We start from the raw sequence: 143,235 nt of genomic DNA on the forward strand, positions 1-143,235 counted from the left end.
CTGCTCCCCAAGCAGTGATAAGCAGAGGGGAGGGGCAGAGGGAGAGGGAGAAGCAGGCTCCCGAGGGGCTCGATCCCAGGACCCTGGGATCAGGACCCGAGCTGAGGGCGGACGCTTAACCGACAGAGCCACCAGGTGCCCACGACCAGCTCTTCTTACCGCACGCTCATACCAACCGGTTGGTGATCGGTGTGCTGACCTTACGCGGAGGTGTTTGCAGAACTCAGGACAAGGGAGGAACAGGACAAGACTGTCTTTCCGCCTCTGTCTTCCTCCCTCCTTGGGGATTTCTAGTTCCCAGGGGTGTGTGCTGCAGGCCGAGGGAAAGTGCACCCCCCAGCTGGGCCCTCCCAGGCCCCCGCCAAACACTGCTGGCTGGGCCGTGCACGTTAAGGCAGAAGTAAAAAGATGAAACTTGGAGTTCTTTGGCTCCTTTGGGTTTAAATCAAACTCTTAGTGTAATTTCAAACTACTTTTTTTTTTTTGGTGGATATATTTTATACAGAGCATGTTTCAAATCAAAGAGAGAGAACATTTCCCCCCCTTCTTCCCATGAAAGGCAGGGGGTCTAAGACATTTTAATAGCTTTCATATTCCTCGCTCCAAATATATTATTTCAGCACAATAGTTTCTTTGCGGGAGAATTGCTTAAATGATTCAAAATGGATTTAAAAATATATTTCAAGTTTTAATTTTATGCATAGAACATTAATGAGCAGAGCGCCTTCGAGACTGCCTGTCAGTTTAACAGATTCACAATATTCTCAACACAGATGTTATTCCGTCGAAATCCTTTTAGAGGGAAGAAACCAGTAATTTTTTTCTTGGGGGATGTCAGAAAATATATTATTTTTGAAATTGTATTTTGATCCCAGAATTCTGCACAAAATATCATTGTTAGGGTCTGGGTGTGTTGAGTCACTCGGACACCAAACTTTTATAAAAGTCCAGAAAAGAGAAGCAGCCAGAACCCTTTATTCATTTCATGGTCTCCGTGTTCTCTCGTGAGGACTCTGAGCTTCAGCAAGTGGAAGGGGAATAATGAAGACTTCGCCGTGCTGTGTGTCAGCAGGGCTAGGCTTAGGGGCTAGGGTCGAGGTAAGGGTTAGGGTCAGAGCTGGGGTTTAGCGTGAAGCTTAGGGTTAGGGGTTAGGGTTAGGAATTAGGTTAGGGCTAGGATTAGGGCTAGGGGTTGGAGTTACGGTTAGGGGTAGGGTTAGGGTTATTGGTTAGGGTTAAGCTTGGGCCTGTTTCACAGAATAGTGATGGGGTGAACACATTCTGGGTGTGATGGGGAAACATGTTGAAAGAATGACTGCCATTATTTTCTCTGTCTTCTTGCTGCTGGTTCCTGGCGTCGATGCAACTGTATCCATTTGCTTCTCATAGGGCTCCTCAGGTTCAGCCCGGTTGGTTTTTATAGGTGTTGGCATTGAGTGCCTTTGTTCCTAAATGTCCAAATTGTCCGTGTGCAGCCCAGGGACATTCCATGTTTTCTTCCAGGGTGGTTCCTGCTCTGGTGGCTTTGACCCTGCACAGAGGGGTGGTGGGTGTGGAGCAGCGTTGAGCTCAGTGCCCCTGAGCCTTATGGATGTGGATGAGAGGGAAGCTCTCCTGACTCTTCTCTGTGAAGTGGGGGGTTGGGGGTAGTGAGCAGCATGTGGCGTAGGACACTGTGTGGCCACCAGTGGGTGCCCCGTGTCCTCGGCCCCCTATTTTTATCTGTGTAGTGGATGTTTTCCTGGCTGTCCCTGCGGGCTGTTGGCGGGGGGCACTCCTGAGTGCTGCAGACCCTTGGAGAGAGAACACAGGCTCCATCCTGGGCTCTCTGCAGTTGGAGCCAATTCGTGTTCAGGCCAGTGCCGTGTCCACAGGCTTCTAGCAAGGGGACCCAGCTCCCAGCCAGGAAGGGGGTTGTGAAGTTCTGGGTCACAATCCTGTGCCCCACCATGTGTTAGCTTGTCTGAAGATGACTTTGCAGGAGGGGACTGGGCGCCAGATGTGGGCTCCATCCTCCAGTCCCCAGCCTCCCAACTTCCTGGAGCAGGAAGTTTCGGGAACGCTCCCGGAGGGGGATGTGGGGGAACCAGGGCCTCGGGCCAGATGTACCCGCAGCCACACTCAGTTTCAAATGCTGGTATATCTTCATTCTTGGTGTAGAAGAAAGAGACATTGCAAGACTCCTTTCCCCTTTTTAGTAACGAAAGAAATTTTATTTTGAAAAATCAGTAATGCATAAAAATATGATCTTAGAGTTCTTATGGAAGAATAAATGACCCCAAAATTTTGAGGGAAATATGAGAAATAAGGACAGTGATGGGGATTTATCCCTCCAGATATGAGTATGTGGTGCGGGCCCTTGGCGTGTTAGCGCTACGTGCCGGTGTACCTCAGGAGCTGTGTACACAGCAGGCAATGTGTAGGCTCACTTTCGAGGAGGAAGCATGGACCCATTGACAAATGTGAGAAAAATGGAACCAATCATCTTCCATATACAGAAATAAATTCTGGAAGGATTAAAGACTTACCGAGTAATAGAACAATAGTACTAGCATTGCAAGAAATTTACGATACTGAACATACAATCTAGGGGCTGAGGAGAGCTTCCTAATCAGGGTGGCAAACCCAAAATCTATAAAGAAAAGATTATTATTATTATTTTACTCTATGAAAATTAAAAAATTTTCCATGCCAAAGATATCACAAAGGCAGTACACACATGACTAAGGGGGGGGATATTTATAACTTACATGTCAGACAAAGGGTTAATTTCTAGGCAACACAAACACTCAAATAATCCAGATGGGTTAAAAGTAAAAAGTGAATGTTTCCCCCAGCCCCCAAGCCCCTTCCCTAGGGGGAATCGCTTTTAGTGGTTTGTGAATTTCCTTCCAGACGCTCTTTCTTCTTCATCACACTGCAAAAGGAATTAATTTCAGTTTTCTTTTGAGCTGCAGCAGAGGGAAAGCAGGAGAACCCCCTTGGATTTTATTCCTGTTGATCGTCCTCTTTCCCAAACCTGTCATTCACACCCTCCCCCCACCATATCTCTGCTCTTATTTACTTAATCTTTTCTTTCGCACACACTTTTAAAAGCATACATTCCTTTAAAAAGGAAACTTCAAATCCTTACCATAAATGGAAAACCAGTTGCCATTTGCCGTATAGAGAAGGCGGTCGTAAAGGTAACGGACACCAAGGTGGTGAAGGTCTAGTTCAATGTTGCAGCCGCGTGCTCTCTTTATTAAACACGGCGTTGGCAGCGTTGGGGATTGGTTAGAAGTAAGGTAGCCCCCAGTGGAGATGCTCTTCGCTGAGTCAGGGGGATTACGGGGGAATAACTTTGTCATCGTGTTTCCAGGCTTTGTGATGCCACCCGCACCTCCAGGGCCACCTCTGACCTCCCTTTTGGGACCTGTCCCCTTGCAAGAACTGCTGTTTTGATGGCACTGGATGGAAGAAGACGACAGTGCCCTCAAGGCCAGCACAGTTTGTGACCAGCTCTTCCGTCTTGGTAGAAGGAACACATTCTCCAAGGACTCCGGCAGAAGGAGACGTCCATCTCCCTAACCGGACATTTTTCAAAACTCTCAAAGCACTTTTTTTTTTTTTAATTATTACTTCCATTTGTCACTGTAGTATTTTGAGAAGCACTGGAATATTTAGAGAAATTTGGTTGTTACTAATGACAACTAAATGCCCTTTGCTTTTTCTTTCTTCTTTTTTAATAAGGAAAAAGTGATCGTTTGGTGGAGTTTTCGGAGTGCTTGCCAGTCACTGCTGGGAAAGATGTTGTTTGTTTCTCGCAACTTGGGAAAAAATGAAGGCTCTGATCTTGTGATTACTTTTTTCTTCTTTTTTCATCTCGGCACTTTTTCCCCTGACACTGAAAGGTTTGTCTTTTTGACAAGTTGGGTAGAAAACAGTACATCTGTGACCCAAGGAGAAACAGGAAAATATGTCTAAGCACAGGGAGTTCAGATACTGTAGCTTTGGTGTGAATTTTAGAAGTGATCTTGCTGAAATACTCCTCTTCTGAGTGTCCTGTGACCGGCTCAGGGCTGGACACTGGGGGACACGGGATGCAGCCTGTGAACAAAAGGAATGTTTGAGCCCTCCATTGACCGTCATGGGGAATGGATTTGATTTCAAACAGACTATTTCAAAAAGCATCACTTTTGGTTTTAAGGTGTGCTCCCATTCACCATCTTCTGAAGAACTCCGGAGACAAGGAACAATTTCAAAGTGTTATTTCTTGGTGGCATTCTGCCATCCTGTAATTATGTGTTTCTACGTGTTACTATTTGTTACTGTCAGTGTTCCCAGCTGCTCTGTAATAAACTGGCTCATCTCCTGCCCTTGGTAACTAGCTCACTGCCAGGCACACATGGCAGAGCTCAAGAAAATGGAAATGCAGGTTTATGTCCCAAGATATAAATAGATACAAGTGAGTGTGTTTCCAGTGATTAGCTCCATAATTGCAGGCAGAGAGCGTCAGACTTTCTGCCGGTCTCCTGAGGAGTGTTCAGTATCTAAAAATCTCCCAGCATTGTCAAAAGCAAATGCCCTAATTAAGTTAATTCAACTAAGGCAAAGAAGGGGGAAAAAAAAGTAAGACGTTTGCAGTTTGTGGCAAAGAACCAGGGAGGATGAAAATAAGAAAAGAATTCAGCAGAGGAACAACACTGCAACCCCGTCTGAGTGAGGCTCTCATTTTCCCACAGAAGCTGCCCCCTAAGAGGCCAAGTTCAAAGTCATCAGCAAAATGATGACTCAGCATCCGCTTGACAGACTGGTGGGGGCGGCGGGGGGGGGGGGGGGCGGGGGGGGGGAGCGGTGAGGGGAGGAGAAGGGAGGGAAGGAAACCGAGAGACAGTAGGGTCCCCTCACTCACTCACTCACTCACTCACTCTATTCAAGCCCAGAAGGGGATGGTTTCCTGGTATGAAGCCACAGAGGGAAAAAGTTTGAAGTCTTCCAAAATGTTTAGAGGCTTCTCGAAGGCTGAATTTTTTAAATTGTTTTTTATTTTCATAAAATATGGTACTTTATAGTCTCTGTGCCACGCGTTCTCCCTGCTTCCCGGCTGGCTTCCTGCAGATGCCAGCTTGAATTTGCCCTCACCTGGTACTTAGCAGTGGCTGATCCTGGCTGTGCTCTCCCGCTGTTCTGGGCCTCAGTGTGCTCAGCTGTAAAATGGGCATGACGAGAGCGCTAGCTCTGAGCCTGGGGCAGGCCGCTCCTTGGATGGGCCTGCTGCAGCCCGTAAGGTCCCTGCTGACTGATCACAAGGAAGTTCTTGAGGAGGGGGGATCCGGAGGAGACACAGACCAAAAAAAAAAAATGTGAAAATACTTGTTTTTTGTAATAGAACTAACAGGCCATATTTGGACTCTGCCTCGGATTACGAAGTTCTGGAACCCATTGTATCTTGGGCACGAGTGGTGTGTCCGTCTGTGCAGTCATTCCCGCTTTATCCACCAGGAGCTCAGAGAGGTTAAGTTACTTGCCTGGGGTCCCTCAGCTAGTGAATGAAAGCACACCCTGCCCAGCTTTCCTGCCTCTTCTTCCTGCAGACCCCAGGCCATTTGTTATGAGGGTGGTGACCCCATTTCCTGAAGATGGGAGCTCAGAGGGAGATTTTGTTTGCTTTAAAGGAAAACGAAAGGAACCTGACAGTTCCTTGGCCCCAGAGTTTGCGGCTGTAGATTTATGTTCGGTACACAAGCCTTAGGCAACTGGCTTATAGACCCAGGGAGCCATTATACACAGAGTGACAGGAGAAGGGTCTCAGTCCCTGCCCCCTGGAGCTCTGCGTGGCTGTAGGGAAGGGAAGGGTGTGGTCCGGGAGCCAGTAGTGCCACCAGCTGAGCTAATCTGAGGATCCTGCCAGGTGGTAAGTGCTCGCATAAACCTGGGGGGGCAGCCCCGCTACAGCCCCGCTACAGCCAGTAGAGAGAGTCGCAGGGCTGGGGGAGGGCGAGGGGAGGGGTGGGGGCATCTCTGCGTGGGTCGTAGTCTCTCCACTGCACTTGGTCGGCTGACGAAGTCCCATGGCAACCTTCTAAGTTTGCTACCAACCCCTGGGAGGCTGCAGAAAAGCTTAAGGAGCTCTTGGCACCATGAGATCCCTATTAACAGCTCAAAAGTCAAAACTCGAGTTCCAGAGGGGCTGTAGGGAAGAGCTGCATTTTTAAACGCATTTGTACTCACCCTGAATTTCCCTCAATGCCTGGAATGTGGAGGCACTTGGGATAATTCTGACCTGTTAGGTGGGGAAACAAGCCAGCCTGTCCATCACAGGCACCGACGACAAGGCGGTCGGAGCTCTGGAAGAGGAGCGATTTTGACAACAGCATTGATGGAGTGGAATGGTTTTTTTTTGTTGGAATCCATGACTTTTTTGTGACTGCCAATTAAATGGGAAACAAACATTTGGAGCAGGTTCCAATCTTCAGCTTAATGGAGCTGCTCCCTCATGCACAGGGCCACTCGGGGTTGGAGTCATTCTGCTGTGGCAGAGAGGCGTTTGAGGTGCCCACCTGCTTGGGGGTTCCAGTTTTTAAAAATAAGAATGGATCTCATGGCAGTTGGTCTTGCTGGCTTTTCTAGAGGTGACTTATACTTCTGGGGTGACCTGGAATTGGATCTGTTTGGGCATTGTTTTTTTTTTTTTTTTTTTTTAAAGATTTTATTTGAGAGAGAAAGCACAGTGGGGGGGGTGCAGAGGGAGAGGGAGAAGCAGGCCCCCCGCTGAGCAAGGAATCCCACACTGGGCTCGATCCTAGGACTCCAGGATCATGACCTGAGCCAAAAGCAGATGCTTCACCGACTGAGCCACCCAGGCGTCCCTGTTCGGGCATTTCTAATCACTACCGCACCTGGAGTGACATGCGCCTGCCCAGGAGGTGGGGACGTGTGGAAGGCGCGGACTCCCGGAAGGGCAGGGCACACACGAGAGAGGGGCAGGTACTGAAATGCAGGGTGCAGAGGCTGAAGGCATGTGTGCACATGTGGGTGCAGATGTGGCCATGGGGTGACTGGGATGAGATGGATCTCTGAGTCTGCCCACTTACCGGGAGTACGCTGAAGCCGGGGGACATAGCGAGGAACGCAGGTCTGGCTGCACCTTGTTAAACCAGCTAATGCCAGTTTCTACTCCAGTGGCCCCTGTGGCCCTATGGTCACCCCCCAAAAGGATGCTTCTGGATGACCATTTCTGTGGCAGGGCCTGGGCACTGTTCCTCTTACTGCCCTTGAGGTCTTTGAGAAGGCTTCTGCCAAATGCTCTGGCTGAAATACCCCAGCCAGGTGTAACCCCTCTCTCCCCCGCTCCCTCGTTTCCTACTTCCCCTCTTCCCTCCCGGCACACAAGTAACCGGGGTTTGGGCGGCAGAAGCAAAGTCTTATGAGAGAGGACTCCTTTGAGGGGGTGACTGTGTCTTATTTATCCGCCTACAACCCTCTGTGTAGGGCCTGTTCCACTTGTCTGTTCACTTACCCACCGTCCATCCGTCCATCCATCATCTGTCCATCTGTCCCTCCGTCCATCCTCCCATTCATCATCCAATGAACATGAATGGAACACCTGCCCCATGCCAAACCCTGGGCTTGGCATTGGGAGTAAAACAATAGGAATGGTTCCTGTTGGAACCCCAGTGCTTGGTATACAGTAGTTGTTCACACAATGTTTGTTGAGTAAATGTATGACACAACAAATGATACGATGCTTAGAAGGCATCTCCACACCCTCATGCCAGGCTCATGAAGAACTGGCCATGGCAGGCTTTAGAGTTCCGGGGGGCAGTTACGTGTCCGGCTCCCGGGAACTGGCCGGAAGTGGCCCCTCCCTGGGTGGACGCCGCACCTCCGAGGCTGTGGTCAAGTTCTGTGAAACAACAGAGCCAGCAGCGAGGCATTTCCTTCCCCGCCTGCCCAGCTGTCAGCGTGCAGCTGAGATGTTGGGGTTTAGAATAATGAATTACATTCTGACTGCGGGTGACAGAAGAGAGGTAGGGATTTCAGGAAGGCACATGGGAGGGCTGAGGGTGGAGGTGGGCAGACTGCCAGGGGTGAGTGAGACAAAGGAGAGGTCTGTGTGAGGGGGTGTCTTTGGGGGGAAATGAATAACATCCTTGGCAGGGATTAGCAAACCACAACACATGGGGAGGACAAGGAGGAGGGAGGTCTTCTGCCTGTGGGCAGAGTAGGGCTACTCATTTTCCACCTGTGTGAGCCCAATTACATTGTCTCCAGAGCCAGGAAAATGCTGGAGTGGTTCCCTAATGAATAGATTTCTGCTGCATGCATACGTGGCTTGAGTGTGTGCATGGCCATGTCCTCGGTCCTTTGTGTGTGAGTGTGCGCATACGTGCATGTGGACGGCAGTGTGGCAACAAATACTGAGTTAGATGCCTGCATGGGTGAACTGTGTCTTTGGATGCATGTGCGGAGGTCTGAGCCTATGGTAGGTATTTGTGCCATGGTAATGTGTGCAATGCATCTCAAGAAGTAATGTGGGGTAGTGGCTGAGCCTGACAACTCTCACATCTACCAGCTCTTGCCAGGGATCTTGGCACATGACCACACCACTTCCCCCTCTGCAAAGTACGGCTGATACTAGTACCAACTCCAGTATGGCAAGTGCTTAGTACAGTGCCTGGCACACAGAATAGCAAATATCTTTGTGCCCTGACTTCTAACCTCCTGCTTCCCTTGTAATTTCAGCTCTGTCTGTTGTGGGTTCTGCAAGCTTTCACTCACCTCACCCTCGGAGCATCCAGCCTCCAGGTGTGGCATGGAGCTTTAACTAACGCCCCTGCCTTGGCCAGTCCTGATGCCGCACCCGCTGCTGGGTGCTCCCCCATCACACACATTCCACCTGAAAGCACAGGGAAGTTAACACCCCAGGGGAAACCCTCAAGCAATGGGGAACCGGAGCGTCTGAATAAATAATTCTCCAGGTAGATCCTTGGGTAGATAATTCTGAGAGGTTTCTCTTTCAGCACTTTGAAGATGTCATTCCATCGCCTTCTAACCGCCATTGTTTTGAAAAGAAATGTCAGTGAAATTCTTCCCCGCATCCCCCTATATATAAAGTGTTTCTTTTCGTGGGTTGCTTTCAAATTTTTTTCTTTATCTTTGGTTTTCAGCAGTTTAACGATGAGGTGCCAAAGTGGATTTTTCTTTGTATTCATCTTTTTTTCCTTTGTATTCATCTTATTTGGGCTTTTTGGAGCTGCTTGGATATGTAAGTTTATGTTTTCCATCAAATTTGGGGAGTTTTTAGCCATTATTTGTTCAAATATATTTTCTGCTCCAGTCTCACTTTCTTCTCTTTTAGAGACACTCAATACACGTACGTTAGACTATGTGACGTTGTGCCACAGAACCCTGAGGTGCTACTCATTTTCTTCAATCCCATTTGTCTCTGTTCTTTAGGTTAGATAATTTCTAGTCATCCGTCTTCAAGTTCACTAACTCTTTTGCCATATTCAATGCAGTGTTAAGTACCCTAGAAAATTTAAAATTTCAGTTATTGCTATTTTCAGTTTTACAATTTTTATTTGGCTCTTCTTTTTTATGTTTCAGGTTTTTATTTGAATTCTAATTGGTTAACAAAGTGTAATATTAATTTCGGGGGTAGAATTTAGTGATTCATCACTTACATATAACACCCAGTGCTCATCACAAGTGCCCTTCTTAATACTCGTCACCCATTTAACCCATCCCCCTGCCCACATCCCCTCCAGCAACCCTCAGTTTGTTCTCTATAGTTTAGAGTCTCTATGATTTACCTCCCTCTCCTATTTCTTCTTTCCCTTATGCTCCTCTGTTTTGTTTCTTAAATTACACACATGAATGAAATCATATGTATTTGTCTTTCTCTGACTTATTTTGCTTAGCATAATATACTCTACCTCCATCCACATTGTTGCAAATGGCAAGATTTCATTCTTTTTCTTATGGCAGAGAAATAGTCCATTGTATATATTTGCCACATCTTCTTTATCCATTCAGCAGTTGATGGACATTTGGGCTCTTTCCATGATTTGGCTATTGTTGATAATTTAAACATCAGGGTGTATGTGCCCCTTCGAATAAGTGTTTTTGAGTCCTTTGGGTAAATACCTAGTAGTGTAATTGCCGGGTCATAGAGTAGTTCTATTTTTAACTTTTTGAGGAAACTCTGTATTGTTTTCCAGAGTGGCTGCACCAGTTTGCATGCCCAACAACAGTGTAAGAGAGTTCCCCTTCCTCCACATCCTCATGGACATCTGTTGTTTCCTGTGTTAATAATTTTAGCCATTCTGACAGGTGCGAGGTGGTATCTCATTGTGGTTTTGATTTGTATTTCCCTGATGATGACTGATGTCAAGCATCTTTTTTATGTATCTGTTAGCCATCTGTATGTCTTCTTTGGGAAAATGTCTATTCATGTTTTCTGCCCATTAACTGGTTTATTTGTTTTTTGGGTGTTGAGTTTGATAGGTTCTTTATAAATTTTGGATACTAACCCTTTATCAGATATGTCACTTGCAAATATCTTCTCCCATTCTGAAGATTACCTTTTAGTTTTGTTGATTGTTTCCTTCACTGTCCAGAAGATTTTTATCTTGATGAAGTCCCAATAGTTCATTTTTGCTGTTGTTACTCTTGCCTCTGGAGACGTATCTAGTAAGAAATTGCTACAGTTGATGTCAAAGAGGTTGTTGCCTCTGTTCTCCTCTTGGATTTTCATGGTTTCCTGTCTCACATTTAGGTCCTTCATCCATTTTGAGTTTATTTTTGTGTGTGGTGTAAGAAAGTTGTCCAGTTTCATTCTTCTGCATGTTGCTGTCCAGTTTTCCCAACACCATTTGTTGAAGAGACTGTCTTTTTTCCCATTGGATATTCTTTCCTGCTTTGTCAAAGATTAGTTGGCCATACAGTTGTAGGTCCATTTCTGGGTTTTCTATTCTGTTCCATTGGTCTATGTGTCTGTTTTTGTGCCATTACCATACTGTCTTGATGACTACAGCTTTGTAGTGTAGCTTGAAGTCTGGAATTGTGATACCTCCAGCTTTGCTTTTCTTTTTCAAGATTACTTTGGCTATTCAGGGTCTTTCGTGGTCCCATACAAATTTTAGGATTGTTTGTTCTAGCTCTGTGAAAAATGCTGGTGGTATTTTGATAGGAATTGCATTGAATACATGGATTGCTTTGGGTAGTATGGGCATTTAAAAAATATTTGTTCTTCCAATCCATGAGTATGGAATGTTTTTCCACTTCTTTGTGTCATCTTCAATTTCTTTCATAAGTGTTCTATAGTTTTCAGAGTACAGATCTTTTGCCTCTTTGGTTAGGTTTATTCCTAGGTATCCTATGGTTTTTGGTACAGTTGTAAATGGGATCAATTCCTTGATTTCTCTGCTTCTTCATTATTGGTGTATAGACATGCAACAGATTTCTGTATGTTGATTTTGTATCCTGTGATTTTACTGAATTCATGTATCAGTTCTAGCTTTTTTTTTTTTTTTTTTTGGTTTAGTCTTTTGGGTTTTCTACATACACTATCATGTCATCTGCAAATAGTGAAAGTTTGACTTCTTCCTTGCCTATTTGGATGCCTTTTATTTCTTTCTGTTGTCTGATTGCTGAGGCTAGGATTTCCAGTACTATGTTAAATAACAATGGTGACAGTAGACATCCCTGTCTTGTTCCTGACCATGGAGGAAAAGCTCTTAGTTTTTCCCCATTGAGGATGATATTAGCTGTGGGTTTTCATATATGGCCTTGGTTCTTTTTTTTATAACTTTCATTTTGCTGTTGAAATTCCCTACATGAGCAATCATTAAGATCATATTTTCCTTGAATTCTTTTAACATGTTTATAAAAGTTGCTTTAATGTCTTTGCTAAGTCCAACACCTGCACCACCTTGTTTCAGTTTCTATTGAGTTTTTTTTTTTTTTTTTTGCTATGATCAACATTTTCCTCTTTCTTTGTAGGTCTTTTGTGTGTTTGTGTGTGTTTTAAATTGAATTGCAGAGGTATGGAAACTGTATTGTAGAGACTCTGGGTTCAGTTATCTTCCTCTAAAGAGTATTCTTTGTTTTATCAGGCTATTCAATTGCTGGCTGTTTTTCTTGAAATTTTTTTGTAGGCTTGGTTTTATGTTTTCCTCTTGTGAGTCTGTACAAAACACAGGGGCTTCCCAAGCCTGACTTAAACCTCTAAGCACTGCAGCCCTCTGTATATCATGTGAGAGCTTGATTATAAGTTTTGTTAGGGAAGTTCTAAAGTAGGCTCTACTCTATGGTGTTCTTCTTACACCTAAGAATAATGTGTATCTCAGCTGGGTGTCAGACATGTAAATGAGCTGTTAATACACTCTCTTCACTCTGGGGAAGGCTAGAACCACAGCATCTGCAGTACTGTTCAACCTCTAATATGCCTCTATTCTCAATCACACAACAGCCACTACCTGGTAGACCTCAGATGGTTCAGAACCTACCTTTAATTAAGGAGGGGGTCCCCACATGGACCTCTGGGGTCCTTGGCACAAGCTTCCATATTTCTGATGCCCCAAATCCATAGGTTGTAGTTGTTTCGGTTGCTTGAACTGTTTTCTGCCTCCTCAGCTCTGTGGGTCTATCAAATCCTACATGGGCTCCTCTTGCACCATGGCTAAGAATTGTCACAAGTTATACATTGGCATTGGTTGCATTCACTTCATGGGTTTCCTTTATCAGGGACTGTAGTCTTGTACTGCTTGTTGTCCATTGCCTGGAAACTGTTGCTTTGTATATCTTGTCCAATTTTATATTGTTTATGGTGGGAGGATTAGCACAATACTGGTTCATCTGTCACAGTGAGAAACAGAAGACTGAGAGGCATTTTATATGTGCTTTGGAAAGCTAGGGGCAGGACTGAACACAATTACCCTCTGGGAGACCTTGACAATGTGTCCCTTGTTTCCTAGTCCCACACTCCTGCTCCCTAGGATTGCCTCCCAAATGAATTATTTGACCACAGGTCCTTCTCTCAGGCTCTGTTTTTTTGGGGGCACAGAACTAAGATATAGAATAAGTGTTGTATAAATCTTAGCTATCATTACAAGAGCAGCATATTTGTATAGGCATGCAGAATGTGTGTCTGCAAACTCTCTGTGTTTGTGTGTGTTGTGTCTGAGTGTGTCCCCAATCAGCACATGTGCATTTAGTCCACTCTGCATGTCTTTGTGTAGATCCGTGTCTTCCTGTGTGAATACACAACATGCACTTGCAAGTCCGGGCTGGGAAGGCACTGCAGGTGACAGATCCTGAGAGGCCATGGTTTTTGTGAAGTCTGATTTGTCTATTTTTCTTTTGCTATTTCTGTCTTGGTGTCCTATCCAAGAAATCATTGCCAAATCCAACATCATGATGCTTTTATCCTGTCCCCCCCCAAGAGTTTTATTGTTCCTAAAGACTTACCTTTAGGTCTTTGAGCCACTTTCAGTTAATTTTTGTATATGGGGCTAGTTAAGGGTCCAAATTCATTCTCCTGCATGTGTCTATCCAGTTTCCTAGCACTATTTTTTGGGTGGGGATAGGTACCTGCTATAATGGTAAGAGCTGAAACTGACTGAAATTAACCAAAATTTACTGTCCAAGCCTTTCTTTGGAAGTTGCAAACCTTCAGTAGACCCCAGAGTTCCAAAATAGTTATGTTAGACAGATTCTGCCAGACCCATTGTTTCTAGGTGGGGAGACAGATTTCTGGTGCTTCCAGCTCCACCAGCTTCCCAGAATGCTCTCTAGTACCCCTTCATTTTTAACCCATCAGTCTTTACGCGTAAAGTGTATTTCTAATATACAACATACATTGGGTCTTGTTTTGACAATGTCTGACAACCTCCGTCTTTTAATTGTATTAGACATTCACATTTAAATGGGCTATTGATAAAATTTTATTAAAATCAACCATTTATATAATTTTATTAACATCAACCACTGATATAATTTTATTAATAAAATTGGTTTCTATTCCATTACCAGAGACTTATTTTTCTGCCTTCTTGGGTTTTAACCGACCACAATATAATTCCATTTTATCTCCTCTCAGTGTCGATTTTCTTTTAAAAACATTTTTTTTTGTGGTTGCTCTAGAGTTCACAGGATACATGTTTAACTAATATAAGTCCACCTTCAAATATTTCTGTAAAGCTTCATGTGTAATACAGATATTTCATTATGCAGTATTCTCCGTTCCTCCTTCCTGTTCCCTATGACATTCCTGTCCTGTCTTTCACTTATCCATATGCTCTAATCACCCAATACAATGTTACTGGTTTTTCTGTAGGGAATATTGTCTCCCCCTCCTCCACAATTCAAATGTTGAAGCCCTTACCCAGTGTGACAGTATTTGAAGGCAAGGTTTAGAAGCAGATATTTAAAGTTAAATGAGGTCAATATGGGTGGGGCCCTGATCCCGAAGGATTGGTGTTGCGGTAAGAAGAGACATCAGAGAGCTTGCTCTTGCTCTCTCTCCATGCGAATGCACCTAGGAAAGGCCATGTGAGGACAAAGTGGCCATCCGAGAGCAAGGAGGAGGACGCTTGCCTGAAAACAATGCAGTTGGAGCCTTGATCTTGTACTTTTCAGCCTACAGAACTGAGAAAACAAATGTCTGTTGGTGAGCCCCCCTGTGGTCTTTCGTTATGGCAGCCCAAGCTGACTAAAAAACTAGTACTACTTTACATGGTTATCTTTTAGATTAAATACAAATAAGAAAAATAAAGGATTTTATTTTCACTTATGTCTTCTCTGATGCCCTTTCTTTTTCTTTTTCTTTTTTTAAAATGTAGATCCAAGTTTCCAACCTCTAGAATTTTCTTTTTGCCTGAAGAAAATCTCTTAACATTTCTCAGAGAGCATGAACCCTGGCAACACATTCCCTTAGTATTTGTTTGTATGAGAAATTATTTCTCTTGTGGTTTTGAAGGAGAACTTATTGGAATATAGAATTCTGAGTTGGCCTTTGTTTTTTAAAATTCAACATTTTAAATATTTTACTCCACTCTTGTTTGCTTGCATGGTTCCTGGTATAATTCTTATCTTTGTTCCTTCGGAGGCAAGGCTTTTCTACCCTACCCTGGCTTCGTTCAAAATTTTCTTTTTGCCTTTGGTTTTCTGCTATTTGATTATGATCTGCTCAGGTGCATAGCTTCTCGGTATCCCGAGTTTCTTGGATCTTCCTGGATCTATACTTTGGGATCCTTCGTTAACTTGGAATGTTCTCAGCTACTACTTCTTCAAAGATTGTTCTTTGTTCTTTTTCTTCTGTTTCTGGCATTCTAATTACATACGTACTACATCTTTTGAAAATTTCCCACGCTCCTTGGGTGTTCTGTTCCATGTTTATCCTTTTTTCTCTTTGTGTTTCAGTTTGGGAAGTTTCTACTGATGTATCTTCAAGATCACGAATTCCCTCCCCAGCTGTGTCCCGTCTGCTGAGTCCATGGGAGGCATTGTTCATTTCACTTACAGTGGCTTTGATCTTGAGCATTTCCTTGTCATTATTTCTTAGAATTTCTGTTTCTCTAGCTGGAGTATCCATTTGTATTGCATAATTGTCTATTTTTTCCATCAGGGTTCTTTTTTTTTTTTTTTATTAATAATGATTTTTTATTATATTATGTTAGTCACCATACAGTACATCCCCGGTTTTCGATGTAAGGCTCGATGATTCATTAGTTGTGTATAACACCCAGTGCACCATGCAATATGTGCCCTCCTTACTACCCATCACCGGTCTATCCCATTCCCCCACCCCCCTCCCCTCTGCAGCCCTCAGTTTTCCATCAGGGTTCTTAATATACGAATCATAGTTATTTAGAATTCCCTGTCTGATGATTTCAACATCTGTGTCATATCTGAGTCTGGTTCTGATGTCTGCTTTATCTCTTCAGGCTGTTTTTTTTTTTCTTTTCTTTTTCTTTTGGTGTGACTTGCAATTTTGTGTTGCAAGCCAGACATGTTGTATCAAGTAATGGATATTGAGGCAGATGGGCCTTTAGTGTGAGGATTTATTTTAATCTAGCTCAGGGGCGCCTGGGTGGCTCAGTCGGTGAAGTGTCTGCTTTCAGCTCAGGTCATGATCTCAGGGTTGTGAGATCAAGTCCCACATTGAGCCCCCTACTCAGTGGGGAGCCTGCTTTTCCCTCTGCCCCCTGCCCCTTGCTCATGCTTTCTCTCTCTCTCTCTCCCTCTCTCAAATAAATAAATAAAATCTTTGAAAAAAAAATCTGGCTCAGAGTTCACTGTGTTTCATGTTTGCTATAGCTGCAGGTGCCAGAGGCTTCACGTTCCTCTGGACTCTTTGTTAATTCCCGCTTGACTTTGAACTTCCCTAACTCCTCCTCCCCTAGAGATCGTGTGTCCTAGAGCCTTCAGTTGTAATCCCTGCTGCTATACTTACTGGAGCCCCGTTGGTGTGGTGCTAAGGAGTGTGGGGACGGGAGTGTTCTATAATTTTCAGGGAAATCTGTCTTCCCGCGGGCCTGTGTGTCTGGCCTGACCGTCACAAGTGTGTCTCACCCACACGCCCCTCCTTGGGTGAGACAGGAAGGCTGGAGGAAGTAGGAGTTTGAGGAGTGCCCTCCTCTACTGGGATAAGGCTCTGGCAAGGTCCTTTCCCTGGAGCGTAGGCTTTACTTATGGAGAAGGTTCTAGGGTGTCATTGATGGGGATTACTCTTTCCTTCCCCTGCCAGAGCGAGTTGGGGAACTTTCTGGGATTTCCCCAGTAAGAACCTGGTGGAGTTCCTGGTAAAAAAAGCTCATAAAATTGTGGGTCCCTCCCCAAGCCTGCAGCACCCCCCACGTTCCTCACTCTCACCAGTTTATATTCAGCCTTTAGCAATTCCAGAGAATTAGCATGAACTCTTCCTACTACTGATGGTTCCAGCACTTTCTGCTTCAGGTAAGCACGGTTCAGCTGTGGCTCTGGATTCACCCATCTTTCCAGGGTTCAGCGTGGCAGTTTATTTCGAAAGCTCAGTTCTCTGGTGGGTCCAAGAAAAGTCATCAATTTTTCAGTTTGTTCAAGCTTCTTTGTATTTATTTGCTGTTATTGTTGTAAGGATGGGAGTGACGACTCCCAGGCTAGTCTTTACATGTGGGAGTTGAAACTGGAAGCCCATGGCGGTTTTCATGCCTTAGAAAAAAACGTGTGTGTTTGGTAGGTTTTCTTTTTGGACAGACCACAGAGACAAACTTCGGAAGGAGGGCGCCAACAAATTTCGTTCAGCAGCAGAGCATCCAATCCTTTGCAGAGCAAATGCCATTTATTTCCCTTGTCCCGATGACCCTGGGCCAGAGGGACCGATACCTCAATTTCTAGCAGAGAGCTCAGTGAGGTTCGGTCACCAGTCTGAATTCACTCGGCCTGCTGGGGACAAAGCTGGGTTTCAGACACGTAGTCCTGGGGTTCAGTGCTGGGGTCCTTCCCACTAATCCAAGGCACAAGACCCTCTTGGCGTTGTCATTGGTTGAGATGCAACTGCACGCTGAAAAACGTCTATCTTTCTAGTTGCTTCACACATCCATCCTAAAGGTCAGGTCTTGGAGTTTTCCAACATTAACTGTGAAATTGAGCAAGACCCCAAAGATAATGGTTTTATTCCCTCAGACGAGTGTCGGCAAACTTCCTGTGAGGGACATATAGTAAATATTTTCTGATTTACAGGTCACATGTCTCTGTGGCCATTTACTCAGCGCTGCTCTTCTGCTCACAGCATGGACTATACATAAGTAAATGGGCGTGGCTGGGTCTCAATACAACTATTGCAGACATTGAAATCTGAATTTCATTTCATTTCCACACATCGCTAAATAATACTCTTCTTTTGATCTTTATCTGTCCATTAATGAAAGTAAAAGCTGTTATTTAGCTCAACAGATGCACAAAGCCAGGTGGCCAGCAGGGTCGGCCCACCAGCCCAAGTTTGCTCTAAGTCCCACAGTCAATGGTACCAGGTGTAGAACGACGGCCAAGGCTGCATTTGAAAGGGTGACGTGAGCTTGGAAGGTATCTGATGTCATAGTTACAGAGAAGTGACAATGGTGATAATAACAGGTATTTATGAGCAGAATTGAAACAAGCCGTGCTAAGTCCTTTGTGTAGAGTATCTTCCCGGCTTCCCTCCACAGATCTGAGGATGACCTACAATGGATGCGCCCATTTAACAGATGAGAAACTTGAAGCTGAGTCACACACTAAGCGACAGAGTGGAAATTCAGTCTCAATGGCTCCAGTCAGTTCCGCTTTGGGGGAGTGGTGGGGGTGGGCTGGGGGTACAATCGGTATGTAAAATCTGCCATTGGGGATGGATTTTCTATCACACGTTAAAAGGATGGGAAGAAAGGCATCTCTCTGGATTCGAAAGCTGGGACACCCTTACTTTTCAGCTTTCATGGACTCATTCTCCTTTTCCTGGGTGACTCCAGCACCGTGTGTGACTCCCTGTCCCCAAGATAGCCTGCTTTCTCTGAGCGGCCATCCCAGAGCCCGCCGTGTAGGATGTTACCCCTAGACCGGTGTTAGCACGGGAGGCAAATCGCTGAGCATAGGACGTTGCTGTGAGCTTTGGCATAATGTGTCCTATTACGGTAAATAGGTGGCTTAAGTCCCCAGAGCTCGCGAGCGGCTAATTTAACATATAATATAACTAAATGAAAGCCTGTGTGTTGGCCCCTTAGCCTGTTCCTGCCTTTGTACAAGGCACTTTGCACATTAAAGTAATTGCAAAAACTTATGAGGACGCCAGGAAAGTTGACTCTTCCTCTTTATGGAGAAAACAAATGTGTTTTTCTGCAGACTGCCAAGGCTCCGTTGTAATGATTTAGCAGATGGAACTAGCACATGTGAGCCTGCCGGGCGCAGCTGTCTGCTTTTTCCAGTCTGAGGGGTTTGTGACTGCACCCATCGCACAGACGTGGGCAAAACAGCATCTCTCCCTGCAGCCCACTCTGCGAGCCCGCAATGTCACTTCAGGTGGGGGCGGGGGACCTGTTGGGAGGCAGGGCTGAGAACCAGCCCAAAGCATCGGTGCCTGGGAAAGCCGACGGTATGTTCTCTCGTTGTGTTCCTCCCATTCGGGTTGCAGCCCCTTTGAAATGCCCTGCTCCCGTAGGACGGGGTGCCCTGGATGGCCCATGACCTAGGTGGGAGGTCAAGGCAGAGCTACTGCTCTTCTCCAACATCCCTACTGTTTTGCTCCCAAAATAAACCATTTGAGGGCAAGGGGCCAGCAAGAGAAAGGATAGGGAATTTGCTTTTGAAGATTCACATGGCTGTGAGATTTTGGTTCTAGCCATTTAAGTGCTTTTTCTTTTGAATTCTGCCAGAATTCAAAACTTGGGTGCTTTTTTTTTTTTAAAAAAAATGGACTCATCCTTAGTACGAATAGGTTAGGGGGAAAGGAAACAAGAATTGAAACAAATTTAGGGTCTGGGCTCATGAACCACCCACTATGCAAAGTTATATTAGTGCTTGAACAAATGAAGTCAAACGTAGTGGCTTAAAACAAAATTTAAACAAATTTAAAACAAAAAAACAAATTTATTCCAGCTCTGGAGGTCCAAATCAAGGTGTTGGCAGGGCTGCACTCTTCCCGGGGGCTCTGGGCGGGGAGAGGGGGTAGTCTTCCTCCTTTGCAGCTGCTAGAGCCTGGCTGCACCCATCGGCTTGGGGCCCCTTCTTCGTCTTTAAAGCGGGCAGCTAACATCTTCTAATCTTTCCATCTCTGCCTCTCCCGCTTCCCTCTTCCTCTCACAAGACCTTTGTGATCACACTGGCTTTACCTAGATAATCAAAAGAATTCAGAATAATCTTCCCATCTCAAAACCCTTAACTGAATCACGTCTCAAAGTCCCCTTGGCCACGTCAGGTGGCAAACGCACAGGTCTCGTGGATTAGGATGTGGACCTTGGGAGGTGATTATCCTGTCTACCACAAAAGCATTTTGCATTAAACTTCGCTTTCCTGATGGGCTAAGGACTTTCCCAGGAATAAGGTCTCCTGGTAACGGTTGGAATCCCAAGACCAAATTATATGGCTAGAGGCTTTTTTGGGTGTAAGTAACAGAAACCCACTTGTCTAGCTTAAGAAAAAGAGGGGATTTGTGACTGCTGAGGTCTGAAGAGCAGGAAGTAGAGTCAGACCCCATGAAGGCTCAGAACGAGGAACTGGAAAAATTCTTCTCTCTCTCTGAACACACGACTCCTATCTCTGCCTTGCCTCCAGGCTCCTCTTCCCCGCTGGCTGGTTCTAATAGTCAGCTCACACTGCCATAACGAAGGACCACGGCCTGGGGGGACTGGAGCAAGAGAAATGAATGGTCTCCCTGTTCTGGAGGCCAGAAGACCGAGACCAAGGTGCTGGCAGGGTTGGTTCCTTCCGAAGTTTCTCTCCCTGGCTTGCAGACGGCTCTCTTCTCTGTGTCCTCACATCTTGATCCCTCTGTACATGTCTGTGTCCTAATCTCTTCTTATAAGGACATCAGCCATATTGGATTAGGGCCCACCCTGGTGACCTCATTTTCACGTAGTCGCCTGCATAAGAGACTCACCTGCCTCCCGATACAGTCTCATTCTGAGCTACTGGGGGTTAGAATTTCAACATACGAACCGGGAGGGGTATCACTCAGCTCCTTATACCAGCTCTCTCCTGTCTTCTGAACATCTGACCACCCCGAGGTTCCTGCTTGGACTTATCTGCCAGTACAGACAACTTAGGCTCCCGAGTGCCAAAGCCAAATTCTTTGGGGGAGGAAATTCGGTGGGTCTAACTTGGGTGGGGCACTCACAGGCGGGGTGCTGCTGACCAAAAAAGTAGGCCCCTAGCCTGTTGGTCTGAGTAGGCCAAATGCTGGGCCCCCCATCTCAGTGGCTTCACATCATCAAAATTTGATCTCAGCCCTGGCACAGTCCCCATTGCTGACCGCCAGGATTCCCCAAAGGGTCTTTTCATCTTCACACTAACGAGTTCCCAAGCGGGCACCCAATTGGCTCACCATGCGTCTCTTTGTTTCGGCGCCCAAGAAGGACCTGGCACGCAGGACTTTCAGTTTTAAAATCCAGACAGTCCCAGAGAACCCAGGATGAGTGGGTCACTCCCAAGTTTGTTCAAACACATTTTTCAGTAACAGAGAGAACTCTGCTTCGCCACCCTGAAATGAATGAGAAACCGAGAGAAGCCGACGTGCGACCATGTGAGCCACGCCACCGGCAAATGCCTGTTCCCCAAACGTCATGGATCAAACTCTCTGTGAACATCTGGCCTGAGGGCAGAATCCCTCTGAGGCTCCCTGGGCCCGGCACCTGGACATTTTTTAAAAAAAACTGACAAGGTCTCATCGTTGGGAGATCTGAATTAATACAGATACCTTATTTCTACTGAGAAATCAAGAGGTCTGGTGCCGGGCTGTGCTCTCCACGAGGCAGCATTGTCTGGAGCTCTGTGCAGGGTCCTCTGGGAGGGGGACCAGCGGGCTCAGTCCCTTGTGGTGTCACCATCCCCTCTTTTCTCTCCTGTCCAGCTCACTGACCATGACATCCCTGGCTGGCCGCCAAGGCAGTTGGGTTGGCCAGAGGTGGTGTTCGCTTCCAGACTTTGACCCAGTCAATCTTTGAAGAAATCTCCGTCTGGATTTCTTTCCATGAAACACTCGTCTTTTCGGGGCAGTTGTGAACTTCACCCCCCCTCCCCATCCAGTCTCAGCTTTCAGGCTCCATTTTACCTTCATGGGGAGAAAGAGGTCAGGGGAAAGGCAGCTAGGTGGGCAGAACACGGTTTCCCTGGTGATTTGAGTCGCTCCAGCTGGTAGCCTGCTCCACCAGCATCGTAATACCCAGACAGGTAGCCCGCCCTGGGGGCCTCCGGCTTCCGGGGGCTCAAAGCAGAGTCCTTACCTGTCATTTTTCTTAGCAACGGGGCCTCCACTGTCTTCACGGCTTGTCTCGAAGAGTCGGGAGTTTCTATTTACCAGCCAAAAAGGAGGCTGAAGAGCTTGATGCTTGCTTTGAAATCAGCACCTGGGGTTTGCATTGTGTTCTCCGTCTCCTGGTGGGCCTGTGTTTCTCTCCGAATCAAAAGCAAAAGGAAAAGAGACAGACTGGGGTAAAAATATTGGAGAAACTTGAAGAAAATGCTGTCCTAGTTTATCTTCAGACGCTATTCACCCAGCCCGACTGACAGCGTGGGTATTTGCTGCAACTCTTACTGACTCCCACTGACCCTTAAAAAATTAGGGGACAGTGACAGTAAAGGAGGCTTTGTGACATGTTAATTTACCGAGTGTGGGTAGTGGGGTCTGCAGTGATGGGGGTGTCATTCATGGGGTCAAAGTGACTTTCTTGAAATATTTATTTACTCGCCACATGTCTGAGAGTGTCTATCGTGTTTCTGGCCCCAAAGCGGGAAGCCTAGAGTTATGATGGCGTCCTGGGGCAGGTCCTCTACCAAGCAGACTGTATTTGGGTTCTCCTAAGAAAGCCAATAATGTTTATATAATTTATTATAAGGAATCTGCTCATGATATTATGGAGGCTGAGAAGTCCTGTGAGCTGCCGGTTGCAAGCTGGAGCTAGAGACACACCAGAGCTGGCAGGGTCCTCCCTGGGCCCGAGTGCATCCCCCGTGTAGATTCCAGCCTGCATCTGAGGGCCTGAGAACCAGGAACAGTGAGGGCAGAGAAAGATCTAAGTCGCCCTCAGTCAGGCTGAGAGCCAACTCAACCTTCCTCTGCCTTTTTATTCTACTTGAGCTCTGAATAGATCAGCTGAGTCACACCCACATTTGGGAGGGCAACCTATTTACATTGCTGTGGATTCAAATGTTAGTCTTACCCCGAAACATTCTCCCAGATGCAACCTGGAACCACGCTTGACCAAATGCCTGGGCACTCCATGGCCCAGCCACACTGACACATCAAATTACCCGTCACAGACGGGGCGGGCGAGTCCCCATCTCAGCCCAAGAAGACCAGGAATCTTTCACCAGAGGGAACAAGGCATGGGGCAAGCAAAACCAGATGTCCTTCCCTTCACTACAAGGTTTCCAGGGTGGGAGGGGCTGCTTCATCTGCATTCTTCACAGGCTGAGTCTGCGATCACAGCCTTCCCCAGACCAGCAGTGGGCGCCCCTTCCGTTGGCCACGCCTCTTGAGGGCAGGTGCACCAGCTCGGTCCATTCTTGTTGCCGGTTCTGAGTGATGGCGTCGGTCCTGGCCCCTCCGTCTGTGACTCCGAGTCGTCCATTCACCCTTGTCCCAGCTCCCCGCCTTGCAGCCTGGGATGATGGCACAAGTCTCCTGGTGTTGCAACGACCGCTGGGTAAGTGTCACCATAATTTATGCCATGCTGTGGGCTCCCCACACAGAGTCACAGCTAGACCTCTGCTGCTTGAGAAACATCATCGATTTCCACGTTTGTTACTTCCATCTTGCAGCCTGTGGCCAGGCTTTCCCTGAAGCAATCATAATGGGCTGGGAGGTGGGGAGAACCTTGGACCTGAGTGAGGCTGTTGCGTGCGGTGCTGGGTAACGTCGTTAAGTGCGATCAGCTGGTGCGAGGCTTGAACGGCTGAAGGCGTTTTGCTGGGTGATGACCACGCACGGAGATTCTGGAGCCAAACGGCGTCTAGTCTCACCACCCTCCCATCCTTAGCCAACCCACCCTGCACATTCCTGCTTTGCTCTGAGACTGACGGAGGCCCTCCGGAGCCTGGAGCCCTCCCGGGCCGGACGGAGTGGCCTTTGGACGTGTCCAGTGCAGGGTCTCCTGAGGTACACCTGTTGTGGCCTGTGCACACAGGTGTGGCTGCACGGCTGGGAGCCACGGATGGAGACGCCATCCCTTTCCTATTCTTTCAAGCCGCTCTCACTGCTTCAAGGGGAAAGTCTCAGTGAGCGGCGAGTCTGTTCTTCCTGCTTCTCTCACACGTGCCCCTCTGCCCTTCAGCACAGATGGAGCGGGACGCAGGCTCAGAACCTTCAGGTGGGACACGTAGCCAGAGGGCATCCCAGTTAGGGAGTTCCACTGTATTTATGTTTACGTGTGGGTTCTGTTTGTGGAAAGTGAGGCCTGTTTTTTCTTTAAGATAGTTATTTAAAATTGGCTTGTAAATACAGTTAGGACACAAAAGTGAGAATTAAAGGAAAATACCAGGTTTGGGGTGGGGGTCACAGGGGATGTGCCGTGGACCCACCTGTGGCTCCGGCCTGGCCCACATTGTTTTTGAAGTGCCTGGGCCCTGGCTCTGCACGGCGAGGGGCGGGCCGGCGGGTGGCACCACCTGGAGCCGGTGAGGAATGCAGAACCCTGGGCCGACCCCAGGCCGGTTGAACGCGAAGCACTTTAGCATGAATCCCAGGCCTTTCTGTGCAGGTTACAATCCGCGGTGTCTTGATCCAACACTTAGATATGTACATCCGATCGCCTGGTAGACTCCCTGGGGTTAGGGACCCCACGCCTTAAGACCCAGAGGCCCCACTATCTTCTTTAGCAAAACAAACTCGCAAACACTTTGGTGTCACGACACTATGTTACCTCATTACTCAGCTACCTGTGGTGGAAGGAATGGAAATATCGCTGCAGCCAGAAGAGATGAAGGAATGAAGGAATGAATGGACATAAAATTCTTACCAAGTACCCACCATCTCCCAAACAGGATGCTGAGCTAGGAGCTGCAGAGAAGATTAAAGCAAAGAGTTTGCCCTCAGGGAAGTCACAGCCTCCTAGAGGAGACTGAGGCATGAACAACACCCAGTGTGTTGAGTACACAGGGACTCCTGGGAACCAAAGAATAGAATATTGGCTCCTGCAGGCCAGGAGAAGTTAGGAGGGCTTCTTGGAGGAGGATACCTTTGTTGCTGTATTTAAAAAGATGAGCAGGATTTGAGCAAAGAGGAGAAGGGAGGAATTCTAGGCACTGGGGGTGGCACAAGGAGAGGCAAGGGGTCGGGGGTAACAGGGTCTGGCCTGGGATCTGGTTTGGAGAGGGAGGCAGCGTCAGATGACAGAAGGTTCCAGAGGCCATGGTGTGGCAGTGGAGAAAAAGAGGCCAGCATGGTCATATGTCTTAGCAGGGGATACCCTGGCTCAGGGTGGAAAATGAGGGGGCAGCGTGTGGCAGAAAGCGGACCCATGTGGGGGCTGCTGTTCTGGTCCAGGTGGGAGGTGAGGGAGACTCGAACTGGGGCAGGTGCAGGGCGGGGACAGTGCCGAGAAATACCTTCTTCCTCCCTGAGTTCCAGACCCTGGGAGATGCCCCTGCCCGCTGCTTCAGCAGGGATGTGTCCTTTCTTTGCTCAGCCTGCAGCCAACCCCAAGTTTCATGGGCACCTCCTTGCCGTAGCCGGCCTGAGATGAGTTTTTCTTGATGGAACATTTGTGGGTGATAATTCCCATCCCTGCCTTGAACTCCTGCCTTCCCACTGCGATTTCAGCTTCAAAATTGTCTTCGTTCTGAAGTTTGTGTTGGTGGTGGTGGTGGGCGGGGGTCTCAGGTTGATTCCCCACCAGACACGGGCTCTCACAGACATAGTTCATTTGGAACGTGAATCCGGGAGCCTCCATATGGGTGTAAGGGGACAGCAAAGGGAAGGAAGCCCAGCGTCATCAAGTCAATGATCGCTGTGGGCACCTGGAGCTTGTGCCCCCGGGGACATTCTGGAAGCCAGTGTGGAGCGCGTGACTGAGTCATCCCAACTGGTGGTGCGTCCACTTTCTACCAGCGAAGGGCGCCCATGTGCTCGGCTCGCCCCAACTCTGTGCCCGCCCAGTGACATCGCACTGGTTGCTTGAGATGGGCCCTGGTAGGACTCCACACCACGGGAATCAGCAAATGCTACAAATCGGGGCTCTCCTCCCCCCACGTATCCTGCTGTGAACCTTTTACCAGCACAGAGCTTCCCACATGGGGCAGGCCCTGGCTGCCAGGGAGCCTTGCGCACAGGAGCGGCCGGTGTAGCCCGAAGAAGGACCCTGGGGTGGGGATGGGGGTGGGGTTGGGGGGATCGGGGCTTCAGAACCATCACTGGGTCCTTCTCTTCATTCCTCCTGTTCCTTCAGGGGTTTGACAAGAAGTCAACGGGGTCAGGCTAACTGCGATTTTCAATGCAGTTGCAAAGCCTCTCCGAGTCAATGACTGTGACAAGGACCCCTGTAGGGGAGGGCCCCCAGCCCCTCGGGGAGGACTGAGGATGGGCCCAGACATCCTGCAGTGGAAAGCTGGAAACAACCAACAACAGGAGTTGCTCGCATCCATGTCTAATAGCCTCACGAGGAAACGGCATGCTGCCAGGGATCACAACGGAAAATAAGCAAATTACAAACAAGTATTTGCAATAGGGTCCAATTTTGGTAAGAAACGTAACCTGGTGGCTATCCCACTAGAATGCAGCATCGGTTTGAGAGGCTAATTTTGGTTTGTTGTTGTTAGTTTTACAATGAACGTGTGGGATTAAATGCTGTCTGTTCCTCCAGGACTGGGTGTCCGTCAGTGTCGGCTCAGTGCTTTCTCCGTGGCTACCTGGATCTCCGGTCACCCAGCCGTGAGCCTCCGTGTCCACATCTGTAGGGCAAGGATAAGAACAGTACCCGGCTTACAGGCGCAAGCCAGGGACATACAATAAAAGTGTTTTTAAAATATAAGCTGCAGCATAAATGCGACTTATTACTATTACTTAATCCTAGGGATGATGACCCAGTTTCTGCCACCATGAGGGAAGACATGGAGACCCAGAGAGAAAGATCGATTGGAAAGGCCACTGGGCGCTGGCAGGGCTGCACTGAAACCAGCCTTTGGCCAAAATCCATCCTGCTGCACAGCCGTGTGGCCATGGCAGCCCCGGGACTTTGTAAAGGAAGGAACGGTGGACAAGTTTCCCGAAATGAATACTCCTTGAGCCTATTTCCCTAGGAGAGCTTGTCTTTTCTGAGGCTGTTTTGAAATAGCAAGTGGAAATGCAGTGATTTCTCTGGGAGCGCCTCCCCACCCCCTCACTCTAACGAGCCCCTAGAAGGGGCTCTGGCCAGCAGCAACCTCTAGGGGAGACACAGTTGTGACCCCACGGAAGAGCTGGAACTTTCTCTGCAGATGCAATGTGTCTTTCTTCCAGGATAGGATGAGGTAGGGAGGGGAGGGGGATGGAGGGAGGGAAAGGGAGGGGAGAGCTGCCCTGGAAACCTGGACCCCCAGCAGCCCCATAGCTGGCCTCTGATTCAAAGGGCACTAGCTGCAGATCGCCTCCTGGAAGAAGGAGGATGCCAAGATGATATTCTCTTTTCCTGTGAAGTCACCTGGCCCCAGTGCTCTGATGTTCTCCAGAAGGTTCCCTCTGGCAGGAAGAGAAGGTGGAAATCCCTGGAAGGGGAGGAGGGGCTGGAAAGAAATGGAGGAGTGGGCACCAGAAAAAAACCTGTCGGTTTCTATGAAGACTTGAGGCTGGAGTTCCTCCCCTGTGGCTGTAGCTGTTTCAGAGGGATGGAGGCACCTGGACAGTGAGGACAATGACGATGACCGGGAGGGGAAACACCCTTCCATGGTGCCCTGGGGTGGGGGCGGATGTGCAAGGGCTGAAGATGGGGGCCAGACTCTGGCTCAGGAGCCTTGGTCTGGGGGCTCCATCTTCCTGCTGCTAAGACACTCAGGAAAGAGCCAGTTCCATGGAAGATTATCCTCAGAAAACTAAGAAAAAGTGGGTCCCATTCAGCCACAGAAGGGCCATGTGATCTGGATGGGTTGTGCACACAGACCAGATTTCTGGTTGAAGAGTGCAGACATCTGCATGTGCCTTCCTCCCTCCCTCCTCCTCCCTTCCCTCCTCCCTCCCTCTTTCCTCCCTTCCCTCCCATCCCTTTCCCCCTCTTTCTCCCCTCTCCCTCCTCCCCTCCCTCCTCCCTCCATCCCCTGCTTCTCTTCTCCTTCCTTCCTCCCTCTCTTCCTTCCCTTCCTCTTTCCCTTCAGTCCACAAACATTAGTCAGGCACCTACTGGCCCCCGCGCTCTGTGTTGGGCAGTAGAGTAATTCCGAGGGGAAGAAGACAAGGTCCATTTTCTCGCGGGAGTCATGGGCTGTCAGGGAGACAGACTTGACCCCAAAAGAGGCCAAGCCACGTGCTCTACGAGAGGTGCGTGTGCGCTGCCTGGCGCGCAGATTGACCCCTGCCTCTTATTTGCTGGCTGCCTGGAGGTTGGGCTCCCAATGACACTGTGAGCATACTCGTCTCCCTTGAACATTCGATCTGTTCCAATAAAATCCTATTCATCTGAACGCCAGTTGCTGAAAATTCATAAATGAGGCAGATTTTGATGGAGCACCTCGCAGTTTTGGCCGCAGGTGGAGGCGTCTTCTGCCACCTTCTGGGGTGAGAGCTCGTTCTGCCCCTCCCCCGGGGTACCCCACCGCTAGCCAGAGGGCTGCCATGCTTCAGAGGAATTCGCTTCAGTCTCATGCTCGGACACAGTCCTCTACGTGGTCTGAACAAAACGCCTTCCCTGGGCAGCCGCCGGGACTGCTCAGGGGCTTCCTTAGTGCCCCTGGGTGCGTCTGAGAGCTCTCCTGCTGTTCCCCAGCGGGAAGGCCAGTGGCTGTTGTCCTGGTCATGGCAGATGCAAGTGGCAAATGCCCTCTTCCACTTTGGGCCCACGTGGGCTCTTGTCACTGTCCGTGTTGGCTGCCCAGACACTGAGGTCCGTGGGCTCGAGGGGCTGCCTTCATGGAAGGACCACTGTGTGGCTGGGTGGGTCATTAGGGCAGCCTTACCCCAACGTCTCTGAATGCCTTCTTCTAAACGAATCTCAGTGAAAGATGAGCTGTCCCAAGGCGTGAGGCCATACCTTGCATTTCTCTTCTGGGGGAAGTAAACTCTGATGGGTATTTTCTCCTGTAATTCATACCTGCCTTGTTTACCTGCCCCCAAACACACCTGGAATCTCCTTGGAGCCCACATGGTCCCCGTGGAGTTGGCACCACCCATCTTCAGGGATGGCAGCCGGGTCCATCCCCTTGCCCACCGTGATGGGCTCAGGGGTGTGCGGTGACCAAGTTTTGGCCTATGAGAGCTTAGAACCTGGACTTCTGCTGGGACTGACAGGGAAGAAGTTGTTCTCTTCTCTGGGGACTGGACCCTAGAACGTTCTTTTCACTCCAAGCATCTGGGAATTCATATTTCAGACCTTTTGATGTGTCTATCAGGTATGGATTAAAAAAATTCCCTGGCATTTCATGTTTTTGGTTATTTCCAGTCATTCGACAGTTTCCATTCTTGACTGTGAAGGCTCTCGTTCTTCCAACCCTTTCTCCCTGGCAGGAACGACACTGCTCAATTGTTTCGGCCTCCATTTGCAAAACGTGTAGCAAGCTGGGCATCGTCAATGTCTTCGCTTCTTCCCCTGGCACAGGTGGTTTCAGTCCAGCAGCAATGGACTCTGGTCCCCACTGGTCTAGCTGATGTTCTCCCACTTTCTGGCTGGGGGCTGTGCCCGAGCCCCGGGCACGCACCAGCATTGACTGATGTGCCCTGTAAGTCCATTGATTTTGCAAGGGTCACACTCCCTTCTCTTGCTTTGGGTCTGCCCCCAACTTTCATGGTTTTCTTCTTCTCCTTGGCCCTGTGGCAGCTGCGACAGGATCACACCTTGAATTAGGACCCAGACATCTGCACCAAATTTTAAATCTTTGGCATAATTTCAAGTGGGGTGGGGCAGGGAAAGGATGCTGGCCTCATCTGGGAGAAGGACTGTGGGTGATCAGAGCATTTTTTGTGGGGTGACCGGCTGGCTGAGTGCTGGTCTGGTCAGGCCGGCTGGGAGGATGTGGGAGGGACAGAGTGCAGGGCACCGAGGATCATGTCCACTCCTTCCTCCATGGTCACTCTGTGCCACAGCCTTGGAGGCACCCCCTCTTCCCCCCCTCCCACATACCATTTGTTTATCCAGCTTCCTTCATTTTCTTTTCCAAAGCTGTCTTTGTTTTTCTCATGCCTTTGTTTTCCTAGGAAAATGGAATACCCACTTTTCAAACCCTCTCTGACCCCGTAACCCCCTTGTGATTGGAATTACATTAAATTCACTTATTAATTCAGGAAACACTGGTATGTTTACAAATATTGAGTCTCCCCATCCAGACACACTGTTTGCTTCTCTGTGTATTGCGGTCTTCTAGAATGTTCTTTAATAAGATGTTGTGGGATTTTTCCTATAGATTTTGAGGTTATTTCTTAGTTTACTCCTAGCTATTTTATAATTAAAAAAAAAAAGCGGTTGTGAAAAGACCATATCTATATGTTTATATGTTGAACGTTCAATATACATGTTTACTTCACGTGCCTGTCAAAGAGCGTGTTCTGGGATATGCTTATAAATTCAGTGTTTTTCTCTGTTTTCTAATTTCTTAATTTTTATTTTATCTTTATTAATTCCCTCTTGCTCTCCTTGGGTTCATTTTGTTCTTTTTTTAGCTCTTTGCTTTGACTGCTTTCTTCATTTAGTTTCGTTATTTCTTGTTCAAATATGAAAACATTTCAATCTCTCATTTCTTTTCTCAGAGCGCAGACTTGGCCACATCCCATACATTTTTATGTGGATTGTTGTTTCTATCATATTTTGTAAAAAAAAAAAAAACCTTCTGATTTCAGTTTCGATTTCTTCTTTGGCTGAAGGAACTTCACAAAGTGATTTTTGGTTTCTGGCAGGTTGGAATTTTTTATTTGTTTTTTAAATTTTGCTTTATCCTTTCGCTGTAAGGTCAGAGAATGTCATCTGTTTAGCTTCTTCATGTTGATATGTATTAAAGTTTTCTTTTGGCCACGTGTATGATGTATATTTATAAACACCCACGAACATGTGAAAAAAATTGTATGTCCTCTGTCTTAGGGATACAGAGTTGACTACGTATCTATGTGTCATGCATTTCACAAATATTTATTGGTGGACTGGTGAGCATTACGCTGGGCATTGAAGAAAATGAGCAAGACAGACATTGTCTGAGCCCCCCACCCCAGCAGCCGCCAACGGGGCTAAAATACCTGTGGGCCGTTAAACAGGTAGTTACAAATACTGACCATACCTTTTGTGATGAGTCAGGTAGAGTGTTCATAGACGCCGGGAGGCATCCCAGAAGGTTTAAGCTTAATGATGTCTCGAATCTGTTTTCTTCCTAAATTTTAGCACTACATTATTTAATGCGTGAAGGTTCCTGACTACTGTATCATCATTGTGGTTGCTGGCTTTTAGATACATCAATACAAAATAAACTCTTTGTCACACTTTATGCCTTGAATTCTATTGCTTAATCTTCCCACGAGTCCTTTCTTGGAGTTGTTTCTTTGGGTTCGCGGTATGTACACACACACAATATACACCTGTGTGTGTCTCTGCGTATCTCTGGTGTGTACCTCTTTATATTTTGTCTGGGGATGGTGTGATTTGATTTTAGGTATGTCTCTTGTAAGCAGCATATAAGCAGATATTCTTTTGGACGCCACTGAAATGACCTTCAATGCCCTTTATTCTCATTATAGGTGAAGTGAGGGCTTGGGCCACTTAGGTGAATGTTTAAGTAAATAATTAATTGTCTAACAGCCACCGCATCACTTGCCAGTGCCAGTCGCTGTTTTAAGCATTTCACATATGGTAAATCCGTGAATTCCAGAAGCAACACTCTGAGGTAGGAATTTTTATGCTCATTTGCAGGTGAAGAGACCAAACCTCAGAGAAGCCGGGGTCTCAGCGTGGCTGTGGTGCCTGGGAGATTCCATCCAGGCTCCAGAGAACAGGTGTGTAAACTCCACCCACACTCCCTCTCCATTCCCACTTACTGGCCAGGAAACTGAGGCCAAAGGACGCTGGAAGTAGGAGAAACCAGGTAGGGGGGCCAACCTGTCAGGTTTCCCAGGACCGAGAAGGTTCTGGGTGGCGGGGGAGGGACTTTCAGTGCTAAGACTTGGTCATCCCTGAGTATGGTCTCTGCCTCTTGCTCCGTGCTGACCCCCCGCCTCTGCCTCCTCCTGCTGTTGCCCTATGCAGTCCTATAAAGACATAGCTATGTGGAGGACAAGGTAATCTGGGGAACTGTCTGGAATTTGGGGGACATGCTCTGATTTATAGTAAACGGAGGGACTAGTCAGTTCATAGCTTCTTTTATGATTCTCACCCGCCTTCTCCCCGACACAGAGAAGTCCTGTGAGCAGCAGAGGACAATAGGGCCCTTCAGGGTGGGAGAAAGGGCCCTTTGATGACTGCCCAGGACCTCTGTCCTTTGAGGGACCCTCCTTGTCCTGGGGGTTGGGGGCTGTGGGAGGATCAGAGCTGGGATGATGACAGGGTTGGGTGGATATTAGGACAGCCTGTGGCCAAAACTAGGGGTGTGGGGGTCTCTGCAGGGAATGAAAGTAGGGGGCCCATCACAGGCCTGGGGGCTGTTTAGAGGCCGCCTGAGGAGGCCCAGTCCCCAGCGTGAGCTGGCCAGGTGGTGCCCAGGCCAAGGAGGCCAGGTGGTGCCTGCTTGCTCAGATGGAACCTTCTCTGTAGGGCTTTTCAACTTCCTTCCAGAGAGAACCCCCCTGCCTTCTTGTAGCCCCCACATAGCCTGGGGGGCCTGTGACCCCACCCAAAAGAGAGCTATGGGTGCTTAATAGTGTTTGTCTATTGCAGAAAAATGGCCTGTCCTTGCCCTCCCTCCATCCCTCCCTCCTTTCCTTGACTAGATGGAACTCTAAAATGACTACTGGTTACCCACAGGACTAGCTAGCCATGATTGGATAGAGCCCATGAAAGCGTGTCCCGTGGAGGGTCTCTTTGCTGCCCTTTGAGGAGGGGAAGTAGGGAGTGGAAAGAGGTCACTCAGCTGTTGGCGGCTGTTCCCCAAGGCCCCTGAAGCCCCAGCCCAGGAGGAGGGTATCTGACGTCCTGATGTCCACAGCCACCTGCTGAGTTAGGGTCCCAGATGTAGGGTCTCCATCCTCTTCCTCGCCCCTTTCTTGGGCAGGCCGTTCTCCTTGGACCCTCTGCACCTCCTCACAGATTGCAAATCCCGGTGTCTTATGTCTGAGACATTTCATTGCCTGGGCTGCTGGGGAAAGTCAAAGCGTCTTTTCATCTGGAATTCTTCCTGCTGGTGGCGGAGGTCACGTCTCACGGGAGGGGGTGAAGGTTGGGAGCAAGGTGGGGCCTCATCATGAACCTTGGGGCCCCTCAGTCTGGTGTGGACCTTGCTTGCCTCTGTCCTGATGAAGGCATCTCCCATACGTTCCTCCCCACTTCTGAATTCCTGGGCTTCCTTTTCCTCCATTTGGGCAGTGGGCTGGGGAGGGAGGTAGGAGAGGCCTCAAGGATACAAGGTGAGGTGCAGAGTGGCTCTAGGGGACTCCAGCCCAGCCTGGGTCAGGAAGGCTTCCTTGGGGGTGGCAGCAGCTAAGCTTGGAGCTGTGACACGACAGGAGGCAGAGGAGCCCCGTGCAGCTGGGAGGGGGTGTTGCACATCGTGGGTGGAATGATGAATGGAGCACGCCCCCATGAGCCTATCTACTTCACAGCAGAGTGTGTCCTGTGTCTGAGACTTCTCCCCGCCTCCATGGGGCTACTGTGGCCCAGGACCCAGCTGGGATTCCTGCTGCTCTTCTAATCCCTCCTGGCCTGTCCCACACCACAACCAAAGTGGTTGTGAAAAGAAAAATCAGATAACATCATGTCTTTGCCCAAAGCCTTCTGAGCCTCCCTGCTGCAGGTGTTCACACTCCTGACCTCTCCTGCAAGGCCAGTGACCCACTACCGCCTCCCTTCCCATTCACTCTGCTCTTGTCACTGACAAAGCACTGACTTGCTCACACCTCAGGGCCTTTGCACATGCTGTTCTCTTTGCTCTGCCCAGATGCCCCTCTGCTCCCCTCTCTCACCTCATTAAGGAGGGGGAGAGGACTCCCCAGCCCATGTCCATATTCCCACCTCTCCATGTCCCACCCCTCCTACTTGATTCCTCCCCTGCTCTCTTCCTGGTATTCAGACTTGTTTTGCGTTGCATTATATATTTGCCTTCTACTTATTTAGTGTATCCCTTCTGCACAGGATCATACGCTCCTGGTCACCACTCAGTGCTTAGCATGTAGTTGATGCCTCGTAAAACATCCGTTGAATGAATGACCGGTGGGGAAACTGAATCCGTATGATGGAAATGCACGAGGCGGGACTGGATCATACGGGGCAGTGTTCTTCAGCCCTGGCCATATGTAGAATGCTTTCCAAAGATGCCTGTGGTCTTTTCTCCAGGCCGAGGGCAACAGGACAGGTAACACTGTAGGATTTGGGGTTTTCAGAGATCACCTTGGTTACAGCTCCAAGAGCACCCTGAGAGGAGGAGGTGTGGATGCAGGGAGCCCACTCAGGCTGAGACTGTGGGGGCTGCGGAGATGTCTGGGGCACCGTGCTCCTTTCTACATTCTCAGGGCTGAGCATAGTTCCTGCTATAGAGCAGGGGACCCACAAACGTTTCCTGAGTGAAAGATGCATTCTTCCCATCCATCAGCTCCTGCAGAAATCCCTCTACCCACTTCTCAAAGTGTGGTCCCCGGACTAGCAGCTTTAGCCTCACCTGGGAGGATGTTAGAAATGCAGACAGGGTGTATCCCTGACCTACTCAACCAGAAGATTTGGGGCGTGGGTCTGGCAAGACAGACCATGTTTTAGCCAGCCCTCTGGGTGATGCACGGTCAAGTTTGAGAGCCCCTGCTGTAGAGTGACCATGTGGGTGCATTTCACATGGGGACCCGCATTTCAAGACCTTGTACAAATACCAATCTCCAGCAAAGCCCGTCGTGGGTGATGCCGCCAAAGCCTACATTGCCTTTCCTTTATCTGATCCTAAGGTCTTAGAGTGTTATGGGAAATGGCCGTCAACTGGACTCAGCTCTTCTTTGGGTCTTTATTAAGCTCTTACTGCATCCTTAGGAAAATGCCAGGCACTCTGGGGGGGTTTTCTGAGTCAGAGGCAGTTGGTGCTGTCAGTCTGGCCCCTCATCCGGTTGAGGCCTGTATTCCTTTCCTTGGGCTGGTGTAACAAAGTCCCACGAGCCCGTGGCTTAAGCAACAGAAATGTATTCTCTTACATTTCCGGAGGCCAGAAGTCTGAGACTGGATGTCGGTGGGGTTGGTTCCTTCTGGAAGCTCCGAGGGAGACCTGTTCCATGCCCCTCTCCTGGCTGCTGGTGGCTGCCGGCCCCCCTCTATCTCTGTCCTCACACAGACTTCCTCTCTTTGTCCTTGTGTCTCGATCTCCCTTTCCTCACCAGGTGCAGATCACCAGCGTTAGGGCCCACCCTAAGTCCGGGATGATGTCATCTTGAGCTCCTTAACTTGGTTACATCTCTAAGGACCCTGTTTCCAAATAAGTTTCCAGGGGTATGGCTTGGACGTATCCTTTGGGGGCCGCCTTTCTACCCACCCCTGGGAGTTAGGACCAAATCCCTGGAACAGCACTGGGACAGGCCAGGTGGTCCGGGGCTGGGGCTGCCTTCCCTCCGTCCAGAGAAGAGAGGACAATGGGAGTTTTTCCCCATAGCCAGAGATCTCCATGGCCGAAAGTGAGTTTCCCACCCCTTGAAGCTGGGGGAACCACTTGCTGCATGTGTGCCGAGACATTTAGCCCCAGGCTCCTCCAACTTGGCCAATACTCAGAATCATGGAGCAGCTGGGCCCAAGCCCAGAGGTTGATCAATCTGTCTAGGGTGCAGCCTGGGGGTCGATACTTCTAGGAAGCTTCCCAGCCAGGTTTGGAAACTAATGCCTTAGCAGAAAAGGATGGTTCTATTAGACGAGGGTTGCCAGAAAAAATACAGGATGCCCACTTGGTGTTTGCATCTCAGATAAACAATGAACAGTTTTTTAGTGTAAATATGTCCCAGTATTATATAGGACATACTTATGCTAAACAAATTATTCATCATTTATTTGAAATTCAAATTTAACTCACATATTGCACTTTTTTTTTCAACTAAAGCTTGCTATCCTATACTAGATGATTTTGGGGGAGGATTTCTTCCAATTTCAAGAGGCACAGAAGTGTCAAGGATTTATTGGGGCACTTTCTATGTTCCCAGGGCTGCTCTGGGCACCAGGAAAGCAGGAGGAAAGAGCCCCTGCCCTCGAGGACTGTATATTCTGGCTGGGGTGGGGAGTGGGCGCAAAGCTACAACATCTCGTAAATATACAAGGGCAAATGCCGCTGGCAAAGAGTCGCCCTGAAGAAGGTAAGACAGTGACTGATGGGGGTGGGTTGATGAGGGTGGGAGTGAGCCAGAGTGGGCGGGCGGGGCGGGCGGCTCTGCGGGCAGCTCTGGGCTGAGACTCGGAGGAGGGGGAGCAGCCAGTCCTGAAAAGATGGTCCAGGACAGAAGAGCAAGTATGAAGGCCGGGAGGTGGGAGGGAGCCCAGCATGTCCCAGGAGGAGAAAGGAGGCCAACAAGGTGAAACAGAGTGAGCAGAGTGATGGGGATGAAGGCACCTGCATTTCTGTGCATTCATGGGCAGGGGAAGCCATTGGAGGGCTTTGGCAAAGAAGCGACAAGATCGGTTGTGGGTGGTACAGAGGTCCATGTGGCTGTCGCTGGGGAGTGGGTGGGAGGTGCGCAGAGCAGAAGTGCTGCGTCTCCCTCCAGCTGAGCGCGGCTGGTGAGCTGGGCTAGGAGGGAGTGGTGGAGCAACAGAGGAGTGGGAAGTTTTGATGGATGCTTTTGGGGTAGAGCAGGTAGGACTCATACTGAATTGGATGCAGGGATGAGGGAAAGTGTCTCAGGAGTGACTCCTGGGTGCTGGATGCTGGTGCCAGTTACTGCGATGGAGGAGGGGGAGGGGCAGGTTTGGGATGGGGGCTCGGGCTCAGGAATTCTGCACCAAGGACATCCCAGTGGGGAAAGGAGGACCAGGGTAGGTTTGTGTGCTGTCGGGGAGTGCCCTCTGCGTGTGTGCAGACTAGGGGGACGGGAGGGATTTGGCTGCTCTTTGGGGCGTGCCAACCCTCTCTACCCTGAAGCATGACGATAGTAAAACTTCTTCAACATGTCACTCCCCAGGCTCTAGGAATTTTGCAGCTCATGTGGTTGGCCAACCACCATGAGTTTTTAATGATAATAAACACGAACCTTGAGCAGAAGATGGGGAGCCCGTCTGAAGGGGTGGACAGGAATTCAGGAGCCCACAGATTCCCAGAATTCTTTTCTGGGGCCACTGAGTCTGCTGCGTGTTTTCCATGAATCTTGGTGAGGACAACTGAAAACATCTTATTGAATTGTTCCGATATCTTCCTTTAGGTTGGTCCAATGCAGGGCATGGGAAGGCAGAGAAATACCTAGGCTGGTGGGTTCCCTCTTGATAAAAAATCTCTTCTTAGTGGTCAATGCACTGTCTGGGCAAACAGAAGAGTCCAACCTTCCAGTCTGGCTTGGAACTGGCCGCAGCAGGGACATGCCATTCTCAGAAAAGTCCCTGAGATGAGAGTTGCTCCTTGAGGTTCTTGCAAAGCAAATCCTAAAGAATGCATTCAGCTGTAGGTTACAGCAGCTCCACCCACCCTGGGTTCTCTATAAGCAAGACCATGGGTAGACGAATTGTTGTTTCTGGGCTGAGCTTCCAACTATGTCCTTAGGGATCCAGCCTTTTCTATCTTTCTGTTTCACCGTTCTTGGCATATTGACTTATTTTTCTCATGCTTTTGCCTCATGGTCACAAGATGGTGGCCATAGCTCCAGGTGTTGCATGTGAGTTCAAGGCAAGAAGTGGGGAGGGTTGTGTTAGTCACATGACTCCTTTAACAAAAAAAGAAAAGTTTTCCCAGAAAACCCACCATCAGATTTTTACTTGGAACCAAATCGCAAGACCACTCCTACCTGCAAGGGAGGCTGAAAGAATGGGAAGCCGGATTTCTGAATTGGCTTGGATATTTCATGTCCCATTGCTAGCTGTTGATGCCCAAATCCCACCTGGGATCTGTTCACAAAGAAGAAAGGGGATGGATTTTGGGCAGGGATCTGGGAGTATCTCCTATGCCATGCTGTCCTCAACACTGACCTGCCAGTGTCTGGGGAAAACAGAGGTGGCTGGTGTGAACCTTCCCTTGTAGAACGGTCTACCTGCACATAAATGCGAATCAGTCAGGAAGGACCAGACCCAGGTCCTACACTGAGCACTGTGGACACATGAGTAAAATAGGAGTGATGGTTATTAAGTGCTTACTGTATGCCTACAATTAGATGGTAAGGCAGGATTTTAGTTTCTATCTCAAGAACGCTATGACATGTGTACTCTTCTTATTTTCACTATGCAAATGAGGAAACTCAGGCTTTTCAGAATAACTTACCCAAGGTCAGATAAATGACAAGAGGCAGAGTGAGGATGCAAAGAGTTTGTTTCTTGAATCCAGGCTTTGAACAACTCAGCACCGGTCTCTCCTCCCAGGGAAATCTGGTGTGTTCAGTGTTCTTGCATCTGAGAGGAGAGCACAGAGCACAGGACACAGGGACTTGGGGCCACAGTCATGCTACTCTAGCTTTCTGTGCCAGACAGCAGGCTTCACAACCTGTGATCACGGGATTTTTATGGATGTCTGTCTCCCCCATTAACATGTGCTCATGGACACAGGGAATATATCTGCCCCATTCATTGTTGTATCTTCTGAAAATAAGCAGGACACTCAAAAATGAGTCACAGACCTGAAGTCACTGTAGCAGATGATGCAAAATGCAGATGTTGCTTTGCAATCGAGCTGCAACATACACAGGCAACTCTAAGTAGTGAGCTCTGGGGTGAAAAAGAGCAAGGATTTTTAAAAAATTTAACAAACTGTAATGATTTTCTGAAGCAACATTGGGCTGGCCAGCTAGCAATAGAATCAGAATAAGTAAATAATGGCGCTTTGGATCTGGTCACCTGGCTGGAGTTCTGGGATCAGACCACGAGGGGGCAGCACTTGAGAGATGATGCTCTCAGGTATGTGTTGCCTTCTCCCCTAGGAATTTTGCAGTCAGACTCTTTCATTTGGCTGGTTTCTCTTCTGTCCAAGAACAAGAAAGTACTAGAATCCTTAGAATTAATTTTTACAGCAGTTAAAGCTCAGAAAGGAGAGTTGGGGTGCAGCTAGAAGTAGTCCAGGAAGGCTGCCTGGTAGAGGTGGATCTTGGTCTGGATGGGTCAAGGTCACTTGTGCCAACTTCACAATTCAGTTCACCAGTGTGGTGCGATCCTGTCCTAGGTGCAAGACAGGGACATCACATGGTGCCTCTTGGGGCAGGGTACAGTTTGGTTGGGGACCCAAGAGGATGCTCACATAGCTATAATGTAAGAAGTCGACAAAGGCAACAAAGAAAAGATAAAAAGTTCAGATTTATCTTGACTGATGGGAGCTGGAGAAGGATCTCAGAAAAGGGGGCATTGCAGCTGGACCTCGAGGAGCGGGTGTCATTAATCAGGATGGCTGGTGGGGTCTCACCCCGAGCTCTTTCCACCTGAGCTGAGAAGTGACATAAAGAAAGCACTTACCACGTGGGGTGTGTGTGCACGCACGTGTGCGTGTGCGTGCATGTGTGTGTTTGCACACCCAGCAGTGTGCTTAAGAATGCAAACTTCAGTCTGGGGCAAATCTGACTTCAAGTCCCAGCTTGGCTGTTACTAAGCTGTGTCACCCTGAAACTATTTAACCTTTTTGTACTTATATTTTCTCACCTACAACATGGGGCATAATATCTGTATTTACCTCATAGGTTGTTCTGTGGGTAGATCACATAAATAAGGAAAAAAATTGTCAATATCCTGGGATCAAAATTCCAAATCACTTATGACCTGGGAAGAGAGAGCGATAAAGGCATATATTAATTCATTTAACAGAAATTTATAAAGTGCCTACTATGTGCCAGGCACTATGCCAGGCCCTTGAGATATAACAGACTGAAAAAAGGTAAATATTCCTGCCCTCATGGAGCTGGTGCAGAAGGATAGTAGACAAATAACCCAATCTATAGCAGGTCAGGAGGCCCTAAGTTTTATGGAGGAGATAGGTCAGGAAGGAAGGTAGGAAGTACCAGTTTGGAGGGAGGGGTGCTTTTGTAAATAGTTTGCTCAAGGACGTGGCCTGAGGGCTTGCCTTGGGGATAGAGGTGGTAATATTTATTTATTTTAAAATAAATATTAATTATATTTATAATTATTAATAATATATAATTAATAATATATAATTAATAATAATTAAAATATTTATTTATAAATAATTTAAAATTTTTGATACCAACAGAAAAATATAGGTTTAAATGTATTTGGTAAAACCTTTAAAGACAAACAGTAATCAGATTTCCAAAGTCCAAGAAGAAGAGGGGGAAACAAGGAAAACTTAATTCAGTAAAAATAAAGGAAAGAAAACACATAGTAAGAATAAAACGAAACTTGATGGCAAATGTATGTTATCAAACAGATGGATTTATAGAGACTCTCAGATTTGATTTAAAGAGCAAAGCCAAAGTGTTACCAAGAGACATACAATAGAATGACCCAGAGAGGTTAATGATAAACAGATGAGTGAGGATCAATTAGGCATCGCAATGGGAAAAGCAAGTCGGGTTGGAAACGCTAAGATTGGGTTGGGTAGAACTGAAGGCCAAAGGCAGTAAACAGGAAAAAGAGAAATATTTTGTATTGATAAATCTACAATCCACCAGGGAGACATACAGGCATGAATCTTAACACACCAAACATTTCACTGAGTGCAGATGCTAATATGAGATCTTGACAGAGCCAGGATCATGGTAATAACAGGCTCCAGTATTCCCCTTTCAGAATTCTGTAGATCACATGAACCAAAAAGCAGATGAAGAATTTCAACAACACAATTAACAAGCTTGATTAATAAATTATGAACACAACTTTGTCCAAAGGAACAACGCCATTCTCCCCTGCTACTGAGTATTCTCAACGTTAAGTAATGGCCTTGGCTTACTGGTAGGCTTTTAGCTGCAATGAGCAGAAACCTGGACTCACACACAGGGTTAAACTAGGAGGAAAAGTGCGAGCCCACATGCAGGAGGTCTGGGAAGGGTGGACACCAGGGTGACAGGGGTCTTCTGCCTCTGCACTCTCCTGTCCTTGACAATGCCTCTATCCTCAGGCTGTGGAGGGGATTAACAACTGAGGCAGAAGCCCCTTTGTTCCCATCCACTGGGAAAGAGGGAGGAACTTCTCTTCCAATCATGGAATAAAAGTCCTTCTTTTTGGTCAGATTTGAACTAACTGGTGTCACATACCTGCCCTTGAATCTAAACAATTTTGCCAAGAGACAGATTGGCTTAACCCTGGAAACTAGGGCAAGATAGATGGAATCATCATGATCGGCCAAGATCACTCATGACCCACCCCTAGAGCGGCATGGAGTCAGTTTCCCTATGGGCTGCCCAAAGACAGGGGCTCCTAGGGCAAAATTAAGCTTGGGGTGGGAGGGAGGAAGGGGAGAAGAATGCTGAAAAGGAATCTGTGGAGACCATGACTCCGGCTGGGAAGAAAATGCTAACAAATTCCAGAAAGGGGATTACTTACAGGCCACTTCCTCTGCCAATAATGTTTTATGATTTTTGTAAGAAAACCAGGTTCTCTCCCCCTCCTTAAAAAATGAAAGTATATATTATACACAATAAAGGGGACAAACATTAAATGTACACCTTGATGAATTTTTGCACATGTGAAACCACCTAGAACCTCCTAGAGATTCCCCTGAACTGCTTCCTGGTCAGTGTTCCCTCCCCAGAGACAGCCACAGTTCTAACCCATCGCCACAGATTAGTTTGTCTGTTCTCGAATCTTACACAAATGGAATGATGTAGCATGTTCTCTGCGGTGTCTGGCTTCTTTTGTTCCACATGATGTGCATAACATTTATCCATTCTGTTGTATGTATCATTCTCGTGATTTAATTCTATGTAGTATTCCTTTGTATGAATTTACTACAATTTAATGAAATTTTCTCTAGTTGATAGACAAATTCACTGGGAAATTTTAAGCCATACTCCTCTAAATAATTTTTATATCAAGGAGGAAATAAATCCTTAAATATTAGCTCTTTTAAATATTCATATATTATAGCAACAACTTGGATGTAGCCAAAGCTATATTCAGAGGAAAATCCGTAGCCTAAAATACTTTTATTATTAAAAAAAAATGAGTGGATATGAATGAACTGACAATTCAACCAAATAATATAGGAAGGAAACAATACAAATAAACCAGGAAACAGAAGGTTCTTAGAGATTAAAGCAGAAATTAATAAAGAAAAATAATAAGGTTGGGGCACCTGGATGGCTCAGTTGGTTAAGCGTCTGCCTTTGGCTCAGGTCATGATCCCAGGGTCCTGGGATCAAGCCCCGTGTCAGGCTCATTCCTCAGTGGGGAGCCTGCTTCTCCCTCTCCTTCTGCTGCTTCCCCTGCTTGTGCTCTCTTGCTTGCTCTCTCTGTCAAATAAACAAATAAATAAAATAAAATCTTAAAAAAAGGAAAAATAATAAAGTTAATAAATAGTTCATTATTTCAAGAGACTAATAAAATAGACACCACCTCATAAACTTGTGTTATAAAAAGAGTAAAACAAATATTTGCAACATAAAAAAGAGAAAGTATATATGATCCCAGATATACACAAGATTTTAAAAATTATAAGCAAATATTTTTAAATCTAGTGAAATATTAAAGGACTTTCTTAAATAGTATAAATATGTAAAATTGACACAAAAGACTTAAAAAATCCCTGCCCAGAACAACCATAGGAGAAATTTAAAGTACATCAGAGATCTATCATAAAAAATACTCGAAGTGAATTTGATTTTATGTGGGTTCAAGCTAATCTTCAAAGAAGAGAGAATTCCATTTGAACTTCATCAGATCATTGAAAAAGAGCAAAATCTTCTCAATTAATTTAATGAGGCTGGAAAACTCTGGACAGCCCACTTTGATAAACCGGCTCACAAACAAAGCCTCACAGGGCAAGGGAGGACCGCTTGGCACTGGGTTCTGGCCCAGGTATCACCACTTGGAAATATGGGCTCTGATTGGCAGCATCTGGTTTTTCAAAGAAGGCCAACAATTGAATGTTTGTGTGTCATTTTCCAATTTTTCTGTGTTGGCAACAAATGCATTTTTTTTTTAACACCCAACATGGACTAAAGCAAATTTGCTGACTGGCTTTGTACACCATTTTGCAACTTTTATTCAAATGGTCTTGGACCTATGATTTGAAGCAGGGAGCCAAAGATGCTGGTCCTCACTGTCACCTTCAGTTTCTCTGAAAAGAAAGCCTAATTCTGCACTGTTTAGTAGGGATATAATGTGAGCCACATGTATAATTTTAAATTTTCTAGCAAAAAAAAAAAAAAAAAAGAAAGAAAGAAAGAAAAAGAAAAGAAAATGTGCTAAAAATAGAAACAGATGAAATTAATTTTTAAAATATGTTTTATGTATATCCAAAATGTATCATTTCACCATGTAAAAATAGAAAAATTACTGGTGAGATATTTTGCCTTCTTTTTGTTTTGTTTGAATTCTTGAAAATCCAGTGTGCGTATTTTATACTTCAATTTACCCACGAAGTTTTTATCAAAAAAAGTTGATCTCTATTTAGATTTTTTTAAAGTTTACAGTTGAAAAAACTAGACTCCTATATCTAGTTACTCTAGATCTAAATTATTCCAAACATGCCAAAAAGCTTTCCAATAACTAAATTGTGCATAAAATGTCATTTTCCTTTAATATTTGCATCTCCATTGACAAAACTGGACCATCTTTTTAAAAAGCGATTTGACTTTGAAGCAAAAGCAGATGAGTTTTAAAAACAGTTGGAAGTAAGTAAATTTACTAACTCTTGTGCTAACTCAGTGTTATCAACGCTGAATTCAATAAAAGCATCCCTTCAATGGAAAAGCAACTTTAAATTTATCATTATCAACAAAGAGCTCTTCAAATTTTTCTTATAGTTTTTTTTTTTGCAGCCAATTTACATAACGCTGTCAATTGCGACTAAAATCTTCTACATATTGATTCATGCTGGAGAAATATGAGTCATTTTTATTGATTTGGATTATGAAAGGTTTAAATCTCAGCATAAATTCTTGTACCTGTCTAGCGAGGTACAAGCTTCTCTTCTTTTGGAGCTTAAAGTTTAGCTCTTTCTCATGTTGTGTGATAACAATGAGAAAACTTTAAATCAAACCACCATTTTTTGTTTGGTTGGTTTTAGTCTTTGATTGTTGAATATTTGGCAGGCATATCTTTTGTTTCAAAGAAATCTTGAATTGGAATTAACGTTACAGCAAATCTGTGTAAAACTCATGACTCGACAAATAAGCAAAGAACACAAGATCGTTAAATTTATTGTCTTCTCCTTCTTTCTGAGTTCTATAAACTGATGATGATTCATAGAATTTGTACATAAATCCTAAATGACTTTAAGTCTTGAATCCATGACACTTTTCAGAGTCTTCTCCAGGAAACGGAATGCAAATATTTTATGTGTATCACAGAGTGAAACAGAACATGAAGGGAAACATCAGTCTCAGGTTTTAAAATTCCAGTAAATCTGAATTTTTGATTTAACAAAGCTGAAGCATCATCTGTCGTCATAGAAACGAAATTTGTTATTTCTAGCTGAAATTCTATTCTGACAGATGTAGAAAATGCAAAAGTATCTATGCCAAGAGTTTGATGTTTTTAAAACCAAGATAATTTTTTAGAACAATTTTAAGTTCACAGAAAAACTGAGGCGAAGGTACAGAGATTGCCCATCTACACCCCTTCCCCCCTCTTCCCCCAGCCTTCTCCATTAGCAGCGCCCTCCACTAGAAGGGCACTCTTGTTACCATTGGTGAACCTACACTGACACATCAAAATCACCCACAGTCTATAGTTTACATTACGGTTCACTCTTGGTGCTGTCCATTCTACGGATTCTATGGGTTTGTCTATGGGTATGACACGTGTCCATCTTTATGGTATGCCCTGAAAATCCTCTGTGCTCTGCTTTCATCCCTCCCAGCAAATGCCCCCCAATCCCTGACACATATTAGTCTTTTAACTATCTCCATAATTTTGCCTTTTTCAGAAAATCATACAGTTAGACTCATACGGGATGTAGCCTTTTCAAATTGGCTTCTTTTACGTAGTATTATGCACTTACTAGTCCTCCACATCTTTTTATAGCTTGATACCTCATTTCTTTTTAGACCTGAATAGTGTTCCATTGTCTGGATGGACCACAGCTTGCTTATCCACTCACCTACTGAAGGACACCTTGGTTTCTTCCAAGTTTTGCTAACGATGAACAAAGTGGCTATAAATACCCATGTGTAGGTTTTCGTGTAGATGTAAGTTTTCTACTCTTTTGGGTAAATAGAAGGAGGTATGAGTGCTGGATCGTATGGTAAAAGTATGTTTAGATTTCTAAGAAACCATCAAACTGTCTTCCAGAATGGTTGTGCCATTTTGCATTCCCAGCAGCATGAATGAGCGTTCCTGGTGCTCCACGTCCTTGCCAGCATCTGGTGTCATCAACGTTCTGGATTTTGGCCATTCTCAGAGGTGTGTGGTGCTATCTCATTGTTTTAATTTGCATTTCCCTGATGACCTATGATGTGGAGCATCTTTTCACATGCTTACTTGTCATCTGTGCATCTTCTTTGGTAAGGGGTCTGTTCAGGGCTTTGGACCATTTTTAAATTGAGTTGTTTGTTTTCTTATTGTTGAGTTTTAAGAGCTCTTTGCATGCTTTGGATAACAGTCTGTATCAGGTGTGTCATTTGCAAATATTTTCTCCCTGTCTGTGGCTTGTTTCCTCATTCCCTCGACATTGTCTTTCACTGAGCAAAGGTTTTTAATTTTAATGAAATCTAGCTGATTGGTTATTTCTGTCACAGATGGTGCCTTTGGTGTCGTATCTACAAAGCCATTGCCAAACCTAAGGGCATCTAGGTGTTCTCCTGTGTTAGCTTCCTGGGGTTTTATAGTTTTGCAGTTTGCACTTAGGTCTATGATCCGTTGTGAGTTAATTTTTGTGATGAGTATAAGGTCTGTGTCTAGATACCTTTTTTTTTTTTGGCATGTGGATACCCAGCTGTTTCAACCCTATTTTTTGAGAACTTATTTTTGCTCCATAGTATTGCTTTTGTTATTTTTTCAAAGGTTAGTTGATTAGAGTTATGGGGGTGAATTTCTGGGCTCTTTGTTTTGTTCCATTGATTTGTCTATTACTTCATCTATATCACACTGTCTTGATTATTGTGGCTTTATAGTAAGTCTTGGAATCAGGTAGTGTCTGTCCTCCAACTTCGTTCTTCTTCTAGATTGTCTTGGCTGCTCTGGGTCTTCTTTCCATATGCACTTTAGAATCGGTTTGTCAATTTCCACAAAATGACTTGGGATTGCATCAGTAGATCAAGTTTGGAAGAACTCACATCTTGACAATATCGAGTCTTCCTAACCATCCACAGGGAGCACGCTCCATTTATTTCGTTCTTCCTTGATTTTCTTCATCAGAATGTAGTGGTTTTCCTCATTTAGATCTTGAACATACTCGGTGAAATTTCTAAATAAGTATTTCATTTTGGGGGGTGCTAATGTAAGTAGTATTGTGTTTCTAATTTCAAATTCTACCTGTTCATTGCTGGTGTATAAGAAAGGGGTTGAGCTTTGCATATTAACCTGTATCCAGCAACCCTGTTATAATTGCTATTAGTTTCAGCTTTTTTATATCTGCTCTTTCAGAGTTTCTGCATAGACAATCATGTCATCTGTGAACAAAGACAGTTTTATTTTTTCCTTCCCAATCCCTATACCTTTTGTTTCCTTTTCTTGTCCTTATTGCATTAGCTGAGACTTCCAATCTTTGATATTTTTAGAAAGGTTTTGAATTCTATAGTCAACTGTTTGCTGGTTTAATTGAAGATCTTATCCTTTTGGCAACATACCTTTTTAAATGTTTTCCCCATATTCTAACAAAAGTTTTTTTAACTGACACAATAATTAAAAAAATCATTTCTCCACCTTAAATGGTTTCCTTTTTCTGTGCAAGTATTGGGTCATTTTATAGCTGGCCAGAGTTGCAAGCTCAGATCCTGTTAAAATTCATTAAAAATTTTTTTTATTTAGAAATTTTATTTCTTTCTGATTCTAGTTGGCTTTTGTTGATTCTTTTTGACTGTTGGGAGGAAATTTCTTTTCAAATCCATTATGTGTTTGCTAAAAGTGTCTATTACTATTGTCCACTTTACTATCTTTTACCCAACAAACAAAAAACATTTTTCCCTCACCAAATCAAATTACAATTACCATTCATCCCAAAATTTGTGACATCTCACATTGTCTTTATGGTTCTCCATGTCTACTAGATTCTGCATCAGTAGGGATTCCTCCATTTTAAACCTAAAAATCTGTTTATACTTCTATTTAACTAGAAAAATAACAATTCTATTAAAATTAAAATAATAAGAATTTCCATTTAAGTACATACTTATCATGGTAATTTGTGCTATCTGCATACAATGTTTAGATAAAAACATCACAGTGTTACATTTGTGTGTAGAAAAATAATCATCCCGACTGAATCCATCCATGGATACCGTATAGGTCCATGACGTGTTTATGTGCAATATTCGAAGTCGTGCCCTTGCCCAACACCTGCACTATGCTCCAACAGCGTCCGATGGGATGAAAGGTTCTTGCGAACTGTACCGTGGTAGCTGGGATAATGGTTCTCTGAAGATGTCTGTATCCTAGTCCCTTCAGCCTGGGCCTGTGTCCCTTACATGGCAAAGGGAAATAAGGTCACAGATGCAATGAAGGTTGCTGATCAGCTGACCTTGAAACAAGGAGCCGTCCTGGATTATCAGGGTGGGCCCGATAAAATGAAAATTGTCCCTAAAAGGAAAGAACGCTTTGTGGTCAGAGGGAGTCAGGACAATGGAAGTATAGTCAGCAGGATCCCACACTGTCGCCTTTGAAGACAGAGGGAGATAGAACCAAGAATGTGGGTGGCCTCTGGAAGCTGGGAAAGCAGGCCAGGGGGTCCTCCTCGAGAGCCTCCGGGAAGGAACACAGCCCTGCGGACATCCTGATGGTAGCCTGCTGAGACCCACATCAGACTTCTGATCTCCAAAACTGCGAGAGAAAACATCGGTATTATTTTTAAGCTACACAATTTCTGGTGATTTATCATGGCAGCAATAGGAAACGAACACAGTAGTTCTACGAAACAACAAAGTCTTACAGAAACATATTTTACTGTTCGTTTTTCACATTCGAGTTTATTAAAAGTAAATAAAATAGAAAAACTCAGTTCTCCAGTTGCAGCTTCCATGTCGCAAGTGTTCAAAGACCAGGTGTCCCTAGTGACGGCCGAACTGGGTGGCCCAGGTCTCGGGGGTTGGAAGCTCTGAGGGCGGAGGGTGGGGCGTGCGAGGGACCCTATTTGCCATCGCCCCTAAAGTCTCTGGGGGCAGCCGACCTGTGTTTTGACTGCACAAGCTCTGAGAATGTGATTTAAATTTCAAGATCTGTTTCAGGGTTGTGTTTGGAGATGCCTATATTTTAGATGGTGTGCTGGCTGGTGAGGGGAGAGCGTCTTAATAGAAACTTAGATCTTTTGTTTTGGGGATTCAGATCTAAGATACAGCTTGTGGTTGCTGAATAAGCATTTGAGCCCCAGGATTTCCCACGAACTTTTCCAGGGCCTGACTCTGCTCCAAGCAGGATGTCTGGAAGGGCTGGTGAACCACACTATTTATCTATTGGTTTTGATTTCCATCTCTTCTTGGGGCATAGCTAAGCTAGAGAGGAAACCCATCTCCAGCCCCTACCCAGTGCAAGAACAGCCGGGGGTGGAGTCTGGGGGAGGGAGAGGGTTGAGTTGAAACAGCTGCAGGACTCGGAGAAACCAGGGACTGCCAAAAATGAGCAAAGAGAGGCTTTGGGCAGGGGACCAGCAGGGGAGAGGGAATGAGTCAGGGCCAGCTGGGGGTTCGCTGCTTGCTTCTGCGATCAAAGAAAACACCCAAGGGCCTGCTTAGAGCTTGAGGGGAAGGGGGTCATGGCCAGGGAGGGGTGGGGCGCACGGGCTCTTGGGAGTTTGTGGAGGAAACACAACTCCAGCGCTATTTCTGAAGTTCATCCCAGCAAAGACTGCAGCGTCTCAAGGATCTTTTGTCTTCTCTGCCCTCCCCTCCGCTCCCCTCCTTCTCCCCTGTCTCTCCTCCCCTCCTCCCTTCCCTCCCTGCCTTCCTGAATGTTCTTTCCTCAAAGCCACTGCCCCTCCTTTCTGTTCTCTCAGCTTCTTTCCCTTTCTTTTGCCCTTCTGCATTTCTACTCCCTCTCTTTCTCTCCTCTGGGACCATGGGCTTTGCCTCCTGGTGAAATGGCTAAACCGGGAGTGAGGGTCGCACTCACATCTACTTTTTACTTAAATTTTAATGACTTGTCCTTTTTCACCATGAAGCAACATGTTCAGTGAAAGCGTCTGAGGAAAAAAAAAAAAGTAAAACATAAGTGGAAAAGAGAAGCCTCCTGTAATTGATCCAATTATAGGAAAACTATCAAAATCATGGTATATTTATTTAACATCTTTGTCACGCGCGCGCGCACGTGTGTGTGTGTGTGTAAAGTGTGGTTACAAATATGGAGATCTATGGGTAGTTTTATAGCCCCTCTTTTTTCATGTGATATTATATCATAGACATTCTGTCACATTAGTAAGAGTCAACAATTAAGTTGTTGATGGCTAAACAGTTTTCTAGTATACAGATATGCTATCATTGACCTTTTTATATGGCTTCTAGTTGTTGTTGTTGTTGTTGTTGTTGTCTTTCCCCCACAGAGATTGCTAGTTGCCTACCCAAGACACATCTTTAGTAACAGAAGACTGATTTTATCTTGGGTGGCAATGTGCCCATCTAAAAGACTACATTTCCCAACCCCTATTGCAGCCAGAGGTGACTAGTGAGATGGAGATAAAAGTGTTTGTTTGCTCTCTGGGAATGCACGTAGAGTCTCTCCTTTTTCCCTACGTGGAATGCAGATGATATGGCTGGAGCACCAGCAGCCATCTTGGACCATAAGATGACCTTGAAGAAAGAAATTATGCACTGAGGTCAGTGGGAATCCAAGGAGAGAAAGCACTTGGGTCGTGGAGAACAATGTGCGGTTGCCACAGCAACCCTGGACCATCTAGCTTGGGATTTCTTTTATGTGCAGGAGAAGTAAACTTTCATACTGTTTGCTTTCATAGCCTATTAGTAGCTGAGTATAATTCCTACAAGAGATTCATTCATTCAATAGTCAAATGCAACAACTATTTACTAAATGTCTACTCTGTATCAGTTCTCACTGATACAAGAACATACCAGTGAACAAAACATAGAACATTCCCTGTTATGTATGGACCTGACATTCTGCTGGGGAAAGACAGATGATAAAAAGGTAGACAAGTGAAATATTTTGGTGGGTTTGATCGTAAGTGCTAAGGAGAAAAAATAAAGGAGGGTAAAGGGATGTGTTATGTTTTGGGGGCTTGGGGTGATGTTGAAATTCTGGGTAACTCAGAGAAAGCCTCACTAAGACAATTATTCTCTTCCCTATGAATTCAAAATGGCATCTTGATAGCACTTTTCACATTTTTTAATGCTTAGAAATTAGTGGCTAATGGGGTTGCAGAAGAGTTGGTGACTAGACTCTTCTCATGAGGATTGTCTCTGACATTATAATTAGTTGAGCTTCTTTCTGTTGCAGGTGCAAGAAACTCAGCTCAAATAGGCTAAAGGAAACTGGGGAACATTGTGACTCACAAAATTAAAATATCCAAGGGGTGGTCCCAGCATGGCTGAAGCCAGGTGCTCAGAAACGTTGCCAGGAATCTGTCCTCCCCATGTCCCTGTCTTGCTTCCCTGTGTGTTGGCGCAATTCTCAGTCCTGGGACGCCCACCTCGGGAGGGAAGCTGGCCTCCTGCAGCTGCAGACTGTTGTCTGGCAGCCTTGGATGGGGGGAGGGGGTGACCGTCTCTTTCCCAGTGGTTGCCACAAATATCCCAGGGCTCACTCTCATTGGTTGGGTTGGGTCACATGCCTAATCCCAAACCAATGCCTGGGCCCCACTGGAGTCAGACCAGCTGATGGGCGGGGCCTGCGACCTAGGATCCCTCCTGCGCTGGAGGAGTGGGCCCGCCCCAGGGCTTAGAGCTGGCAGCGGGGGTGGGGGGGCACCGTGTAGAGGAACCCCGCAGCCCCCGCCAGCAGAGGCGCACTGCAGGCTCTTTTGCAGCCCCTCAGCCCCTGGGAGAAGTCAGAGCCTTTTCTTCTTAAGCTTTCCTTTTGCCTGGTGATTGTTTTCCTCCCACTTCACAAATGAACAACCAAATGCCTAAAGACCATAAATTATAAACGAGCCGTTCAAATGAGGCGAGTGATGGCAATGAGTAAAATCTAATTAAGCAGTTTGAGATCTAAGCGATATTGTTATTAAAGTGCCGCGTTAACAGAGCGTCTGATCAGCTTCTAATCTGTGGTGTGAGTTAGTTGGAGGTGAGCTCGGTTCTGACATCGAGATCAATCCATTCTGTAGCGGGAGATAAAGTGCTGCCGCACCGAAGGGTCGGAATTCTTGATAAGGGTTTGTCCTTGTAAGCGGCTGTCCGGCCCCGGCGTGTCTGCGCTCCGACTACAGGGCCGGTCACAGTCCCGGCTGGAGGATTTGCACGACTGCCGGCTTTTTAAGATCGCCTGGGATTTCCAGAGCTTGGCTCTGACGTTCACTTTTCCGTAAACTCGAAGTGATTTCTCAAGCATATCCTGCGTGCCAGGCCCTGGCAATTGAGGGAGAGAGAGATGGGCATGGTCTCGGGTCTGGTGGAGCTCACAGTCTGCGCCCATTCTCGTGCTAAGGATCTGTCTTCAGGGAAAAAAGAGGGGGCATTTGAGCCATTTATTCTTTTGGCACCCAGGTCTCTAGAGAGAAGTTCTTGGTAAGGAGGCAGCAGGAACCTCCAGGCTGGGGGTGGGGGTGGGGCACCGGCAGGTGGCTGCAGAGTGTGGCCCCGGGGGAAGCTCCAGTCTCGATGGGGAGGACCCCTTTGTCTGCTTTCGTTTCTCTGGGTTGGGGTGAATTTGCTTAATTATTTTGCTTAGGCCAGTTACCCCCTTTCCCAGCCGTGAAGGCTGTGCACGCTGGGGCTGATAACGCAGGAGATGATGGCCCAGGGGTCAGACCCAGGTCTGTCTCAGTCCAGAGTCCAGGCTTTGGCCAGCGCCTGGGCTGGCTCTCCACCAGGCTGTCCTGATGAAGGATGAGAAAGCGAGGTCACACTGGCCAGACTCAGCCCTGATCCCTCCAATGGGAATTCAACATCCCCTCCAAAGCCTGTGGGGTACTGTGGCCTTCACTGAGCTCCATGGCCCCCCGGTTAGGCCTCAGCCTTGCAGAGTGTAGTGAAGGAGAACAGGGGCTTCTCTTTCCTCCCAGGACAGACTCAGGAAGGGGGAGGTGGCAGTTCCTGGAAACGCTGGGAAATTTCTCCATATTTCTCCAGGCTCCATCTCGCTGTCCTCCCACCCCACTCTAACCATTTCCCACTCTTTCGGCTTAGGGAGGCTCCTTCCTTCCCAGGAGGCAAAGACATCTCCTCCCTCTTGATCTCTTACCAAAAAGTTTCATTTGGTAACCAAATTTGGTATTTCTTGGCAGGTCCGCCCAGTCTTCCCTCCTCTGTCTGTGCTCGCAGGATCATTCAGGTGGGAAATGATCCCTGGAAGTTGCTTACCCCTCAACACGTGTTACAGAGTGGAAAGAGCCAGGGCTCTCGATTCTGCGAAGCATGTGTGGGCTGTGTGACCTCGGGCGAGTCACTTACCCTCTCTGAAACTCTGTCTCCCTGTCTGCAAGATGGAGACACTGGCACCCATCTCACAGGGTGCTCCTAGATATTAAACAAGTCAGTGGATGACAGCTCAGAGTGCACAACTAATGTTAGTCCCTTTCTGTGGGGGGAAAATGAGGATTTTTCACAGGTGCTCCCCTCTAAGAGCCCTCAGTGGGATCGAATACGTACAACTTTATGTACCTGTAACTTTACGTATCCCCTTCTTCCTGTTGAGAAGAGAGCATTCACCCTCATTTCTCTTTAGAGCTGTTTGTGCTGTGCTCTCTCCTCTGCTAGAGAAGAAGCCCATTTCCCTGTTTGAACAGATCCAAGCCAGAGCCCATGCAGAGGTGGTCTCTCTGTGATACCTTCTGTGGTGTGTCTCTTCACTACAGTCTTTGAAGCATCTGGTCCTTTCAGGACAGACCGGTTAGAGATTCAGGAGCAGAGAGCCCTCTGCAGACCTTCTCTAGCCAGTGTGCTCCCTGGACTAGCAGCAGTGGCCAGGAGCTTGTTAGAAATAGTGTCGCCCCCCCCACCCCAACACCGCATCAGCACCTGCATTGGACGGGCCACCCAGGGCATTCCGGGAACATCTCAGGGTGAGTGGCATGGCACTGACATCTGTCCCCTCTCCCTCAGCAGGTGAGCCAGCAGGTGAGGTCAGGGCTGACCTCCTTTGATGGGGGTGGGGGCAGCTGAGGCTCATCCCAAGTGCAGTCTCTGGCCAAGGGGGTGGGGAGTGAGGAGGGGAACAGGAAGTTCTCTGGGAACCCAGTAAGAGTTGGCAGGTGCTTGAGGCTGAGTGAGCTGAGGGTGCCTCCCGAGGGCCGGGGGGAGAGGCTGGGGCAGTCTGGGTGCAGCTGCAGGGCTGGCCAGCGCCTACTCAGAAACCACCGCTGGCTTCCTGCTCCCGGCCCCACTCAGCTCTCTGATGGAAAGGAGTGCAGGCGGGCCCTGGGGAACATTCCAAAGAGCCAGTAGGAGTGACAGAACAGGTGACCACAAACTGGGTGGCTTGAAACAAAGAAATTTGTTCTCGCACAGTTCTGGAGCCCAGAAGCCCCGAATCAAGGTGGCGGTCACACTGCACTCCATCTTCAGGCTCCGCGGGAGAATCCATTCCTTGCCCCTTCCAGCTTCCGGTGGCTCCTGGTGTCCCTGGCTTGTGGCCACATCACTCCAGTCTCTGCCTGTGTCATCGCAGGGCCTCCTCCTCTATGTGTCTCTGGGTGCCTCTTTCCTCTTCTATAGGATGTCAGTCTGCGGATTTAGGTCCCATTCTGATCCAATATGAACCATCTGCAAGGACCATACTTCGAAATAAAGTCACCTTCTAAGGTTTGGGGGGACAGGCATTTTGAGGGCCACTGCAATCACCGATAGGACTTTGTAGAAGTGTTGGCTTCTTCTCTCTTTCTATCTGCTTTCTTTCTTCATTTGCTATTAAGATTAAAAAAAGAAAGTTAATTGGGATCTTGAATGGATTTGAAATCTCCCTTCTCCCACAGAAGCCTCAGCCCCATTTGAATTTAGGCGGCGAGATTGTATTTAATGACTGTGGACAAAGAAGGGAGAGCTGCAGGACAAGCCTCATTAAGTATTTATATTTAGTAATAATTTGGTTTGCAAAACTGCCCGGGCACCGGCAGAAGCCAGGGCTACTCTTCCTCCAATATCTTTGATACAAAGGACACAGTTAATTATCTCTTGCCAAATATAATAAACCTCTCAAAAGTCATTCTCTGAGCAATGCCTTGAGGGTCCTCTATCCCGGGGCTGCATTGCTCGGGTCTCGGGGCCTGCTGGGGCGGCCACCGGCGGTCTTGATTTGGCGGGAATCTGAGCCCAGCAGATAGGGGATGGGGCTAGTGTCTACACTCGTCTTCTGGTGTTGTTTCATCACCTCTCCCAGTCTCAGTCACTTCATGTCTAAAATGGGAATGAACTTAGTCAACATATATGGATTGCATGGTACCCTGTGCTGGACACTGAGGTTTAGAGGCAAGCTAGGCAGTCATGGTCTCTGTCCCCACAAAGCTCTCTTTTCTTTCCTTTTTTTTGGGGGGGGGGCTTTTTTTATTTTTTATTTTTTTATTTTTATTTTTATGTATTTATTTATTTATTTTTTAAATTTTTTTTATTATATTATGTTAGTCACCATACAGTACATCCCTGGTTTTTGATGTAAAGTTCGATGATTCATTAGTTGCGTATAACACCCAGTGCACCATGTAATACGTGCCCTCCTTACTATCCATCACCAGTCTATCCCATTCTCCCACCCCCTCCCCTCTGTAGCCCACAGTTTGTTTCTCAGAATCCATAGTCTCTCATGCTTCATTCCCCCTTCTGACTACCCCCCTTTCTTTATCCCTTTCTTCTCCTACTGATCTTCCTAGTTCTTATGTTCCATAGATGAGAGAAACCATATGATAATTGTCTTTCTCTGCTTGACTTATTTCATTTAGCATTATCTCCTCCAGTGCCGTCCATGTTGCAGCAAATGTTGAGAAATCGTTCTTTTTGATAGCGGAATAATATTCCATTGTATATATGGACCACGACTTCTTAATCCAGTCATCTGTTGAAGGGCATCTTGGCTCCTTCCACGATTTAGCTATTGTGGACAATGCTGCTATGAACATTGGGGTGCATATGGCCCTTCTCTTCACTACGTCTGTATCTTTGGGGTAAATACCCAGTAGTGCAATTGCTGGATCATAGGGTAGCTCAATTTTTCACTTTTTAAGGGACCTCCACACTGTTTTCCAGAGTGGCTGCACCAACCTGCATTCCCACCAACAATGTAGGAGGGATCCCCTTTCTCCACATCCTCTCCGACAATTGTTGTTTCTTGCCTTGTCTATTTTTGCCATTCTAACTGGTGTAAGGTGGTATCTCAGTGTGGTTTTGATTTCAATTTCCCTGATGGCTAATGATTTTGAACATTTTTTCATGTGTCTGTTAGTCATTTGTATGTCTTCATTGGAAAAGTGTCTGTTCATATCTTCTGCCCATTTTATGATTTGTTTCTTTGTTTCTCACGTATTGAGTTTGAGAAGTTCTTTGTAGATCTTGGATACCAGTCTTTTATCTGTAGTATCATTTGCAAATATATTCTCCCATTCCGTGGGCTGCCTCTTAGTTTTTTTGACTGTTTCCTTGGCTGTGCAGAAGTTTTTATCTTGATGAAGTCCCACAAGTTCATTTTATCTTTTGTTTCTCTTGCCTTTGGAGATGTGTCATGAAAAAGGTTGCTGTGGCCGATGTCGTAGAGGTTGCTGCCTGTGTTCTCCTCTAGGATTTTGATGGATTCCTGTCTCACACCGAGGTCTTTCATCCATTTGGAGTTTATCTTTGTGTATGGTGTGAGAGAGTGGTCCAGTTTCATTCTTTTGCATGTAGCTGTCCAATTTTCCCAGCACCATTTATTGAAGAGACTGTCTTTTTTCCACTGGATGTTTTCTCCTGCTTATTCTTTTCAATAAGAGACACAACAATAAACAAACAAGTCTATGCAGCCTGATTCCAGGCAGGGAGAGGTGCCCTAAAGGAAGTAGGGCGAGGTAAGTGTATGGAGAGTCTGGCAGTTATGCAGCTGTTTTACCTGAGCAATCAGGGAAGGCTGCTCAGAGGAGGTAGCATTGAGCAGGGACAGAAGGAAGCGAGGGAGAGAAATGGGACTATTGGGGTGTGGGGGAGAGTGATCTGGACAAAGGGCATCGCAGGTGCAAGGTCCCCGAAGAGGGTCTTTGCTGGGGCGAGCCGAGTGGGTGATGGGAAGGGGGGTGAGCCACGTGACTTACTGGGTTGGGGGCAGATCCCAGGGGCTCTTAGGCCCTGGAGAGGAAGGATTCTGCATGTTGTTCTGTGTGGAATGAGAAGCCTCTGAAAGTTTAGTTCCAATTTTAAAAGCATCAGCTGGCTGTGGTCAGGAGAATGGACAGTGAAATGGGAGGGGAGAAGCAGGAGACCAGGTGAGGGGAAGGTGGCCTGGTGGGGGGGAGGTATGGGAGGTCGGGGGTGGCGGGGGGAAGGTGAGGGGGACACATGCTGATTCCTCAAAGGTCTTTCTTTCGTGGGCACTTTCCCAATGAGATGCCCCTGGCAGGTGTCCCCTTTCTACCCCTGGCCACCTCCAGGAAGACCGATGACACGGGCTTCAGGTTCCCCGGCTCTGGCTGCTCTCCGGGAGGCCCCCTGTCCTGATGGGAACGTGGTCCATGCGTTAACTCATTCCTGCATGCATTCTTTCTGTCGGCTGCTCCTGTAGGGGTCGGTGGCGAGCGGAGGCAGAACGGCCCTGCCTGCTGGTGCTCGTGGTCCAGCGCAGCCAGCGGCCTTCAGTTCAGCCCACTCTGAATAGGAAGGTCCTTGTGAAAGAGTCGGTCACTACAGCCTTCCTGAGTAGAGCAGGTGTGGGGCCACTCAGCCCTTGGGTCCCAATGACACATCTCTATTTTTGATATTTTTGTGTATTTATGTGATGTTTATATCCCTGCCTAGTTCCAAAAGGAGTGTGAGGCCTTACAAGAAAAGTCAAAGAAATGGTGAAAATCCGAACAGCAAGCAGACAACTCAGTGGCCAGAGGCACTTCACTACCCATCAATCTGACAACCCCCTCCCCTTCTCCCCTCTCCCAGACCCAGCAGAGAGGAAGGCGGAGGGAGAGGCAGGCTGACTCTCACCGATCTTCAAATCTTCAAACCCTCGCTGTCAGGGCTGGTGGGGGAACTTCGATTTCCTTCACGGAAAGTCAGGGCATCTGTGCTTAAAAGGCTTTCTATGCAGCTGGGAGGGCTGGAAAATGGCTTTGAGTAAGCCAGGCAAGAGCGAGCTATGGTCTGGAGAAGGAAACTGAGTCTCAGGAGCCTTGCTGAAGCCAGCGACCACAGGAATTCTCCAGAACCTTTCTGGAAACTCACCAGACATGCACTATTGGGGGAAGGGGGAGGAGTCTGGGGTTTAGTGCTGAGGTCACGGTGGTAAAGCAGGCATGCGACACAATTTGGTCACTGCTGTGACAGGCAGCGGTGACATCAGGGAGGACCTTAAAAACCTAGCTGAGTTCAGAGTCAGCAGCGCCCTGGAGCTCTGAAGCCAGCCTGCCCAGCACCATGCCCTCTCCTTTCCCCGTGAGCACCCTGATTCCTTTGGGGACCTGCTCTTCCCTGGCATGTGCTCTGGGATGAACCAGCATGCACAGCGTCAGGGGACAGGGAGGCCAGCTGTGTGACCTTCCAGGAGAAGTGTCTGCAGGGCAGGGGCGGGGGGAGTGGGAGCGGGCAGGAGGATTCAAGGAGGGGCAGAGCATCTGTGCTGGGGAAAGCAGACAGCCACTCCTGTGAAGTCATTTAAACTCTTACCTTTTCACTATTGCAAACCCACGAGTCAGGGGCTGCTGCCAGGTCATGGTATTACTTTCCTCCTTCTAAGGTCGGTGACTTGTTGAGGCTGATTATGTCCCTGAACCGTACAGAGACCGGCAGACCTCGCTCACCGACTTCCCTGTATCCCCGCTCCGGGAGGTGCAAGATCACACTGAGCTCCGTCCATCACCGGCTCGCAGCTGGCACTTGGAAATGAAAGAGACTTGTTCCATATTCCCAATCAATGTCTGTCTGCCATCTCCGTCAATAACTGCCGGGTGGTCCAATTTTTCCCCTGACAGAAAGGCACCCGGGGGGTCAGCCCGGAGATGCGCTGGAGGGAAAAGGTAGCCGTCTGATTCAGAGCCTCCTCGCCGGGCTGGAATTAAGTTGGCTTTTCCTCTAATGAAACTGACTCCAAGGGTCTCCGCGTGCCAGAGATTCAATGGCTCTCAGGAGAAGCAATGATAGTTCCGGTGCTGAAGTCATGTACACAGGCAGCCTCGCGCTTTTACCCTCTCTGATGATGCTTGCAAGGGGCTTGGAGCCCTGGAGGAGGCAGCCATTGCCTGGCACACTGGGGAGCACATAGTAGGCCCACGGTGACTGCGGAGGGACTGGCTCCTGGTCGCTGCCTTTCCCAATCTTTTGATGGAGAGACCAAGGCATTAAGAGGCCTAGAAGCTCTCTCGTGGTTCAAGTCCTTTTCCATGGTTCTGATACGTGCAAGCAGCAGAGGCCACACCCTGAAGGAGAAGGAACTGGACGGGTTAGGGGCTCTCCCTTCAGGCAAACTCTATACTGGACTCTTGAGTCCCAATTCCAGTTAACCAGAAGAAAGAAAGATTCCAATCGGTCCAGTCAGGGACAGGCATCCATTCCTGTCCAATCAGCCATAACCAAGAAGCTCAGGGCCCCATAAGGTAAAACTGGCCACCATGTGTGGCTAGGTAAGGGAGGGGGGAGGTATCTGCCGGGCCACTCTACTTCAATACCCCCAAAATAAACCCCAGATTTGGGAGTTGCTTTCCTTGCAGCTGGGTGAAAGACTCGTTCAGATTTGCGAATCAGAGGGTGAGAATGAACAGACATGGTCATTCGAATTTGGGTTGAAGAACCCAACTAGAAGAATGCAGGGGGCTTCTGTTCTTGGAGAGCTTGAGGGGCAGGGGAGCCTCATGGAGCTCCTGGCAGCCACAGGGGGGAGGGTCATGCTAAGTGGCCAGAGGGTAGGTGCCAGCAGCCCTGCTCTCTGCCCTGGACATGGCCCGGGTGGACCTCTCAGTGGACCCCATGTCCCCAGTGTCCACTCCCAAACCTGTCTGTATGCTCGTGCCTCCGTGAGTGCTCACACCTTCACTGGGGACAGAGCCCCTACCCCACATGGTGTCCACCCACTGGAATCTTGCCCAGTTTCTCAAAGTGCCCTCATCTCCTGCAAGCCTCCTGTGATCCTCCATCAAAATGACTCATCTTCTTCTGGCGAGCACTGGTCAATGCCCTGGGCCCCATTTCCTAAGAGTTACTTACATCTTGTCTACTCTTTCTCACCCAAGAGCCTCCAACATGACCAGGCCTGGTGGAAAGAAGGAGATAGAATTTAAATTGAATATAAGATTGGATTTTTAAAAATATTCTGTTTACTTAGAGAGAGAGAGAGAGAGAGAGAGAGAGAGGAGATCATGGGGGGAGGGGCAGAGAGAGAAGCAGATTCCCCGCTGAGCAGGGAGCCTGGTGTGCGGCTCCATCCCAGGACCCTGAGATCATGACTTGAGCTGAAGGCAGACACTTAACCAACTGAGCCAGCCAGGCACCCCAAGATTGGATTTTTAAACTGGATTGACTTAATTTTGACTGGAAAATGATGAAATCTGCTGGATTAAAGGATGGTATATTCTGGTTTGGAAAAAAGCCACAAATACCATTGGCTAAGACAAGATAGAATTTAATTTTTTCATCTTGTAAAAGATGTCTGGAGGTGGGAGTCCAGGGCAGATGTGGTGGCTCTGCTGTATGAGGTTACCAGGGACCAGGCTTTCTACCTCACCATACTTAGAATGTGACCCTTGTCTATGTGGCCCAATACGGCTGCTAGAGCTCCAGCCAACACAACAACGTTCTAAACAATAGGATGGAGGAAGGGAAGCTTCTTTTAAGAATTACGCCCAGGCATACCCTACAACACTTCCTCTTCTGTCCCTTTGGCCAGAAGTTAATCATATCCCCAAACCTAGCTGTGTCAGTGGGAGATGGTGTTCTGTTTCTAAAGTAGAAGTAAAGACTGGTATTAGGGAAAAACCAGCGGTTTCCACTTCAGATAGGAAAAGGAGGCTGGCAAGAGTTCTGTGGAAAGCAGTGATTGGAACAGTTCATCTCTGATACCATCTCCCCCCCTTGAGACTGGGGAATTTAATCTGGGCTGGGAGATTATGAGTAGGGTTATCAGATAAAATACAGATGCCCATCCAACAAATAATTCTTTAGTGTAAGTATGTCCCAAATAATACATGGGCTATACTTACACTAAAAATTATTTGTTGTTTATCTGAAATTCAATTTAACTGGGTGTCCTGTATTTTTTTTATCGCTCAATCTGGCAACTTAGTTATGAGGGGAGCTGGTGAACCCTCCAGAGGCGAGAAGATGCTGGGGTGGTGCCGTCTACAGAGCTTGCCATGGTGCTAGGAAATCACCCTCCCCCCCCCTTGAGGATATTGGTCTTCTCCCTGGTGCCCCTGCAAGAGTCTTGAGATCTCTTGTCTGTCAAGAGTCTTGAGATCTCTTCCACCAGCCAGAAAATTCAGAGGCAGTGCACTTATCAATCCCTGCTGATAAATTACATATGTAAGTCCAATTACTTGGGATTTATGTACTATTCCCCTCCACAAATGATTTGCAGAAATTTCACAGACTCTGCTGATGAATTACATCTATAGTTACATTTTCTTAAGATTTATGCTCCTCCTAGTTTCTTAAAGGATTTGAAGGTATTTTATAAAGTTCACCCCAAGGAAAAATCACAGGTCAATTACAAATTAAAAATAAAACAAACCCAGAGCAAAAGCTACTTGGAAGAAGCAGAGAATGGATTTCAGGTCCATATGGAGTGAGCTCTGTGCTGACGAAATGTGATTTGTCAGTGGGGTGGAGACCAACATGACCATGGTGGGCGTAGATCTCGATTCAGCGCATGGAATTCAGTTTCTACCAAAATATATCAGGGCGTTGTGATGTACTTTAAACAGTGATCCTGCAGGTTAAAAATCCCTGTGGGTTTTCACTGTATCCCGGGTCTCCTTGTGGGAGGTGGTCCCGGGAGAACAAGCCTGAGGACGTGCTGCTTGCTCGTCCTTGGTGGGTCATGACGAGCACCTGGGAAGTTTCCGAACCTCGGGAAGCCCAGGGCACACCCCAGGCCACTACCTACTTTGTAGGTAGGACCCAGGTGCCAGGATGATGAAGGCTCCCCAGGGGATGCCCACCTGGGAGCCACAAGAGTAAAAGATTCTCTTTCATTTTCTGGGTGGGGAAGCAGAGGCTCAGCCATGGAGTGACTTGTTCTGGTGACACTATTAAAGCTGAGACCTTTGATTCTCTGACCCCGACTGACTGCTCACTCCGCATCCGAAATATTTGGTCAGTGCACAACTTTCCAAGTGCGGGTAAAAACCCAGAACAGCTTACTGATCTCAGACTGGGGCAGCGGTGACTGTATGCTGGCTGAGATGTGCGCAGCCCCTCCTGTGACCAGCCGTGGTGCTATCGTGCACGCTGCGTTACTCTCTATTGACTGTCCACGTAAGTCTCACAGCAGCTCCGTCGGGGAGGTGCCTAACCAGTGAGAAAAGTGAGGCCCGCCGAGGGGACTGGCCCCAAGCCACAGATCTGGCAAGTGATGGAGCCAGGACTGGAATCCCCCCGGCCTGGCTCCAGACTCTGTGCATTAACCATCACACCCCAGAAAGCACCTCCCATCCTCAACACTGGCGCTTCCCCAATGCAGTGAACACACAAGTCACCTGCACCTGCACCCCAAAAGTCAGCGGGTCCTGGAATCGAACCCTGAGTTGGGCTTCCCACTCAGGGCGGAGTCTGCTTCTTGCTTTGCTCCTCCCCGCACTCACGCTCTCTCTCACGTGCTCGCTCTCTCTCAAATGAATAGACAAAATCTTAAAAACAAGCAAACAAACAAAAAACACTTCTACAAAATGAGTGAATACCGAGAGCAAGTATGGATTTTGTCACATGCCCCCGCCTGGATTCGACAAGGGTCACTATGACTTTGTAAAGGTGAAATTAATCAATAGCAATGTAACAGTACTTCGTTTGGATTTAGATTTCTCCTGACCTTTGCTATATAGTCCATTTGACAGCCAGGCAAACCCAGGAGACGTTCTCAGCTCGGTTCATAAATGTTAGAGTAGATGCCCATATTAATAAGAAAAGTCAGCCCCTTGCTCTGACAAATTGGAATTTTGTAGGAACTCCCATATTTGTTAATGTCTTAGGTTAGGTTCCTCTTAGAGCAGAACTGAGACAAGCTTTGGGTACAAGTAATTGACTTGGGAGGTGATCCAGGAAGCATGGTGAGGGAGGGGGAAGGGAAGGGAAGCAGGGAAGGGAGGAAAACCAATCCATGGGGGAATAATGCTGGGGGTAATTGGACGCAGTCCTCCTGGGATCCCTCCAAGGTACTATGTGGACCACTCCCTGGAATAGTCACACCAAGGGGCAAGGGTGTTATGGTGCTTGGGCAAAGCTTACCAGGGCAGAGAGGTGCAGGTGCTTGTGGTAAGACGCTGCAGGGTCAGCTGTCCACTGAAGCTGGCCGTGATGGGCTGAGCCTCAGCCACTGACACCTGCTGTCACTTGATTGAGGAAGCAGGGACATCATGCCCAGTTTGTGTTATTAGACATTTCCAAGGGGGAAGCTGGGGCTGTTTCTAGAAATGAAAAACCAGCAAAGACTCTTGGTCAGCTTGAGAAAGAAGGGGACCGTTTCCCAGGTGATGCCACTGGGGCAAAGCTGAGAGACTGGATGTGCATGAGTCTGGGGACACCAATCTGATACCTTCCCAAAACAGTAAGCATTTTCATCAACCATACCTTCTTTGTGATCATTCAACAGCAGGACAGGGACCAGGGAGAAACAGGGATGGGGGGCATCTAGGGCACAAAATTTAAGGAGACACTCACTTCTAGGGTCATCCAAGTGTGCCCTTAAATTACCTTGGCATCTTTGTGGAAAATCATTGGACTCTGCAAGTAAGGGTCTATTTCTTGCATTTATTCTGTCCTATTGGCCTGTTTGTCCAACTCTCTGTCGATACTGCACTGTCTTGAATACTGAAGCTTTATAATAAATCTTGAAATCAGGCAGCATGAGTTTAAAGTTTTCTTTAAAGTCCCAACAAGGTTTTTGTAGAAATGGACAAGCCACTTCTAAAATTTATATGATAGTGCGAAGGCGCTAGAATAGACGCCCTTCCATCTGTATCTCCTGCCCGACAGCCTGCTTGAATTGCAATGCAGGACCATTGGCGACGCATTCCTTCCTCATTTCTATGTCTGAGGAGTCTCTGTTTCATTTTTATTTTTGAAAGGTATTTTTTTCTGGGTATAGAAGGATAGGTTTAGTTTTCTTGTTTTCTCTAGTACTTTATTTTTTTTTAAGATTTTATTTATATATTTAAGAGAGAGAGAGTGAGCATGAGCCGGGGGAGGGGCAGAGGGAGAACCAGACTCCCGGCTTGTCAGGGAGCCCGCTGTGGGGGCCGATCCCAGGACCCTGAGATGGTGACCTGAGCCGAAGGCAGACGCTTAACCAACTGAGCCACCCAGGCGCCCCTTCTTTAGTACTTTGAAGATGCTACTCTGTTGTCTTCTGGCTTACATTTTTTTGCCCCGATGAGACACCTGTTGCCATCCTTATGTTTGTTGCTGTTTATGTAATGTGCTTGATTCCTTTGGCTGCTCTTAAGACATTTATTTATTTATTTATTTATTTATTTATTTATTTATTTATTTATTTATTTATTTATATGTTCAGTTAGCCACCATACAGTACATCATTAATTTTTGATGTAGTGTATTTTTTCATATCAAGCAACACTTAATAATTAAGTTTACTCAAAATAATTTTTAAGAAACTAAATTTTCGTTCATTTTACTTTTGCTGGAAAAATAAGCTTTGAATAATTTTTAAAAACTGATTACCCTGCTATTATCACAGTTACAAAATTACTAATTTTCATACATAATTTGATACATCTCAGTGTAAATAAATTATCAAAGTTACTAAAAAATAAAGTTGCTCGGCAAAGAGTTATAAAGTTGAATGCAAAAGCTTTTTAAAAATTCTTTCCTGAGGTATCATTGACATATAACATTATATTAATTTCAGGTGTACAGCATAATGATTCAATGTTTATGTATATTATGAAATGATCACTACAATAAGTCTAGTTCACATTCATCACAACACATTGTTATAATTTTTATCTTGTAATGAGAACTTTAAAGATCTATTCTCTTAGCAACTTTCAAAAATATAACACAGTATTTTTTTTTTTTTACTGTATGGTGACTAACATAATGTAATAAGAAAAACATTAAAAAAAAGACTTCTTTTTTTATTACTTGGTTTGTGCCACTTGATCACGACGTACCTTATTAACATATTTCTTGGGCTTGGTGTTCATTGAGCTTCCTGGTTCTGTGGGTTTATAGTTTTCATCAGATTTGGGAAAAAATCCCAGCCACGAATTCTTCTAATCTTTTTTTTTCTATTCCCCTCCTTCTTAGGTTCTGCAAGTGTGCGTATATTGGCATGACTGAGCTGACTGAGCCTCTGCTCATTCCTCCCCCTGCCATTCACTTATCTCTGTGAGGTTCATTTTGGTTAGTTCCTGTTGTTACAACTTCAAGTCCAATAATATTTTGTCTGGCAGTGTCTAAGCTGCCATTAATCCTATTCAGTACATCTAATAGTTTTTGTCTATATGCTGTATATCATTGAGAGTCTGGAAATTTCGTCTTTCTTTTTTTTCAAAGAGCATTTCCAAAAGTATTTTTTTCAGAGCATTAGAGCAAGAAATTAATTTCCTGGAAGATCACCTTCAGTCTATTGTGGCTGGTTTTAGGCTTTCTTAGGGTAAGTGTGCAGTAACCCCATCCTCTATTTGCAAGAGTGGATTTTGTGGGCTGTCCCCTGATTGAGGGCACACAGTGCCTCTCTGTTTGGGTTGGTCTCAACTCCAGAGTCTCCTAGCTCTGCACAAAATTAGACTCTCTATTATTCACCCCCTCTCCTCTGGCTCCCTGCTAATCTCCACCAGACCTCACAGAAACTCGCCCGTTTATATGCAGCTTGATATTCAGCCAGAGACGGAGGGATTCCTCATGTAGGTTTCTGGAGCTCCTTCCGTATGCAGCTGTCTCCTCTGGGGTTCTCTGCTCTGCATATCCCAGCTGCCTTGGGGTGCCGGATGCCGAGCTCTATTTGCTCTGTCTGGTGGGAACACTGCTGTGTTTGCACTCCTCTTCCCTGCACCAAAATGTGTAAAGATCCCCCAGTCGGTGAGTCTAGATAAACATGGGGCTCCCTTATGTGAAACCACTCGAAGATCACAGCTCTACGGCCTGTTGTCCAATGAAACAGTCGCTTCCTACGAATTCCTCGTTCTACAGCTATTGGCGGCAGAGGGTAAGTCTAATTCGTTACACCCTGAGGGCTGGATCTGGGTGTCTGGCGTCCTGTTTTCCTGTTGGACCAGCCCCAGCTGAGTGTTTGGAGCAGCAGGGCCGTGTTGAAGGCTGAGCTCCTGAGCCATCTTGCCGGGAAGTGCACAGTGGTTTCAAGAGAAGTTTCCAGAGGTGTTCTCAGAGATGCTGGTGGAGTGACATCTGACGACACAAAAGAGCTTCTGTTGGCTGCCCCTGGTGCCGGTCCTTTGCTGTCATTTTCAAGGATCTCCAGCACTCGGGTCACTCTGGGTCCCAAGGGGGAGGAAGCCACTGTCAGTGTCCCCAAGCCCACCTTTCACCCACTCTGCTCTGGTGAAGGGAGCCAAAGAGACAGGATCTAAGTCAGAAACACCAAAATCTCCTGAGGAAAAAGCAACCAGTTTTCTCCCAGAACTGCCATCTTGGCCGTATACCATGGTGAGCCTGGGGCCCGCTGGACCCCAGGTCGGCTGGAAGATGACAGAGAAGGACAGGACAGCCCCCCCAGCAGCGGGGACTCCCGGGGGCCGTGGGAACTTGCAGTGTTCACTCTGGCCGAGAAGCAGAGCAAGACTGTGTCCACGGGTGCTGTTTTGGGGATCCCTGTGGGACTTTTGGATTTCTGGGCATTCGGCAGAAAATAGCGTGGTCAAGATAAGGGAATGTTCAAACTAGTTATCGTAATTTCCACTGCTTTACAGAGTGCTTACTGTCTGTGAACCACGTGCTGATTATTCTAGAAGCGTGAGGTAGGCACTCTCTCTCCTTTCTCCAGATGAAGGAAAATGAAAGTCAGAGAGGTGAACGCGCCTGCCCCAGATCACACAGCTTGTATGCGGCCGTAGAGAGCGGAGGGACCGGACGTGAAGCTGTCTTCTGTGTTCAGCGTTGAAGCTTGAAAGGGTTCCTAAGTCTAAACATGTTGTTGGGGGCAGAAAAAAATATGAGGAATTAACATTTCATCAAGTCCTTTAGTTAAACAAATGACAGTATATTTCATTGAACTTTCCAAGTACCTTTCTTTTTCTTCACATTTTATCATCTCTGAGATTTGGATTCATCGCACACCGATGGTGGGTCATCGTTGAATTGGTGGAATCCTTCTCTTTCTCAGCGATGCCTGAAATGACGGTGTGCCCCGCAGTCTGTGGCTCGGTCGGCAAGCTTCCTCCGTCAAGGGCCAGGTAGTAAATATTTTGGACTTTGAGAGCCCACTGGTGTCTGTCACAATTCCACTCTGCCAGCCACTGTAGCAAGGAAGCAGCAGGGACACCGAGTGAGAGAGCAGGCGTGCCCGTGCCCCAGTTCGGCGTGACGTGCTGGAACCCAGGGAGGGCAGGTTTGGCCCGTGGGCCGTGTTTGCAGGCTGCTGACCTGCAGCATCTTGGGCTTGCTGAAGCTGGGGGATAACGGTAGCCACAGCGGCAGCAAGGGCACAGAGAGGGGGTTGAGCCCACAGCGCTTAGCTCTGCTCTGTGATATCACGCAAGTTTCACCGCAGCCTGGCGTGGGGATGCTGTTACTCCACACCTGTTTCCAGATGAGAAAAGGTTAAGGTGCCTGCCCTGGGTCATCCGCAGGGAGGGCTGAGCGGGAACCAAGAGCAGGCTGTCAGCAGCTGGCCCAAGCAGTGAGCACCGGGTTTGGGGCACGCTGAGCCCTCTCCCAGGGACCCTCAAGGCATACTGTCCCCTAGCTTTACGTATTTGTGTCTGGCGCCTTCTGTTGTCAAATCCAATCAAGTATCAAGTGGCAACAAGAAAGAACACTTGCCTTTGAAAGACCCAGCAGCTCTTCTTACTGAACTCAGAATCGTGGGTGGAGGAAGAACAGAAAAACAAAACAGCTGACTGCACGTGTGTGGGGGTGAAGAGGCAGGTGCACGGCAGCCGTAGCCCTGGAGCCAGGGACGGTGAGATCAGGGACATCAGCGCGAGGGTCTGGCAATTTCCCCGTGCACTCAGGCTGGTGGCGGGTTCCTGCGAGCCAGGCCCGTGGCTGTGCTGAAGACACCAAGGGCCACTGGGTCTGGGTCCTGACCTTGAGGCAGCTCAGGCTGCATGGAAAGCAGGCCCAGAGACACGGTATTTCTCTCGGGCCATGGCAGACTCCTGTACACAGCCTGGGCAGCTCGCCCAGAAGGGGACGGGAGAAGACCTGTGTCTGGGGGAGCAGGTCACCGGGTGATTTCCTCTTGGCTCTGAAGTGTTGGTGAAGAGGGGTCTGCTAGGCAGTCAGTGCTGGGCTCTGGAAATGGCCAAGTCCCTGCTTTGCCACTTAATAGCCGTGAGACCTTGGGCAAGTCCCTTCCCCTCTGGTGCCTCAGTTTCCTCTTCATAAAAGAGGTATAATGGCATCTAAGTCCTTGCTGAGTAGTGCCTGGCACAGAGTAAGGGCTCAACAGGTCTGGCCGAATGGAGGAGCTGTGGTGAGAAGTCACCCGAGATAGTACTTAGTGTCCCAGCTGAGGAGCTCTTCTTAGTATATGAGGTCTAGGCTGGGATTCTGCAAGTTCATTTCTAGATCATGGAGCCATGAATCCAATTTTCCAGTCTGGGTCCCCCTTCTGTGAGACTATGGCACAAAATAGGAGGGAAATGCACTGACTGAGGAGACGATCTGGACCTCAGGGACACTGTTGGTTGTCTCTTGGACAACCCCTGCTGCCCAAAGCCAAGTTCAAATACACAGACTTTGGTCACTGAGGTCATTGCTTTGAATGCTGGTCTCTGCCCAGCAGTGCGCTCTTGGACAAATTCCTCGGTTTCCCAGAATGTGGAATGAGGAAGACCTCAGCAGTTTTGCCTTAGCAGGCTGTATTATGGCTGGTCCCTGGGGAGCATGCCTGGTGCACAGTGAGGCTATTATTATTATTTGTGGCTATTCCTATTGATGAGCTTTTTAAAAGAGTTTATTTATTTATTTGAGAGAGAGAGTGGGAGGGAGAGTGTGGGAGGGAGAGAGAATCTCAAGCAGACTCCGTGCTGAGTGCAGAGCCCAACGTGGGGCTCGATCCCATGCCCCTGAGATCATAACCTGAGCTCAAACCAAGAGCCAGGTGCTCAATGGACTGAGCCACCCAGGCGCCCCTCCTACTGCTGATTTCATGCGGTAACACGCAAACCACAGCGCCGGGCACGGGGTGCTTCATAAATGGTCGCCATCGTTGTTATGATTGTTATTTTCTGCAGTGGGGGTGATCGAGGCCAGACACTCTCATGTGGATCTGAGGAATAGAAGAGGCTGCAGAAGCTCGAACAACATGTTTCATCCCATGATGTCAACATGAGAAATGGAAAGTTCCACCAGGAAGGGCCTGGGCTTGGAGAAGGTGACTTCATGCTGTCTTCATGCCCTGGGCTGCAGCCCGCCTCTCCCTGTGACCTCTTTCCCACCATCATGCCTGGGCTGTGACCCAGGCTGGAGGAGAGCATGACAGAGGGCCTGGCGGGTGCAGGACAGGTGCCAGGCTGGGATTAGGAGTCCTTCAGCCTGGAGGGACTCAGGCTTGTTTAATCAGAAGGCAAGGCAGCCCAAGGAGGATTATCATGGGGCTGAGCCTGGGCCAGTTGCCCTGTCCTGAAGATCCCCAAGTCACCCCTGCAGAGAGCCCAGCTCCTCCGCCTAGCCCGCATGGGAGCCTCCTCCCATTTGGCTCCTGATGCCTGGTCCCAGCCGGCTCAGATCCCTGGACTCACTTGTCCTCCTTCTTCCCTGCCCCTCCCCTCCCCTCAGTGACACTCCACCCCTGCCTCTGGGTGTCCATCATGGTGCTTCTTATCCTACCTGGAGGAGTTTGCCACTCCCTGGTCACCTCCCTGGGCTGTGGGCTTCCTTGGTCGGTTGGTTCTGCCCAGACCCTCAGTTTCTTTCTCTGTAGAATAGGGATAATAAACGTTCTTGCCTTAAGGGTTGCACTGATAGATATAAAAAGCCCAGAGTGTTACTTGGCTTATAGTAAGTGCTCAATAAACTCTGGATATTACTACTATTGCTCTTGTTATTACCTGCATCCTCCAAGTCCAGCATGTGTCGGCACAGGGCAGGTATGTCAATCAGTAACTTTGTGCCTTTCTCGCAGAGACCTTCCAGATCATGACAAAATGGTTTCCGGGTGTGTTTTGTGGATATCAGAACTAGGAATTGTATCTTGTTAATGATCTCCTGCTTCCCCAGGGCTCCTAAGGGCATTTAGCTTTTCTTTCTCCCTCCCTAGATCCCTCTCTTCTTTCTTCCCCTTTCCCTCCTTTCCCTCCCCTCTCTTCCCTGTTCCACTCTTTCCAGCATGAGGAGCAGAGCTGTGCTGTGATGATCATATCCTTCCTTGTGGCTATTTCTGCCTTTATCTTTGGGCTTGGTTTCTAGCAGAGGACCTGATCATTCAATAAAACCAAATAACTGCTCCTAAGAAGCCCAAGAAACCCTGAGTTGTGCTGGCACTCAGTGGATGTTTGTCTATCCACCATTGAATGCCTCTGTCCTTCTGTTGTCCATGGGACACCACATGCTCTGGGTCCCACACCAACCCTTGAACCCATCCCTTATTGATTCAGATTCTTTCAGGAACACCAGTGACTTTGCCCCAGGGTCCTGTCCTCAGCAGACAAACAAGTCATTTGGTTATGCCTTGGGCCTGGCAAGTCCTATGACTCATGCAGAATCCAAAGGAGCTGCCCCAGGAGGGGCACTGTGGGTGGTGATGTCATGAGCAGCCAAATGTCAGGAGACTGGATGGCCTCAGATGGCAAGCTTTGGATTTTAACTCTTCTTTGTTCCTAACAATTGGAAACCTCCAAAATCACTCAATGAATGCCCAACCAGAAGACCTGATATGCATAAATAGGCTTTGAAAGCAACCCCTGACTCAGTCACAGCTCCCCTTGTGTGGAATGTGCATGGAGATGGGTTTGTGGCTGTAGATTTTAAGCCAGGGTAGCCCTGGGAGGAGCCTGACCTTCACCTTGGCGTTGACGTCCATTCCTGGAATCACTAGTCTGATCCCCCCATACCCCCACCCCGGCCAGGATCCCTGTGAGGAAGCCAAGAATACAGGCTTTGCAGCCAGTTGGTTCTGGGTTTGACTATGACTCTACCACTTGCCCGGCAGCCTCTCAATTTCCCTGAGTCTGTTTCCTCCCCTGAAACATGGGATGGGAGTAGTACTTCACTCCCAGAATGCTTCTGAGGGCTGAACATAGCAAACACATTATGGGTTGTTATTATTCCTATTGTTGTCATTCTAACTTCAGGACCAACCTGGCTAAATTATTTAAAGCACATTTTCAGCAGGAAACTGAGTTCAATCATTATATTCTTCCTGCTGATGGCCTGGCTATAAACAATCACTCTTTCCAATTTCCTTGGCCTAGACAGAGTTTCCTCTGCGTCAGTCTGTAAACCAACTGCATCCTAATTAACCCTCATTATCCAACCACTCGGAGCAAGTTGAATGAGGACAACTACCTGTCCCTGCCCCCAGAAATATCTGTTCTTCTCTCATCACCGGTAGGTTAACTGGTTTCATGGCTACCCAGAATAAGACTACATTTCCCAGAAGACCCTGCAGCTGGGAGGGGCTGTGTGACCACGTGTTAGCCAATGAGAAGCCATATGGACAAGTTCCTGGTTATGTCCTTTAAGGGGTGGGAGCTGCCCTCCACTCCCTTTCCTCTGCCAGGACAGGGACATGTTGGCATGTTTGGTTCCATATGCACAAGGGTGACATGCTAGGGGAGGCGGAGAAATAAGATGGAAGGAGTTTTGGTGCTCCATGAAACTGTTTTATCAACCATAGATGGTTACTGGGGAGAGAAAGTAACTTTTTTTTTTTTTTTTTTTTTTTTAGCTGCTGTGACTAATGACTGTCTTTTCATATGTTTTGGCTGTTTGTGTATCTTCTTTCAACATATGCTGATTTAGATCATTTACACATGTTTTAATTGGGTGTCTTCATTGCTGAGTTGCAAGGGGTCCTTTATATATCCTGTATATAAGACCCTTTTCAGATATATGATTTCCAAAAATTTTCTCCTGTAGGTTGTTTTCACTTTCTTGATAGTGTCTGTTGAAGCACAAAAGGTTTTAATTTTGATAAAATACAATTTATCTATTTTTTCTCTGGTTGTTTGTAATTTAGCTGTTACAGCTCCTAAAGCATTAAAGGGTAAGGTCTATGTTGGATCTGTAGATCAACTTGGAGAGTATCCAGGTTCTTGACAATATTAAGTCTTCTGATCTGTGACCTTACTATGTCATTCCATTTATTCAGGTCTTCTTTGGTTCCTTCCAGCAATGTTTTGTAGTTTTCAGTATACATATCTTCTCTTCTTTTGTTAAATTCATTCCCAAGTGTTTTATTCTTCTTAACACTATTATAAATGGAGTTATACTTTCTTAATTCCAATTTTGGATTGTTTATTGCTGATGTGTAGAAAAATAATTGATTTTTGTATATTGATCTTGTATCCTGCAACCTTTTTGAACTCGTTTGTTGGCTCCAATAGTTTATTTGTGGGTTCCTTAGGATTTTCTATACACAAGATCATGTCATTTCCAAATAGAGATGCCTTTACTTCTTCCTTTCCCTATAGATGTCTTTTATTTCCTTTTCTTGCCTAATTGCCTGGATAGAACCTGCAGGATGACGTTGTATGAGTGGTGAGATAAAAATTTTTGCTTGTTCCTGATTTTAAGGAGAAAGCTAGCATTTCACATTAAGTATGATGATAACTGTGGAAACTACAAAACATAGGTGCCCTTATCAGGTTGAGGAAGTTCCTTATTTCTAGTCTGTTGAATGTTTTCATCATGAAAGAAATTTTTCTCTGTCTATTGAGATGATCACGTGGCTTTTACCCTTAATTTTATTAATGTGATGTACTGCATTGTTTTTCATGTGTGGCCACTACAGTCTGTGGTCAACTAGCTAACTGATTACCTAATGATTGGACGGAGATTTCCTTAAATGATTGGGACAATGGTACTTTGTGTGTATGTTGGGGCACATCTTCAACACAACAAATTTGCCTTAGATTTGTCTTCCTGCTTGTGGTAACCTTCAAGGTCAAACAGAGGTGAGATCATAGGGCTTTCTCAGGTCTTTCCTGAACATTTACACAGACCTATATGGCCTTCCAAATTCTCAGGAATATGTTGGAAATTTTCAAAGCCCCTGTGGGCATATTCTCCAGCTTTTTATTTTAAGCTTTTTGGTTATTGTTTGCCCCAACTATTATTCACCACCTCAGGGAGCCAGAAAGCCAATCAATTACTTCTAATAGTTTCTGACAGATGCCCAGGCTTTTCACACTGGGCAAGGTTCAAGTAGGGTCAAATAAAGACAGTCTTGCAAGTAGAATCATCCAGGGACCTACCAGACAAGTCCCGTGATGACAGTTCTCTGGGAATGAGACTTCAAAGGAGCTCCAACCTCGTTTTGCCCCTTCCAGTGGCTCCAGACTGCCATTTTTCACTGTGATTGCAGGCTGTTGTTTTTCAAAGCTAACTGAGAGCTGGAAAGGTGGGGGTGGAAATAGAGCAAGTTAATATGCCATGAAACTCACTGTTCTTACTGAGATTTAGCCATTTTTCTTGAATAAATGCTCTCTAGATTTCTTTAAGCCTATGGTTAATTTCCATAGTTCTGAAAAAGTTGATTCTAACATTTCTGCTAGTTTTTGTCATGACTTTTATAGAATAGAGAATTTTCAGAGATCCTTAGTCTGCCATTTTTATTGAATCTCTATGGCTTTCTTCTATTTATTCTAAGTGAATGTCTACTTTTTATTCACGTTCAATGAATCTAAATCTCTACCTGATTATGATAAAAGTTTCCCTTTTAAGTAAATTTAAGTTAAAAAAATAAAGTGAATTGAGGAAGCCAGTCTGAAAGGCTACATCTCATATGCATCCAACTATATGACATTCTGGAAAAGGCAAAACTATAAAGATAGTTAAGAGATTAGTGATTACCAGAACTTCATGGAGAGGTGAAAGGAATGAATAGGTGTAGTGAAGGGCAATTTTTAGGGTAATAATTGTACTCTGTATGATACTGTAATGGAGGATGCATGTAATTACATATTTGTCAAAACCCATAGAGCTACTCAACATAAAGAGTGAGCCCTGGGGTGCCGGGATGGCTCAGACAGTTAAGCGTCTGCCTTCAGCTCAGGTCATGATCTCAGGGTCCTGGGACCGAGCCCCGAGTCGGCCTCCCTGCTCAGCCGGGAGTCTGCTTCTCTCTCCCCACTCATGCTCTCTCTCTCTCTCTCTCCTCAAATAAATAAATAACATCTTTAAAAAAAAAGAGTGAGCCCTAATGTAAACTATGGGCTTTATGTAAAAATAATGGATCAATATTGGTTATTCAGTTGTAACAACTGTATCACCCTAATGCAAATGGTAATAATAGGGAAAAGGTGTGCAGGGAGGAGAGGGAAAATACTCACTGTATTTTCCATTTAAGTTTTCTGTAAATCTAAAACTGCTCTAAAAGATAAGGTCTATTAAGAATTTTTAAAAAGTGAGTTGATTTTAGGAAACATACTCAATATAGAATAGTAGGTGTTATAAGAGTATGGCAAAAATCACGTGGGAGGTATGCGGGTGCTTGATATTTGGGAAACATGATGCAAGAAATATATATTACAACTGGGGTCTTTTAATGCAGGAAAATGGAGGAAAGAGCCAAATACATTGAATAAAAAAATATTTTGTGAATAACTTGGGATCTCTTGGAACTGTGTATTCTATACTGGGTGTGCAGCTGGTGGTCAGTTTTCTCTGCTTTGAGGGTTAAGAATAACTTGGGAAGAAACAAGAAACAGTAAAGGTAAGACATCTAATACAAAGCCTCCACTGGCCAATGGAGAGGTTCTTCAGGAAGGGGAAGAAGAGACAAGTAGGAAATGTTGGAAGGTCTCAGTCGAACACTTTGGGGACTGTCAAAACCGTGAGCTGGGTGGTAAGTCTTGTAGCTTCCCAGGAATGGCTGTAGCCACTCAACATTAGCCAGCCCCGGTCCTCTTTCTGGTACCACGGACAGCAGCCAGACCTAGTTGGGTGAGGGAGCTCGCGACTGGAAAGGGCAAGAATTTTCCCTCCATTCTATGGTGTCTGGGTTTGCATTAGGGTCTGTTTGGAATACAGGGAAGAGCAAGGAGTTCATCTCCCCCTGGGACATCTGACCCTTTCACAGAGCTACATAGAAGTCCAGGAGGCATGAGGGGAGTGTACTGGACGTAGAATAGGCAAGGTTGGTCCAAACTGCCACTTGGCCAAGTCATAGGGTTAATGACAGAGCCTGGCCCCTCTTGGAATTTCTCTTTCCTATTCTGCAAAATGAGCTTGATCTTCCACTGGCTCCAGTGGCACAGAGTAAGTGCCGGACAGACATTCAGTGAGAGGGCTTCAGAGGATACTTCTCTTGGGAGTGGGGCGGCTGCTGAGGTGGCCATGTTTACGCTCTACCTGTGCCTCCTAGCACATCACCTGCCACATAGTCGGCACTTCAGCCAGCGCTCAAGGAAGGAAGAAAGGAGGGAGGATGCGTTGCTCATACGCATCCCTGTTCTCAGTCTACAGTGCTGAGACCGGCCCCCAGGGGCCCCCTGCCACATCCCTCTTTCCTAAGCAGCCTATGTCTCTCTTACAGGGTGCGGAGCCCAGGAAGCAGCCTTATTGGCACATTCAGCTCATCTTTATTGGTGGCAGAGCTCAAAAGGAATGGTGGGGGCCTAGCCCCGGGGGCACAGGGCCCGTTAGAAGGCCCAGAGAGCTAGGAGTCTTGGAAATGCTCCTTTACCTCCATCTCGCAGCCTGGAGTTCAGGAACATTCTTCCCACTTCATTTCCAATTGCAGACACCTGCTGAGGCGAGTCCCTGGGGAGTCTGGTTTGCAGGAGGCTGGCTCTCAAGGCTTTTGTGATGAAGTCACAGGCCCTTGATGTATTATTCAGGCTGGGTACCAATCAATGCCAGACGCCCATCCATCCTCTGTTGGTCCCCCTGCTTGGGTTCTGCTGTTTCAGAAGCAAGTGCTAAAACCCAAAGAGAAATGGCCTGCCTTTGTCTTGCTGCAGCGTAAATACTTGGCACCAGTCTCTGGGGAGAGATGCCCGCTCCACATCATCTGATCCCATTATTTCCAGTTTCCTTGCTGGTTGTAATCATGCCTTGTGCCTTTAGCTGTAAGGGGAGGATGCAAAATTTCAGCTGGGTAAAAGTTGGGCGGGTTTTACATTTGCTGAAATGTTGTATCATGTCTAGAAAGAGATGTGATCAAAAGCAAAACACCTTGGAAAAAGTGAGAATCGCCCATCAGGTACCAGTCAGATACCTGGGATATCCAGAGGGCCAGGTGAAGCGCAGCGAGGCCAGGGGAGGGGGGACTGGGGGCTGACTGGGTGTTGGGCTTCGGGCTCCTGTCCACTCTGCCACTTCTGAACTGGGGTGACTACGGACAGACCCCCTGCTCCCTCCTCACCCACCCCTGCCCCAGAAGGGGGTGACCTGTGCAGACCATGTCGACGGTCCTCTTGAACTCAGGCCTTAGTTAGGTCTGGCAGTGGTTTAACATTTGTGTACAGGTCTAGTGCTCATCAGGAGGCATCTTGGAAAGTTCATCTGCAGAAATTATTATTATTTTGAAATCTTGTTCTGCCTCCCTCACTGGGGCAGGTGGGGGAGCGCAGGCATGCACGCACTTTGTAACCCGGAGTGCTCCTGGGGGTGGTGACTTCTCACCGCTAGCACCGTGGGTCCCACTGCCCAGGTGTTCACCTAGCGCGCCGGCCTCTGGCACCTGGGGCCTCACTGCTCTTCCTGGAGCCCTCAGGGCGGGTGGGTGTCTTGGGGGAGGTGGGTTTGAATCCTGGCTCTGCCTTTGCTGCTGGGAGGCCTCAAGCACGTCTTTGTCTTCTCCAAGGTCATTCCCCTCCTGTATATGGAGATCATAACAGGCCATTCAGGTGGTCGTGTAGATGGGCTGGCCTGGAAGAGTGGCCTCCCTAAGACACCTGTTTTTTCAAGGGTAATCTGGTCAGTGGTCCCACAGTGTACAATGCTGTTGTCCACTTTCCCCTTGTTGGTCACACCTGACATTTTTCCGGATGGAGTGTAGTCCACGTCCTCTCTCAAGCTCTAGAACCCAGAGCTCTAAACACCAGCTAGAGAATTCCACGCGTTCGCATGACTGCCGTGCAGCGCATTCCCCTGCCCTGTCTCGCGCTCTCCTCTGCTCCCCCCACCCGTGTCTGTCTGATGGATGTCTGATAAGGACCCAGGGCTGCAGTGACCCGATCCGTAGCTGCCTCCGCTGCTCACTACTTCACTGCTGCCTCCTGCCTGGGAAGCCAGTCCCACGGGCTTTGACCTGGCTTTGACCCTGGCACTCCCAACTCCAGCAAACACTCTGGCACAGCATCCTTCTGGACAGGCCACCTCCCAGGCAGGGGCTCAGCATGGAGCTCATCTGTGAGGCACGGGCCCTGGGAACTGATGACACCCACCCTCCCTAGAAGGGAACGGTGCAGGACGGCTGGCCAGGGCCCTGTGCGGGCTGCAGAAACAGCCAAGCTGGGGCCCCAGCGAGGTCCTTGCAGCCCCTCTGCACCACCTGTCCTCAGCTGTACGCCTTCGGCAGATGCTGTTCCCTGAGGTTCCTTGTTGACCAAGTAGTCCAGACCTCCTCCCGCCAAGAGGCGATCCCACCTCTCAGTGGGTGAAAGACCTCTTTACAAGGCCGATACGACCAGATCATATAAACACACGAGCCTTAGAATACAGACCAAACTCTTCACTTTCATTCCCCTGACGCTCCAAATTTCCCAGCTTCTCCTCAACCTTCTCCGCCCTGTTCTGTGCTCCCTACACCAGCCTTTTCTCTGCCCCTGCCACCCAGGGCCTGTGCCTGTGTCTTAGCCTGCAAAGCACCCCCTCCCCTAGACAGCCCCACCTCCCATCAGATTTCATCCCAGACGAGGCCCCTTGCAGACCCGCTCCAGCCCAGCGCCCTTCTGCAGGTCGGGCCGGCTCCCCTTCACCGGGGATTTCAGCTGCCATTTTTAATGTGTCTTTGATTCCTTCTCCCCACATGAACCAAGAGCGCAGGACAGGGACTTGCAGGTTAGGCTCTTCAGAAGCACAGAATTTGGAGTCCAGCATGTTTATCAGGGATCGGCACCTGTCAAAGGAAGTCAAACACAGAGGAAGCGGGACTGGGTGGAGGGAAAAGTCCAGCACTGGTGTGGCAAGGCTCGGCCCAGCTGGTGGCAGGGGGGTGGGGGGGGGCGGGGGGTGGGGCAGCAGGAGGCTGCAGCAGGTGAGCCCGGCACAGCGTCCTGCCTCGAGCCCGACCTCTGGCCCCCACGTGGCTCAGTTGCCAACATCAGCTGCGCTGGGAAGGCGTGACCTCGTGGAGGACGTTCTCACAGCTGGGCAGTCCTTCCTTGAAGGGGGGCAGGCACCTCTCCCTGCACGGCACGCATGCATCCGTGGGGCTCAGCAGAGGGTGTAAATCCAGCCCAGGTGCTCCTATTCCAGCCGCTCCGCGGGGCAGCCTCCTCCGCCGGGGGCGTGCTTCCGAATTTGCATGAGGACACCATATGGCCTGGCAGCTGCCCCGGACATCCCAGCAGACAGAACCGAGGAAGACCCTTCAACCTCTAGCTAGGGACCCGATACACAGGCAGCTGCCCTGGCCTGGCCCCCCATTTGCCAAAGAGTTGACACCAAGCAGGTTTGCGCTCAATTAGAATTGTACGCATATGTTTGTTTCTTTGATGGAAACACCTTCACTCTTGTTTTTCAAATCCATCAGCTGTCACTCCCCAGCCCCAGATTGATTGGACTGGGGCCAGCCCTGCTGGCCCCATTCCTCTCACTCTCTCCACCACCAAGAACTTCTTCCTATTTTCAGGTGTGGAGCGAGAATGTGCAAAGTGTCTGTGTGTCTCCTGCCAGTATCCAAGAGGAGCAGAGCGGGGGAGCCAAGGAGCTCAGCTCTCGACTTACCTCTTCATTTTCAATATCATCAGAAGCATCGAAGGTCTTTTTCCTTTCCAGGGAGAGTTTGCTCCGTAATATTATCTTGGCCAGCCAGGCAGGAAGAGAGGAGATTTTGCTAAGCCCAGACCCAAGTACATCTAAGTGCACTCCTCCCTCGCACCCCCTGCTGCCCCCCACTTGAGATTTAAATGCAATTTACGTCAACTTCACTTCTATTTGCCAAGGGACTTTCATTCTAAACATATCCCGTAACACTTCGTGCAGATAAAGAATAACATTTACGAAAATGTGTGATGGGATGTAGAGAAACCTTGGGTTAGATTTCAATGAGTCATAGAATGGAGCAGAGAAAGGCAAGGCAGGTTGGAAAAATGACCAGGAAATATAGTGATGGGGTGGGTTGCTAATTAACTAGAAATGACTTTTTTTTCTACTGGTTAATTTTTTAAATGTTTTCAATAGCCAATTAACTCGTTTAAAATCTTAAAGGAACCCTATGTCTGGGTCAGTAAAGCCACTTTGTTAAGCTGAGACGTGTCAGCCACCACACCCCTTGGGAGCAGCCACCATATCACTACCATCACAATGACTACTCTTTATTGAGCGCTTGCTGTGTACCAAGCTCCTTACACATGTTTCAATCCTTGATCAACCCAATGGAGCTGTCATTCGATGTCTATTTCCTAGACAAGGCACCGAGGCAGAGCAAGCTGCCCCTTGCCCAAGGTCAGCACCGTGTATGTCCACGGTTCACCACCTGCTCACCCACTCAGGGCTCATCCGAGCCCAGGAGAGTCCACCAAAATCTCCTTCCTGATCGCCCATCTGGCTTCATCTTGGCTCTGGACCCACGGGGCTTTACAAAACGACGCGGATGCATTGTGAGTACGAGCACCTTGGTGGGCAACGCCTGGGTCCAGATCCAAGTTCTGGCACGTTGTGTGCTCAGGGCAAGAAACTGTCTTTCTGAGCCTCTGCTTTCCAACCTGGAAAACAGAGGGAGTCACAGGAATTTCCCACTTTCCAAAAGTTTGCCTCATGTGACTCTTCTATAAAAGACCTGCGTTAGGATCTGTGTTTGCTAACGAAAGAAATCCAAGGAGAATTGACGCTTTTACAAAAAAAGTGAAAAGTGAAAATCAAATTCAGCGTTTGTTTTGCACTGAGGCTTCACAGAGGCAGGGAGGGTGGGGCCCCCAGCTCCTTCCCGGGGAACTGCACGCAGCCTCTCAACCTCCAGCCTCCAGAACCTGAACGGTGTCTGTGGGCATCTGTGCTTTATCCCAATTTATTTTGTGACTTCGTTAGCAAGGTGTGTCCTAAGGTATCAGAAAAACCTAAGAGAGGTTGTTTTTTGGGTCTGGGAACACAGAATTTTCCATATAAATTAATGGTAATTGCGTCTTGGTTTTATGCCATGTCTGCTTATGAAAGTTTTCATAGAAAGACTACTTTCAGGGAGTGGGGGAAACCTGTATCACCTTGTTGAGTTGTTGGTAGTAATAAGTGAAATTGTTAAAAACTGTATGCAACACATTGCCGACACTCAACTTTTTATTTATATGGCTCTTACATGTTACCAGGTGTTTCTGAGTTCAAAGAAATGATGGCTAGAGCACGGCGTAGAACGGAAGCATCCTCCCCACCCTAGACAATGTTTTTCAAAGTATGTTGCATGGACCGCCTTCATTAGGAGGCTTGTAAAGCACATGGATTCCGGGGTCCTACCCAAGCCCTCTTTAACTTGAATAGTGGGGGCAGCACCCAGGAGTCTACATTCTTAGGAGGCTCCCCAATCCGGTGATTCACACGCCTGCCAAGTCTTAGGACCTTGCAATATCACAGGTCAGTGGGGATGAGGACAGTGAGCCCACACTGGTGCCTGAATATTCGGGTCCCCCAAATTTAGAAGTTGAAATCTAACCCCCAAGGTGATGGTGTTAGGAGGTGGGGCCTTTGGGACGTGGTTAGGTCATGACAGTGGAGCTGGAGCTTCCACGGTGGGATTCGTGCCCTTTCAAGACCACACATGAGAGCCCAGCTCCCTCTCCACCACGTGAGGACACAGTGAGAAGGAGGCTGTCTGCACACCAGGAAATGCGCCCTCACCAGGAGACTCACTGGCCAGCGCCTTGATCTTGGACTTCCCGGTGTCCGGAACTGTGAGAAATCCATGTCTGCTGTTATGCCCCCACTTATGGATGTCGTTATAGCCCCCCAAACAGACTAAGACAACTGGAAAAAGAGAGTTAAAACAAAGAGGCTCGAATGTACTGTCTTCCACCTTCCTAGAAATCAGACAGGCGGGGAGGTAGCCGCCAACACAGGTCTCATGTGGGAGGAGGGCGAGGACCGGGCAGATCGAATGGTTCCCTGTGTTGTTCACCTTGTGTTCCCCGGAACACAGTAGGCAAAATCATACTCAATCCTTCTGACCTTGAGGGATCATGGTGACCCACATCCTCTTCCGCAAATCTGCCCCAACTATCTAAGCCCACTCTTTTCTTCACTTCCATCACAGGGCTGCATTTTTAGAAGGGAAAAAATATCGAGCCTCTGATGCACAATGAGTTATCATATGAAGGCAACAAAATGTTGAGGGAAGAGCTAGGACTTTGGAAGCAGACTTCTATCACTGATGCATCGACACATACGCACACAGACCACCTACCATCTGCCAGGCACCACGCGGGCACTGGGGGTGGAGGGGGGATAGGAAAGTGGTCCTGGCCCTCCTCACGGGGTTTACAATCGTGTGCGTGCCTGTGTGTGCCAACAACTTCCAAAGCACTTGCTTCGCAGTCCAATAAGTGCTGTGATTGGAGAAATCTGGAAGCAGGGAGACAGGACCCTTAAAGGAACAAAGAAGCTTAGAGCAGGGAGAGAGGGGCGAGAGAAAGACACAGGGGGGAGAGAGAGAGAATATGACACAACGAGAGTGCATATAGGATGGTTGTAACTGGGCTGGACAGGAGCCGGGGGTAGCTGATGAGCTCTTCTGGGAACCACGTTAAGGAGTTTGTACTTTCTCCCCCAGAGCACTGGGGAGCCCCTGAAGAATACGGAGCTCTGTAGGGCTTGACCATTTAGAAAGCTCTGACTGCAGGCTGGCAAATAGAAGAACCAAGGGGGGAGACGGGCGGTCAGGAGCTGTGTTGTGAGTGCAGAAACGCCCCATCTCGCCTCTCACTGGCTGTGCCCTGTTGAGGCCCAGGGCTCCCATGGGGCAGAGGCAGAGGGGCTCCTTCTGTGCAGGGTTTGAGGGAAAAGCAGAAGATCACATGCGGTCCAGTCTGGCGCGTCATGCGCAACATCAACGGCAGCGGCCCTTGGCCCCGGCTTGGGCTTGGGGTCTGGGTGACCTCCTTTTGTCCCTGACAGAGCCCCGGGGGCTGGCAAAGCCCTGCCCATGCCAGCATCAGGATCTGCAGATTATCCCGCTCCCACAGACTCACTTCCGAACCCCAGGGCTCAGACGGGGTGGGGGGTGGTTTGCAGCACTCTGAGGTCCTGACAGCGGCTTTTACTGCAGGGCGACCCTGGCCCGGCCAGCAGGTTGATGGAGGCAGGGCCCCCGCATGCCCCTGGACCTGAGCCACAGCCGTTGTCAGAAATGTGTCTTTACTAGCGACTTGTACCACTCGGCTGATGGACAGGCCATGAACTTCCCGCAGTCCGAGCTCAGAGCGAACGAGACAAAGGGGGGTTTCGGAGACGAGTGTGCAGGCGTCCAGAGCCCGGCCTCTTCCCAGGCCCTTGCTGGCATCCGTCCTCTTTGTGTAGGGTTCAAAGCAGAGGCTGCCAAGTTTCTGACTGCAGCTCTTGCCGTGGCAGCCGGTCAACATCTTAATAGCTCAACAAGCTGAAAAAAGCAAGGGGAAGCCGAGTGTGCACTGTGAACTGTTCACTCCCCGGCCGCAGGGCAGAGGGCGAGGTGGGGTGGCAGGGGCGCCAGAGAGAGGCCCTCTCCTCAAAAATACAGAGAATGCTGGCTGCCTCGGCCTTCAGAGCGGGGCCTATGCTCAGCCCAAGCCTTCAGGCCCTTCTCAGGGGATGAGACGCTCCAAGTAACTGGCCCAGAGGAAATCCACTGGGTCAGAAACAGTGCGAAGATTCCCCTGTGCAGAGGGACTCCTCTCCATCCACTCGCTCGCTCGTTGTCCACAACTCAGTGCCCTGCTGCTCTCTGGGAAGAGGCTGTGTTCTGTGAAGGTTCTGGACGGGGCGTGGTGCAGACGGCCCAAGTTCAGGTCTGGCTGTGTGCTTCTGAGGGAGGGAGGCCGGCCTGGCCTCGAGCCTCTGCACCCTCCTCTGCGGGATGCGGGATGTTGGGAGGGTGACGTGAGCCGTCAGCTGATCGGAAGCCAGGACAGTGCACAGTGCGTGTGGAATGAATGTTCCAGGTTTGGGTAGTGCAGTAAGAATGTGATGGGCGCTGGAGCTGGGAGTAAAGCGGAGAACAAGACACTGGTATCATTCCAGTGGGACAGACAGAGGGAAGGAGTTACAAGTGCAAAGGCCCTGGGGTGGGAGGGAGTGTGGTGCGTTTGAGAATGTGCAGGGGGGGTTCCAGGGCTGGAGGAGAGTGGGTGCAGGGGAGGGGGGGGAGGGCAGAGAGGGCTTGAGGGTGTGCTGAGCCTGAGAGTCGTGGTAAGGACTTCGGCTGTCAGTGAGGGAGGAAGGCACGCGGGGTTGAAAGATACCTATTATGGAGCACCTACTGTGTGCGGGGCACAGGGGATCCAAGAGTAGGAAGGCAGGTGTGGCTCCCCTTCAGAATCCAAGGGGACCGTCTTCTGAAGAGCTCCAAGGCCATCTGTGAGGATCGCCTCACTTGCTGCCCCAACCACCATGTCCAGCAGCTCACACCCATTTGGCAGGTAGAGAAACCGAGGCCAGAGGGGACTCCCACATCCAGGAAGACTGCTGTGCGGCCGGGCTCCCTTGCTCTCTGGTTTCTGGTTGGGTTGCCTAACGGGAGCCTCCGGCACTTGTCAGAGGGTGGGAGGAGAGAGGGGCTGGGGGATCTATGCCTCTGGTTCCCTCTTTTGGAGCTGGGGTTGACAGCGCCTGCCTTCCTCTGTCTCTGTGGGGCGACTGCTAACTGTAGGTCCTGCTGGGGCCAAGAGCCCTTCCTTGGAAAAGGGGTAACAGCTCCTGTGGTTGCTAGTCTAGAGCAGAAGCCCTGCTTCTTGTGGTTCCCACACCTTCGTAAAGAAGACTGTCATTAACCTGATGGTTTTCACCCCTTTTGAGTGGGTGCTGTTCTACCCAGGACCTGCCGAGCACACAATGAACAGAACAAAACAGGAAGATACCAGGGAGGGTCCGCATGACATCACCAGGTTGCTGAAGCCCACCCTTTGTTGGATGTCCTGTTACAAGAGCCAGTAACAGTCTTCATGCCATTCAGAGGTGGATTTTCTGTTACATCCAAAGCGATTCAGTCATGCAGCTGGGGGCGTCCTGCCCCCTCCCCCCATTACTTCCTGGAGATGCCCAGCGTCCGATGAAGAATGTAGGCTCCAAGCTGCCCAGCTACACAGAAGGGGGATCAAATCCCAATCTGGGCACTTAAGAGCGGTGTGACCTTGGGCAGGTTACTTAACTTCTCTGCGCATCAGCTTTCTGTTTCCTACCCTGGGGAGGATAACGGTTCCTGCCCTACAGGGTTACAGCTGTAAGATTCAACAAACGGCTTCACAGTCCTGGCACATAGCAAACCTTCTGAAGGTTGCTTAGCACTGCTTTTCTACCCTTACTTGTGCACACTGAGAGTCAGTTTGCTGCGTTGCCGTTACTGAAATGATGGAATGGTGCTCACGGTGTTTTTCTGCCTCAACCTTCCAATTAGCAGATAGCCCTTGGATGCTGCCCTCGAGGGGAGTGGTGTTCATGCAGATTCTGTGTTGGGGACTTGAACACCGTTTCATCTCTGAATCCCATACCACCCGTGACAAGCTGGCGGCACTCGGCTCCGACCCACCGCAAGGTCTGGGGGCGGTTGGCTTAATGTGGAGGAGGGCACGCAGGGTGGTCAGGTTGCGCCCTTCCCATGTCTCCCATGGGGACACGCACCCAGCAATGCCCCTGAGCCTGGCTGTCCTCAACGGAGGGACCAGTGCTTAAGGAGCATGACTTGCAGCCCAGGACCTCAGAGCACCAGGTGGGGAGACAACGATGAGTTTTGACGGATGAGTTCAGTGTTTTCTGAAGGGGCCTGAGGTGAAGATGCCAATTATCTTTCCCCTTCCAGGATGTTTAAACTTTCTGGATCCATCCATCCATTCCTTTATTCCATAAATATGTATTGGACTGCCCTTTATATTCTGGTGACTGTTTTAGGTGCTGGGGATATAGTGGTTAACAAGACAGAAAATTCCAAATACAGACCTTTCCTCCCTCTGGGACATCCAATTAAAAGCTGAAAGATGAAACAAGTAGAAAATAGACGCATAATTTTTCCTCCAATTAAAAGGCCACAGTGGAAAATATGGAAAGGCACGAGCAAGATAGGATCCCGTTCCCCAGAGACCATCACTGTCATATTTCAGGGGATTTTCTTCTGTTCCTCCAACATGTGTGTGTCGAGTACCATCAAGACGATTCAGTGTCTGCAGGGTTTTAACCTTCTTTTATTGTAAAGTAAAGCAGATCAAAAGCCACACTAAACAACGACACAGCTGGGTGAGTCTCTATACGCTGAATGCCCTCGTAGCTCCCCCTGAATGAAGGAGCAGAACTTTGCCTTTCACCCTCAAAGACCCTCTGCTATCCCCACCCCCCCTTCCAGAAGGAAACGTTCCTCGCCTTTCAGCAACCGCTTTCTTGCATTTCACTACAGTTTTACCGCCCGGGTGGGCTGTCCTAGTCACTACGGTTTAGTGCTGCCCATTTAAGAAAATCTGTTACGTCTTTCAAATCTCTTTTAACCTACAGTTTCCTTCTCTTCCCTCACCACCCCCTCCGAGGATTTGTTATAATCTGTAGAAGAGCCCAAGAAAATTGACCTGTGGAATTTCCCATGGTCTGGGGCACTTTAACATATATGTTCCTTTGTCCTCAGCGTTTTCTGCAAATTGGCAGCCAGTTCACTGGCCATTTAGGCAAAAGCGGCAAGTGACTGAGAAGAGAAATTATGTGATTATACTTCTTTGAGTCTTGCAATTTGACTTTAGAATATGACCCAGGGATGGTCCTTCTGGGTGAATATCCTCAGGTACCATGTACCCTCGCATAAGTATGTAATTTTAAATCATTTTTTAAAACGGAGGCATAGTTTGCCTGCAGTGAAATTCATGCTTCATGCTGTACATTTCTATCAGTCTGACAGTCATGTAATCAGCTCCACGATTCAGATCTAAAACATTGCCATCCCTCCTTCCACAGGAGGGGTCCAATCTCCTTGTGTTCAGTGAGGTTTCCTGTTGGTTGTGTGTCCTTGCTTTGCTGGGCGTCCTGGGAGCCTCCTGTTATCTCTTCCTTAGAGCTTCTTTTCCACTCTTCAAATCTTTTCCAGAAATCTCTTCTTTTTATTATTGTTTTTAGTTCTCTCTGCATTTTTGGATATTTTCAATTGTTAAGTATTTACGTTCACGCCTCTTTTCTTCTATGGTGTCTGATCTGCTGGGAATCTCATCCAGTGTGTTTCTCTTGTCAGACATTATTAGTTTCATCTCTAGAAGTTTGGATTCTTTTTTATATTTTCCACGTATCTCCTTTATGCTTTCCCCCATGTTCCTGATAATTGACGTCACCTCAAACCAAAGTAGTTACTGGGATGTTTTTCCCCATCATTCTCCCTGGATCTCATTCTTTCCCTGGTGTGACCACTCGCCGTACAGAAAGGGCTTGTTGTTCATTTGTCCAGCCCTCTATCTGTCCAGTTACATTTATGGAGCACCTACTGCATACTGGTCACTGGGCTGCCAGATCTAACAGGGCAGACGAGGTGCTGTCTCTGCTCTCACAGAGATTTCATTCCACTATGAGGAGATGGAAAACAGACAAGGAAGCAAATATATAATCAGAAATCGTGAGGAGGCTATGAAGCACAAAAATTTGGTGGAAATCTACGAAGAGGTCCAGGAGGTGGTGACATTGAAGCTGATCCTGAAAGAGCAGAAGGATCCAATTGCGGTGGCAAAAAGAGATTCCAGGCAGAGAGGATATCTTGAGCAAAGGCCCTGGGGCAGGAGATGGGTCTGAACCAAGGCCAGCATGTGGTGTTTGGGAGGGAAGAATGAGAGGGGAGGTTGGAGTCTCGATTCACAGAGTTTGGTCTTAATCCTAAGAATGAAGAGAAACCATGAAGGGAATGAAGGGAAAGCAGCAGAGTAAGACAATAAATTCAGTTTCCTGAAGACATCAGTGGCAGTGCAGAGAATGCTTTGGGAAGAGGGAAAGTGAAATAGGGGGGCCAGGTAGGGAGTGCACCTCTTCAGAGGGGGCGACGCTGGCCTTGCTCAAGGGGCCAGTGAGCAGTGAGGGAGTTGCGGTAGGTTTGGGTGGTAAAAGAGATGGGTTTGTGGCGTTAGGGGAAGGAAACTTGATTCCATCCTTGGGTTCGCCAGTGGTCAGCTGGATGGACCTGGAAATTTCTCATCCCCCACTTTTCCTCAATTTTCAAAATTGTAGTAAAATTTACATAACATGAATTTTACCATCCAAACCATTTTTAAGAGCACAGTTCAGTGGTATTAAATACATTCCCAGCACTGTGCAGGCACCACCACCACCATTTCCAGAACTCTTTCATCTTTTAAAACTGAAACTCTGTTCTCGTTAAATTAGAGCCCCTCACTCCCTGCTCCCCCCAGCTGCTGTCCACCACCACTCCGCTTTTTGTCTCTATGGTTTTGATGACTCTCAGTTTTTCATATAAATGGAATCGTATAGTACTCGTCTTGTCGTGACCAGGTTATTAACTTTACTAAGCATAATAGCCTCAAGGTTCATCCAGGTGGTAGCTAGTGTCAGAATTTCCTTCCTTTTTAAGGCTGAATAATATTCTGCTGTATGGATGGACCACATTTTGTATCTCTGTGTGCCTCTGCACCTTTATGTGTTTCGTGAATGAATGGAAGGAGACATAGATGGATGAATGGATCAGTTGTTGGGTGGACCCACCCATGGATGATGGATGGGTGGATGGATGGATGGGTGGATAGACAGATGAGTGCATGCATGGGTGGATGGAGACACGGATGGGTGATGGCTGGTTGGATGGATGAATCAGTGGGCAGGTGAACGATGATGAATGGCTGGCTGGAACGGTGAATGCACGCGTGTGATAGATGCATGGAGGGATTGATGCATTAACAGCCTTTCTTCAAGAGGCATGTCCTGAATGGCTCTTTCTAAAGCTTTCCAAATGTGGCGGTGTGAGCTGCTGAAGGAGAGAATGTGTTTTGTTTGATTCTAGGCAGCGTAGGCTAGAGAAGAGTTCTCAAACCAGAGGCCTGGGGGCCAGAGTCAGCCTGCAAGTGGTGAATGCTTTCATTAAAATTAGTTGTCAACTCTACAAGTGAGGTTATTTCCATAAAAATCCAGATGTCCTGACTCTCCTGGGAACTTTCTAGCTCTGGCCTCAGTGGGTTTGCATTTCTGCCTGAAAACAAGTGGCTGGAGCTGAATGCAGACATTCCCTCTGGGGGCCTGGGACCACCGCATTCCTTGGCCCTCCTACATGTCCACCCTCCTGCCTCCCTCATTCTGTATTCACAACAGAGTCAGCCAGGCCTGGAGTGGTGAGTTTGGGGACAGAGTCAAACCCCATCCTAGGCTCTGCGTCCTTAGGTACGTCACTGCCCCTCCTCGCTCTGCTCAAGAGTCAGTGAGAGAACAATGAGATACCACCTCACACTGTCAGGATGGCTCAAATAAACAAGACAGGGAGCAGCAAATGGCGAGGATGTGGAGAAAGGGGGACCCTCTTACACTGTTGACATGGATGGAACTGGAGGGGATTATGCTGAGCGAAATACGTCAATCAGAGAAAGACAATTATTATATGGTTTCACTCATTTGTGGAACTCAAGAAATAGCACAGAGGATCCTAGGGGAAGGAAGGGAAAGCTGAATGGGAAGAAATCAGAGAGGGAGACAAACCATGAGAGACTCTTGAGTCTAGGAAACAAACTGAGGGTTGCTGGAGGGGAGGTGGGGGGGGGGGGATGGGGTATCTGGGGGATGGGCATGAAGGAGGACATGTGATGTGATGAGCCCCAGGTGTTATACACAACTAATGAATCATTGAACACGACATCAAAAACTAATGATGTAGTGTATGTTGGCTAATTGAATTTAAATAAAAAAACAAAAAAAAGTCAGTGGGAAAATCAGCTGATGCTAAAGAGAATCCCTCACGCTGGCTACTCGTCCTTGCTTCGCCACGATTCCGCATCTGAGATATGGGACGATGACCACAGCGGGGGCTTTTGCTACTCAGACGTGTCCAGGGCCTTACCTGTATCAGCCAGCGCACCCTGCGGTGGGGTCGGCAGTGTTGTCACCCTGCTACATGAGGAGACGCAGTCCTCCCAAATCCGCCCAGCCCGGAAACGGCTGAGCCGGGATCGGAACTCTCTTCTGGTTCCCAGAGCGTCTATCTGCTTCCCACAAGAATGCCCATGAAGGCCCCTCCGGGCAACCCACGGCTCCCCTTTGTTGTGCCTTTGCGACAACCTTGGGACAGGCAGGGCGACCCTGGGGCCTCTTCTCTGCGGAACGTCCCGACATAGAATCTCTGGCGTGTGATTCTTCCTCTCTGGTCCCACTCCAGGCGCCCGGCTGCTGGCCGTCCCTTTCCCACACAAAAGGGCCTGGTGGGGGCTTGAGTAGCATGTCAGACAGAGCAGAGGCCTGGGTTCCCAGCCTCCGGGAGCCCCAGGGACTGGCCGGCACGTTGGATGCTGCCCAGCTTCCGAGCGCTTCCCTGTCAAATGTGTCCAGCTGACTGTGTTCCCAGGGGACGGTGTCTTTCCCACGGCCACACGGGCCCCTGGAGTAGCCTTGGCCACAGGCTCATCTCCGAGGTCCTCCCGGCGGGGGCCCTTCCCTCCCTGGGGGGCGGTGGGGACAGGAGTGAGAGCCCAGGATGGGGACCAGTGGGATCTGGGTGTGACTCTGGGCAAATGCCTTCTCTTGTCTGACCTTCACTCTCTTCTCCTGTACGTTGGGGTTGATTATGCTTTCCCGGGGGCATTAAAGAAGGTGCCTCGGACAAGCCCCTCTGCTGAACCAGCCTCAAACGGCACCTCCCCTGGGAAAGGCCCTTAAATTCACATACACCCCCCTCCCCCGCCCCGTGTGACTGGTCACTCACATGCTCCGGAGTCTGCAAAGTTATTGGGCTTGTAAGTTCTCCGCTGGGCCCAGGAGCCAGACTCCAGCCACCTAATGTGACTGTCAGGCCTCGTTCTAAAAGGACACAGGGCCCCTCTTTGATGACGCTTCCTGCCGGTGAAGCAAAGACGGCTCACTTCAGATGGGGTGTATGTTTCTTGGGGTGCAGTTCCTGGGGACCAAGGATGTCATTTCTGGGCAGAGCGTGAACCAAAGGGAATGTCACGTCTTCTGCTCTCTTTACCTAAACGAGATGGGAAGGAAATAAAATCCAACCCCTGAACATGATGGGCATTATATAAAGTTAGTGCCTGAGGCCCTAAAGTGGAAAAAAATCTAATGACTAGACAAAATATTATACAACTTCCAGGTCGATTTAAGCCTTGGAGTTGGGAGCCATGAGATTGCCAGAGAGAAGTTTGTGTCCCCGAGACACGGCAGGTGTTTGCCCTTCTCCGCTAAACGTTAGCTTGAAGTATTAACAGGGCTGCCAAACAAAGAGTCTTAAAACTAAAGGCCACCAGCCACTCATCTCTGTTTCATATTAAATAAAAATAAAAGGATATTTCTCAAAGACTGTATTGCCCATCCGTTTCAAATGAACAGGTGAAGAAAACATAAAAGCGTGGACTTCTTTGGAAGACCCCGAAGGCCCTCCGATGTCACCGTGAAGTTAACGTGCTTTCCCTCTGCTGTGCGAAGCGTCATTTGTACGTAATGGGGATACGTGCCTTTTCCAGAAACGTGCCTGTAAATATTCCAGCCAATATCAGGGGGCCTGCTTGTGGGCACCCCCGGTGTGGCCTCTGGGGTGCAGGAAAGGCTGTCCGTCCACTGCACCTGCCCCTACACAGGTCACGTGTGATGCCCGGGGAGTGTCTGAGGGGGACACGATGCCTCCCCCTGGGAAAGAGTCACTGACGGGGGGCCCGACACTGTGCGGACCCCTCCAAAAGGGGGGCCAGAACTACTCAGATTTTAAAAAGAAATTATACCAGAAGAAGGTTAAAACCATGAGTGATTTCTTTCTTTTTTTTTTTTTTTTTAAAGATTTTATTTATTTATTCAACAGAGATAGAGATAGCCAGCGAGAGAGAACACAAGCAGGGGGAGTGGGAGAGAAAGAAGCAGGCTCATAGCGGAAGAGCCTGATGTGGGGCTCGATCCCGGATCTCCGGGATCACGCCCTGAGCCGAAGGCAGGCGCTTAACCGCTGTGCCACCCAGGCGCCCCTTCATGAGTGATTTCTGAATGATAATTCTTATGGCTTCGTGCAGGTAATGATGAAGTTCAGTCAGAGGTGTCCCCCTGGCCAGGCGACAGTCCCCAGGTGCTCATGCAAGCCCTCATCCAGTGCCACAGTGTAGATGCGATTACAGTCCACAATCAGGTGACTACGGAAGGGAGACTGTCCTGGATGCTCTGGGTGGGCCTGGTCCAATCAGTCGAAAGGCTTTAAGAGCAGGCTCAGGCTCTCTGGTGAAGAAGGAATTCCGCCTGTGGACAGTGGCCTCGGCCCGTGCCCGAGAGTTCCAGCCCTTCCCGGCAGCCCGTGTCGCGGATTCCAGACCTGCCTAGCCAGCCCCCCAGTCACCCACGCCCACGCCTTGCAATAAATCCCTTATGGTCTCCTACTGGGTCTTTTTTTTTTTTTAAGATTTTATTTATTTATTTGAGAGAGAGAACACAAGAGAGAGGGGAGGGGCAGAGGGAGAGGGAGAAGCAGACTCCCCGTTGAGCAGGAAGACTGATGTGGGACTCGATTCCAGGACCCTGAGATCATGATCTGAGCCGAAGGCAGCCGCTTCACCCACTGAGTCACCCAGCTGCCCCCCTACTGGTTCTTTTTTACTATCAGAACTGTGACCAATACAGTAATTAATGGGCAATAGGAAAAAAAAGAAAACTTTTTTTTCTTACTGATCTTGTGAGCTATACCTAACATTTTCACCTAGTCGCTAAGTTTGAAAGAAGCCAGGTCTTTTCCCCCTAAGCTCTCCCGGTTTGGGGTCTCTGCCGTTGCTGGTGCTTCTGCCTGGACAGCTCTCCCGGGGCTGGCTCTCACCTGGCTGGAACCCTGTCCTATGCAGGCTGCTGCCGGCATTCCACCTGCAGGGGGCTGGGGTGGAAGTGGGGGGAAGCGTGAGCACTAAAGTAGCCCCTCCCCCATCGTCCCTCTCAGACCCTCTGGTGCGTTTTTTGCTTTGATTTGTCTTTGCCTTATTTGATATTATCTCCTTGATATTTCTGCTTCCTGGTTTCTTGTTCACCCCCTTCCTCCTAGCATTTAAGTCCCTTGGAACTTGTCTGCTCTCTTTCTGCTCTATCCAAATAGCATGGCCCAGAGTAGTGGCCAATGACAACAGTAGGGCACATGGATGAGTAAATACGTGAGTGATCTGGAGGCTGAACGGTGAGGGCTGGGGACGACGGCCAGCCTTATCTCATCCTGATTCCTGCTTTCACCCCCTGCTCCCTGGGGAAGAGCTTCAGCATGGCATGGCCTGCCCTCCTGTTCCTAGAGTCTGCCGTGGGGACCCTGGACCAGAGGCATCTTGGAGGGAGCACAGGGCTGCTTCTCTCCAGGGCCTGGCTGGGCTCCGGCATGTCCCTGGTCCCGGCGCACCTGGCCTTCCTCCAGTTCACGGGGTTCCCACAGAGAATTTCTCATCTGCAGCAGGATGCCATCGGCTCTGGGCCACAAAATGCGTACAACCAACTTGTTCTGATGGGGACGCCTCGTCTTCTGTTCAAACAGTGGGCTGCACGTGGCAGGAGAAAAGCGTCTGGCCCAGCCCAGGAAGCACTTCAGGGGACTTGAACCTGGCTCCTGGCCTGGGCTTAGAGGTCACGCATCAGGCTGGCTATGCGGTAAGCTCCGGGGGTTGCAGGGTCTGGTGCCAACCCTTCCCCAAGCCGAGGCTGTGCGTCCAGGAGATTTTCATTCCTCAGCCCTGGAAGCTTCTTGAGAACATGCCGCATCTTCCCTCCATGCCAAGACCACACATCCCATAATAATAGAAACACTCCTGCAGAGCCGTGTGCAAGATCACGCACAGGGTCTCATGGTACCCCAAAGCCCACAGAGGGCATCATTCCTACGGTACAAGGAGGAAAACGAGCCTCAGGACGACGAGCAGACGGACTGAGGGCTGGCAGAGGGGCTGGTAGCCCAGGTGTTGATTCCATGGGTGTGGGGACATGGAGTTACCCCCCTCCAGGTAGGGAAGAGGAGGAAGGGCCCTTCCCTTCACATGAGGCGAGGGGCTTTGTGGGACCCCTCAGAGAGCTCTTGATGTGTCCCTGCTTTTGGGGGGCTCAAGGGACTTATTTCTGATGGGGCCAAGTCGTCCTGGATCGGAGACTGGAGCTACAGCTAGGAAGTGGCCGCTCCTCGGAGGGATGGTCCATGCTGTGTGGGTCCTGGGCAGCAGGAGCCTGCAGGCCGTGCGGGGAGAGAGGGCTCCTCCAGGACCCTGGTCCCGGGGTGCAGCCAGGGCCAGCTACGAGAGGCGCTGCTCCCACCCAGGGCTCTTAGTTCATCGGTGGAAGCCCTGCCCCAGGGACAGCCCCACACAGTGCAGGACCATCTACCTTCCTGTGCCTCCCCACCCCACTCTGCCCCTGGGCCCCGGGCGAGGGCCCCCTCACTGCAAGCAGCCTGCTCCCTGCAGCCCCATGGGAAGCAGGTTCCTACCAAACCAAAGAACAAGTTTTGGTGATTGCCCAGGACTGGGCGTTCCTCGGTGGCTGAATGAGACCAGCTTACACTGACCACAGGGCTGTCTGCTGCTGGGATGTCCAGCCGAGTCACCGGCATTACCTGAGTTCTCGCCTGGTTGGGGCAACACTCTGTCCCAGTGGACACAGGAGAAGGGCCAAGGGTTGACAAAACGAGGTTGGCTCCATGGCTGATCCCATGTGTCCCGAACGTTCTATCGGCCCAGCTCCGCCGGCGGGGGGGCTCCCCGAAGACAAGTCCACACGTGCCTTCTCGACCCGCATTGGCCTGGCACCTCACCCAGGGCTTGGCGCGTTTCAGGTCTTCAAAAGGGTTTATTGAGGAAACAGGGAAACGTGATGTTTGACGGGTCTGCATTATGGAATATCTTGAAGTGAGTGGATGTCCTCACTGTCGGTCGTCGTGGGACCAAGCCAACCCTGAAGTACGGGCCAGGGCTGCATGGGAGATGGGGGCGGGGAGCCCCGCTTCCCACGAACTCCCCACCGACTCCTTGAGGCAGGCCCCCACCCTGAGTGCCTTTGGTGGTGGGGGGTGGGATGCCTCCGGCCACAGGGAGTGGGACGGAAGGGCCCCTTGTGGTGGGAGGCGCCCCCTGTGTCACTCCCTTCGCTGCTCCAAACCTAAGTAGCACTGTAATTTCTCTCTGTCCTTTCCTTCCTCCCCTTACCGGCCCCCCCTTCAGCATCCCTGAGAGGCTTCTATGCGCCAGGCCTGGGGCTGGCCCTTGGGTGATCCATTTGCTCAGCCAACGGGGCTAGCTCCTTCTCTGGGGGCGCACTGTTCCAGTGTCGGGGTGCGATGGTAACACCTGGGAACTAGCGCCCTGACCCGATGGAAGGACCAGTGCATCTCGGGGCTGGAAATCAGGCAGCTGTGAGCAAAGGGCAGAGGGGAAATTTGGGGTCAAATCATGGAGGCTTTGTGTGAGGAATCTTGATTTTATTCTTTTTTTTTTAAAAGATTTTATTTATTTATTTGAGAGAAAGAAAGAGCATGCACGTGTGAGAGCACGAGTCGGGGAAGGGGCAGAGGGACAGGGAGAAGCGGGCTCCCCGCTGAGCAGGGAGCCCGATGCCCGGCTCCATCACAGGACCCTGGGATTGTGACCTGAGTCGAAGGCAAACGCTTAACTGACTGAGCCCCCCAGGCGCCCCTGATTTTATTCTAAGTGCAGTGGGAGCTTCTCAGAACTTTCAGTGGGGAGCGATGAAACATGGATTTTTTTGAAAAAGGCATTGCTTGTTTTTAAGGAAGCCCCTCTGAGCTGGAGACAGAGCCGGTCCCTGCAAGGGGGCAGCGACCAGGTCTGTTCATGGGTGCCTCCAAGAGCCAACTCTCCCCAAGGAGGCCACACCACTTCCTCCCATCTGCCTTGCCCCGGGGCCCCTCCTGGGGGAGAGGATGTTGTCATCATTTCCCTTTGGGGGTGGCCTCTGGAGGGGACCCACCGGCATGACCTCCTGTTGACCCATCTTCTGCCCCAAGTCCATGGCTGTTGGGTCGTCTGAATAGCCAAGAGATGAACTCATCGCCACGTCCCGCAGGGCCACAGTCTGAGCGTGTCTGCGGCTTAATCAAGGGACAAGCACACTGTGTTCCAGGGCCGGGCCCGCCAACGTCCTTGATGAGTAACTGGGACAGCCGAGGGGATGGGGAAGTGGCGACAATGCCACTATTGTTCTTTGGCTCCAGGGCCCCCGAGCGCTGGGTCTGCAGGGCCGGCTGGGCTGGGCTGGCGGCCACAGCTGCTGGCGCAAACCGCCGGGCAGCCTGGTCAGTCCAGCAGGGGACGAGGGGGCAGGCCCAGCTGCCTGGGGGGCACCACCTCCGCAGACCCACCAGAGTCTCACAAAGCAAACCTCTTCTTGTCTGCAAACCACAGAGTTCCTTTCTGCAAAAGGACTGGGCATCCATGCGCCGTGGAGGCCATCTGGATTCATTTGCGCGTTCATTCATTCTTTCCTTATTCATTCAATATTCAGCCAGCCCCTTTGAACATTTTCCCCAAAAGACAAAAATAAGCAGTCAATGCTTAACTGACTTACATTTTTTGGGCCGAGAGACTGACTTCATTATGACATTGTATCCTCACAATGTACAGAAGCCTGGGGCCGGTGGCTGGGTTTGGACTCTCCCTGCCTCTCCTGATCGTGTGGCCTTGGGCTGATTCCTTCACCTCGTGACACGCATCCCAGGACGGGGATATTAGATTCCTTATTCGGTTTTTATTTGCAGATGTAGAGACAAAAGTAGACCCACAGAAGGTCTGTAGAAGTTAATTCACAAACGTGATCCTAAAAATGGATTAAAAAAAATGAAAAGATAGAAAATATACTTTCTCTTCCATGAGATATCTATGGGACAATTTTTTTTAAAGCCACAAATAAACCCTATAACCTCAATACATTCCAAAAAAAAAAAAATGCAGACCTATTTTGACCATAACATTGAAAACCAGTCATAACTAATGAAAACAAAATCCAAAAAGAAGGTAAGTATCTGTGATTCACCCACTCTGGGAAACTGTTTGGTGTGTCTAAGTTGGTCTAGAGATGAAGAGATGTCTGCTCCCCACCCCACGACTTTCTTCCTCGGTGCATGCGGCCAGAGAAACACGGGCACGCCTTCCCAGAAAACAACAATGTGCTAAGGGGCTCACACGGGGCAGAGCCCGTGGCCCACATCGTCTTCCACCCCCACCTTCAGGGACCTGACCACGGCAGTTTGGAGGTGGGAGGATTTACACCATGAAAATTGGCAAACGCCAATAGGGGCTTGTCATCTGGGGAGTATTTGCTGGCACACTACCTTTTGAAAGCCCCGAAGAGAATGTTCATAGCAGTGATTCATCATCGCCCCCAAGTGGGCGCTACCTGGGTGTTCATCGGCAGTAGAAGGATAGGTAAAGCATGGCAGCCTCTCGCGCACTAGAACGCTTGGCAGCAGCGAAAGTGAGCCCCGTGGGTGAATCCCACCGACACAAAAGAATTTGCATTTGGGGTTCCATCTATGTAAAATTCAGAAGCAGGCAAAACTAGTCTATGGTGTTAGAAGTCACGATCACGGTTATTCCCAGATGGTGGGGCGTGGGGCGCGTCTGGAAGAGGCACCGGTGGGCTTTCGGAGGTGAGGGCACCATCCCGTCCCTGCATCTAACTGCTGGTTACATGCGTACGTTTATGTGGTAAAGACTCATTGAGTTGACATTTATGGTTTGATATGTTTTGGTAAGTATGTTAATCTTCAAGAAAAAGTTTACTAAGAATTTAAGACTTATGAATAAAATCGAGCACAAGCCAAAATAAAAAATTATCTCCTGAATAATTCTCGGGCCAAAGAGAACACCAAAAGTGGGCTGGAAAATACCATTTGTCCTGCGAAATTAATCATGAGGCTGCTGATTGTGGGGTGGTTGAGAATAGTAAAAAACCGAGTATCGTCCAAGTGCTTAACAGAGGAAATTGGGTAAACATATTATGGCATAGTCATGCGATGGAATATAATACAGTTATTAAAATTACATTGTGCAGAAAGATGTTTGATGATGTGGAGAGGTTCATAATGCGTTATTAAGTGGTGATGATAGTTTTTTAAAAACATGCATTTTATATAAGGAAAAATAAGTGGATACAAATACATCAAAACAGCAGGGTTTTTTTCTTTTTCTTTTTTTACATTTTCCAAATGCTCTGTGAACATGTATTATCACTGTAATCCCCCCAAAGTTTATGTAAAACAAGATAGCTTTATTATTATTATAGCATCTAGATGGTACCTTCAAGAGAATGAATTCCTGGTGGATGTTTGTCGAATGACTGAGTGACTGATTTCTAGAGTGAAATCTGAATGCTGTGGCAGAAGATGGGGGACGGGGACATTTTCATGGAGGATATGGGGAGAATGGCAGTGAATAATCACTCTTTGTGGGAGGAGCGAAGAATAAAGAGGACTGTGGTCTGGGGGACCCGGGGAAGGAGTTTTCCAGAGTTAGGAATAGCTGGACAGAGCAGAACAGACAGGGTTTTATGAGTGTGATTTTTGACATCAAGAGACTCTGCCCCACCCCTTGACCTTTGACGGCCCCCGGGGTTACAGATGGTGGTATACTTCATCCGTTTGCATTTAACGAGTGATAACTTATGGGCAGAAACTGCGCTGGAAGAGGCCGTGAGGGTGTACCGTTAAATATTTGGTTCTTGAACCACTGATGGCCTCAATCAGCCATTCAGAGCATTTACACCCCGGGAACTGGTAAACGCGACCAACCAGGGGATTTCTCCCTCTTTGCTCTGAGAGCTGGCTTACCAGCCCAGCCCTGGATCTCATCTGCTGTTTATAAAGTCACTGCAGCTCTCCTAGAAAACCCCTGCACATTCTGGTGGGGGTCAGAGTTTAAGACGTACTGTGTGCACAACCGGCTTCCATCCACTGAGGGTAGCCCCGCCACCTGATCGATCTTCACGGGAGAGCTGGCTTGGGCCTAGCGGCCCTTTCACACATTATGGCGGTCTCTCTCCAGGCCCTCCACAGATGGGAGACCCCACTCTCTAGCCCCGCTCCCCAAAACCTCCTGGCATGTCTCCCTGCACCCAAACCTGCCCACCAGTCAGGTCCTGGGATTCCTCTGCTGAGATGGTCATGAGGGTGGGAGTGGGGCCAGACCATGGCAGTTTGTGAAATCCTTTGGGGCAAATGATGCCTCTTGTGTGAAGGGTAAATGCCCCAGACCAGCCACTGGGGAAAGCTAGACTGCAGGAGAAGCGACCAATCACCCTACAAACAGTAACTTCCTTCTGAGCTGCATCTCCAAAGAGGTTAAATTATTTGTGTGACCTGAAGAAGACACTTCCTGAGAGAGAGGAGTCCTCTCTTCCCTCCACTTCCCTCCTCCCCTCCCCCCTGCTCCCCTTTCTCTCCCTTCTCCTGCCCTCCCTTCCCCTCCTCTGCTGTCTCTCTTCTCTCCTTCTCTCCTTCCCTTGCCTTCCAGCAAACTGCAGCTGTCCAGGGCTCGGTGCTGCGCTGGGCCTGTGAGAGAGTACAGGCCCCTCCCAGCCCATGCACTCCACTATCTGACATGCGCTCATCACAAGGACCTCTAATCAGAAGGGTGACCACAGACTGTGGCTGGAACATTCTCCTACCTCCCCCAGTTGTCCATCACCTCTGCTTTCAGCCAGGCAAGTCTCTCTCTTCTTCAGGGCCGCCTTGCCAAATGCACCAATTTCTATGCTCAAAGGTTTAACAATAACATCCCCAAAACATCCCTTGAGCACCTACTATGTGCCAGACTTACATGAGATGTGAGAAACCCCTTTCTTTTTTTCTTTAGGCCTCTGCCCCAAAGCACCTTAACTTCCTTCCTTCTAGCACCTTCTACGAGCCTCTCTTGGACTTAGCGAGAGCTTGTTGCATGGTGGGAGCTCAGTACAGATCGAGGGCCCACTACATTCTATTTGTTAGTCACTCACGGAGTATTTGCCCACAGCCACTGTTGACTGCCCCGCGCCTGCTGAGCGGATGTGGATTTGCCCGACAGAGGGTCTGAAACATTTTTCTTCCCTCTCCCTTCCTTCTTCAGCTCGGTTTTCCCAGAAAGTAATATTTTCCGACTTGATGAACAGATGCCATTTTTACCTTTGATCAAGGCTAAGAACTACAATCCAGATGCGGGGCGGCGGGCGTCAATGTTGTCATAAAATCGCACTAATGTACTTAGTGCTGCAGGTGTCCTGGGGCTCATTTATCTGAATAGAGCTTTTTAAAGTTTCAAAATAAGAAAAATATGTTTTGCTCACGACATTTCTGCACTCAGTGCTCACTGACACAGCCCTTCATTGCCAAGACCGCCAAGCTCCGACCCACTTTACAGATCAATGCCATAGACTGCAAGCCTCAAACGTTCCTGAATTTTCTGGTCATGAGACCAAGCTGGCGGCAGACAGGGTGGCCGAAAATGCCCCGTAGTTTCTCTGGACGACATTGGGATGGCGATTACTCATACTTCACTGTCAACCCTAATATTTCAGGAAGTGGCTTTTTTTCCTCCAAGTAGAGGGATTTGGAGAAGGAGCACTTACAGGAGAGCTGGACCGGGAAAACCAATGGCTTCCCAGCGAAGCAAACACCAGTCCCCGCGTGGAAGCAATCCACCGTGTACGCCAAGAAAAACCACCAACTCTGAGACACACAGCCAAATCCACCTTCCGCAAACAGTCTGTGATTCTGACCAGTCAGCTACAGGCTTTGTTTGCTTTCAGATAACTAAGCCGATGGCAGTGGGTTCGTGGGCTCTGAGCACCCGACCTGGCTGCGGTGGGAGGGACCATCTTGAGCGCCCCAGCTCCAGAGTGTTCTGCCCAGATGGACTTCCTGGGAGCACAAGGGCCGTTTTCCTTCTGGAGACAAGCAGCTTCCCCAGCCTGAAGCTGGCCAAGCAGGCCCCACCTCTCAGGCCCCATCTTTGTAAGCAGTACCACCCAGACCTATTTCCGCATTAATTATTAATTAATAAGTCACTCATTTCCTTGCCTCCATCACCACCTGCCGTGTCTAGGCTCAGCAGGTGCGTTGAGTGCTCTCCCCTGCACCGCCTGGGCTGGGGTCTTCACCCTGCGCCTCTAGCTGTGTGGCCTCAAGCACGTCGGTTCACCTCTCTGTTCCTTGTCGGTTCACCTCTCTGTTCCTTGAGTCCTCAGTTTTTAACCGACACCCAGGCTGAACTCAGGATTAAACATGGTAATTTGCATAATGCCGTTAGCTCTTGGTGCTGGGGGGCAGGGTCGGGGTGGCAAGTGGGGGCCTCTGTGACCATTGAAACCTATCTCCATGTCCCCCTTGCCTCCTCCCCTTTGTCACTGCCTTGACTCAAGCTGTTACCCTGCTTCTTCCCCTGCCCTGGAAACTTGTTCTGCAGGTTTCAGCCAGAGGGAACTTTCCAAGATTGCCATTCAAATGATCACACACTTGGGGGCTCGAAACAACAGGTATTTATCCTCCCATCTTTCAGAGTCTGGAATCAAGACGCCCGCAGGCCCGTGCCCCCTCCTGAGGCTCTAGACAAAGCCCCCAGACCCTGGTTCTGTGCATTCCCGTGGACTCAGCCAGTGATGGATCCTGGGGGGGGGGGACCGGCGGTGAGACCTGACAGGGGCGCTGTCTGGCCACTGATGCGGCAAAAACTGTTCATAACAGTCACGAGGAAAATGCAGGCAGAGCAGCGCCCGGGGGGCCAGGCCAGGCGTGCCCTGCAGGTCAGGATAGAATACAGATTGTAGTCTAATTGTGATGAAAAACCACTGAAGGTTTTGAGCCAGGAGCAAATGATCTCATTTGTACTCTACGACTTGGGGTTGCCAAATTTAGCAAACAAAAACACAAGGTGCCCAGTTAAGTTTCAGTTTCAGATCAACAACGAATACATTTTTACCATAAGTAAGTCCCAATTTAGTCCATACTTATGCTAAAAATGTTTTTGTTATTGATCTGAAACTCACACTCAACTAGACATCCTGTATGCTGCGTGGGGATCTCACTGTGGCTGCTGCATGGAGAGAGGGTCAGAGGAGGGCAAGGCTAGAGACTGGACACCATGAGTCGGAAGCATTGCCCAAGGGAGCAAGGAGGGCTGCTTGATCAGGTGGTGTCAGTGCAGATGGAGAACAGGGAACGGACTGGAGGACGTTTTAATAACAGCTCACATTTTTGAGTGCTTTATCTGTATTATCTCCTTTAATCTGTACAGTAACCGTATTATACCCACTATACAGATGAGAAAAACTAGCTAATTTGTGGGAGAACCAGGTTTCGAGCCAGGTCCCAAGGGTCTAGTTCTAACTCATCTGAGACAGTGCTTGAGTAGACGGAACCCCCCACACTGTAGCCCCCATACTGCCCCCTGTGCTGAGACCCCAGCTGTGTGGACGAGGGGGTGTGGGCAGGTGGGAGCAGTGAGACAGTGAAAGGCTCCCTACACAGAGTGATGAAGGCTGCCCAGGGCAGTGACAGTGGGGTGGAGAAGTGGAGAGGGGGGGCACTCCATACTCAGAGACTTTGGGAGACGGACGTTGCCCTTCGGCACTCAGCTGTTTGCCTGGAAAAGAGAATCCTGAAGGAAAGCTGTCTTTGCCTCTGCTCCTAAGATGCGCAGAAGCACGAGGGACCCGTGAAAAACTGTCTCCCCACACCCTCCCCACAGGCAGGGGAATGGAGTGCAGGGGAGCCCTGGGGAGCCCTCTCTGAACCCTGCCAGGAGTCGCGCTGCCTCACCCCCGAGCTGCTCTGACAATAGCGTGCACAGAGGTCACCTGGGGATCAGGGTAAGGGGCCCAGGAACCGCATTTGTAACACGCTCCCAGGTGAGGCCCATGCCGCAGCAGGGCTCTAGGTCAGCGGTCCTCAAGGTCCGGTCCCAAGACCAGCTGCATCCATGTCACTGGGACTTGAGACACATCTTGGCCGCACCCGGGCTTATCCATCCAGGTGTGCGGTGATAAGCCCTCCAGGAGAGGCTGATGCTCGCTGAGTGTAGAGGACTGTCTGAGAGCCCGTGCAGCTGCGACAGTGGAGGGCCACCTGGAGGGGTGGCAGGTGAGGGCAGGAACGGGGGGAGGGGGGCGGCGAGGTGCAGGCCCAAATACTTCCCCGCAAATGCCCTCAGTCCCAGAGCGGTCTCCCAAGGGTGAGCGTGTGGCACAACCAGTCCAGGGAGAAAGGAGGAAGGAGATAGAGAGACGGAGAAGAAGGGAGTGCGCCTCCAGACACTGTCCCCCAAAGCTCTCCCCCAGGGAGGTTCCCATAGAACCATCTGTCTGTCCTTCCAGCTGGCTGCTTAGTCAAGACTTTGGGCGTCAGACGAATTTCTCTACAGGAGACTTGGAAACCCTGGAGCCACCGGCCTCTAGCGCTTCATGCAGGGGAGAGAGGCCGCAGTAAATGTCCCCTCCCCAGGATCACCAGGGAGGCGATGCTGTTTTCCCACGGGTGCCTCTATCTGAGCTTCTTGCCCCTGCCTCCCGCTGCGTGCTCTGGGACCCCTGGTGGGAGGGTTGGGAGCGGGTCCTCCTCTTCCTTTGTTCACTATGTCAAATCAGTCAGGTCACCTTGGCACCCAGTCTCAAAATTGGGTCACATTCAAATAAACAACAGGCTGAGGGGCAGAAATAATTGCAAAGCAATTTCAATTTTTGCTGAAATCTCTCAAAAACGCTCAAGGAGCTCCCATTCTCGATGCACAATGATGCTCTGTGACACCCCCTATCCCAGCGGCTCCCAGCCTCAGGTCGACCCCACCCAGATGGTTGGGTGCAGAATCCCCTTTGCTGAAACTCCCAGGTGTCCCCAAGGCACAGGCAAGTGGGAAAACCTCCCCAAATTTGCTCCCCGCCCACCCTCCTCTCACTCCCTGCGTCCCTCTACCTAGTGCTTCTCTCCATTCCGTTTGCTTCTGCTTCTCTGCTCTCTCCGTCGCTCGTGAATCCTGTTTATAGGACAAGGACCAGAAAGGAGCCGGCAAAGTCAAAGTTCTTCTCGACAGGTAGAAGAAAGGACAGGAGTTGTGGATTTGCCTGTTAATTTGGGGGCACACACTGGTCTGCCAACATTCCTTAATGCTCGCCACATGCCAGGCACTGTGTGAGGCCCATGGGGGCAAAGCTATTGAAATAAGAGGATGAGAAAGGGCTGTAGTTTGAGGCAAGCAAGTGCAAGGCAATGACAATAAAGGTCGAGACAGACCATAAGAATCATGGCCAGTACTTAGTACCAACCACCTGCTACATTCTGTTCTCAGGCAGTAACATGGGTTAACCTGTTTAATTCTCGTAACGAACCTGTGATTTAGGTACTGATGTGGACTTTCACTTTATAGATGATGAAGCCAAAGAACAGAGAGGTTACTTATTTGCTCAAGGTTGCACAGCAGGTAAGAGGTAGAGCCGGGATTCTAATCGGGGACTTCTGGATTCCAGAGTCTGGCTCTTTCCCACAGTGCTATCCTCACAGAAGGCTGTGGGATGAGAGATGGGATTTTGACCAGCCTGGGAAAGCACGCTAGGGCACCAGGGAAGGCTTCCTGGAGGAGGAAAAGCCTGAGCTGAGTCTTGAAAGATCAAATGTTTCATCAGGGTTCCTCTGTCTCTGTCACATCTAGCATCTCAGCTGTGCCTGGATTAAGACAGGACATGAAGATCAAGGGGAGGGAAGGTGGGCAAGATACCCAGAGAGATGTTTCCCGACTGTGACTTGAACAAGGGAAGGAAACATAAAAAGAACTAGATTAACAACAACAATAAAACCCCAGGAAATTTGCGGACACGCACAATTTTAAAGCTGAGCAGTTTGGCAGCCTTCAGGCATGGTTGTATCTAGGTGGTCGTTTGACAGCAGCAAGACTTGACTCTTCTCCCATGATCTCCAGGCTCTTCTTATTCCTAGTTGGTTTCATTCCAAAGCAGGCTGGGTTCAAATGACAACAGAGATGGCCTCCAACAGTCCTGAGCCTCCATTGCCTCCACAGTTGGGGGGAAGTCAGAGAAAAGATCACAAGCTTCCTGCAGAATCCATTTCATTGCCCCAGAAGACTCTGATTGGCCAGCTTGGGTCACATGCACAGTGACATCAGCACAAAGGGGATCCCCGAGGAAGAGTCTCCTCCCAGGAGGGAAGCAGCTCCCTCCACCTGTGCTATGGTATGGGCTCCCGCCCTGAGCCAGATCTGGCAACGTGACTCTGGCTTATGCCCACCTGCCAGGCGGGCTCCTCCTGCCCATCCCGCCTCAGTGTGCCTGGGCTGTCGGGGTGGTTGGAGCATGAGGGAGATGGAAGAAGAAGGGTGTAGACCAGCCACACGTTTGTACATGATCAAGCACAAACAGGATCCCCACTGGTCCCACGAAATTGCCGCAACTGTTGGAGAAAGAACGAGAGAAGGTGAAGGCGCCCTTGAAGGTGAAACGGGGTAGATTGTGAGGCTGAGCACCGTGAAATTGAGAACAATCTCATATGAAGCTCATGCATTATTGTCTGGCTTTCTGCTTAGTGTTTGGAGCACCTGGGATGCCAACACGTGCCCGCCTGAGGACGTGGAGGGAGGGGGTCGTCTGTGGGGAGGGCGGGCCAGGTGCCGGGGGTGGGGGGGCTCAGTGACATAGGGCTGCTGCTGTCTCCATGGAGACAGACCAGGTCCCCCCCAACGGTTCCGCAGGCAGGTGGGAGATGATCTCCAGGCCAGGTCCAGGTGGAGCCGTGCCGTAACCGGAGTCCCGGGCTCCTGGATCCCTGAATGACCCAAGGGAAAACACATCCCCTTCGGAATGTCAGCATCCTCACTCTGAATTAGCAGTGGTTCCCAGACAGTACTGGTCACTGCCGGGCATGTGTGTCATCGGTAGGTGTGATCATCAGAAGCAAGTTAAAAAAACGTTTAACATCGATGTGCTGATCTTTACAGCCACCTTCTATTTCCGTCTCTCCATCCGCAGCTGTGATTACAGGGTTCTATTTAAAAATAACTTTGGGGGCGCCTGGGTGGCTCAGTCGGTTAAGTGTCTGCCTCTTTTTTTTTTTTTTAAGATTTTATTTATTCGACAGAGATAGAGACAGCCAGCGAGAGAGGGAACACAAGCAGGGGGAGTGGGAGAGGAAGAAGCAGGCTCCTAGCGGAAGAGCCTGATGTGGGGTTCGATCCCATAACTCCGGGATCACGCCCTGAGCCGAAGGCAGACGCTTAACCGCTGTGCCACCCAGGCACCCCAGGTGTCCACCTCTTGATTTCGGCTCAGGTGGTGATCTCAGGATGGTGAGCTCGAGCCCTGCCTCGGGCTCCACGCTGGGTGTAGAGTCTCCTTGGGATTCCCTCTCCCTCTGCCCCTCCCCCTCCCTTGCACGTGCGCGCACGTGCTCGCCCTCAAATGATGAAATAAATAAAATTTTAAAAATAAAAATAAGTTTGCTTTTGTGAAAAGGGTGTGTCAACTGAATGAATAATTCTCAGGAAATGATAGTGCCGGTGCCCGAGTTGATAAGGCAGTCCCCACACGGTCAACCTCTGGGAAATGCCAGTGGGGTGCCCTGGGATTTGGGGCGGGGGAAGGGTCAGAATCTTGGTGTTATGCCAACAGGTACGAGTACTTATTGTGTTTGCACACGGGCCAGCGGCAGAAGTGTGCAGAGCCCCGGCGCCCAGCTGTGAGGCCTGGAGGCAGCACGAAGCTTCCTGGGTGCACTGTCCCGGCGGTGCTCCCGCACGCCTCCTGCACGCATAGCGGCCACCGCCAATAACACGTTGTTCCAAATCCTGCTTTTTGAAACGTGACATTTGCTGATGGTCCCTGCGTGCCTCCAGGCTGATTCCGCCAACAGGCTTGTCGCTGCTGCTCCCAGGTCCCACTTCGGAAGGCCCTTTAAGAGGCTTAACTAGCTGTTTTTTGAAAGGAGAGTTCCCATTTCTCATGATGATAAACAACAGTGCTCTGAGCTTCCGGCGCGGCTCTCTCGCCTGATGACTCCTGAGGATGCCTCCCTTGGAAGGGTCTTGGCTGGATGCCTCTGTGCGAGGCAGGGAGGGGCGGCGTCTGCCCCGGCTGCAGCCCCAAGCTGCTGCGTCCCACGGCAGGAGGCCATTCAGCTCCCAGCTCTGTCTAGACAGCGAGCGTGCCAGCCACTGCCAGGCCTGAGCTGGCTCTGTGTTTGTGTGTGTGTGTGTGTGTGTGTGCGCGCCTGCGCGTGTGTGTCCATGTGTGTGTGTGTGTGTGTGTGTGTGTGTGTGTGTGTGTGTGTGTTAATTACCCTGGAATGTCTGCTCCGGCCGCCACCGTGGAAATGTAGGTCATCCCAGTGAGGCGCGCGGTCATGAGAAGGGGGGGTCGGGCCAGCCGGCGGTGCACGCACCGTATCGAGGTCACGGCCGTCTGGGAGCCAGCCTAACAGGGCCCAGGCACGTGAGAAGCAGACCGGCTGGTTTCTTTCTGTGGCTCTTTCTCTTTGTGCGTTTCATAGTGTTGCTCACATTTTCAGCCTCAGGCATGTCGCTTTCCTGTGGCAGAGGCGAGGACAAGTGTCCCATTGTACACCTCAAATTGGATCTTTCATGTAGCAATCTTTTACGGAGCCAGGACATTCTATTAAGCAACTTCCCCTGCGTGGTCAATGGGCTTTCATCCTTCAGAAGCCCTAGGAGGAGGGTCCTGTTATCTTCACAAAAACATAGTCTATAATCTCCATTGACACTTTAGAGATGAAGAAATGAGGCTCAGTCACATTACCCAGCTATTAATAATAATAGGGAACGATCATTTGTCGCTGGCTACATGCTGCTCTCATCTGGTCTCAGCTCTTTGTTCGTAATATCTCTGTGGGTCCTCCAACGAGCCAAGGACGGTTGTTCCCATTTTATAGATGAGGAGATGGAGGTGAGAGAGCCAGCCCATCGCCGTGTTAGCGGGATTCAGACCCAGGAGGTCCGGCTAGAAGCTGAGTCCCCAAACCCTGTGCTCTCCATCACTGCGTTTAGGTCCCCGAGTTGGGTTGGGGTCAGTCTTTGGCTCAGATAAGCCATTTGGACTTAAAAAACCCAGCAGTGAGAACAGGGCTATTGTGCTTCCTGCAAAGAAGCCTTTGGTTGGAAAGCTTTAAACCCGATGCTGGTAAACAGAGGCAGCTTGGGGCGGGGGGGGGGGGGGGCGGGAGTTGCTAAGAAGCCAGATCTTCCCAATGTACTTGCTCAAGAGCCCAGGTCTGAGACGTCTCTCACGGACACACAACCCCACCCTCCTCGCCCTGGGTTTAAAAAATCATCTCATCTAACAGACTTGCTCACACTGCTGTGGGGGGGCTTTGTTTGTGAGCCTGACAGTAATAATTGTTCAAACATATATAGACTGTGTGGTTATGAGCAAAAGGTTTTAAGAAACTAAAAAAAAAAAAAAATGCGAGGAAATGCTGCTTTAACCACCTTCCCCTGGAGGGCTGGGGCAGCCTGCATTTCCCTCCCAATGTTGCATCATAAAAATTTTCAAAACAACAGAAACGTATGGTGAACTCCCAGATACCTCCCATCGAGATGCTATCTTGAACCACACTTGCTTCGTCACACATCTGTCCGTCCTTCTGTCCGAGGCAGACTACACTTTAAAATGACATGTATAATCTGGGTGGCTTTCCCTCCAGAGGGAAGGTATTCTCAGCCCTGTGCGGGTTCGGCCATGACTTTGAAAGGATAGTTGTATACAGAATACAATGTTTGAGAAGGTGGTAACAGTACTGGCCCCCAGGGGCTGTCTGGGCCCCAGCCCTGTGTCACGTGCTTCCCACACACCATTGCTTTCAGCCCTCACAACCACCCTGAGCTTCTAGTCCTATCACCCTTCTCCCTATCACCGCCCAGCGTGGAAGCAGCAGGGTAGGGATGTACCCCCAGACGCAGCGCCCCACCTCCAGGACTGTGCCTTCTGACCCTCCTCCCAGCCTGGCACAGTGTACACGCTCCATCAATGTTTGCCTAATCCACAAGGAAAAGATAAACTCTCTGCCAGGCTCAGGATTAAACACCCGACACGTATTATGCTCATGCCAACAGTAGGAGATGGCTAAGAACATGGAGATTATAAATCAGTTGGAGAGAGGGTTAGAAGAGCCGCCCATTGGACCCTTCACCCTCTTGGTCTGGTTGCTGGCCACGTCTGTCCCTAGTTCTGTGGGGCAGCAGGCTTCTTTGGTCTAAAGGTCATTCTCAAGCCACTCTCCCTACTCCTTCCAGAGGGAGCCCTTCCAGCTGCCCCAGGTGGGACCAGCCTGCTGGTGCTGATTTCTGTCTTCCTGAATGGGCCTGTGAGAATGTGGAAGAGCCAGCCTTTGGGAGTCCTACAACCTAGATCTAAGTCTAACTGCTGTCTGTGATCAGCTGCGCAAACTTGGACAAGTTTCTTTGTGTGTAAAAGGTAGGGATCGTGCCTTCTGAAAAAAAGCTGATGTGAGGTTTTGAAATGAACAGGAGGGTATGTGAACAGCATCTTGCACCGGCAGGTACTCAGTAAAAGGTCATTCTCTCTACTAACATCTGCTGAGCTTATGGGCTGTGGTGTGTGATTTGCACATGAAGGGGTTGGTACTGGGACTTCTGTGACCCATGACCAGAAGGATAGTTAGATCTTGGACAATGTGACAGAAAAGACCCCTCCTCCCCCGCAGCCTCATAGGGATGCCTCATACCCTGTGGGGTTGCTCGAGGAGAAATGTGACTTAGCTTGATAATTTGACCACAATTTAACGATGAATCATATATAATTCTGGTCTGTTTTATGTGTGTTTATGCCTGTTTCTGCCTTCAAGGAGCTGAAAGTCTATTGAGATGTTTTACCTCTTTCTTACGAGACCAAGAGTACCTAGCAGAGGGCTCAGTGTGACTCAGTGCTGCTCAGTGCCTCCCATGCCAACTCAATCTAATCCCCTAACCTAACCCCATCCCACATGATCTAACCCAACCCAACTCAACCCAGCTCAACCCAATGCAACCCAACCTAACTCAAACTAGCTCAACCAACCCAGCCCAGCTCAACCCAGTCCAACCAACCTAACTCAAGCCAATTCAACTCAACCCAGCTCAACCCAACACAACTCAATGGCAATAGTTTTTCCGTGGAAAACACACACAATTTAAAGTCAGAAAGACCTGAGGTAAAATCTTAGTTCTTTCACTTACAAGCTGTGTGACCTTGGACAAGTCACTTCACTTCTGAGTCTATCTGCTTATCCTTAAAATGGAGGTTAAAATCCTGCATTTGCCAGTCTATAAGATTAATTTTTTGTTCATCAGGTGCCTCCTTATGTGACACCATCAAGACCACCCTAAGCCACTGAATGGAATACATTTCAGCCATGTGCCCCCTTTCTCCCCTGGCCCACCTCCTGCCCCAGGAAAGATGTGGGAAGGCCTCAAGAAGAGTGGGAGGGGCACCTCCAACCCAGTCCTCCTGGTTGCTTGGCACTTCTCTAGGAGGACTTGGAGTCGGAGATAATATTTTTCAGAAAAGCTTCCTGGTGAAACTGAGTGATTTCATATGCACTAGCTGATCTGTAGACTGAAAATATGGTACTTTTGAAGTGTTGTTGTGAGGTCAGACTTTAATGCGTGGCACTCCCACTAAAGATGTAGAAATCACTGCAGCGGCCACAGCTCCCATTACCACCATCAGGACATGGGAGTAGAAGCTCTCTTTACCTGCCTCTGTGTTACAAGACATGAGGCTAACTCTGCACTGCCTCTGGAAACATCGTGTGGATGACCACAGCACCGTAAATGTCTGAGGATGGTCAGCGACAACCCAGCGAGCCCTCCACTTCTGCTCCCGTGACTCTGATGAGTCATCTGGTTACCAAGAGTCGGGTGGATTTGTTCCCAAAGTTGCTTATGCCGGTTGCACTTGTAATTTTAATTCTGTAATTCAATGGGGTTCTTATACAAGATGAAAAACTGTGAGTGTGAAAAGAAAGGTAATAGTCATTTCTATGAAAAACAAGTCAAGTGCTTTGGAATGACTTGATCAATGTGAGTTGCTAAAAATCTTGCTGGAGAATTAGACGTGGGAGAGACTTCTGTAAAGATTAAAAGCTATCTGAACCATGATGAATTCTATATTCTGAACCTTTGCGAATGTTCATCAGTTCTTTTTGTTTTTTAAGTTTTTATTTATTCATTCATTTAAGTAATCTCTACACCCAACGTGGGGCTCGAACTCACAGCCCCGAGATCAAGAGTAGCACATTCCTTCAACTGAGCCAGGCAAACACCCCCGGGTTCAGTTCTTTACTTCACTTTAAATCTTTTTTTTTTTTAAGATTTTATTTATTTGAGAGAAAGAGAGAGACAGAGAGAGAACATGAGCAGGGTGGGGGGGGGAGCAGCAGAGGGAGAGGGAGAGGGAGATGGAGAAGCAGACTCCCTGTTGAGCAGAGAGCCTGACGTGGGGCCCAATCCCAGGACCTTGGGATCATGACCTGAGCCGAAGGCAGACACTTAACTGACTGAACCACCAAGGAACCCCTCTTTAGTTCACTTTAAAGGGTTGGAAATTAGTAAATCTAGATCATGTAAAAATGGGTGTGGTCTATGTAAGAAGATTAATATGGACCTCCAATCAGCAGAACTAAATATGCCTTGCTGTGCACAGAAAGATGGGTGAATGGATGACCAATGGGTCATTGAACCTCCAGCTTTAACTGCATCAGGATTTCGTGAAAACCGTTACTGCCATGTAGGTATTAAGGAAGCTGCATGCACTTATGGTGTCCCGGAGCTTGGCTCTGCAGTGGGCTTCAAACGTTTTTGAGCCTTGTGGGACCAGTCCCATTAGTAGAAAGAGCACAGCCTGGCAAATGGATTCCCTCCCTCCCTCTGCTACTTGCCTGCATGTCTGGGTGACCACGTCACTTTCCAGGGCTGAGATCCTCAGCAGAGAGGGGTGCTAAGAACTACCTCACGGGGTGTGAAGGTCAAGGGAGGGGTAAGGAGAGTCTATAGCTGGTTTCTGCCCAGGAGAGGGGCTGTCAGGAGCACCTTCCCTCCTCGCTGCATGCTTCCCTATCCCAGAGGTCCTGGGTGTGGCTGAATTCTTTGTCTCCCAGCCCTGAGTACATGAGTTTCAGTTCTCAGCTGAAGGGCACTCCTGGGCGCAATGTCTATGAAATTGTAAAGATGTCTATGAAACACACCATCCCTCGAACTCAGAGAATGCACTTGACACGTTGGTCCCTTGGGGAGCCTAGAATTTGGGTAAGGCTGAGACACTGTAGAGAACAGAGCTGTACAAGAGGGTGGGGGGCGGTTTCCCAGGAACAGGGGGTGAGGAGCTGCCTCCTGGCCGTATGCAGGATTACAGAAGCATTGCCTCATGGATTAATTAATGATGGCAAGCTCATTAACCGCTGTCTGACCTCCGACAGGCAGGCACTCTGGGTGGGCAGTGCAGTCCAGGGTCATTAACGATGATGTGTGTGGATTTATTGGAAGGACAACCGTTTTCCTCAAGACCCAGTTTTGAATTGAAAATTGAAAAGGCACTTGGCTCCTGGGTCCGCATTATTCCTCGTATGGAAATAAGGAGAGCAGGGCTGTGGGCTCTCTTGGAAACATGAGAGAAAAGTCTGGACACAGTGGGCCTGGGGAGGGCGGGCCAGAGAGAAGACCCACCATGTGTCCAGACTTCAGGGAGGGTCGTGAAAAAGGCCCTCCTTCCAACTTCCCTGACTTCAAAAACGCAACTAGCCCACCCTTGTGTGCTGACTGTGCCTGGCACTGTGCCAAATCCTTTCCACGTGTGACTCCGTTTCATCCTCCACAATTCGGGGAGGTAGGTTCTATAATGTACCCGTGTTATGGATGAGCAAACTGAGGCACAGAAAGATTCAAAGACACGTCCAAGATTGGTAAGAGGTGGATCTAGGACTGCACCAGTTCTGTCGGACTTCATGAATGCTACTGTAACGATGAAGCTTTGCTGTCTCCTTGATAATGATTCTAATAAGTAGTATTTGTCCGGTCATGATGGGGGTCCAGGTGCTTAATGCACATGAAGTTACTAAGCCACCCAACAACCCAATGGAAACGGTGGAATGGTCTTGTGATATCTTTTGATACTTGCCACCCCCCCACCACCAAATTGAGGGTGCCCTTTGGCCTTCTACGGGGGATCTTGCCAAGCAGTGGGGTCTCCTGGTGAAGGTAACTGGCTTCTACATCGGGCAGACCCTGGCTGCAGCCACTCACTGGTCTCACGCTTCACTCCACCTGCCTGAGCCTTACTCTTTGAATCTGCAAAGTGGACCAGGAGTGCACAGGGACCGACCAACCTAGAGACACTTCCTCCAAGAAGCTAAAGGTGGGAAGATGGGACAGCTTCTTCCCCATCATGGGTCAATACACTGGTTTGCTTATTGACTAAAGCAGGATTTTTTTTCTCCTTTTAGGTCTTGGATTTCATGAATCAGAAATTTTGGTTTGAGTGCCCAGATACGTTGGTGCTCGGAACTTGACACGTTCCGCTCAGAGACCTCGAGTCCCTCCTCCCATCCACCACCTTAGAGCCTCTGTCCCTACCTCGTCCCTACCTGGTAGAGTTGCCAGATCAAACACAGGATGCCCAGATAAACCCGAATTTCAAATTCAATTTCAAATTTCAAAAAAGAAAGAAATTTTTGGTAGCAGTGTGTCTTATGCAATATAGGGGACATATTTATACTAAAAAATTATTCATGGCTTATATGAAATTCGATTTTAACTGGGTGTCCTGTATCTTTATTTGCTCAATCTGGCAACTCTACCACCTCCCATGGGGCCTCAGGGCACCTTAGCTGGAACTTGGCTTATTAATGGGCATGCTTAGGATTTGTTTCTTGAGAGCGGCTCTGCCAGGCATCACTGCGTCCCTCTGTCCACCTTCCCGCCTTTAATCCTCAGGCTCGTTCTGCAGATGTGGGAACGCAGGAAGAGACCTGCCCTAGGACACACGTCATTGAAGCCTGTTCCCTTACCTGCCCCATCCCCTGCACCCTTCAGCACCAAGACCCAGGGGATCCCGGACTCTCTGTCCACCGCGGTCTGGTCCCTCCACCAGAGACGCTGGATTGCTGGACCGCATCCTCCTGCTGCCTGGACCTGTTTAGATCACTGCTATTTTCAATCCAGTGCCTGTGTCAGCACATAGAGCCTGGATTTGTCCCATCCAGATCAGTTCCAGGAGCGGCCCAGCACCCTCCCCAGCGTTTAGATGCCTCAGTTTGGCTCATGACGGGAGAGATGTGGCCCTAACAGCCCTGCCGCTCTCCAACAAGGCGGTAGCGTGTCCCCGCTCTTGGCTGCAGCCCCCGCCCGGTTCTCCGCTAAATGTTTGTAGTAGACCCAGCGCCTTCGCAGCCGTCAGATCGGGCAGAATCGTCTCTCCCTGGGCCCCTCCAGTCTCAGGGACCGTGACTGGCTGCAATGCTCTGAGACACACGGTTTGGTGCTGCCGGCGACTCCTTCAAGGACAAGCAGCTCAGCCTAACCTGAAAGGTTGGCTCCTACTCTATGTCTTGTTTGATGTAGTCGGCCTTACCGGAGTGGCTGCCAGCGGCGAACTGGCTGGACAGTTGCGCTCCAAACCCAGACTCCGCGGAGCCGGAATTTCAGACGCAAGTTAGCCTGCTGTGTGTGACTTTGCCCAGGATCTCGGAAGCCCAGCTCCAGCTTGGAGAGAGAAGTCACTATGGAGTGAGCTGGAAGGTGGAAGAGTTATCGGCTAAAGCCAACGACACCATCTTGCAAATGCTTGGGGACCAGCAGCTCTGGGAACGGTATCATCGTTGAGCCAACAAGGTTCGTGGCCGCGGACGGTAGACTAATGTTCACTCATCTGATAGGTGTTTACTGAGCCCTGGCTTTGTGGCTGGCGTGCTAGCACCGGGGATATATTGAGATAGTGAAGGGGCGTTCATTGCCTTCCAAGGTTCCATCAGCCTCAGGGGAGTTGGACACACACACAGTCCAAAGCCACGTGATGAAGGCCATCGGTGAAGACCGCTGAGCACCTACAAGGGGATCCCCTCCCCACCCCCCCTTGCCGGACACCGTATTTTCAGCCTGCTTTTCGGAATTTCCTCTAGATGTCCCAGACCTGGGTCTGGAGGCCTGGATAGTTGGGGGGGCGGGGGACATAAAAAGCAAGCCCCCAACCCCCTTGAACTTGCTGCTGCCACTTGGGGCTGGAGGCGGAGGCCCTGTCACTGCTCCTTGCCGCGGCCCTGAAGACTGGGGTTGGGACAGAATGAGGTCGAGGATCGTCGGCACCTCTGGGGTTTATAGGGGCCTCCCCGCCTCCCACGGCCCTGGGCTCTTAATGACTCGCTCAGCTCCTTAACGGAAAAAAATGTGTACTCGTTCCCAGCTGAATGTCCTTAATTTGCCTCATTTGTGCCTAAAGCACAGGGTACGCCAGTGTTAAGCAAAAAGGCTCTTACCAGAATGTGACGTCCCTCCTTCCGAAAGTATGCTCCTTCCCTAACCAGACGGGGTGGTGGGGGGACGGCGCTGACCCGGAGACCACAGGCAGCGGACAGATTCTGCCCTTTCTGCACGAAGTAGAGCACTTGTACTTTGGGGCCCTTTTTTGTTTTGTGTTGTTATTTTTAAGAAGTGGCAAATGTTTACAAATGAGAAGATTTTAAATCCATACTTCTAAGTTATCTTAAATCTAGCAGCACCAGCTCCACATTGGGACACATAGATGCTTCTTCGCTGGGGCTGAGGACAGACCACTTGCCCCTGCGGTGCAGTGGGGGAGGTGGAGGGGGAGACCTGGGGGGAGGGATGGGAATGTGAGCTCCCCAGCCAGCCTGGCCCCCGCGGCAGTGAGTTAAGGCCTCCTCTGAATCGTTTCTTGTGTTATTTATTCAGTGAGCAACATAAGATTAGCAGTGTAATCAGCACGTTATCCATCAGTATTGGATTCACTTTCACAAGTAACCTCTGACTCCCTGCCCCTCTGAAGACGGGACTCCCCACATGGGCTGGACCTGGGACCAACGCAGGCACGGAAGCAGAAAGCAGAGAGGCTCGGGCCAGCTCAGGGGCTGCGTCGAGGGTCGTGGTGTAGAATTTCAGAATTGAAGTTTCACATGTCCTATTATTATGCCAAAGTGCATCTTCCTTGTGAAAATGGGTGTGAATTTTTTATAGAAACACTTGGAAAGAACATAATGAGTATCTGTTAAGGGAGAGATGATTCCACATGTCCTCCAAGGCACCCTAAGAAGCCATCCAGAGAACACCCCTCACCAGCAGCTCTGACGTCTTTCCCTCGTGCTCGTCCAACAGGAAGTGTACGCTTACGTGTCTATGGGGTGGATGCCTGCCTGAGCAGGTGTGAAGACCCGCTGCTTAGCAGGCAGGTCTGGAGCAACAGAAGGATCGGGCTCATCTCATTGCTTGATTTATTGCTCTTATTAGGAAGCAAATTCAATGCCATGAAAAAAAGTGTTACCGTTAGCTACATGGAAAGTAGCGAGGGACGGTGTAGTGCATGGCCCCATGATAACTGAGTAAATTCTTAAATGTGTCTGCAAAAAGAAAGACGAAGAGCCCCAAGTCAAAATGTTAGCTTTTAGTGGTGGATAGATAGCTGGATCATGTTTTCTTTTGATTGTGACTTTTCAATGAATCTTGGCAATCAATTCTATTTCTCAAGTTGTTTCCTTCAAACTGCTCAATGATATTAGCAAATGCTTGCCAGGGATCCAGGTTGAGCCCTGAGTGAGTGTCAGAAATGGTCAGTAACAGTAGCCGTTGTCATGGTGTGCTGATTTGGACTGTGTTAGGCTGCATGAAACAGGAACTCAACAACATCTCAACAAAATCGGGCTTCACCCCCAACCCCTAGGCCCCATATAACATAAAACCCAGAGACGGGTAATGCAAACAATGACTCCATAATGCTGTAGGAGTCCAGCCACCCTCTTTCTCTCACTCATCCTGTGGTGTGTGTTTCAGCCTCACGAGAGCAAAGTGGTTGCTTCATCTCCAGACACTGCATCCATAGTCTCAGAAGAAGAAAGGAAGGGAAGAGGGCAAATGCTCAAATTCCTTTTTTAAAAAAAAATTTTAAATTTAAAACCCTTTCAGTTGATTGCTTCTGACTTCCCACTGTCCTGAACCACATGGTCATTTCTAAATGCAAAGAGGTCTAGGAAGGTGAATATTTTTAAACAGGTACCTTCCTGCCTAAGCAAAATTAAGATTCTGTTAGTGAGGAAGAAAAGAGTGGATATTCATTAGGGACCTTGCAACATCCATCCCCAAACATAATGGTGTCCCTAATACCACTTCCCATGGTTTCGCTGCCTGCTGTACACTGTGCTGGGGGTAAGACATGGTTTGTATCAGTCTATTTCTACTATTATTTCCCACCACAGAGAGAGAAACTGAGGCTCTGAGAGGTGAAGCCACTCACTCCACCGTGTCAGGTAGTGCGGGATTCTGGCACCATCTCCTCTGAGTCCAGAGCACGCGTGCCTAACCACCAGGGCATACCAGGAAAAATGGTCACTTGGGTGTCAGCACAGACGTGTCAAAGAATAATCACTTCTTCTTGAAACCGGACTTGTGGCCTCTTGGGCCTCCAGAAGGGCCAGGAGGCAGGCCCCTGACTCATGAGGGCATCGAGAACTTGATGTTCTTCAGACGTAGGACCCCATGTTCATCTTCAGAGTCTCAGGACCTGGTGGGTCACGACCGTAGTTCTTTGCACTAGGACGGCGTTGACGAGGATGATGGGGAAGAAGGTTGTGACGAAGAAGATGAGGAAGCAGAGTAGGAGGAGGGGAAAGAGGGGGAGCATGCAAAGAGGAAGAGGAGGAGGTAGCTGTTGAGGGAGGAAGGGGAGAAAGATGACTCAGTTTACTGATTATGCCTGATGTCATATAACCCTCAGAGTCGCATAGGGTGGGTGGTACTCCCTCTGTCCCCATTTCATAGATCAGGAAGCTGAGCCCAGAAACACTGAGGGACCTGCCCCGAGCCCAGGATTGGGGCAGGTGGTGGATCTGGGTGGAATTCGGACTGTCCCTCATCCTGAGGCTTTGAAGGGCACACACCCCATCACGGGCCTCCCTTCTGCTGGGTTCAACTGAGTCTTATTCTCCCCGCCACGGCATGCCAAGTCTCCCACCTACCCCACCTGCCTCAGCAGCAGACCCGGAGCCAGGCGGCCACAGAGAAAAAGCAGGAAAAGTCTGTAGAAACGTACCGTGGAAAAGAATGATCTGGATGCCGAGAACAAGCCAGCGTTCCACGGACAGCCCGCCCGCCGCTGGCTGGGTGCAGCGGGGCTCCCACAGCGGCTTGGGAAAGCACAGATGTTTCCCGATGGGATCGATACGTGAGCGCACAATCTGAACGTAGCAGGCCTTTCTTGTTTGTTCGGATGCGACACTGACCTTAAGAAATACTAGGTGATCGTGGAAAAGTGCTCCCGGCCGGATCAAGTCATGCCGGCTCCGCACACGGGTGCACACGCATACACACCCCCCGGCACGCCCTCAGCTCCCCTAGAAGTTTAGGAGCCACACCCATCCTGGTGTCGGACCCTCCTGCCTCCACTTCCCGTGACTCACTAACCACAGCCCTCCTAGTGTCACTTCACAGGCCAACTTTGGGCCTCCGTCAAGGTGGAGGGCACGTTCACTGAAGTATTTAGGTGTTTCCTACCTGGTTCATGTGTCTCAAACTTTCTATCATATAGCGCCTTTCTATCATATTTTTAAAATGTGTTATTGATGATGTTTTGCGTGTTGCGTTCCTCTCCCCGTTTTTACCATAAGCCCTGCAGTTTTGATCGTGTGTATAGCATGGTGATTTTAGGAGCCCTAGGTCACGTCAAGGCAGAACTGACTGCGTGTGAGCTGGGTTAGTCGCCTGACCATCGGGGAGCCTCAGTCTCCTCTTCTGTAAAATGGGCACAGGACCATCTCGCAGAGGACAGTAAAAAGAGCCTGCTCCTGGGACCCTGTAAGCATCAGCTTCGCGGGCTGTTGTGGAGGGACCCCCTCCCCAGGCCCGCCCACCTCGCAGACCAGCTGGGAGGCTTGGAGATGGGCTGTCTCACGTCAACGGGCCTTGTGGACTCCCGAGGTCAGTGTTATCTGGGCACTTCGGTCCTTCTTCGGGGTGTGACGTCACTGGCCAATCAGGACTTGGGCTCAAGGCTAGTGCTCCCCAAATCCTTCTGCAGATCTGGCGACTGCAGGGGAGACCATCTGCGTAATCCCTTCCGGTGGCCCTGAGAGGACACTGTTCATTTGGACGTGTTCCTGATGAGAACATGCAGCTTCCTACAGCCACCATCTCGAAGCCCTCCTCCATCCCCAGACGGTAACTAACATAGTTCGAGTGGATCTTTTCCTAGGAGGAAAGGAAATCAAGTGAATTCGTAAAACTGGGAAGAAAAAATCCAAAGGGTGTAAGGGAGGAATGAGAAGTTCCACGTGTTCAACCCCCGATTCCTCTCTCAGTAGATTTAATTCCAGGCCCTTCTCTCTGACACGTCTTCTCTGGGTGACGTAGGCTGAGGAGCCAGCGTTCACTCAGCATCATGTCCCAAGCATGATATTTTCTTTCTTTTTTCTTTTTTTTTTTAAATTTTTTTTTTACGGTTTAAATTATATTTTTATATTTTTATGTTTTTAAATATTTTTTATTACATTATGTTAGTCATCATACAGTACATCCCTGGTTTCTGATGCAAGGTTCAATGATTCATTAGTTGCGTATAACACCCAGTGCACCATGCAATACGTGCCCTCCTTACTATCCATCACCAGTCTATCCCATTCCCCCACCCCCCTCCCCTCTGAAGCCCTCAGTTTGTTTCTCAGAGTCCATAGTCTCCCATGACAAGCATGCTATTTTCTCTTTATTAAGAATGATTTGTTGACATCGGTTTTAATAATTATATAAATATTCCACCACGAGGACATTGTATAATTTATTTAGCCATTTTTCTGCAGGGTTGGACATTTAATTTTTTAAAAAGCCAAATGACGCCATGATTAATGTCTGTTTATATTAACCTGTTTTCATTTCCTGATTATTTTCTTGGGCCAGATTCCCAAAAGTGGAACTACCGCATAAAGTCGATGAGTGTTTTAATATATTTTCGGGCGCACATACATCGACAAGTTGCTTTTCGTCACGAAGGTGTGTCTAATAACGTGTGAGACTCTGTTGTCCCACCCCCTCCAGGCTCTGAGTATTATTCTTTTAAAAGATCTTTCTTCCGTTAACTTCTAAAATGGTCTCTCATTGTCTTGATTACATTGATCAATTCCGAATATATATTTTTTCACAGGCCTATTGCTAACAATTTCATACATCAGAGCCCCCCAGGGAACATCTCAGCTGGGTTCAAGGGCTTGTCCTCCCTGAATGGGCTCGAACGGGCCCCACTAAGATACCCGCCTGCCTTCGTAGTTCAGGTCAGCTCAGCTGGGCCGGGACGTCAGCAGCCCCAGGGGACGGAGGTTACCTTCGTGGCCCGGCACCAATCTGAGCGTTAAGATTGCATTGGCATTGGAGGCCCCGAGTGGGGATGGATGGTCTGGGCTTTTCAGGCTAGGGGACTGGGGCATCAGGCACGATCCGGGGTTTGCTGTGCTCTGGAGTGAACCCTGCACCCAACGGTGGTGTGATGGGCCCGTCGAGTGGGTCTGAAGAACACTCTGGTCTGCACGGAGGATGGTAAAGACAACAGGAACACGGCTATCTCTTCACGGTTTACACGGCAAGGCCCAGCCGGGGGTGGAGAATGTGGAGTGACTGGCCCACGGGGCCCTGGGTGACTTTTATGACTTTATTCGGCTGTAACCTTCGGGAGGTGTCTCAATGACACCAGAGTGCTTCCCTCTCCCCACTCAGCTGGCTCACCAGACATGCATTTTCTTCCCAGGACTGCATCCATCATGGGCCTAAATTCAGGAACTGTCTTGGCGTTTATCAGTCAGCCAGAAAGCAGATCCAGCGCCTAGAAGACAGCTCATTAATTTTGCAACTTTGATTTATGCCCTATTTAAACTATGGATTAAATTCCATGCGAGGGGAGAGGAATCAAACAATTAAAGCAGTCTTCTCTCTGGGACAATTTTGAGGTTTGTGGGACACTGAGCGAGCACCGCGGGGAGGCAACGGAGTTGATGGGCTGTGGCATTTGGAGGCAGGAGACCCAAGTTCAAGTCCAGCTGGATGACTACAGGCAGGTCAGAAGCCACTAACCTTCAGTGTTCTCACCTGGTGGGTAAAATAAAGCAGTGTGGTAAAAGGCACCTCGTGACCAGCAAAGCAGGGCCCACGCATTGGGGGACACAGAGGTGGGGGGGTGCGGCCAACCTCCCGCCCACGCACTGGGGGACACAGAGGTGGGGGGGTGCGGCCAACCTCCCGCCCACGCATTGGGGGACACAGAGGTGGGGGGGTGCGGCCAACCTCCCGCCCACGCTGGTTTTGGCACAACCAAGCAAGTTTGTAAAGTGGTGGAATCATATAAAAAATATATTTTGTAAATGTACAGGTCAATTTTGTATCTATACGCGCAACATACTGTATACTGATCTAGGATATATATCACATGTAGATGTATGTGTGTGCATGAACACACAGACACAGATATGCATGTAGATGCGTGTACTTACATGTATATAAGTATACTGATTTCTGTGTATATATATATATATTTTTTAAAGATTTTATTTATTTATTTGACACACAGAGAGACAGCCAGTGAGAGAGGGAACACAAGTGGGGGAGTGAGAGAGGAAGAAGCAGGCTCCCAGCAGAGCAGGGAGCTGATGCGGGGCTCGATCCCAGGGTCCCGGGATCACGCCCCGAGCCGAAGGCAGATGCTTAATGACTGAGCCACCCAGGCGCCCCTGATCTCTGTATATATATTAATATAATATACATACAGGTATATAAAGATATGTCTGTTTCTCCATGTTTTAAAAGCTTTAATTAGAAATCACAGGCAGACTACTTTTTATTTTTATTTTTTTTAAAGATTTTATTTATTCATTTGACAGAGAGAGAGGGACAGAGAGAGAGCACAAGCAGGGGGAGCAACAGAGGGAGAGAGAGAAGCAGGCTCTCCACTGAGCAGGGAGCCCGATGCGGAGCTAGATCCCAGGACCCTGGGATCATGACATGAGCTGAAGGCAGATGCTTAACCGACTAAACCACCCTGGAGACTCAAGACTACTTTTTAAAGTGAGAGAATACTATTTTTTTTTTTTTTTGGTAAACCCTATTGATTACTTCTCCATTGCTTCCTTCATCAAAATGCTTTTTGAAGAAAAACCTACAACGTAAAATAAGAAATCGGACTGAGCCAGAGTTTCCTTCATAACACTGGCCGGGCTGGAGTAATTTTAGCAGGCGATGTGGGCAAAACAGACGCTAGGATAAGCCTGCCCCTGGAATGAGCCCCATGGTGGCCAGATAGAGGCTTCTGGTGACAGATTTAGCATCTAAACTCTAGCTTCACGGTCAACGAGTGGCTGCAGACTTTCTCTGTGTTTACTACAATCTCAACAACTCATTCGTGCTTTTATGGTGATGATAATATTTATCTCCCCAGGCAGATGGCCGCGTTCATGCTCATTTAGCCACAACAGACTGTCCAGTGTGGGGCTGGCTTGCTTCCTTCCCCAGCATTATCCGCTTGGCTAATTGAGTTTGGTTAATCGAGGTCGTGATGAATCGAGCCCGAAGTGGCTGCCTGGGGCTTTGTCTGTTGGCGAAGTCAGGTGGGAAGACCAGTCCTTCAAAGTGTGAGCAGCTTCAGAAAACCTGAACAGAACCCCTGGGACGGGGCCGACTTCTCCCTAAGCACGGGGCCAAGGGAAGCCAGGACTTTCAGGGGCCCACGGCAATGGTCCAACATCTTCTGGAATCAGGAGAAACAATGGCTCGGAGGAGACAGAAAGCAGGGTGTCTGGAAAGCTCTGGGAGGCTGAGTTGGGAGGGGCTGGCAGGGGTGGGAAGAGGAGGGTCCCACAAGCCTGCTGGTGATTTAACCAGGGGGCACAGGGCCCAGGGGGCATATAGAAGATGACACAGGGGTAAGGATAGAGTAGGAGCCCTGGGATTGGAGTGCAGGGGTGAGAGACTGTGGTGCCGTGCAGGGGGAGGTGGAGAGGCTGGGTCTGGCACGTGGAGAGAAATGGCAGTGGTGTTCAGCCCCCTGAGCACACGCTCCCACCTTCTTCCCCCATTTGCGCCCCCTCCTCCTCCAGCAACCTCGGGACTTCCGTTGCTTCTCTGTGCCAGCTCACCGTGGCCCGCGGCCGCACCCCTCCCCCTGCTTCCCACCCTCTGCAGAGGCGCTGCTGGTGAACACCGCCACGACCTCCCGGTGTCCCAGGCCCACGCCTGCTCTTTCTCATTCAACAACATGATTTTCAGGAGCTCGAAGCACTAACTAAATGATCCCTTCATCTTCTAATCTTCATCCCAGCTGAGTCGGAATGTCTCTAACGTTTCCACCCTGATTCCACTAGAAGGAAAGGCAAGGGCTTGTCTCCTAGGGACCTGGGGAGGGGCTACAAGGTTGGAATTTATCTAGAGCTTGTTTTTATCTGGAAAATTCTCACAGTTCTCATTCTTCTACAATACATGTCTGTATCTTCTTAAAGGAAAAATAAGTCTCCCTGGCAAGTCTCTGGGTGAACTCTGCGCTCCATGAAGACCGGCTCTGGGTGAGATCAAGCGTAAGGGGGGGGGCTCCCACCCTGGGCTTGCACGACCCTGAGGCTGACACCTCCCTACGTTGTGCACCTGTGCTGAGCCTTCCTCGCTGTGCGCTCAGCCTGCTTGCAACCTGGGAGCAAGGGTCAGAGTGGTGCTGGATGCCCCCGGTGTCTATCACTCGTGCATCAGAGCAGATGAGAGGCCTACAAAGTGCCTCCTTGAAGATCTCAAGTGGGGCTCACACAGAGACAAATAGGTCATTCACCAGGTTAGTATCCTTACACTTATTCACTCTTAAGAAACAGTTTCTAAAAGCTGACTGTGCCCAAACGCCTCGCTAGACACTCGGGAAACAGCAGTGCCCAGACAGACCAGGTGTCTCTGGGGGCCTGGCATTCCAGCGGCTTCTGTGTATTTGCTCGAGCAAAACCAGAGTGGAAGGTCGAAAAACATGTCTGCGTCTGGGTGAAGCTGGGCGGGTTCCTGGGCGTGCCCAGCCTCCCCACTGCAGCATTTGCAAAAGCCGCTGGTCCTTGGGGGGCGCTCGCCCCGAGAATAAAACAGGGTGCAGTGTCAAATCGACTTGGGACACGCTGGCTGGTTGGTGCCCTTGAGAGAGTGGCGATGTGCGTCTGCCGATTAGAGTGTGCATTTCCACGGGTAGCCCCTTTTCCTGCAACATCTGTTAACATCTGGCCGTGGAGGTTGTGCCACGCCCACTTCCGGGAATGCTGAGCTTCCACTTTCCCCGCACAGTTGGTTGGGCTCAGCGTTTTCCTCGTCGGTCTGTATCTGGGGGGGAGAGCTTACCTCTTTCCTCCTTCTGAGAATGCGTGATGCTGCGTGGACATAGCTGGACGGTGCTGTTCGGGATTGTGCCATTGGGGCCAAGGTTGCTGGGTGCAGAGCCCGCCTCAGGGTGCCGTCGCCCCGCGCTCAGGGAGCAGGTAGTGATAAGGAGGATTTTGCTGCTTCAGACAGCTTTGGCATGGCCCCTAACATGGTAACAATCAGCCAGAAACATTAAAAAGCACAGCAACAGAACGGAATGGGGCGGGGGGCAGGGCGGCCCAGGGGAAGGGAAACACAAGTCCTTACAGCCGAGAAAGGTAATTTGGAAATAAAATGCAAGCAGTTTCCAGAGACTGCCCTGCTAGGCTGTGAGCTTGAGGAGAAAACGGTCCTCCTTCTGGTGTGTGTGGAACCCTGGGCAGGAGGCTGGGGGGGCGATGCCCCCTTGCTCCCAGCTGGCCCGGCTGTCCTTGCAGCCAGCGCTGAGCAGCCCCGCTTCCCAGGCCCCCAGTGGGGACCCAGGACGCACCGCCTGCCCTTACTAAGTTTCCCAGGTGATAAAACAATCCTTGAGTCTCATCCTTCTCTTCTTTCAGAACCTATTTCCTTTCCAATTTCTCCTCCTGTTTTTTTTTCTCCTCCCGAATGTCTCCCCCCACCCCAGGCACCCTCGCTGGCGCGCGGCCGTGAGCCCTCCGCATACACAGAGGAACCGAGCAGCTCCCCGAGTCACAACAGCCAGGGTATTTTTGACTGTGCAGCTGCAGTCTCTCCGGGAACGGGGCTACACACGCCGGGGAGAGGCGGGGTCCTAAATAGCTCTTGTGCCTCTCTGCTTCTTCCCGCCTGGGCTCTGTGAGTCCCAGAGTGACCCTCAGCAGCTCAGAGCTGACGGTGTGGGTGCGTCCTGGGGCTGCGCACCCCCCCCCCCGCCCCCTCCAGCCGTCTCAGCTTGTAGCTCTTGCTGTGTTCCTCTGCACGGTAATGGCCAGAGAGGATTCCAAGGCCTCCCCGCCAGCCCTCTTGCCACTAGAACGATAGTTCTCACCCGGGACATGTGGCATTGTCTGGGGACATTTGACTGTCATGACTGGGGGTGGCAGGCACTGCTGGCATCTGGGGGAGAGGGGCCAGGGATGCTGCCCAGCGTTCTGCAATGCACAGAACAACTCTCGCCCCAAGAATGAGTGCTCTGGTCACAAACGTCGTAGTGCCCAGGCAGAGAGACTTGAACTCTACCCTTTCTCTCCCTTCCTCGGCAGCCCTATGGCTGATTCTGGCAGAACTTGGGCTAGAATAGGGTCCAACTGGTGTCAATTATTTTTGGACAACTATGATTTCCTTCATAGATTTCTTTACATTAAGGCACTCTGCTTTCTCGAGTCAAATAAGTGTGTCTGAAGTGGGAACTTTCCGTGATTACAGCGTTTGGGAAACCAGCATTATGTGCCACCAACAGCCGGTACTCCTCAAAATAAGGACAATGAAGATACGGCCGAACTTATTCATCATGTTGGCTGGAGATGGGTGGCCGGGAAGATTCTGAGCCCAAGGCTCCCTTTTTTGTGGTGGTTGTGACTCGTGTGTCAGAAGGAGATTACAGACGTGCTGGCAACCCCAGGAGACTTTCTCCACAAAGGAGGAAGGACCAGCGGGAATGAGCTTTCTTTCTCTGAGAGACAGTATTCCCTCCAGCGCTGTCTTCGTGCCACCTGGGTCTTCCCTGGGGGCTGTGGGTGGTGCTTATCTCATATTAGGGGAGAACACAGCCCACCCTTCTTAGGCTGACCGGGGAGCCGGACCCCCGCTCTGGGAGACCCCAGGAGGGAGTGCCGGGACAGCCGCCCCCAGCTCTGCAATCCTAAGCAAGTTACTCAAGCTTTCTTAGCCTCAATTTCTTTACCTGTAAAATGGGGATGTGGTCGTACCCACTGCCGGGGTCGTTGTGAGCATTCAGTGAGAGAACACACACACACACCCCAAGCTCAGCTCAGTGCTGCGCAAGATTACTGCTGAATAATTTCACTCTTATCATGATGCACCATCTGAAAACAAGGCAGACAGTCTCTACTATGAGATTTATACATTATACGAATATACACATGCACGCATACACGGAAGGCTTGAAATGCTCTAAAGGCCAAATCACCCTGCCTGAGCTTCAGATCCCTCAAGGATTGTAGATAAAGCTTTGATTTCCCAGCCAGTTTCCTCTATTGTGCCTGGAGAACAACAACCTTGCTGCTCCGAATGGCCCAGATCTCTTCTCCTAGCACTGAAGAAATCCCCAGGAGGCCTGGACAGTCTTAGAATCCACGAACCTGGAGCGGCGTTGGCCAAAGACCCAGGAGGGTGGAGTGGCACATCTGAGCTCCCTTGTCCTTTGTTCCTTGTCCCAAGCAAGGCTTTCACCCATGCCCCAGACCCCAATTGCCTTGCCAAGCCTCCCTGCCCAAGCAAAGTCCAGGCCAGCGCCTATCTCAGCCAAGGAGCCTGGGCTTGGCCTGGCTGAAGGTGTCATTTCCTGCGGTCGGAGCCCACCTGCCCTGGCTCTGATGTGAATGGGTGGCATTGGGACTCGAGGGTTAGGGAGCTGTCCTACGGCTGTGGGTGTGAGTCCTCAATCCTCAAATGTTGGTGAGGGACGACATCCCTAGCCACAGAATAATCCTTCCAATCTCTGAGAGTTGACTTGAGGATTTGGTGGGACGCAGTGAGCCGGGAATAGACGGCAGCTACTATTAGGTCACACAGAGCTTTACCCATGAGAAAGAGACCCCCATAGCCCAGAGTAGTCAATAAATAGAAAAAGGGGACCTTCGAGCTGGAATTGTCTCTAAACAACAAGCATTGGTGGGGCTGTTGGACTCTCTGCTGCCAGGTGCTGATTAGTGCTGTGGAGGAAAAGGAAGGTGGGAGGTGGGATGTGTGTGTGTGTGTGTGTGTGTGTGTGTGTGTGTGCGAGTGTGTGTGTGCCATTTAAATGTATAGTGTTTAGATAAAGCCTCAAAGGAAAGGCAGTATTTGTGTAACAATCTAAAGAAAATAAGAGAGTAACCCACTGGAATAGCAAGGACCCTCTTTCAAGGGGACAGAACAGCCAGTGCAAAGACCCTGGGGCATCAAAAGACTGGCAAGGAGGCAGGTGGGCTGGAGCAGAGGAAGCAGGGGAAAGAGTGGGCAGAGCGTGCAAAAAGGCAACAGACAGCGGTGTGGGACCTAGGTCACGGCCAAGACGTCATGAGATGTGGATCCTTGGGACGACCATGAGCAAAGAAGTGACAGGACTCAACTTGTCCCTTGACGGGACCTTTTCAGCTGAGATGCAGACTTGAGGGCCAGGCAGGCCGGGGGGGGGGGTGTGATTTCAGGTATTTGGGTAAGAAACGGTGTGGGTCGCAGCACAGTGGGATCTTCTGAGAGAAGCGCTCATCACCAGAACCTATTTGTTGATCAATTCAGAGCCCGATGAAAGTGGAGAGCAAGGGCGACAGGTATCCAGAAGGGCTCCTGTGTCCCATGCCTGAGCTCCATGAGTCAGGGCCGTTGTGCTTTCTGGCCTGGTCCCCTTGTGCCGTCACGGTGGGGGCTGACGGAGAGGACGGGGCAAGGACAGAGCTCGTTCGAGGTGCCCGGGAACGGCTGCAAAGGGTGTGAAAGCTGGCGGACAGGAAGCCCTTGAACCTGGGTTGGCAAGGCTGTAGGCCCAGCAAGAGCCAGAACCCCACAGCCGGATGCTGGCCATCGGGTCGGGTAAACAGAAATTCAGAGGCTCCCCAGGCTGAGCGGGGCACGGCTGTCTCCACGGCCCCTCTCCCGCAGAGGCTTGGATCCATGCAGGACTCGTGTTATTTCAGCTGAAGGCGGCAGGAACCCCCAGCAGAACAGCACAGGAACAGGACGGGAAGGACATTCCTGAGCCGGGTGCGGGCTAGGCCATGGGGGTGCAAATGCCCTGCGTCCCCTCATGGAATATTCCGTGTGGACGGGCTTCAGTCCAGGCGGGGAGCGGGGGCACTGGACAGGGTGTCTGGCTGCCAGAGTGGCAAGCGGTGGCCTCTTTGAGTGTCGGGGTCCCTGGGAAGCAAGTGTTTGGGGAAGCCCAAATAGTGATTATTCACATAGTCTGGAATGGAGGAGGGAGAGGGAGGGAAAAGGGGAGATAAAAATCGGATAGTTGGGGGGGCAGGGTCAGGCAGGGCTGGAGATGAGCATCGCCTTCTGCCTGCCTGTGTGTGACTCATGTCCTGGTATTTACCAAGCACGTGCATGGAGACGGATGCTGGCCCAGCCGCATGGCACACCACCTGGCCTCCTGTGCTCACCCCACAGCCTGGGATGTTCTCTCTGCTCCTCCTGACCCGAGTTCAGGCCGAGAGCTTCCCCCACCTTCTCTCTCTCCAAGGTCCTGTCATGGATCTTGTCTGTCTTATGCGGGCTCCATGTTTCTTCTACAGGGATCCTCCCGCCCTCTGGGGGCATTTGGTGGCATCTGGGGTTGGTCAAGGGCAGGGGGCAGTTGTGGTTATCAAAAGTCGGTGGGTTGGGGGTCTGCTTCCTCGGAACCTTGGTCAAGGCAGTCCCCATTTCTCTACAAAATCCTCCTCCTGGGATTCTCTGTCCCCACCTCTGCTCCATGGAGACAAACGTGACCTAAAAACCTAAACAGAATCCTAGATTGACCCCTTCTATCACTTTCTATTGCATTTAAAATAAAATTTCATCTCCACTTGACCTGTACACACTGAAATGCCACCTCTTCCAGAAAGTCCATCCTGACCTCTCCGGCCAAACCACGCTCTGCTCTGCTCTTTGTCAGCCCCTGCTGGTTTCCCATCACAGCGTTGATTACAACTGTGATTATTGTCCTTATCTGTATGGGGCTGTGGCACTGGCTGGTGAGAAACTGGAGGACGGAGACCCTTCTGCTTCATTCATCATGGCTGGGTCTTACCTGGAGCAGGGCAGGCACAGGGGGGGCCCTCAGGAAAAGTCTGTAAGATAAATGAATTGGGGCAGAAACACCCTATGGTGAGTCCCCAAGTTGCACCCCCGTGTGATCTCTCCTTGGGTCTAGGTGGAACTTGCAAGTTGTTTCTAGCCAACAGAATATCACAAAAGATGAGCAGATGTCACCCTCTTGATTATTTTCTTTATATACGACTTGGCCTGAGCAGATTGGAGAGTGATTCTCCTGGCGACCCTGAAGAGGCAGCCATGCTGTGAGCTGCCCACAGAGTAGATCAGGGGCAGGAAGTGCGGGTGCTTCTAGGACCTCAGGCCAGCCTCCAACTTGCAGTCAGTCAGCAGTGGCACGTGGATATTGCCAACAACCATGCCGATGCATTTGGGAGTGGACCCTTCCCCAGTTGAGCTTCCAGATAAGAATGCAGCCCTGCAGATGCCTCGATTGCAGCTTTTTGAGACCCTTGTGGAAGGACCCAACTAAGCCATGCCCAGACTCCGACCCATGGAAACAACTGTGAGATAATTAATATGTGTTGCTTTAAGCCACTAAGTTTGTGGTAATAATGTTATGCAGCCGTAGAAAAATAATACCATTATTACTAGAAAAATGGATGTAAATGTCACATGTACACCAGCAGACATTCATTGGATGGTATTGTTGTTGTTATATTAATTAATTTACCCATCCATCCTGCCAAGTGAGGGTTACCACAGGGAAGGTCTGTATCTTGCAGCCACGCTGATGATTTGAACAGTGAAATCTGGAATGCCAGGGGTGTATGGGCTCCATCTTGGGATGTCCCTTGTCAGCATGTGATTAGCAGACCCGCTTTGACCAGCTTTGAGAAGACACGGAGAGTCTTACCATCTAAATCCGGTCTCAGGAAACCTAAAAGTATTTTTAAAATTCTAGAAAATTTAAAGAAAATTATAAGTATTAAAATTAAAGGTATGCGTGTGTGTGCACATGTGTGTGTGCATGTGTGTGCATGTGTGTGTGCATGTCCATGCATGAAGTTGGTCAAGGGCAGGGTAGGCAAGACAGCATTGCTCTCCCTCCCACCGACTTGGGCTGAAGCCCTGAGTGGCTGCAGGGTGTGAGTGACGGAACAGGGAAGCGTCTGCATGGGTCCTGATCTCCGGCGGGCCGTCAGCGGGGAGACCAGACACAGATGTCCATATCTACAGCAAACGCGAGACTATTTAGGTACACTTTAGCAGAAACGAGTCATCCTGCAGACATAAACATTTTAATCGGAGTGACAATTTATTCAAACAATTTGACAATGCTCACACATGCAGAACAGATGGGCTGGGGTGGGGGGCCCAGCAAGCGAGCTGTGGGGGAGGAACCCCCAGCAGATACTGGGCAGCCTGCTGGGGGTGCCAAATGGAAGATAAGGGGCTCTCTGTCCCTTCCTGCCAGCAGATAGGCTCCTGGAATGAGCACGGGTCCCTAACCCTAGGGAAACCTGCCTGTTTGTTCAGGCACCTCTGGCTGATGTCCAGACCGCTGGAGTGTGAGGGAGATTATGGAGAGAGGAAAGGTGATCATTTATTCATTCACCTATCTGGAGAATTTGCTGAGTGTCTGTTATGGGTCAGGCACTGTTGGCTGCTGTGTGTGTGTGTGTGTGTGTGTGTGTGTGTGTGTGTACGCACACACACATGTATGAGTGGGTGCACATATATGTGAGTGGGTACACATGTAGTGTGCATGCACACATGTGTGTGCACAGCCTAATCCATCATTAACGTCCTTGGATTTTTGTATTTGGAGTCCATAGCTGTCTGAAACTGTCCAGAAGCAGCCCCAGGACAAAGACTTCAGTCAAGGGGTTCATTTGGGAGGTAACCCTGGGATGCTCCCATAAGGTGTGAGGAAGTGAGGGAAGGTAGGGCTGGAGGCTGACACATGGTATGTTAATGAGCAGGTCATTCTGCAGGCAACTGGGGCTCAATGTCTCTGGACCCCTGGGAGGTGGTATAGGGCATGCCTCCAGGGTGTCCTTCCCAAGAGGTGAGGGAGCTAGGCACTGGTCCTTTCTTTTCTATCACTTGCTCTGGACAAAGACACCGCCATGTTAAGGACACTCAAGAAGTCTATAGAGAGATGGTCGTGGCAAGGAACTGAGGCCTTCTGCCAACAGCTGTGTGAGGGCGCCATCTTGGAAATGGGCCCTCCAGCCCCAGCCAAGCCTTCAGATGATACAGCGCTTCCTGTCGACACCCTGACCCCTACCTCATGAGAGACGCTGAGCCAGACCCACCTAGATAAGCTCCATTCAAATTCCCAGTCCACAGAAAATGTGACACAATGTCTGTGGGGTAATTAGTGACACAATAAGTAACTTGTACAATACCTCTTTCTCCAATCAATCCTAAAGGAACTTGCAGAGTACCTAAGGACTGTCATTGGCCTCATTTTGCAGAGGAGGGGATGGGGGCAGAGTGACACAGCCAAACATTTTCAGAGCTGGGATTAGATCCCAGGTCTGTCCCCCTCTGAGACTGTGTTCATCTGGGTACTCTGGGGAAACAGATCAATAGGGTATATAAAGGAGAGGATAAAGGGTAGAAATTGCCTCATGGAGGCCAGGAAGCCCCATGGTCTGCCAAGTGCAAACAAGAGACCCAGAAAAGCTGTTGATATCATTCAGTCCTAGTTCAAAGGCCTGAAAACCAGTGGGGTGTGGGGTGGGAGAGCTGGGGGGGTCGATGGTGGAAGAGCCCTGGTCTATGTCTCAAAGCCCAAAAACCGGGCATGCCAACAGATGTCTCGGCTTGGGCAGAGACGACGAGTTCACCATCCTCTGCCATGTTGTGGTGTTCAGACCCCCAGCGGTTGGGTGCTGCCCACCTGCACTGGGGAGGGCATCTTCCTTATCCAGCCTGCTGGTTCCCATGCTAATCTCTTCCAGAAACACACACACACACACACACACACACACTCATGCACACACACACAGAGAAATGAGGTTTTACCAGCTGTTTTACACATAAAATTCACCACCACGGAGACCAATTATCTTAACACGGCACGAACGCCAACCCTGTCTGTCCCAACACTTGGTTTACAGTCGAGAGGCAAAGTGGGGAGTGACACTGAATGGAGTGCAAGCGATTTCGGCCTACACTTTTCTTTTCCTCAGTGATAAGTTCACCTGGCAGGAGCCGAGAGGGGCGGACGTGCTGTAAGACCTCCTCCGGGCGGGGGTGAGCTGCAGCCCCTCCTCCCGCCACACGGTTTCTGACCTAGACTCCTCCCCATCTATCTCTAAATATAATCACCAGTTACCCACTCCCCCCTCCCAAGCAAGTGGAATGGTTCTGCAATTTAATTTAATCACCCACTGAGTTTCCAAAATTAATTTCCTCTTAGAAATAAATATTGTACTATGAATTATAAATCAGACCAGGCGGTAATTTACAGAGAACCTGTAAATTAAAATTTCGACTGTTGTTCTCTGCCGCAAATTGAAGCGGGAGCACTGAGGGTGTCCCCAGGATTGAGAGCATTCGTGGACTCCCAGGGAAGGTCAGGTCCGAAGGGACGTGTCGTCAGCAGAGGAAGGCCCGGGCTGCCTGGGGTGGTTCCCCAGATGAACTGGTTCTACTTCACGTGACGCAGATCGTCCAGAGTTCGGAGCCTGTTCCCTGTGTGTGGGCTACTGGGCGTAAATGATGACTAGCACGGTCCCTGCCCCAGGCCCCGGGAACCTGCTGGTGGCGTCCCTGTGGCGTGGTTGCGGAGGTAAGGCCCACGGGGAGGGCTCAACACTTGCAAAGTCAGCTTCTGTGATCCTCACAGGAACCCAACATCGTAGGTCCTAGGATGAGCACCCTTTCATGGGTAAAGAAACAGAGGCCCAGAGAGCTCGAGTCACCTGTCAAAGATGGTGAGTCAGTGGGTGGCGGTGTCCAGGCTGTGTGAGGCTGCCAGGTTTCAGAGTCGGGGTCCCCATTCCCACACTCATTCCTGGCTGGTCCACTCCCCCTGCTTCACTGCCCCCCCCCCAGGCCAGGCCATTGCTGTCCATATCTACTTGGACGGTCATTGTGCCTCCCAGCTGGTCCCCCAGCTGCCACTTGTCCCCCTCCTGTTCCCCCTCACACACACACACAAAAGAACTGAGGGAGATCTTTAGAAATGTACATTTGAGTGTGAAAATCCACAGTGACCCCCTGCCCCCCAGGACCGCCCTCTGCTCTCACAGGAACGAGACCGCATCCCTGCCCCGAACACCCCTGGGTGGGCAGGGGAGACAAACCCACGAGCAGATGGACCCGCTGGCTGGAAGTTGGTGGAGGGATGCCGGCTGTTGGGGCTGTTCACGGAAGAGTGATGATCTTGCAGGTTATGGGGGGAGAGTAGGGAGGGCCCTGGGGGCAGTTATCATTTCCCTGTGTAGGCATCTCTTGCGTGAGCACCCGTCACAAATCAGTGGGTGCAAAGCCTCAGCAACATAGTTATTGACCGGGTGCAAAACTTTCAAAAGTGGGGAGGCCTTTATGATCAATGGGACAGACAAGACCCTTGCCCCAAACTAGTTCCCAGTTCAAGGAAGAAGATAGAAAATCTGCAGACGACCGCAGGGCAGTGTGAGGAGGGCTGTGATGGGGAATAGGAGGCCCGAGGGAGGCTCCTGATGGCTTCTCCTATCCCCCTGCAGCCCTATGAGCCTGGAGGTGCGACTGTCATTGTCCCATCTTACAGGGGTGAGGGGTTCCGAGAACTGAAGTGACTTCCCCTAATCCACATGCTAGTGCACGGCAGACCCCAGGCCTGACCGAGCCGCTGGCTGCAGAGACTGGGGGCGATCGTCATGAGCCCTGCCTCTTCCTCCCCAATTCTTAGGAAGGTGTTGAATGAGCTGGTCATGTGAGGCCTACAGCTGAGAGGCCCTGCTCGGCAGGCAGATAATCCTCTCCTTCCAGACAATCTTTGCTTATCAGTAGGCTTTCTATAGCATGTGCAGAAGCTGAGAAACAAAATGAGCTAGTAAACTAGCTGAGAAATGAAAGGAAATTTGCTGGCTCATTTTTCTCAGGAATTCCAGGAGTATTTGGCTGCAGGTATGGCTGGATCCAGGGACTCAAGCTCTGTCTTCTAGATTCTTTGTCTCTTCTCATTCTACTGGCTTCTGCTGTCTTGTAGTGAAGAGGCTGCCCTCCTCCGTAGTGGAATGGGGCTGTCCTCACAGTGCCACACTCCAGAAGCAGAAGCCTTTTTCTCCAGCTCCAAACACAGCCATCAAGGGAAGAGCTGGACTGGCTATCTGATCACCTGCCCACCACCAGGCCCACCACTGTGGTGAGAAGGATAGGTGCAGCGACTGGAGCCATGGTGTTGGCCACCGCAGCCCTCCAGGAGACGTGCTAGGAATGGCTTCTGCTTCCCACGGGGCTTGGGGTGGGCCACCCCAGGGAGGGTCCTGGGAGAGACACCCCCCAAGGGAGGGCAGAGCCCCTAAGCTGAGGGGAGTGTTCCCACCACCTCCCCGGCCCCACCTGTCATGTAGTGGAGATGGAGCCAGCACTTGGGGGCACTGGTGGCCTGGGGCCCTGTGCCCACAAAGCTTCACTGACCAGGATTGGCTGGACGGAGGGTTGCTACCATCACCATCCCTCCCTCCTCCTCTTCCTCCTCCTTCAGCCTCATAATCCATGGATCCCGGGTTGCGCCAGTGCAAGGGGCCCAGCCTTAGCATCTGCATGAATGCTGTGCCCTCCGGCTTAGCTCAGAGGGCAGGGTTGGCACCCAGGCCTCCGACGGTAAGCCCGTGCTCTTGCACTTCTCCCCACGGGACCAAAGCCGTGTCCTGCTGCGGGGGATCAGCGTGGTCCCCAAGAATGTGACCGGCTGTGGCCGGAACAGCTGGGCAGAACATCTGGCTTTGCTTCTTGCCCAATTTTTCTCAGTGCATAAATTCCTCTTTGTTCGCTCCTTTCATCTGGCCCCAGGCCTGGTCCCCTGGGGGCGCAGAGAAGCAAAGCAAATATTTACCTGAAGCACACTTGGCGTCAGTGTAGGCTGAAAGCCTTCTTAAAACATGGAGTGGAAACAGCCAGACCCTCTGGGCGCTGTGCTCCTGGCCCCATCCCGTTGGTACTAGAACAGAGAGCCCTGTGGGGCGGCCTTGCTGGGTTCGGGCTCCGGCGATCCATCACTGTGGTCTCAGTGGTTGGGGGCCACGGCGTGGTGGGGGCTTTGAGGGGAGGCAAGAGCAGGAGGCACCTGGGACCCCAGTCTTCGGTGACTCGGGTTCCGGGCAAGGAGGTGAAGCTTCCAAGCTGTTGATGGAAGCTTCAGGAAAATCAGTGTCCCCTGTTAATTCCCAAAGGTCATGTTTGCAAAGTCAAGAGCGGCCTTTGGGGACACTTTTTAAAAAAAACTGTGGTAAAATATACGTAACATAACATTTGCCTCAAAAGTGTTTCGTCCGGTGGCATAAAGTACGTGAAGCACATTTCACAGGTTGTGTCACCATCACCACCACCCACCTCCAGAACTTTCCATCCTCCCGAACCGAAGCTCTGTCCCCACGGAACAACCCCCGTCTCCCTTCTCCCCTCAGCCCCTGGCGTCACCGGTCTACTTCCCGTCCTCATGAATGTGACTTGCAAGGTGCCTCCTTGAAGTGGGTCGAATGCTTGTGTGTCCCCCAAATTCACACATTGAAACCTACCTCCCGACGGGATGGTGTCAGGAGGAGGGGCCTCGTGAGCCGGTCGTGAGGGTAGAGCCCACGCAGGATCAGGGTCCTTATACCACAGGCCCCCAAGAGCTCCCTCGCCCCTTCCTCCAGGTGAGGGCGCCTCCGGAAGCTGGCCGCCGGCAGCTCCACAGAGAGTCTCCACCGGAACCCGGCCATGCCTGGCCCTCAGCTCTTGGCCTTCCAGCCTCCAGGCTGTGGGAGATGAGTGTCTGCTGTTTGAGTCCCCGGCCTGTGGAATTTTGTGACAGCAGACCCAAGGGGCCAAGACCCTCCTGCACGCGAATCCCACAGTACCTGTCCCTCGTGACTGGCTTCTGCCACCGAGGACAGCGAGTCTTCGAGCTCCGTCCGCGTTGGAGCAGGAAACTTTGTATCAGTCCTCCCGGCTGGAGTGTTGAACTTGCTTACTTAGGACCAAACAGAAGGATCCTGGGTGCCTTGCCAGTGGGTCTAACCGTGTCCTTGAAAGACAGACATTCAGGGCTGATCATGTGACGAATTTCCATTTAAATGACCAAGAATAAATCTCACAGAGACCCTCCTAACTCAGGCCATGCCAATGTTAACTGTCGGTTTTGAGTGACAACAGAAATGGTTTTGGGAAACTTTCTCCGACCTCCAGCCTGCAGATCTTCATTGTATTTGCAGTGCTGTTGTCCCCTGGGACTTAGCAACAAGGTTGCCCTCAGACTCCAGCAGGCGCCGCCCTTTCTGTTGGGGCTGCACCGTTTTGCATGAGTCTGTCTTTTCTTGGCAGGAGTTCTCTCCCTGCAAGATGCATCTAATTCGGAAGGAGGGGTGCCTATTGACTTTGCCCATCAGCATTTCTCACAGTGCACCCCACAGGCCACCTGCCCCCAAGTCACCCAAGGGCAGGGAGTCGCCCAGAGAACCTGCGGTCTTAATCATTTCCCCCAGAACATTCTTTGCCCACCAAAGGCTGAGGACCAACAGAATCTTTCATGCTTAAATTTTTTATAGCAAAGTTGTGTTACTTTTATAATCAAATAAAAACCAAGGTACATAGAAGTCTTCCTTCTTCCTTTTCAACCTGTTTCCCTTTTACCCTCACCTCCTTCCCTTCCCCCTCCCTCCCTGCCTTCCTTTTAGAGAACTGAAGCTAAGACCTTGCTCAGAGATGTCCCAGCCCCTCCCTGCCTGGACCTTCTGGTTCAGGGGCGTGTATATGTGAACAGTTCCCTGATGCTGTCGAGTGACGTGGCTTCGAGGTGAGCAGGGAGGAGAGTTTGCCCTCCAGGAAGCTGGGGTGCTCAGGGACCAGGCCGCCAGCTGTGCTCCCTGGAAAATCTTCCCGTGCTCAAGGCTCGCACCCGTGTGGGGCCCCTGTGCCCAGAGGAGCGTGAGAAGACTAGCTGGAGCGGAGGCCTTCGGTGTGCTATCCTCTTATTCTTTTCCAAAGAGCAAACAATACAGCTGAAAAAAGGGGGTGAATTTTGGGGCCCTTCCAGAAACTTCTTAAAGGAGCTGCTCCCCACACCTCCATGGTCCTGGCAGACAGGCCTTTGGAGAGAGTGCTGGACAGCAGCGGCACTGATTCTGCCCAGCAATATCTTCCGTTCGGAGGCTCTTCCCTGCTCATTACCTCCATGGCATTTGGCCCAGTGGCTAGCGCGCAAGTGATTCCTTTATCTTCCGCGGGGTCTGTCCCCGCCCCGTGCTGCCTACTCCCCAGGGCTGGGAACTAGGGCCAGGACCACGACTGTGGTGTTTGCTGCTGTGACCCCAGTGCCAGGCACACAGTAGGTCCGCAGTGCATATTGTCGGCTCAACAGATCAAGGGCATACAGTCCCCCAACGCTGTGAGTTCGCTGAATCACAGAACGCAGTCATCCCGTATCTCCCGTGGGCCTGCTCTGTGCCAGGAAGCTTGCTGAGCCCTGCTGGACCCCTGCCTCTGTGAGCTGAGCCACGTCACGGAGCAGACCCAGGCTTTGGAATCAGAGAGCCTGGAGTTTGAACATCACAGGAGGTAGGCCACTCACCCGGGGGTGCTTGAGCAGCGAAGCACCCTGAGCCTCAGTTTCCCCAGCTGTAAGATAAATGTAACGGGAGTACCTATTATATCTGATTATTGGGTAGATTGGAGAAAACGTCTGTGCTGCACTTGACAAAATGCTTAGCACATAGTAAGTGCTCAGTAAATTACCTCCTGTATTAATTTCCTATGGCTGTTACACATACCACAAACTGGTCGGCTTAAAACAACAACGTTTATTTTCTCATGTTTCTAGCAGTCAGAAGTCTGAAATCTGGTGCATGGCGGAGGCTCAGAGAGATTCTGTCCCATGCAACACTCCGAGCTTCTGCTGGCAGCCTGTTCCTTGACTTGCAGTGGTAAAGCCCCATCTCTGACTCCATTGTCACCTGCCCCCTTTCCTGTGTGTCCCTCTGTCTTCGTGTCCCTCCCCTCTTATAAGGATACCAGTCACTGGATTTAAAGCCCACCCTAACCCAGCATGACCTCAACTTAACTAATTATACTTGCAAAGACCCTATTTCCACATGAGGTCACATTCTGAGGCTCCAGGTAGACGTGAACTCTGGGGGGACACAGGTCAGCCCAGAATACCTTCTATTGTTTTCGGGCTTGGTGTTTTACAGACATCAAGAAGGGACGGTGAGGAGGGGCAGGCAGCCCTCAGGATGGGCCACTGTTTTTGCCTGGACTTTGAATCCACGTGATTTTCAGAGACAGAACCTGCCCTGAGCCCCCACCTGGATTCTTCTCTCAAGACGGTGTCCTCCCATGAAAGCACAGGGAACAACACGGGGCTTGCTCCGAGCGCTCCGCGTCCTCAGACGCCACAGCCAGAAGAAACGTCTTGGTTACCAAACAGACACGGACCGACCAGCTGGAGGCCCACAAGAGTGCGGGCGTGTGGTCTACTTCCAAGCTGACGTTGGCGGCGAGGGCAGAGCCGGGAGCGCTGCGTGAGGGCTGCTTTCTTGGTGGCACAGGCAGAAGCCAGGCCGGGCGTCCAGCCTGGCTTGCGGGTTCTGCGTTTACACTCCTCAGTGTGAAGAGCTCTTGCTTTCTCCAACATTCCGGGAACCTGGCCTCAGCCTGGCACAGACCGCATCCTTCCTGGGGACAGGGTGAGTGTTCACTGCTTGACGTCAGCAGAAGTCAACCCCAGGATGTCTCCCCTGAGGGCGCGTTTGTGGTGGGTTGATGTGAACCCGTCCTGAGGACAGAGGCAGAGGGATTTGCTGTGTCTCCTGGGAAGGGCCCGCCGGGCAGCTCAACCCCCACCCAGAAGAGAACCGTTTCTCCAAGTGGACGTGCGGCACCTGAACCTGGAAGGGGAACCCAGACAGAGCCTTGCTCTTGAAACTTGACTTTTTCACCACCTGGTCAAGAATGGGCCTGCTCTCATCAGCCACCTGACAAGCACCTGTCCTGTTCCTCTAACCTGAACACCACTCCTCAGACTCCAATCCAGGGGTGGGGGGCTGGTGACAGGCAGACTCTGGGGCCACCAAGCCTGATTCTGACTCAGGAGGTGGGGTCCAGGAGTCTGACTCTGTAACAGGTTCTCTGGGTCACTGATCCAAGCTGTCTGTGCAAGACCCTGGGACGAACGCTGAGCTCTGAGGGGAGCTCTAGCAAGATTCTAGACCTCCAAAGTATTATGCAAAATCAGATTTTTTTTTAGGGAAGATCCAAACCAGTGTTTTCCAGAGTGTAGGGTCCCTGGTTGGGGGAAAGGTGGTTTTCAGTGATGCATACATGTGGCATTAAATAAGAGTGGCTGGTGCCGTGCAAAAATTATGCCCCTTTCCATCCATCCGGGTGGTTCGGGGAAACGCCTCATCTGTCATGAAAAGCCTTGGAGTCTCCTGATGCTTCTAATCTCCCTTGTGAACCAAGAGGGAGGCCCCAGGCCCGAAGACTTCGGCAGACAGCAGCGCCAGGCTGGCATGGACTAACGTTAGTTTAGAAATATTTATTTCTAGAAATTACGAATAATAGAGAAATTATTATTTAAAATAATCACTTCAAGGCATTTATTTCTATTGATGGCCAGGGACGTTCACTTCCGTGTGTGATGGTGATACCAAGAATCCGTTTAAATTAAATTAAATTCCTTTTAAATTAAAAGTTGGTGAAAAATGTGAGGTGATTGGCAGAGACAGTGGCTGCCCTGTCGGAAGGGTGGCGGGAGGGGCCAAAAGTGGGACGTTGATTCAGAAAATGCTAATCCAGGGAAAGCTTTATGTTCTGTGTTTGGGGGGAAAAAGGGAGGCCTAGGGAGGGGAAGGGACCTGCCCAAGATCACACAGCATCTGGGGACAATCTGTGGTCGCCTCCAGGTCCCCACTGCGGGTGTCCGTGCGGCCAACGCTGCAGAGGCCGGTTCCTGTGAACCTGGGGATTTGAGCTCACCCGGGAGGTGTGATTCTCACACCAACAGCTTTAAAACAGATCAAAATGAAATGGCCAGAGGGACCCCCCCCCCCCCGCCAGCACACAGTGGCTGCTGGGAGTAGAGGGCTGGTATCTGGTCACCTGCTGCATGGGCAGGCCTCTCCATCTTGGGTCACCCGAAAAGACGGGGGGAGGGGGCGGGGGGTGGGAACATTCTTTGGGACTGACACGGTGGTTCCACACTGATCTCACCCCAACGACTGAAGGCTTATTATTCAAAACTGAATTTCCTTTCGTTTCTAAGCGCTCAGGAGCTGGGGCTCGTGAAAGGTTTTTGTCTTCAAAACGGAGATCCAGGTGGTTGGAAAGAGCCCTCCATGTCTGCAGAGGGCTGACTTTGGCGGTTGCTGATTCTGGTCCTTCCCCATCCCTGGCAGAGACCCCTTGCTGGTCCTACGGGGCTCCAGGTGTGGCTGGAGGGAGCCTGGGGGCACACCCATGAGGGAACCGTGGGCGGTGGGGTCACCAGTCAGGCTCCGGGAAGCAGAGCCTGAGACGGGGGTTCTGGTGCAAGGTGCCGAACCCGGGAGAGCTCCCCAGAGCAGCTGGAGAGGCAGCGAGGGCAGGAAAGCAGGTGAGGTCTCAGCTAGTGTCTAGCTTCAGCCGGGTCCCTCGAGAACGGACCCCTGGAGTGTAAGCTGCCTCGGGGGGTCGAGGCATTCGAGCCCCCTTGTCAGTCCGTCATGGGCTGCGGGGTGTCCTTGCGGTGGGTGGGGAGGCTCCCCCCAGTCAAGGACATGTTTCCAGAGAAGGGGTGGGAGTCTTAGCGACAATGTGCTGGGAAACCAGCTTTCCAGGCGTGGGAGTGATGAGGTTCAGGTGAATATACGTGAGGTTCAGTGGGGTGGGGTCTGGAGCCGACGACCAAGAAAGAATTCTTGAGGCATCTTTGGTGCAAAATGGTTGTTTATTAAAGCACAGGGACAGGACCCGTGGGCAGAAAGAGCTGCTGCCCCGGGGTGGTGAGGAATGGCCTATTTTATACCCTCAAGTTGGGAGGGGGTTAGGAATAGCCTAAGTCTCTAAGGAATTTTGGAAGCAAGGTCTCCAGGACCTTGAGGGGGCTATTACTGTTGGGAAAGGGTCATTTATTACCGTCTAATAAAACCTGAGTCATGAGACCCTTCAGATGTATATCGGTGGGCCATATCCTTGGGCGATGATTGCCAATACGTATCTTGGGGGGTTAGAGATAAAGGAAGTTTCCAAAGGAATTTTTATACGTTAAAGTAGACTTACAGGATCTTGGTGGAGGGGAGGGGATCAGGCTAGGACTGCCTTTTGCCCTTAGCAAAGTATTAACATTGAGACAGCTGAGTTCCTAGAGGAATGTCACCGTGCCTGTTTCAAGGACTTGTCAACAGGCTGTAGGTAGTAAGGGCTATTTCTTTGTCCTTTAGGGCAGCCAGGAGTGCCTGAGGAATGTCACATACATCCCATGGGGGGGGGGGGTTGCAGGGTGTCAGATTCTGCTCTGTCCTCAGCTTGCCTTCTGTTCCCTCATCAGGAGGACCGAAGTCCTGACTTGTAGCTTTTGCCGTTTCTGCGGTGTCATTCCTGCCTCTGTGGCTGATTTCAAAGCTACCAGTGGTGTAACAACCCGCCCAAAAAATTGCTGGCTATTTGACAGTTAGCTCACAGGCCAGGAGGAGCTGGCCTCGCACAGCCTCGCCACAGCCTCGCCACAGCCTGGGGGGGGGGGCAGGGGGCCGGAAAGGGGTCCAGGCGGCACCGGGACAGCGTCCCTCCTGCTGGGTGACCACAGCTGCCTTCCTGCTTCCTCTGGCAGCCCTGGAATCTTTCCTTCCACCATGAGCAGAAGCACCTTTCGCACACAGCTCCAGCCTGCCGCCCCTGAATTACACCTTTCAAGGCTCCCCGTCACCTCCAGGATAAGTCCCCCTCTGCACCTGGGTCCATGGAGCCCTGCCCCGCCGACGCCACCAACCTCCCCAGCCTCGCCTCTGCCACTCCCTCTCCTGTGGACCTCCCGCTCAGCCACTCTGGACTCTCTTCCATTCTCGAAGTCTTGACCCTCCCTCATTGCCAGGCCTCTGAGCCCCTCCCCATGCAGCTGTCCTGGCCAGGAATGCCATTCCCCTGCCCTGTCCACTTAGCCCAACCAGCTTGTATGCAGCTTTGCTAGACCATCTTTCTCGTTCGTGAGCAGGCCGTTCAGGACTTGCTGGGCCAGCTTGGGCCAGGGCACGTCCGTCTCTGGGCTCAGTCGCCAGTGTCTTCTGCATGGACTGGCTACTCCTTGACCATAAAGACTTTGCTTGGCTTCAGTCCGCCTGAGTCCATGGCACTCAGCCTGGGGACCTCAATGTAGATACATGAATGAATGAACAATTCAGTCTATCAAGAACTTTTAATGACTGAGTGACCAAAGCACTGGCTCAGTAATAAATGTCGCACGAAGGAGCCATCAGCTGTCCCCCTCCGCTCTGGAGGACTCTTCTGGGGACTAGAGAATGCAGGCGTGGCCTGGAGCTCAGAGCTGTCCAAGTGCAGCCCCTGCTGCTCCCTACATGGGGCTCCCGGTCTCGGGGAGCACAGAGTGCTGCCCCATTTTAGAGACAAGGACGTTGAGGAGGTCAAGAGATTAAGTCACTTGCTCAGGGCCGCACGACTTCTCAACAGCGAGGGTCTGACAACCTGTCTTCCAACCAACACATGCCCTTGGCCTCTTTCTACATCGCGCACAGAGCGGGACCTCCTCATTTTATCTGCTTCTCTGTATTCCACAGGATGGGTGTGTCTTTCTCTGTTTGAACGTGCCCTTGCCCTGAGCATTTGCTTTCTTTCTTTATCCCTTTTCTAACCAGTGCTACAGTGGACATCTTTGTGTCTATCCAGTGGCACCACTGGCCTGGCTGGAAGGGGAGGAGGGGAACAGATTGCAGAGTTCACGTCTTG

The 143,235-nt window shown here is 49.6% G+C and overlaps 1 long non-coding RNA gene across 3 annotated transcripts; it reads left to right on the forward strand.

Moving 5' to 3' along the window:
- The first annotated feature begins 5,754 nt into the window (after positions 1-5,754).
- On the forward strand, positions 5,755-71,866 carry LOC123799357 (uncharacterized). 3 transcript variants are annotated; one of them, XR_006781595.2, is made up of 4 exons: positions 5,755-5,896; positions 31,722-31,804; positions 65,111-67,215; positions 69,223-71,866. It is a non-coding gene; the product is annotated as an uncharacterized LOC123799357 (long non-coding RNA). The 3 variants fall into 3 exon arrangements; XR_015720884.1 differs by having other exon boundaries at positions 65,111-66,011; positions 66,807-71,866; XR_015720883.1 differs by having other exon boundaries at positions 65,111-71,866.
- Positions 71,867-143,235: the final 71,369 nt, after the last annotated feature.

This window comes from Ursus americanus, chromosome 22, assembly GCF_024610735.1.
Source record: "Ursus americanus isolate L20-20 chromosome 22, mUrsAme1.1.p, whole genome shotgun sequence".
Lineage (NCBI taxonomy): Eukaryota > Metazoa > Chordata > Mammalia > Carnivora > Ursidae > Ursus > Ursus americanus.